At 55.6% G+C, this 117,696-nt stretch overlaps 3 protein-coding genes across 11 annotated transcripts in view; 2 read left to right on the top strand and 1 right to left on the bottom strand.

Annotated features, from left to right (window-relative positions):
* Positions 1–3,446: 3,446 nt before the first annotated feature.
* ARHGEF17 (Rho guanine nucleotide exchange factor 17) lies at positions 3,447–61,286 on the top strand. Its single transcript, XM_045816329.2, has 21 exons — positions 3,447–7,677; positions 42,337–42,414; positions 47,576–47,758; positions 49,875–49,991; positions 50,207–50,299; positions 50,521–50,697; positions 51,012–51,062; positions 51,314–51,423; positions 51,529–51,614; positions 53,116–53,234; positions 53,571–53,784; positions 54,363–54,436; positions 55,031–55,230; positions 55,387–55,685; positions 56,201–56,450; positions 56,734–56,820; positions 57,139–57,206; positions 57,417–57,565; positions 57,968–58,142; positions 58,262–58,531; positions 59,427–61,286. The coding sequence occupies exons 1-21, from the start codon at positions 4,474–4,476 to the stop codon at positions 59,621–59,623; spliced, it is 6,201 nt and encodes a 2,066-aa protein (XP_045672285.2). The 5' UTR covers positions 3,447–4,473; the 3' UTR covers positions 59,624–61,286.
* Positions 61,287–67,405: 6,119 nt separating this feature from the next.
* Positions 67,406–92,080, top strand: RELT (RELT TNF receptor). Of its 6 annotated transcripts, none has more exons than XM_045816282.2 (11): positions 67,406–67,534; positions 79,160–79,228; positions 80,236–80,310; positions 80,442–80,608; positions 80,812–80,891; positions 81,563–81,820; positions 83,077–83,157; positions 83,446–83,527; positions 83,691–83,948; positions 84,384–84,582; positions 84,720–92,080. In XM_045816282.2, exons 2-11 carry the CDS (start codon positions 79,184–79,186, stop codon positions 84,765–84,767), a joined length of 1,293 nt encoding a protein of 430 aa, XP_045672238.1. In that variant the 5' UTR covers positions 67,406–67,534; positions 79,160–79,183; the 3' UTR covers positions 84,768–92,080. The 6 variants fall into 6 exon arrangements, with proteins under 6 accessions (XP_045672238.1, XP_087724274.1, XP_087724275.1 ...); XM_087868148.1 differs by lacking the exon at positions 67,406–67,534 and adding an exon at positions 67,601–67,900; XM_087868146.1 differs by lacking the exon at positions 67,406–67,534 and adding an exon at positions 67,944–75,247.
* FAM168A (family with sequence similarity 168 member A) overlaps positions 90,022–117,696 on the bottom strand; it is a 176,539-nt gene continuing 148,864 nt past the window's right edge. For 3 of the 4 annotated variants that reach the window (XM_045816298.2, XM_045816299.2, XM_045816300.2), the window contains exons 3-9: positions 116,907–116,987; positions 112,095–112,121; positions 106,795–106,920; positions 99,754–99,896; positions 97,944–98,118; positions 96,507–96,637; positions 90,022–95,750 (exon numbers count right to left, since the gene is read on the bottom strand). In XM_045816298.2, coding sequence (XP_045672254.1) covers positions 96,525–96,637; positions 97,944–98,118; positions 99,754–99,896; positions 106,795–106,920; positions 112,095–112,121; positions 116,907–116,987 — 665 coding nt within the window. In that variant the 3' untranslated portion in view covers positions 90,022–95,750; positions 96,507–96,524. The remainder of the gene's footprint in view (positions 95,751–96,506; positions 96,638–97,943; positions 98,119–99,753; positions 99,897–106,794; positions 106,921–112,094; positions 112,122–116,906; positions 116,988–117,696) is intronic. The other variant, XM_045816301.2, reaches the window with a different exon arrangement.

The following is a 117,696-nucleotide window of genomic DNA, read 5'->3' on the forward strand; positions in this document are numbered from 1 at the left end:
AGGGAGACTAAAATCTCATGGAATGGTCAGCAGCTGAGAGATGCTGGGGACCACGGGGGCTGTGACTCAGCTTGAGGGGCAGAGAAGGCCTCTTAGCTGAGGCCCAATGGTCTCAGAAGGTATTATTAGCTCAGTGCAGAAGGGCTGATACTGACTCCGTGACTTTGAATAAGCCGGTTTACTTCTCTAAGCCTCTGTTTCCTTATCTGTAAAACAGTTCTCCCTAAGCCACCAGGGGTATTGAGCGTGGAAAAGTTAGGGCAGAATTACCATAAGGTATGAAAAAGTATGATAACCCAACAGACGAGACACAAACAGGCATTTCACCTAAAAGAAAACACAGATAATTTAAAAAAAAAAAAAAAGAAGAAGAAGAAGAAGAAGAAGAAGAAGAAGAAGAAGAAGAAGAAAGAAAGGAAAGAGAGATATTTGAGCCTAGCTTGTCAATCCCTCTTGGACGTTGGGCAGTCACATGGTCTGTGACCCTGAGCACTCCCGCGCACGTGCACACGGGGTCCTGCACGGCGCTCGGAGCAGCACCGTTCACGAGAGCAAACAGCTGGAGACACTCCAATGCCCGTCCATGAGCAAGCGGATGAATACACTGCGATATTCACACACGCAGCCAAGATGCACTTTACCCATGCGTAACAATATGGATACTCTAAGCAGTATAATACTAAGTACAAAGAAATCTCAAAAAAAAATTATACACAGCAAAATGCCTTTTTGATAAAGTTGAAGACAACTAAAATGAAAATATATACTTTGAAGGAATGCACAAATGCAACAAAACTATACAAAAAGGAAAGCAAGGGCGTGCTGACCGCAGGGGATAATGGTTAGCCTGGGTGGTACAGCGGCAGGAGAACGGGTTAGGGAAACGATGTAATGAGATGTAGGACATTGTCAAAGTCCTAGTTGTTTTGTTTTGTGGTGGGAGCCAATTAAATAAGTGGTAAAAATGTGTCATAAACAAAAGGTTATAAACAATCCGATTCTGTGCATTTGAGGTCTAATTATACAGGAAAGGGGACGATCTCAGAGAGGTGGAAGGTCAAAGGTCATATCTAATTGACTTGGGAATGGAGTCAGGAGCCCGATTCCCCCTAAGACAACTCCTTCCGGGAGCTCATTGCTTCTTGGGGTCCTCTCACTTCTCATTTTTTCTCCCTCTGAAGTACTCAAGGCCCATCATTGGCCATGACAGTGACCATCACAACCTTACTATCTTGATTTCTCCAAGAGATTTACAGCCCTGATCTTGCTGGATCACCATGACTCACTGGGTAGATGGGTTAATGTTTTCATTCCCCTTTCATAGGTGAGGAGCCTGAGAAGTGACCTGCAGGCTTGTCTGTGAGGGTGCCTGCATTGGGCCCCTCTTTAGACTCTCGGCACAGTGTTCCCCTCTTCACCTTGGTCCCCAGTGTTTCCAGACACCTCCTAGAGGAGTCTTTGAAGGGCTGAATACAACCAGGCCCCCTCTGTACATGGAAGATGACTTTGTCTCATCATGAATCAGAAGGGCCTGAGGCTAGAAGGACTCATAGGTGCTGGAAGCAGCCAAGCCACTCTCTGATTGGGTGAGTGTCCCATTGGGTGGAGGTCCAGCCCAGATCCTTAAACACCCCCCCTCCCCACCAAGGGGAATTCCTGATCCAGAGGCCCCAGTCAGCCTACCTCCAAGCCAAGCTGCAGGATGCTGAGGTGACCTGAGTCTCTTCTCCTCTCCATCAGTTTGCACATCTGTGATACAGGAATAAAAATCTCTATTCCAGAAGTGATATGAAGACAAAATATGACAGGATGTGAAAGAGTTTGGAAAAGTACAAATTTCAGAGGGTAGAGACCATTGTTATTGGAGGAAAGCAGTGACTCCCAGGACGAGGGTCCCCCCACCATACCAAAACTTCCCCAGAAGAGTAGAAAAACACTCCAGAGCAAACAAGAGTCTGACTTCAAATAGAGTCAGAGAGGCACCCTTGGGGAAATCTAGACCCACTCCTCACTTTTCAGATGAGGCAGCTGAGGCTCAGGAAACTAAGGATACACCCCAGGTCACACAGCAAGGCAAAAGTAGAGAGGCACTGGGCCAGGCAGGGCTCTCTTCCTTGCCATCAATTCCCCAGTGAAGGAGAGATGTCCTTCAGAGGCAGAGCTAAGACAAAGTTGAGGTGATGGACTTACTGGAGGCTGGTCTCCACTCAAAGAGGAAGAGTTTTCTCCCTACAGGGATTTGCCACAACCCAAGAGAAGCAGTAGCCGGGGCCTGGGGTCCTAACTGAGTCCTCCCTTTCTCATGCAGTAGTCAGTCAATCCCTCAGTGTCTACCGGCCTGCCCTATGCCAATATGCCCCTCTCATCTGGACCAGGGCTCCCTGCTCCCAGGGCCTGCCTAGTCAGGCTCAGCCACAGTCGTTTTGGGTCAAGAGGAGTACGAGTCAGACCAGGATATGCTCTGTTCCTGGGGAAGGCGAACCCAGGCCCAAGGAGGAAGAAGAGGCTGCTGGGGGCTCAAGGAGAGAGAACCCCCTTCTTCATCAGATTTCTGGGACCAATGAAGACCAGAGGAGCATGGTGTTTGAAGCTCCTCAAATCTGAATTTGAGTCATTGAAGGCGCTGCCATTTTCTGACTTTGACAGTGGTCAAAGTTACATCTCCTTCATAACCCATAGAGATGAAGCAATATTATCTACCTACAGGGTCGTTCTAGGATTAAATAAAATGAATGAAATAATATTACCCATACATCCAAGGCACTCCATAAATCCCCATCGGTTCATTCAGATGTCAAGGAGCTGCCTTGCATTTTAGATGGGACCCTGAGGATGAATGGGACCTCACAGAGGCAGGTGGGGGTGGGGCAGGCCCGAGTACCCGGGACAGTGGGAGACTTGCCAGACAGAGGCAGAGGTGGAAGGCGAGCCCAAGGCTGGATCAGGTTGAAGCAGGAGGGGAGACCCACTCGCTCCGTTAGGAGGGTGGAGGACCGCGGGTAGGCGAGTTGGTTTGGCGGTGGCGTATCACTTGAAGCTCCTGTTGTGTGTGAAGCCGAAGGGACTTTGCGAAGGCACGAGGTTTGAAACGGCTCTTGAAGGGATTAGGAAAAGACTGAAAGGAAGTTAAGGAAATGAAGTCTTCCCAACCCTCCCATTTTTTGGTGATGGGAACTGCTTTACCCGTCCTGGACTCCACGGGTCGGGCGAATCCTGCCGGTAGAGGGCGCAAGAACCGCGTATCACAGAGCTCAGGAGGAGGGGCGGGGGCGCGCAGGGCGGAGCATGGAGGAGAGGGGCCACCGAGATGGCGGGGGCAGGTGGAGGGGCGTGACTAGGGTGGGCAGCTGGAAACAGGAGGGCGGATGGGGGCGTGGCCACAAAGGGTGGAGCACCTGGAGCGACGCGGGAGGGTCAGAGCTGGACCGGCCGCAGAGGTAAGAGGGGCGGGGCCTCTGAGGGCGCCGGAGGCTGGACCTGTCTCTGTGACAGTAGGATTCACGGCGAAGGGCCGGGCGGGGGGCGTAGCCCGGGCGGGGTGGAGGGGTGGGGACAGGGAGCCGCAGTCGCCCAGGTTTGCCTGTGGCGCTCACTGCTCCCCCTGGCGGCGAGTCCCGCCCCCTTCTTGCTGGAAGAGTGTTTCTGGGTGTACCTGAATGTCGGTGTGTACCAGTTTACGGGTCGAAGGTTGCCATGTTGAGGTTCCTTGGGCAGAAGGTGTTACCGCGCAAAAGCGTCTGAACCGCAGTCGGTGCGCAGCCCCGGCTGTATGTCGGCGGAGCTGACCGCGCTCAGAGCTTCGTGCGTCCGAGCGAGTCCTTGGGGGGCAGCTTGGCCGATGGGTTCCAGAAGGGGTCCTCCGGAGGGTCGCCTCGGTCTGCATGTGCTCAAGCACTCTTGTTTCTCCTTCGACTCCTCCCAGATTCCCTCCCCCCCAATCCCGATTCCCAGCCTCGCGCGCGCCCGGAGCCCACCCCCTCTTTTGGGCGCGAGGCCCCGCCTCCCGCCCCCTTTCCTCAGCCACAAAGTTTATTTGCAACAAAAGGGAGCGCGGAGCAAGCAGCCAAGAGGGAGGGAGCGGGAGCCGGAGCGGGAGCGCGAGGGGAGGCAGGCAGGCCGGCTGGCGGGCACGGAGCCGAGGAACAGAGCACTGGGATCCTGCCCGGACCGGGCCGAGCCGCGATGCTCCGAATCGCACCGGCCGAAGAGGGGGCCGGTCCCGGGGGTCGGCGCTGAGGCGGGAGGGACCGCGCTGGATGGAGCCGATGCCGCCCGCGGCCTCAGAAACTTGAGCCGCGGCAAGATAAACCTCTGCTTGAGTCTCTGCGCCCTCTCCCCGCAAAGCCCCTCACACTGCTGCTGCAGAAGCCAGGCCTTCGGACCCCGGCTGCTGCGCTCCTTCGGGGCGAGGGCGCAGGGGGGGGTTGGCCGCGGCTCCCCGAGGCCAGCCCCCCCAGAGTGAGTGCTGCCACCATGGCGGACGGGGCGCCCCGGTCCCCGCTCTATCGCAGCGTCTCGTTCAAGCTGCTGGAACGCTGGAGCGGCGGGCCCGGGCCGAGGGAGGAGGCCACCGACACCCCCGGGTTGCGGCGCCGCGCCTCGTGCCGGCCCGCCGCGTCGGTCCCGGGCCAGCCCTCCCGGCGCGTGTCCAAACTGGCGTCGGGGCCCCCGGCCGCCCCCGCGCAGCCGCGCCCGCTCCGCAGCCTCTCGCCGTCGGTGCGCCAGCTCTCCCGGCGCTTCGACGCGCCGCGCCCGGACGACCACCACGCAGGGGCCCGAGACGGGGGCGTCTCCCCCGGGGCCGCGGAAGAAGCGGCGGAGGGCGCGGCGCGCGGGGCCTGGCCCAGCGTCACCGAGATGCGCAAGCTCTTCGGTGGCCCTGGCTGCAGGCGGCCCAGTGCCGACTCTGAGGCCTCGGGGACGCCCAGCCCCGACGGTGCCGTGTGGGAGCCGCCGGCCCGCGAACCCCGGCAGCCACCGACGCCACCTCCTCGGACGTGCTTCCCCCTGGCGGGCCTGCGTTCCGCGCGGCCGCTGCCCGGCCCAGGGACCGAGGGGAGGAGGCGGCGGCAGCAGCAGCAGCAGCAGCAACAGGAGCGGGCGCAGCGTCCGGCGGATGGTTTACATTCTTGGCATAGCTTCTCCCAACCGCAGGCCGGGGCCCGGGCCTCCTGCTCCTCCTCCATCGCCTCCTCCTATCCTGTCAGCCGCGGCCGGGCTGCCAGCTCCAGCGAGGAGGAAGAGGAGGTCCCGCCGCCGCCGCCGCCTGGGGCGCAGAGTCCGGCCTACCACGGAGGCCACTCCTCGGGCAGTGACGAGGACCAAGACGGTGAGGGCGGCCACCGCTGGGGAGGGAGGCCGGGACCCAGGCCTGGAAGCTCCGGCTTGGATAAGGACTGTAGGCCAGACAGTTATGGGTTAAGTCTGGGCAGCATGGACTCAGCTGGGGAAGCCAGGAGTCCCGAACCCCCCAAATCTCCAAGAGCCTCTAGTGAGGAAGGACCCCGGGAGTGGGGTAGTGGCTCGCCTCCCTGTGGATCAGGTCCTCAGGAGGGACTCCGGCCCATGTCTGACCCTGTGGGGGGAGCTTTCCGCGTGGCCAAGGTGAGCTTTCCTGCATACCTAGCCAGCCCAGCAGGCTCCCGTGGGAGCAGCCGTTATTCCAGCACAGAGACCCTCAAGGACGAGGACCCATGGGCTAGTCGGGGTTCTGGGGGCTGGGGCATGTATCGCTCCCCTAGCTTTGGAGCTGGAGAAGGGCTCCTCCTAAGGCCCCAGCCTCGGACCCGCACCAAGGGACTTGTGGGCACCACCAGGGCATTGAGAGATGGAGGACTGGAGCTGGACAAGAGCCGGCAGCGGAAGTCCCTGTCGAATCCAGATATTGCCTCAGAGACCCTGACACTCCTCAGTTTCCTTCGCTCAGACCTTTCAGAGCTGAGGGTCCGAAAGCCCGGTGGGCGCCCCAGTGACCTTGGGAGTGGCCCCTTAGATGGCAGAGACTCACCATCAGCGGGTGGCCCCGGGGCACAACTTGGACCCACGCCGGCCCCAGCCCCAGCGTCACCTGGCACCCGCCCCACACTCAAAGACTTGACGGCCACCCTGCGGAGGGCGAAGTCTTTTACCTGCTCTGAGAAGCCCGTGGCCCGCCGCCTATCCCGCACCAGTGCCCTGAAGCCCAGCTCCTCTGAGCTCCTGCTGGCAGGCCCAAGTGCCGAGGGGGACCCACTGCCCCTGGTTGTCCAGGATCAGTATGTACAAGAGGCCCGTCAGGTTTTTGAGAAGATCCAGCGAATGGGTGCCCAGCAGGATGACGGAAGTGATGTCCCCCTTGGAAGCCCTGACTGGACAGGAGACATGACCCAAGGGCAGAGGTCCCAGGAGGAGCTCTCTGGCCCTGAGTCTAACCTGACAGATGAGGGCATTGGGGCAGACCCGGAACCTCTTGTTTCAGGCTTTTGCAGCCTGGGTACCACAGGGGTGTGGCGACCCCTTTCCTCATCCTCAGCCCAGACCAACCACCATGGCCCTGGGGCTGAAGATAGTCTGGGAGGGTGGGCCCTGGTGTCCCCTGATACCCCTCCCACACCAGGTGCCCTCCGACGGAGGCGCAAAGTCCCTCCTTCAGGCCCTGGCGGGACTGAACTGAGCAATGGGGAGGCAGGTGAGGCCTACCGGTCTCTGAGTGACCCAATTCCACAGCGCCACCGGCCTGCCACCTCCGAGGAGCCCTCTGGGTTCTCCGTGGATAGCAACCTTTTGGGCTCACTGAGCCCCAAGACAGGGCTTCCAGCAGCCCCAGCTGTGGACGAGGGCTTGACCAGTGGCCACAGTGACTGGTCTGTGGGCAGTGCAGAGAGCAAGGGTTACCAGGAGGTTATTCAGAGTATTGTTCAGGGGCCCAGTGCTTTGGGGCGTGTGGTGGATGACAGGGTTTCTGGCAAAGCCCCCAAGAAGAAATCTCTGAGTGACCCCAGCCGCCGTGGGGAGCTGGCTGGGCCTGGATTTGAGGGCCCTGGAGGGGAGCCCATCCGAGAAGTCGAGCCCATGCTGCCTCCATCCAGCAGTGAGCCCATTCTTGCAGAGCGGCGGGCAGAACCAGAAGAGCCCAGTCCTGCCAGGGGCCGGGCACAGTCTGAGAGAACCCTACCCAAGACCCCACCTGCCTCCTCCACTCCACACCGTGACTTCCACCTTGACCCTAAGCTGGCTGATGTTCTGTCCCCACGGCTCATCCGACGGGGTTCCAAGAAGCGCCCAGCCCGGAGCAGTCATCAGGAACTACAGAGAGAGCAAGGCAGTGAGGACCAGACTAGCAGCCTGTCTCGGGCCCGCCCATCCTCCAAACACGTTCGCCACGCGAGTGTGCCCGCCACCTTCACACCAATTGTGGTGCCTGAGCCACCGGCTTCCGTCGGACCCCCTGTGGCTGTGCCAGAGCCCGTGGGCTTCCCTGCCAGAGCCCACTCCACACTGCAGGCACCGTCACTTGAGGATGTCACGAAGCAGTATATGCTGACCCTCCACTCTGGCGAGGTCCCTGCGCCAGTACCAGTGGATGTGCCCTGCTTGACTCCTGTCGCACTGTCTTCTGCTGAGGCCAAGCCCCCTGAGGCAGCCCGGGCTCCAGAGGAGCCTGCCCCCGCCAGGAAGTGCTGCAGCAAGCCACAGGTGGTGAGTCCTTTGTTGAGGGGCTTTTGCGGGGTGGGGGTCGGGCAGAGAAGGGCCGTGGGCGCTGACTTCCACAGGGGCCTTTGGAGTGTGCTCATTGGGAAGGTGCCCAGGTCTGAGGGTGCTTCCCTGGTCCTGGGAGCGCCCAGGTAGTTTTAAGAGTGTTAATGACACAGGGCTCCTGCCTACTCAGGCCCCAAAGGCTTCTGCTGGTGCTGATGTCAAATGTTCTTGCCTGCTTCGAGGTATTCTGGGTGATAATTACAAAGGGTTCTAATCTAGTCCTCTAGCTGTTTCTCAGGGACTGGTTTTAGAGAGTCCTAGCTGGTTCTTTTCTATAAATACACAAGGAGGTGTGAGGGTCTTTCCTGAGTCCTGCAGCCCTATCGGTCAGACCCCTTGTAGGATGTTGGGGCTTGGGGTCCACAGTTGACAGAGGTTTGTACTTCCTCGTGTGGCTCTCCGGTGGCAGATCAAAATGTGGGTTTGTCCCTGAGCCCGGGAGAATTGGAGAGGTACAGGCATTACTTTACGGAGGAGCAGAAAACACTGTATGAAGTACTTCGGTGGCCCCGGCCTTTCTCTGTGCCTCAGCCTCCCCATCTATAAAGCAGCGGGTTGCACACAGGGTACCTACGTCTCCATCCAGCTGGTGCTGCACAGATTTGGGGCAGTTCACAGGTTGGAGTCGAAGCACTCTTGGTGCCTGAGGTCTAACAGCGCCTCTTGTGATCAGAGTGGGGGCTTGCCGGGGAGAGCAGGGCCAGAGAAGAGCCCGCCCAAGCTCAGCAGAAGGGGCCTGGAGAGAGTTTGGAGTGGCTCCAGCCCCCACAGGCAGGGCTGCCTCTGGGGAGCGGGGGGTGGGGGGGGGGAGGAGGGCACTGGTCCCCCATCCTGCCAGCTTTCATCTCTCCCACCCCACCCCCTTCCTGGTGACTGTGAAATGCTTCCCCCTTCCTCTGCCAGACCCCAAGACCTGGGGACGCAATCTTTCCGAGGCCCCCACTTCTGCCTTCACATGTCCCTGGAGTTTTGGCCATAGGTTCAGATAGGTTCTGGGTGCTGTGGTGCCCCGGCGTCTGACGGGAAACTAGATTTTGGGTTCTGGGCCTAGTGTGGGGATGGCTCGGACTGCACTGCCACTGTGTTCCCTGCCTGTGTGAAGAGCCTGGAAACCCTAAAGCCTGGACTAATTTGGTCACTCCCAGTTCTCAGCACTCTCACGGCCCCTCTGAACTCTTTCTTTGTTTCTCTTTCCTTGTCTCTGTTTCCCCCTTGTCCTGGCTCTGGTGTCTCTCACAGAGGCCACAGAGAAAGCCAGCAGGCAGGGAGTGGGGAGAGGGGAAATTTTGGACCTTGCGAGAGTCTGGTAGGACAGCTCCAGTGCCCCTAACTCCAGTGCCATTTGTCTTTGGAACATAGGGGTTGGGGAGGGCAAGAGCAAGGGCAGCTCTTGCCAGGGGCCCCTTCCCCAGCTGTCTTTCCCATGTAATTATCTCCTCAGGGAGCCTTGAAGGCTAAATTAGGGAAGAAGGCAGGAATGAACCAAGGGACTCAGGGAAACCCGGGGCGGGGGCGCGCTCCTAAGAAGAAGAAGCATTGAGACCCAGAGAGGAGGTGGGAGTTTTTGCAGGATTGGCTTTTGGTCTGCCTGCCTTCATATTGTCCCCCTGTCCCACCAAGTTCGGGGAGAAGCTTAGCCCCCTCCACCCCCAGAGGGCTATGAGGTAGGGCATATCTGCCCACAATACAGGCTTCTCCCTGTCCTCAACAGAGCCTCTCTCCAGCCTCCAAACCTTAGCCCATTCTAGTCCTCCCACCTTTCCAGGCCCAGCTTGATGTTCCCTCTTGCCTCGTAGAGGAAGGAACTAGTAAGTCTGTATTTGGAAGAGCAAGGTTTGAGCCGAGGCTCCAAATCCCTGTGTGGCCTAGGATCACTCACATCCCTGCTCTAGACCTCACTTTCCCCTTCTGTAAAATGGGGTTAATGGTTTCTGCTGGCAGGCTCTTGTAGGGTGAGTGGGTGGTGTGATCACTCCCTCCCTGGGGGCAAGAGAGAGGGGGAAAAAACAGGCTCCACTGCCCCAGCTACTTCTCAGTGACCAGCCGTGGTCCCTCCTCCCTGCCCCCTACTGGTTTCTAAGCACAGGGCTGGACACTCTGAACCTCAGTATAACCTGGTAGACTTGAATTGGCTCAAAAGAGAATCACTATCCCCTAATTCCCCAACCCCCTCATAAAGCTTGGAAGTTCTCCCATCTGCTAGCCCAAATCCCTTCTGCTACCCCTTCCTTCTGCCTCCAGGAAGATGGGGAGCAGCTGTTTACCCCCTCCTTTTGGCCTCCATGGAAGAGACAATGTTCCCTTGTTTCGGGCCTGGGGCTCCAGTCACGCTGCATGGGCTGTGGGTGGAGATGGTGTGGTGTGAGCTCCAGAATAAGAAGGGAAGAGAAGAGGCTTTCACACTTTGCTGATGAAGCAGGAACCAGGCTGAACCCAGCCAGGGGCAAACAAGAGAGGCCCTTGGTGGCAGACGTGGCCCCTGACCCAACTCCAGGCTTTGGGGAGTCCCTCAAACTCAGGTCTCTCCCGGCCCAGAGTCTGTATCTGCCCTCTGCGTGGCGTATTATCCCCTTGTGAGCAGGTGGCCTGGATAGCAGGCCCAGCTCAGCCTCTGACTCGCTCTGAGACCTGGACAGAGTCATCTTGGGCCTCGACTTTCCCATCTGTACAGTGGGATGTTAGACAACCTGATCTTTGAAGCTCTGAGGGAGGACAGCCTGCAGAGTGGTCAAGGAAAACAGGAAGCATTGGAGTGTTGCTGGAAGAGAAAGGCAGCTCTGTGCAACAGCTGTGAGAACCTAGGAGCCCAGGGAATGAGGAATAACTCGTGGTCATTTAATCTCTGAACATCTGCTTGCGTTTCTGCTGGGAGGTGGCAGAGCCCTTGGAGCCTCCGTGCCCTGCCCCTTCCACACCCCTTGTCATTTCCACTTAGAACCACAATAGCCCGGATGATAGACTCTTCTTTCCAGGGCTCCCCTACCCTGGCCTTAAAGTACGGGGTCTTAGAGCCCAACCTTCTGCTCTCAGGTACTGATACCCATTTGACAGATGTGACAACTCTAGCCCAGAAACAGGAAGTGATTGTGTCTCAGAATCGTAGACAGATTGACTCACAGAATTTTAGCATACTGAAATAGCAGTAACAGTGGCTAACATTTATTAAGTACTTACTGTATCCCAGATACTCTGAATGTTTCATTCTTCAAATGTAAACCCTGTGAAAAATTTCCACTGCTGGATTCTTAGAATTGCAGGCTGTAGAGTGTCCGTGTCTTAGAGGTGAAGAAGCCCAAGCGATCCCTGTTTCTTGGAATTGCCCTGCCATCTAAGTAAGGGGGACAGGGTCGGGGGTGTTGGGGGGGTGTCACCTGCATACCCCTAACAGCCTGAGCACTTTCCTGGTGGTTATTTAAGTCACTGGGACCTGGGGGTGGGGTGGAAAGAACTTTGAGACTCAGAAAGGAGAATGCTGGGTCTAAGCTCCCGCAGCAAGGCAAGGCACAGCCAGGCCCAAGCACCAACCTCCTACTCCAGCTGACATCCCCCACCCCCACCCCCAGCTTGCCCAGCCAGCTCTTGCCTTGCTGAGGAAGGCCTGGGTTGCAGCTCTCCATCACCTTTTTTCTCTCTGTGTCCCCTTGGCGGGGAACCCATGGGGGCGGGGGTTCTCTCCTTTCCCTCCTTGGCTCTTTGCTATGATTTTTCCATGGAAACTGGTTTTGGGAGGGGAGGCAATCAGGACATTTGGAGTTCTGAGCGGTACCAAATATCTATAATTAAATGTCTTGTCACCCAGTAGGAGGGTGGGATGGGGAGGACAGGCAGAGGGCTGTCCCTTTATTCTGTTTATTCCCTGCCCCCCTACTCCTTCCTAAGGGCCCCGGACTATTGGAGGGAGTACAGTCCAGGAATGGGTGTTCCCCCCCCAAAACTTGGAAAAGTTGGGGGATGGACCGGAGTTGAGTCTGACATTTTTCAACCCCACATTTCTGGGACCAGCTGGTTTGGGGATGCTCTGGGCTGCTGCTAGTCCTGTCCCCAGCACCCTGCCAGTGTAGGGACTTGCCCCTCTTGCTTTCTTCCCCCATCTGTGATCTCAGGCTACACGTGCTGCCCTGCAGCAGATGGAGGCACCCCCAGGTCTGGGGGACCAGACTCTCAGAGAGTTCAGAATCTAGAAGCAGACCGAAGGGACTGTAGGAGGTTGAGGAATTGGCCTGAGGGTTGGCAGGGGAGACTTCTTGGAGGAGGCTATGCCTGGAGCCTGGCCTTGAAAACTGGGAGAGTGTGTATAGCCAGAGAAGAGAGGGAGGGCACAACATGAGCAAAGGCTAGGAAGAAGGAAAGACATGGCAGGTTGTGTGTGGTAGGAGTTTCCATCAGAGACGTGGGTGACCCTTGACAGAACAATGCATTCATCCATTTAACAAATACTTAACTGAGCTCCTAGACGCGCCCTGCCAGGTCCTGGGGATACAGTAAGAAACAAAACAAAGGCCTGGCCTCATGGAGCTTCCAGACTAGTGAGGAGACCTGTGTATAAATGGATACATTATGTGTCAGGGAGAGGTAGGGCCTAGGGAGCAAAAGAAAGCAGGTTAAGGGAGTAGAGACTGACAAGGAGGGAGTACTATCTTAGATCAAGAGGTCTGGGAAAGCCTTTATCAGGAAGTGAGATCTGAGCAGAGGCCTAGAGGAAGTGAGAGAGCAAGCCAGGTAGCCATCTCGGGGAAGGAACATTCTGGGCAGAGAAGAACAGCATGTGCAAAAGCCCTGAGGTAGAAGTGTGTTGGAGAAATGCGGAGGATTGTGCGGATGGAGCAAAGTACGAATGAGGTCAGACAGGTAAGGGCGGGTGGAGGTAGGTCTCATAGGCCAATAGCATCTACTTGAAGTGAGGTGCGGTGGGCACTTTTGGAAGGTTCTGAGTAGCGCAGTGGCCTGATCTGACTTAGGCGTTCATTGGTCTGCGCTGACTGCTCTGTCAGGGTAGTTTGCAAGGGCCCATGGTGGAAGCAGGGAGGCCACTAAGGAGGCCACTGGAATAATCTGGGTAAGGAGCTGATGGTGGCTCAGCCTGGGACCGAGGTGGTGGAGTAGTGGGTTTCTGCTGCAGCCCAGAGGGTTTCGTGAGGGCCCGGACCCCAGCATTCAAGGTGACCACGGAGCTACTGGGGCTCTCATAGCTGAGCAGCGTGTGAGGGGTTGGTTAGGGTGAGGAGGGGGAAGTTGATAAAGCCCCCAGGGTGTCCTGGGGCTATAGGCTGCACTGACCGCCCCCTGCAGACCCACACTGGCTGGGCTCAGAGAGTAGGAGAGTGGAACCACCACAGGGCCCTCGTGAGGATAGCGACAGTGCCATGTCCCATCGGTGTCTCCTCTGCAGCCGCCATGACACCCATCTGCTCCAGCTTGCATAGCTCCTGGGACAGGGAGCTCACGCCTCTCTAAGGTAACTCTGTCCCTCCCATTTGGTCCTCTAGCCAGGTGGGCATTGCCATGGTCGCAATATATGGATGAAGAAGCAGGTCCAGCGTAGACAGAGGTTTGCCTAATGCCCTGTGGCTCAAGTATGGGATTTGGCCCCAGGTGTCCTGACACCCAGGCCATACATCGGCCCCACAGAGTTCCCCCCTGAGCAGAGTTGGCTGGAATGGTGATGGTAGGGTGGGGGAAGGGGGAACCCATGTTTCCCAGAAAGGCTTGAAGCCCTGGCGTACTTATTGGGAAATGTGCCCAGGCAGCCTGGCGCCTTGCTGACAGGTCCTAAAACAGGGGCTCTGGGTCCCCTGGGAAGCAGGAGCCTATTGGAGCCAATGCCCCCACCTTGGGAGTTGATCCTCTCCTCCCACTTCCACCCCAGGCCTCTGGGGCATTCCAGCGGTGGACCAAGCCAGAGGAAAGCTGCCAGGCTGCCAGGCCCTGGGCAGTGACTGAGCCCCAGCCGATGACATGCAGGGGCCTGAGGCCCCAGCCAGGGTATCTGAGCTCCCAGAGGGCTGTCCGCGACCACCCCCTCCAGTAGCCAGGATCACCAGGGATGACTTGGTGTAGCACATGGCGGTCTGCACTAGGGGTCAGGGGATGGGGTCCAGCCTTAGCCTCTCCAGTTTACTTGTGGCCTTAAGCGAGTCCCTTCCCCTCAGAGCCACAGATTCCTCCATGCTGTGGGCACCAGGATAAAAACTACCCCCTGCCCAGGGCTGGTGGGAGAGGCAATAGCTTTCCTGAGCAGGTCCTATTTTGCAGACTGAAGAGCTGGCAGGTGGGGGCTCACAGCCCCATTAGGCAGCTGAGGAGACAGAGGCTGAGTGGGGCTGGGCCTCCCCAGGTCTGGCCCCCGACGCCTTGCCCTTGCCACTGGCAGCTGTTCTGGGCTCCTCCACACGCACAGATGAGGCCTCTCCCCACAGGGGTGGTGGGCTGGGACGCTCAGTCCGGGGCCTCGCCCCAGAAGTGGTGATGCTGCTGCCGCCAGGATTTTTAAACTTTGTCCAGGGCATGGGGCCCTCACGTGGCTCTGAGACTCTCCCCAGGCAGAGAGAGACTGAGGGGGCGTCTGCATAGGCCCCTGAGGTCAGAGGGACATGAGTTGATTCCAGTCTAGGCTGGCAGATGGGTGGTATATTCGTTTCCTATTGAAATTACCACACGTTTAGGACCTAAAACAGTACAAATATTATCTTACAGTTCTGGAGGTCAGAAGAAAAGGGTTTCACTGGGCTAAAAATTAAGGTGTTAATAGGGCTCTGTTTCTTCTGGAAGCTTTAGGGGAAAACCTGTTTCCTTGCCTTTTGCAGCTTATGGTGTCTGCTGACACTTCTTGCTTGTGACCCCTTCCTCCATCTTCAAAGCCAGCAGCTTCGCACCTCCAAATCGTTTTCCCACCCTGTACCTCCTGCCTCCTTCTTGTAAGGACCCTGGTGATTCCTTTGTGCCCACGCGGATCATCCAGGATAATTTCCTCCTCTCAGAATCCGTACTCTGCAAAGTCGCTTTTGCCATGTAAGGTAACATATTCACGGATTCCAGCGATTAGGACGAGAACATCTTTGGCAGCCATGATTCTGCCTACCACAGGTGGGCAGAGGGGCCGGGCTGTCAACTCCTGAGATCCAGAGTTTCCAGGAGGTGCTGGGCACGAAGCGGAGCCTGGGAACACAGGCCTGCTGCATTTATCCTGCATTTGTGTCTTCCTGTGGTCATTTGTCATTTGTCATTCCTTCATTCTGCAGTCAGCTCTTGAGCCCCTTAATGGGCAGTGGGGACACACAGGGAAATCTTGGACATCCTCCCTGCCTGCCAGTGCTTTTCAGCAAGGGTCCTAGTCCCCTGAGGTGGGTGGGGTCCAGACCATGGCTGAGCACTGGCCTGGTGGGAGAGGGACAAAAGTGCCAATGGGTCTCTTACGGATGGGCTTGGCTTTTAGGGGTGGCTGGTCCTGAGCTTGCTGACTAAAATTTGGGATGAAGCAGCTTCCAAGAAGGGCTGTTGGTGGGGAGTCCGGAGCCCCAGGCAAAGAGGGAAGGTGAGGGTCTAGGGAGGGAGTGGGAGTCACATCTCTGTGGGGCTGCTGTAGGTGAAGCTCAGGGGCAGAAGGGGAGGAGCTCCCTATCCCCGTGTGCCGGGAGCTTCATGTTGGGGATTGGTGACCCTGGTGCTGTTGGACCAGAAGACCTGTCTGGTCCCTTCATGCCCTGAGAGGCTGAGGCACTTCCCAGAAGGTGGCATGTGGAGGGAAGGAGCTCGACCCAGATCCTTTCTTCCCCCAGGCTGGCTTTGGGACCCAGGGCAAGCATTTACAGCCTCCTCTGCATTGCCCCCTCACGCCACCAAGGATTATTGTGCTGTTTTCTGTGTGTGTGTGTGTTTTAAAGATTTTATTCATTTATTTGACAGAGAGAGACAGCCAGCGAGAGAGGGCACACAAACAGGGGGAGTGGGAGAGGAAGAAGCAGGCTCCCAGCAGAGCAGGGAGTCCGATGCAGGGCTCGATCCCAGCACCCTGGGATCCCGCCCTGGGCCAAAGGCAGACGCCTAACGACTAAGCCACCCAGGCGCCCTCCACCAACGATGATTGTTAAGATTAAATGAAATCATGCTAAGAGGTCTTGGCACATAGAAAGTGCCCAGGAAGTGTTAGTTCCTTCTTTCATGACTGAGAGGCAGGAAGCTAGGATTCTGAGATTCTCATAGATGTTGACTCCAGGGTGTTCCCAGCATCTCTTTCCAGCTTAAAGCAAAGGACAAAGCTCTAGACAGGAGGGCAGGTGGGGTACTGACTGGGGAGGGCCGGTGGCCCAGTAGCCTGGGCCTTTGGAGATGGGAGGTGGGCAAAGGAGAGGGCTGGGCATTTGTGTAGAGTCCAGTACCCACTGTCCTTGCTCTCCTCTCCAGCTCCCCCTCTCGCTTTGTTACCACCAGCCCCAACCTGGAGGCTGAGCAGAGCCAGAACCCTCTCTGGTCAAAGCCCCAGGCCCATGGGAACCGGCCTGTGAAGCAGGGCCCAACAGCCCCTCCAAGCCAGAGAGTCTGAGGGTCTGTGTGCCTGGTGGGCTTTGGGGTCGGACCAATAAGGGTTAACATCTCAGAGCAGACTCTGACTCAATCACTGAGTGAAGACTAACAAGTCATTTCATCTCAGCTTGGAGCCTCAGTGTCCTGCTGTGTCAGCCCAGGACCCCACTCTCGGAAGCTCTCAGAACGGTGGCCACTTTAAGGGCATGTACTTTTGAGATTGCTAGTTCAGAGTGTAGAATCTTGTGGTTTCAGGATGAAGGATTCTGTTCTTTTCCAGGAGTCCATACCTCTTAGCTTGATTTTGTTCGTGCATTTGAGATGGTTACTTCTTGGTTCTGAGACTCTGGGGCCAAGGAGAGGCGGGGCGGTCCTGGGCCAGTGCGGGGGACTGTGTTGGAGGGGGCCAGGCTGAGTGAGCTAGCGCCAGGTTGGTGTCTGTTTCCTGTTTATTGGTTCCCAGGGGGTGAGCAGGCCCTGCCCCAGAGCAGCAAGGAGCAGGAGGGAGGGAGGCGGGGTGTCCTGGCTGCCAGCCAGCCCCACAGCCCAGCCTCCTGGGACGGCTGAGACCCCTCCCCCTGAGCCCCCTTAGACAAACATCCAGTCCTTTCCCAGGACAGGGCACTGGAGGTCAAGGAGCAGATGTGGAAGGAAAGGGATGGGAGGACAGGAAGGGACCCTTCCCCCAAAAAATCCTACTGACTCCATCTTTCTTGGCTGCCTGTGTCACTGAAGTTGCATTCTGGGTTCCTCACTGTCCCCCTCTGTCTCTCCCTGTCTCCCGGGGGGGGGGGTGGTTGGAGTGGTGTGGTGGTGTGATGTCCAACTTCTTGGCAGGCCAGGAGGCAGGAGGAGGAAGAAAAGGGATAGGGCCCTCGATCCCAAGAGGTCCACCTGGAAAGATCTTTAGAAACCAGCTGTGTCAGGGCGCCTGGGTGGCTCAGTCAGTTAAGTGTCTGCCCTCGACCCAGGTCATGATCCCAGGGACCTGGGATGACAGTTGCAGTGGGCTCCTTGCTCAGCGGGGAGCCTGCTTCTCCCTCCGCCTGCCTCTCCCTCTGCCCGCCACTCCCCCTGCTTGTGCTCTCTCTCTCTCTGACAAATAAATAAATAAAATCTTTAAAAAAAAAAAAAAAAGGAAAGAAAGAAAGAAACCAGCTGTGTCTTCTATCCATCCCTTATCCCAGCATTATTCAGAGGGTAAACTGAGGGCCAGCAAGGGGAGGGCTCTTCCCCAAAGCCGAGACATAGTGGACCAGGCCCAGCAATCTGCCCTGTGCACCTCACTGCTGTTCCAGCCCCACCCTTGGACTGCTGCATGTAAGGGGCCACTGGGGATACTTGAGAGGGGGGATGGCCTGGGTCACTTGGCATTTTAGCGAGTTGGACTAAAGCAGGCAGGAACAAGAAGCCTCGATGTATGTCTTCAGAGAGGTCTCCGTTTGACCAGAGCACACAGGGAGAGGCCGTGTGTGCAGGAGCCAGGTCGAAGGCCTCAAGTGCCAAGTTAAATGGCCAGGGCTCTGTCCTGTGGGCAGTGGGGAGCCATGGAAGGTTAGGAGCTAAGGAGGAGCATTGCCAGATGGACACATTAAAAAACACCCTCTGGCTGTGGACTGGAGAAAGCAAGAGATGAGAACCCCAAATAAGGGGTACAGGTGATGCAGGGATGGAGAAAAAAGGACTTACTAGGGAGATCATTTAGAGGTGAAACCCGACAATTTAAATTTAGCTCAGGGGCATCATCAGAAACTGGGATGAGGGGAGTGGGGCCCACCTCCCTTATTTCAGTTAGAGAATATGGCAATGGGACAGAAGGCAGGGCCATCTGAGACATCCCCCTGCCTCAGGGCAGAATGTGCCTCTGCATTTCTAGAAGGAGAAGGGGGCTCTGAGCAGGCTCAGGTGCTTCTTGTCTGACTTCAGTCCCTCCTGCTTCAGCAGAAGTGCCTGCTTCTCAGTGGGGTCACCAGAGAAGAGCAGAGCTCCAGGCTACACCCCAATCCCACTCCTTCTGGGATTGGCCTGGGTAGGGGAGCATAGGGGGGGAAGAAGGAGCAGGCCTGTGCTGCCTTGCTAGCTATGACCCAAGACCAGTAACTCAGTCTCAGTCTTCCCCTCTGTGAAGTGGGAATCCCAGATGTGTCAGAGTCCAGGAAAGCTCTGGACTGTGCTGGCTCTCAGGAGCTGGGGGCAGGTGGACAGGCAGGCCGTCTTGCTAGCAGGGCTCGCAGTGGGTCCTGTAGTCAGAGACTAAGAATCCTTGTGATATTTGTACCGCAGACCCCAAGACAAATGCTGTTCTGTGCCCTGCAGTCCTGGAGGTCTTTCTGGAGGAGAGAAGGACAGGCTGTAGGGAGAGGAGCAACTTAGATTTGGGGCCTGATCTGAGCCCGTTTCCTCATCAGATGCCTAAGTAGCCTTCGAGCTCCTTGCTGCACCCCATCCTCTTCTCCCCTCCTCCTGGACCAGAGCTTTCAGGCTTCTCCCCAAGGCCAGCGGGGGCGTTGCCTGGGGCGGGTGAGGAATTTCCGAGGGAGCAGCTAAATTCAGCCCCAGCTAAAAATAGTCCTGGGCCTGGCCCCAAGGCTGGAGGGGGAAGAAGAGGAGGAGGAGGAGGGCAGGGCAAGCCCTTATCTTGCCTGCCCCACCTCTTCACCTGGACCCAGGGCCTGGGCTGCAGATGGCCTCCTCCCTCCTCACTCACACCAGCCCTTTCCCTTATGGGGCTCTTTGCTTTCTTCTCTCCTCCCTCCTCTGTCCTTCTCCCTGCCCTCCTCCCCCAGCCTCGCCCCTTCTGGCTGTCTCTTTTCCCTGTATCTCCCTGCCTCTGACAGAGCCAGACAGAGGCCTGTGGCCAGGACCAGCAGAGGGCCTTGCATAGGGAGGTGTCCCCTTGGCACTTGGTTCCTGAGTGCCAGGAACCACCCCCCTCCTCCACTGGCAGCTGATTGCAACCCCTCTCTTCTGGGATGGGAGTGTGGGGGATGACAGACCTCAAAGTTTCCAAGGTATGGAGATGTGGGTGGGGCCCCTGGCTCACCCCGTGACCTGGTACATGGTTCTGGTCAAGTGGCTCCACCCTTGCCAAGCCCTCCTGTTCCTGGCACACGGGGCATCAAAACACATTTATTAAATAAATAATGTGGAGGGGGTGGGGAAGGCAAGAGGAAGAGAGCTAGGCCCGGCCCTTGGGGAGTTCCCAAGCTGCTCTAAGCTCTTCCCACCACCCATGTCCAGCCCTGTTTGGGCTCTGCCCTGGGGATGGCAGGCCCGAGCACCCCGGCAGGTGAGAGCTGGCAGGTGGGCGAAGGGGCCTGTCCTGAGCCAGTACCAGCTGGGGGTGGGGTGGGAGCTAGACACTGAGGCTCAGGGAAGGTGACGGTCCTAGCTCAGATCACGGAGCGCAGAAGGACAGAGGTGGTGTTAGAACTGAGGCTGGCCTCACTCCACGGCTGCAGGAGTGAATTTGGTCTAATGTAGCAGAGAGATCAAGAAGGAAGTGGGTGGAAAGTCTTAGGAGACTGACCCTTAGTACTTGCGGCTCAGGGGTGGGGGTCACAAGTAGTGGCAGCAAAGCTCGTCAGGCTCTCCCTGTGTGCCCGGCACTGATCTGAGTACTTTCCAGGCACCCACTCGTTTAATCTCACAACCACCTGAGGGCAGGTACGGTCATCCCTGTTTCTAGATGAGGAGCCCGGGCAAAGCGTGATCAAGTAGTTGGCCTGGGTTAGGGAAGCTAGCTAAGTGGGGGATTGAGTTGAAACCCAGACAGTCTGGTTCCAGGATCTATGAACGTCACTCAGGCTCCTGGCTTTCAGGACAGCCTGTGTGGGCGGCGTGCCATCACTGAGGTGGGTATGAGGGAGGAGAGACTGGATTCCGCTTTGGACTTAGGAAACCCACTGCATTTGCAGTCCACAGTCCCGGCCCATAGTGGTTGGCTCCCTATGAGGGGCCCCTGGGGTGCAAGAGAAGGTGATGGGCAGGGCAGAGGGAATGAGTATTTCCCCCTATCGTTGGCCCAGGGACCTTTCTCTAGGTGCTGGAGTGCAGCTGAGGTGGGTGCTGGGCTCCTTGCTTGTGGAGAAAGCTCTGGGTTGGAAGGGTGCTGAGATGAACCACAGGCGGGGGAAGGAGGGGTGGGTAGGGGCAGGCCAGGCAGTGCTGGCGCGTCCTGCCTGCAGTATCTGGAAAGCAGATCTCTTGGGCCATGGCCGGCGTGACTCAAATGGAGACAAAAAAACCTTCCATATTTGGACAAAGAGCCCAGAGAGGCCCGGACCCGCAGCCAGCCCAGGCTGCCTCCCCCCACCCCCGGTCTCCCTCTGGGCCCCTAGCCCTGAGCCCTGTCCCACGAGTTTAACTCTTGGGCCTCAGGCAACACTGTGGCCTCCTCCTCAGTTATCAGGCCACCTTCCATGTGGCCAAGCCTGGGCCATGGGTGCTGGAGAAGAAACACCAAGTGTTGGGCCCTGAGCTTGGGGTGGAAATGCAGGGAGGAGTCCTGGCAGAGCTTGCAGGTTGGAAGGGGGTTACACACTTATACGGACAATTCACATGCGGGGGGATAAGTTGACTGTAGTATAAACCCAGTGTGGCAAAGCCTGAGGTCCACCACATGTAGGCATGCACACACACACACATACACACACACACACTCATACATTCATTTCTTTTCAATCCCCAGCAGACTTCTGTATTCACTAAGACATCTGTGCAGATATCAGAAATGAGGACCCAGCCTGAGAACCTCTCACACCTTCCCTGGAGCAAGCTTTGAAGACAGCAAAGTTGGAGTAGATAGGGACAGCCAGATGTCAACTTAACAAGTAATGTAAAGAGGCATTATCCATCTGGGGAAATGCAGATAGAGCCCTCCGTCCCTGCGCTGAAACCCCACGTCCCCCCCGTGTGGGGCTGGGCTGTGCAGTGGATGCCAGAACCAGGTGAACGGGGAGAGGGTCTCAGCCCACTTTCTGCCTGGAGCAGGACCTCACTCCCAGGCGGAGGACCCAGATGCTTGCTGTCACTGGTGGGGTAGCTGAGCTGACCACACAGCTGCTCCTAGCTTTTCTAATTAGCCCTGGGTAATTAACTCTGGAATCGGCCTGGGTGATGGGTTTGGAAAGCCCAGGGTAGCCTTTAAAATTCAGTTCCATCGTCACCCACTGGTACCTATATGTGCAGGGTTAGCATGTGGGCTATAGGACAAACAGACAGAGGTTCCTGCCCCAAGAAGAGGTGGGAGCCCCATCTGAGAACTGAGGACCAGAAGGAGGCCAAAGTGAGGGAGGGCAAGGGAGGCTAATGTGGCTGGAGCCTTAAAGAACAGCAGGACTGACTGGCAGAAATGGGGCCAGGCCTTTCAGTAGGAGAGAACCAGGAAGGTAGAGGCCTGTGATGGCATAAGCCCTGGTGTGTATGGGGTGCCATGAAAGCTCCCTGTTTCTGGAGAAGTCAGGGGGGTCCTGGGGAGTCTGGAAGGCCAGCCCTGAAAGTCTGGAGTTCACCCCAGGGCAGTAATTTCCAAACTCTTAAAAATAGTGGGGTGGCCCCTGAGTGGCTCAGTAGGTTAAGCGTCTGCCTTCAGCTCAGGTCATGATCCCAGCGTCCTGGGATTGAGCCCCTCATTGGGCTCCCTGCTCCAAGGGGGAGCCTGCTTCTCCCTCTGCCCCTCCCCTGCTCACGCTCTCTCTCTTTCTGACAAATAAATAAAATCTTAAAAAATATATAGTGGAACCCTTTCTTCTAGAGGAATCTTGACTCTACACTATAAAACAGGTCAGCTTGGAACCTTGTTGGTAAAAGTGAAGGCGGGGGCGTATCTGCCCTCTTGAATCACGTCTCCCCCCATGTACTTCCGTGGAGCCCCCTAGGACTCCGGCAGAGACCCCTGTTTGGGGCAGAAGGGCCCCAGTGGACGGGTTGAGAGCAGGATAAGCCTGTCCCTTCAGCTTCTCCTCAGGCTCAGTTCAGTCCAGCCAGGCTTCCTGGGCAGGGACAAACCCTGGTGGGGCCATGTCTCCAAAAGGAGCCAGGATGATGGAGCACCCCACCTTGGGGCTCCAATGAGCAGGCGAGGTCCCCTACCAGGGGCCTGTAGAGCTGGGCTGGGCCCTACTTGGTTAGAAAGACGCCCTTTCAGAGTGGTGAGAAGACCCTGATTGCTGACTGCTGCTTTCCGGGAAGGTCCAGGCCCTTCGAGGGAGGTGGAAGCTAGCTGCTAGCAGTGCTCCCAGCATGGGCATGCTGTCTGGCCCAGCTCCATCACTGACTGAGGACAGAGGGAGGCAGCTGGCTCCTCTAAGATGAGGTAATTTAGGTTAGAATTGGAGGACTCCTCCAGAGCTCAGAGTAAAAGGAAGTATGAACAGATATTGGCTGGAGAGAGCCTGAGCTCTGAGCCTGGCCAGTCCGAGGCCCTTCATGACCCAGGCTTTGCCCACCTCGGACACCAGCCTACCTGGCCTGCCACAGAGCTGAGACTCCCACTTCTTTGGCCATCAAAAACACTGACGGAGTCCGAAATTGTCAAGCGTAAAGACGGGATAATGCACCTTGCAGAGACCAGCATATGCTGAGGCCTGGTGTGTAAGAGTGTGATGATGGACTGGAGGAATCACTGTGGCCAGAGCATGACACAGCCAGAGTGTGACACAGGTGGGGAGCTGGCGAAGTTTCACCTGATGCTGGCGTGTCCGCAAGAGCTGGGTCACCCAGAGTGTTGGGGGCAGCCTGACTGCTCACGTTTGATCCTACATCCAGCTGTGTTGGTGTCATGGTTAGAATAGATTGGAGCCGGGTGGCTTAGGTTCGAATCCTGCTCTTCCTCTTAGCTGTATGACCAGGAGCAAGTACTTAATCCCTCTGTGGCTCTGTTTATGCACCTGTAAAATGGGGGTGGTGATGGCTGAGGAGGGGTCCCAGGGATGGGGAAAAGTGGATGGGGTCACCAAGAATAGCTTAGAGTCATCTTTGAGGGAGAGGGATATGCTGAGTTCCCAGAGGGAGGCTCAAAATACCCCCCAGGCAGCTGCCACAGGAAAACAGCTACGGGGCTTCGCTGAGGTGGGGTGGGGTTCTGTGGGCTTGGGGATCTACTGGATTCTTATTGGCAGAAATTCCCACCCTGCTATGACGTTGCCTGCGGCTGACCTCCCTTTACAGTCGGTATCTATGGCCCAGAGAGAGGCAGGATTGCTAGGGTTGCCCAGCGAGTTCCAGCCCCAGGTCCTTCATCTAGATTGGGGACTCATCTCCAAGCTTCGGCTGCCTCAACGCCTAGCCTTGAGGTTGCCTGACTTGAGGGGGCGTGGGGCCTATAAGGGAGGAATTTGACGGCTCTCTGCAGAAAGGGCGAGGAGCTTCCTCTCTGGCAGGGGGCAGGGAAAGTGTCTGGAGGAGAGGACAGATGACACTGGAATTGTACTAAAGAAGACTGAGTGGGAAACCGAAGGGGAAAAGCAAAGACAAAGCCTCCAAACTCAAGGTCCCAGAGCAACCCCCTCCTTCTTTTATCTGGTTTTCACTCACCAGGAGCCCCCTTGGGACTTGGTCCTGTGTGTAGGCTGGGAACACAGGGCAGTGCCCAGGGGCGATCGGGGGCTGCTGTGGAAAGGCCTGGAGACTGGGGGAGCCCAGAACGTCAGTGTACAGAAGGGACAGTTCCTGAGGAAGAGACTGAAGCGAAGCCTTTGATGGGTAAGAAGGAAGATGAAGAGGGTTGCAAAGGCCGAGATGGGAGCCTGAAGCAGCCAGTGGATGCCAGGTGGTGAGGTGAAGGGTTTAAAAATTCAATGTATATAGTTAATATTTTGAATAGGTAATATACTCATGTGGTTAAGAAAAATCCAAAAGGGGCGGGGGGCGACTGGGCGACTCAGTTGTTTGAGCGTCTGACTCTTGATTTCAGCTCAGGTCATGATCTCAGGGTCCTGGATCGACCTCTGCATCAGGCTCCACACTCAGCGGGGAGTCTGCTCGAGATGCTCTCTCTCTGTCCCTCTACCTCTCCCCGTGCTCTCGTGTGCACATTCTCTCTAAAACAAATGGATACGATCTTTAAAAAAAAAAAAAGGAAAAGAAGAAAAATCAAAAAGGATAAAAATTCTCCGTCCTGCCAACTGCCTAGTACGTACCCTGCCCCACCCAGGATACCCGTGTATTAGTTTTGTGACTCCTTCTATTTGCAAATACCTGCAAATGCACTGTCTTTCCTCCACTTTCCACATGGACAGAGGCACACAGCTGGCTACTTAGTGAGATCTTTGCCCAGATCTTTCCTTATCAGTGCGTTAAGAGCTTCGGTATTCTTTCCTGCCCTGTGCGGTGTCCCATCACACTGACAACCAGAGCTGTATTTAACCACACATTAAAGGATGTTTAGGTTATTTTCAGTCTTCTGTTACGAATAGTGCTGTGGTGAACGAGCTTGTTCATAGGTTATTCTGTACGGGGGCTGGTGTATGTTTAGATGTTCAGTTTCTTAGGAGTCGAATTGCTGGGACGCAAGGTGTATGGGATTCTGATTCTGACGCTCTGCAGAGGGTTCCGCCCCCGCAGCAAGCAGCCGGCTTCCGCACAGCACCCCCAAGCTGGACCCGCGCTATTGTCCCAAGCTGAGAGGTGAAATGGTATCTCAGTGTATTTTAATTTGCATTTATCTTACAATGAGGAAGGCTGAGCATCTTTCCACATGTCTGAGAGACATTTGGATTCCCTTTTCAAGGAACTGTTCATGTCCTTTGCCCATTTTTTTCTGTTGCAGCGAGAGAGGGAACACAAGCAGGGGGAGTGGGAGAGGAAGAAGCAGGCTCCCAGCAGAGGAGCCTGATGTGGGGCTCGATCCCGGAACGCCGGGATCACGCCCTGAGCCGAAGGCAGCCGCTTAACGACTGCGCTACCCAGGCGCCCCTGTTTTTTATCAATTTCTAGGAAGCTTTATAAAATTAAGGAGTTTATTATTGTCTGGATTATGAGTTGTAGATATTTTTTCCAGGTTTGGCACTCGATTTTTGCCTTTATTTGTGGTATATTTTTGCCATGCAGAAGGTTTTGTTTTTATGTGGTCTAACTTATCAAGCTTTTATTTTATGGCTTCTGTATTCGGAGTCACGGTGAGAAAGGCGTTTCCCACTCCAAGGTTGTAAAGCAATTTCCCCATGTTTCCCTCTGTTGTTTTATGCTTTCTTGTTTTGTTTTACATTTAAATCTTTGACCCATTTGGAATTCATCCTGGTGTGTGGCGTGAGTTACGGCTCCCGCTCTCTTTTTTCCCCAGAACTAGAGTGTCTTTTTGGGGTGGGTATGAAGCTGTTGGAGGTCAAGGCAGAGTGGTAAGAAGGGCTTGGGGCGACACCAGTCTAATGTGATAGGCACTTGCAGATGGGGCCTAGGCTGGGGGCATAGCATTCCCAAATACTCATCTTTGTTGTGTGACATCGGACAAGTCCCATCCCTTCTCTGGGCCTAAAGTATACCTAGAGTATAGCTGAAGAGGCCCTGGATATCACCCTGAACCCAGGGCTGACTGTGAGGGAGGTGATGGCCAGCAAGAGGGGGCCGTCCTGCAGGCGGGGACACGGAGGATAGCCACGGATCCAGCACCCATCCAGGCTGGGCTGAAGTGGAGGGGGTTGGGGGGCTGGCAGCAGAATTCACTGTGTTCTTGGAGTGGGCAGGCAGGAAGGCAGAGAGGGGCGGGCACCCATTTAAAAATACCCACTGCCTCCTGGCACGGCGGGCAGGGGTGGGGGGCAGGCCCTCTGCCAGGCCTCTGGATCCAGGAATGCTGAGGGTTGCTGGAGCAGGCACATTGTCAGTTGAGGACTGTGGACCCAGCCCAGCCCAACCATAGCCATTCCTGGAGGTCCTCTTCCCGCCACCATGAAGCAGGCATCCTTGTCCTCTCCAGTGGAGAAATAGGGACAGACCAACCTCCCAGAGTCTAGTCCTGGTACTGTCCTGGACTTGCTGTGTGACCTGGGGCCAGTCCCTGTCCCCTGGCGTCACTGTCCATCAAAAGGGGCAACTGGACTTGCCTCACATGCTTCTACCATCCTTGGGCCTCAGCCAGATTCCAGTTTGGATTAGAGCTGGGCGGGAAGAGCTTGAGGTCCTTGCCTCTGCCTCCTTCACAGACGGGGAAACTGAGGCCATGGAGGGGACCCTGACCTCTGCCCTGCCTTTGCTCTTCCTGGCTTTCCTGTGCCTCTGGACCCTCTTCCCTGCCCCTACGCGGCCTGTACCAACTCCCCACCCCCACTCCTGGGCCCCAGTGGTCAAATTCCAGGGCAGCCATTGCCGTGGCAACAGCCAGCTCACAGGGCCCCTCCTCTCGGGGTTCTCCACCAGGCTGTTGTCCAGGGAGGAGGCAGAGAGGGCCTCCCACCCCTAGGGGACTAGAGGGGTTGGGGGTGGGGCAGGGAGGAGATCAGACCCAGCTGGTTTCTCATTTGTTTTCCAAAGGAGAAAATGCAAAAGGCACAAAGTGCTGCCAGCAAATGCTATTCTGTTATCCCAGACACAGTGAGAGGGACAGAGGTGGTCACCTGGGCTGGAGACAAGAGAGCCACCCAGAAAGGCTCTTGGAACCTTGTACCTGGAGAATCGCCCCATAAAAGGGTCTAAGGCTCAGGATTTGGAATGGGAGATGGAAGATCCTTCCTAAGGTCACCACCATCCAATGCTAAGGCTGCCTAGGGACTGAGGGCCCCAGCCCATCTTGGGCTTTCTCCCATGGTCAAAGGAGTTACCATGGTACCCTTGGAGAGGGTGAGTTTGTTGGCCTTCGGGTTATGCAAACAAGGACTGCCAGAGGATGCCTACCCTGGGAGGAGGTTGGTGCACTCAACCTCTGAGATGACCTGCCTTCTTTTTTTTTTAAAACCTATTTATTTTTTTAGAGAGAGAGAGCGAGTGCGCACATGGGGGGGGGGCAGAGAGCGAGGGAGAGAGAATTCTAAGCAGACTCCCAGCAGAGCAGGGAGCCTGGCCCGGGGCTTGATCCCATGACCCTGAGATCATGACCTGAGCCAAAACCAGGAGTCGGACACCCAACAAACTGCACCACCCAGGCGCTCCTGAGATCACCTGCTTCTAAGGTTCTCTGGTTATTCATAACGAGCCAGTGCTTATGGAGAGCCCTGTTCCAGGCACAATGCTAAGTAAGCCCTTTATATCCCGTATTACATAGATGAAACTGGCACAGATACAGGCCTCCTGGAGGTTGGGGCAGCCATCAGTGCAAGGTGATCTCTGGCTTGGCCCTCCTTTTTCCAGGGCCCCCACCCACTGTTAACGTTCAGGTGTGTAGTGTATTTGCTTCCAGGCTTTTCTCCTTGCATATATATACATAGATAGATAGATAGATAGATAGATAGATAGATAGATAGATAGATAGATGAAAGAAAGAAAGAAAGAAAGAAAGAAAGAAAGAAAGAAAGAAAGAAAGAAAGAAAGAAAGAAAGAAAGAAAGAAGAGTGTATATTTCATGATGTGGCAATGGTGCAGTTTGTATGCTTCTTACCGCTTTCAGTTAGTACCACACTGAACTTTTCTCCGTGGCACTTTAAAGAGCTCCGTAAGTGCATGATTCCCACAGCCTCGCGGTCAGTTCCCACCGTGGCGAAGAAGGTGGTAGGAATGTCCTCGTCCTCCGTCCTCCTCTGCCGCTGCTGTCCCCTGGACTGGAAGGCACCCCCTGTCCTGCACAGTGGAATAGATGTGGATAGATATCCTGACCCCGCGGTCCCCCGTGGGCACAAGTCCTGTCACCGCGAGACCTCGAGCCCAGTCCTTAACTTCTCTGTGTCCATCTCCTCTTGTGTAAAGCAGGGTAATAATAGGGCCCACCTAGGAGGCCTGTCTTCAGGTTAAAATAAATACCTGTTAGCTGCACTTAGGAACCCCTTGAGAGAGATTAGCTCCTGTTTGCTCTCTTAACTTCCTCAGGCACCGCAGGTCACTGACGGAGGGGAGGATTTGACCCCAGCCTCATCACCTTCATCTTGAGGAAGTGAGCAAGTTATGACTCCTCACTGAGCCTTGGTTTCCCCCCGAGTTGCTATGAGGATCTGATGAGAGTAAGCCCACAAGCGTTTTGTAAACTGTGAAGTGCTGGGTGATGCCACTTATTGTCCATATCAGAAGAGCAAGGCCGCAACTCCAGAAGCCTGCGGTGCTCGGAGCAGGAGGGGAGTCATCAGATCTGGGGTATTAGGACAGCTTCCTGGAAGTGGTAGTCCTGGTCCTGGGGCTTTGGGACAGTAGAGTCTAGGCCTGTCTCTGGCTGACTTTCAGCTGGGAATCCTGTTGCACGTGTGTGTGCACGCACACGCTGGTGACTGTGGCTGCACTGGTATTAGGACTGGTCACTAGTTGTTGATACAGAGCAGCGAGGCTTGGAAGTTGAGGCTGCCTCTGGTCAGCCCAAAGTAGAGACCACTTCTGCCAGTGTGACCCAGACCCAGTGACAGCCCCCTGGAGGCTGGGGTGGAGGGAATGTTGATCAGAGCATGTTCACTGTCCCTGGGCATCTCCGCCACCCGAGACTTACCCAGTATGATGGGAGGGGCTTCCCTGGGCTCTGGGTTGGGCCAGGGTACCCAGAGCTTACTTTACAGCCAGAGTGACTTACTGATGGATTGAACTTGCTCCTCTCCTGGGGTGTCTCCTGGGTCTTGGAATAGGGTAGGGGTAGGGGAGGTGGGGGCCACAATGCCTCCGAGCAGGTTGGGCCCCTTTGGACAAGATTTAGTGGAAGAGCCCCAAGGGCCCAGTTCTAGCCTTAGCTGACTGCCTGCTGCCCTGGGGGTCTCGAGATACTTTCCTCTCTGAGCCTCAGTGCCTATACGTAAAATGAGAAGGAATGGACCTTTCTGTGGCTCCCTCCTTTATAAGGAAGGCCTGAACATGGGCATTCTAAGCTTGCTGTGCACATTCATAACACTGAAACTTACTGTCATTCATTCACTGATTCACAAATATGTACTGGGCACTTACTGTGGGCCAGACTGTTCTAGGCATGGATACTGAAGTCTGCAAACTCCGTAAAGGGGAGGGATCACCTCTGCCTTGTTCGGGCAGCATCCACACCTAGACCAGAGGTCAGATTAGTAGGTTAGTAGGAGCTGATAACACCTCAAGCTTTCCTCGGCCTTTGGTGGTTTGAGTATAATTTCTGGCACCATTGTAAGTAGGGAAGATTGCCTCTTTTGTCTGCTAGGATTTTGAGAGCCCCCAGGATTATATCTACAGCTCAGGCAGGCCCTGCTCCCTCCTCCCTGCCTCTCAGCTCCCTGGGGCTCTGGCCTGAGGCTGGCCTGGCCTTTCCCAGGGTGCCTGGCCCACAGCCCAGTGAGTCATCTTCCGCTCTAGAGGCAGGACACCCCATCCCACCCCAAGCACACAAATGGAGCCCACCCCCTCCCTCTCCCCCAGCTTGTGCCTGGGTCCGAGAGAGGGAGGGAGCAGGAGGGTCTGGAAACAGACACTGGATAACTTCCTTTCCCACGATCCCTCACCCCAGCCTCCCTGCATGCCGGAGAACTGGGTGGAGAACTGGGTGGAGGCGAGGGAAGGGAACCCTCCTTTGCAGAGTATCTACTGTGCTACAGGTGTTCACCCTCATTTTCCAAGTGGGGAAACTGAGGCCAAAAGGAAGGGATGTTTGCAACAGCTGGAAGGTGGCCGTATTGGGCCCACACTATATGGGCCCAAATCTCTATGCTGTGTTCTATGCTAAGCGAGGTTTAGACGTTTTGAATGGGACAGTTTCTGGAGTTGGGAGGGGAGGGCTCTGGGAGATGAGCTCACACACAGGTTCGGAGCTAGGACTGGGACCATAGGCCAAACCACTATTGTGGGCAGAAGCGTGCACAGGGTTGGGTGGGTGCGTTTCCTGGGAGCTACGGTTGCCAGATTTAACAAATCCTACTAAGGCTTCATCAGATTCCAAATGGTATCCTTGCCCCCCAGCCCTGGCCTCCGAGGGTGGGCCATCCTGCCCACTCAGTCTCTGCCTGAAAAGTAGAAATGACAGTCCCAGCCCCTTGGGTCCTGGAGATGAGGAAATTCAGAGCTTATTAGCTGGTCAGGAGGTGTTTTTCACATCAGTTGGGGTCTGTCTATCCACCTACCCCCTACCCGCCACCTCCTGCTTCCGGCCATTATCCTTGATGTTAAGAAACTCTTCCTTCCCAAGCTGGAAGGTCCAGCTGTATCTTCTTGAGATTAAGCGGGGATGGGGGAGGGCAGAGAAGAAGAAAGGGAAAAAACCCACTTGAAAAAAAGACCAGTTAAATTCAAACCACATGCACCGCATCCCCTGCCGTGCAGGCCTCTGCTGCCATCTGTGGGCGTCTTCCGGAACTGCGTGTGCAGTTTCTCACTAAAGCCAGAAGGCTGGCTCCTGGCGCCGGAAATCTAGGAGGATGGTCAAGCTGTCCACTGGCTGTCTCAGGCGTGACCTCACTTACACACCTTCAGGGAGCATGGTGAGGAATTTAGAGTCCACCTGAACCCTCCCCTTCGTTCCCCATTTGTCTACGGAGGAGAGAACAATCCCAGAGTGGGGAGCGACTCTGCTAAGTCACGGAGCAGGTCAGTCATTTGACACGTATGTATTGTGTCTCCTGGTCAGGGACACAGCCATGAACACAGAGAAGCCTGGTCTCTGCTTTTATGGACCTTATGGGGAGGAAGCTGTGGACACAGACCTTCCTCTTGTTTCCATCTCTCCTATTAATGCCAGTCATCCAAGGAAGAGAATACAGCCCATCACCATCTATTTCAAGGAGTCCTGGGTTTGGCTTTGATTCATTAATGTGCTCTGTGACCCTGGGGAAGTCACTCGCCTCTCTGACCTGCTGATGACTTGGGGTCAAATCCCAGTTTTGCCATGTCCAACTTCTTGACCTCAGGCACATTGCTTCAGTTCTTGGAGCCTTTCTTTAGGCATTTCTGAAATGGAGGTAATAGTTACACATAACTTAGAGGATTGGTGTGAGGCTTAAATGAGACAATACATGAGAAACAGCACCTCACCCGACATGAGCTGGTAGTAAAAGTCAGACCCCACCAAGGGTCTGGGGAGTGCAAGTCCCTCCCGGAGGCCCAGGAGGGGGTCAGGAGTGCAGTGGGTGAGGCGTTTCTTCTGGGTTGAGAGGTGGCCAGCACGGTTCATCGGCCAGAAATTGGGCCCGATCCCCCAGCACAGGGAGTGAGAGCTGCCAGCTTGAACCTCCTGTCAGCCAGCAGGGGTCAGTTTCTAGAAGGTGAGATTTTCTAGTGCTGCCGAGGTGGGGGGTCCCAGCCGAACTCCTCTGGGCCAATAGATGAAATCCAGGTCTGCACAGAAATCATCCCCTTGCTTCCTTTATCCCTTTAGGACATTCAGGACCCTGGGTTCTTAGCTCAGTTCTGCCACTTCCTGGCTTCACCTGGCTTCGTTACCTCTCCAATCCTCAGTTTCCCCAGCTAGGTAGTTCTCACTCCGTCTCTCATGCAATTGCATCTGGATGGTGACTGGGCTGGAGTCACCTTGAAGGCATCCTCACTCGTAGACCTGGCAATCCGTGCTGGCATTTGGGTGGGACCTTATCTGGGCGGTCAGCGGGAATATCCTACTCGTGGTCTCTGCATGTGACCCGGGCTTGCACACAATGCAGCAGCCTGGCTCCAGGAACAAGGGACCCAAGAGAGCAAGGTGGAAGCGCATGGCATTTTTATGGCCAAGCTTTGGAAGCAAAAGCATCCTTTTTGCTGTCTTCCATTCATCAAGGCAGTCACAGAGGTCACCCAGTTGCAAGGGGGAGGGGACATAAACCTCATCGGGCTACGGAAGAGTGTCAGTACCACACTGGTGGTACTGAGAATATTGTGGCACGGAGAATACTGTGGTAGCTGTCTTTGAAAAGCGCCAGCTGCCACACCTCCCTGGGGTAGCCCTGCGGATGAGACAGCCGTGTAGAGTGCTAGGCTCGTGCCCGGCACACGGTGAGTGCTCAGGAAACAACAGCTATGACTGCTTTTGGTTATTAACGAAGTGGCCTTCGCTGTTCACTTCTGCCACGGAACCACATGGACCATCTCCCACCAATGGGCTTGAGGTCACGTGGTCACGGACCACTGACAGAGGGATACACGGGCACGTGGGCGAGTCCACCCAGATGGGACACACGTCGTGTCACTCAGTCCCACCTCCAGGTGCACACAATCCCACCCACGCAGGGCAGCGGCCTTCCTGTGGCAGGAAGGCCCTGAGGCTCTTTGGCCCTAGAGCTCTCCTTCCCATTCCCCAGCACACTCCCCAGAATTCTGGGGCCTACACTGAGCAGCCAGTCTCAGGGGAGCCCTGTGGTTTGGACACTGCCTGGGAACTCTGGAGCCTTGAGAGGCTCCTCCTTCCGGAAGAGAGGGTCTGTCTATAGGGGATAGGCCATGACCTGGGAAGGCAGGACAAAGGGACAGACGATGGGAAGAAGAGGGAAGGGGTCTCAGACAAGAGCAGATGGAGAGACTGAAGCCCCAAGAGGGGAAGTGGCTTTTTGAAGGTCACATCGCCACTAAGTGGTAGAGCCAGGATGTGAGCCCAGGCAGTGGCTGCAGAGCCCGCCCTCTTCATTTCTCTGCCAAGAAGTCCCCCTCTTGGAACTTTGGTCTCATTGAGAAGAACGTTGTCTTCTCATCGAAGACAGCAAGAAGCTCCTCACTGAGGAGCGCAGCACCATCAGTGAAATGAAGAGCCCATCAGGTTGGGAACGTCCAGCACTGGCTCCATGCTGGTGGGTATCCGTGGGGTCAGGAACGCCGGACAGTCCATCGGGGCCATTAGCCAGGGCTCGGTTCCCAGGGAAGAGGATTCTCCTCGATCCCAGCGTTGCCTGTTGATGGCATTTTGTTTTCCACCAAAACCACCCTGGGTCAGGAGAACCTCTTTATGTCGTCATCTCGGTACCAGTGAGGCCGGAGAGGGGCAGTGCAGACATTTCGTGCACCAGGGAGGCAGTGGGGAGGCCAGGCTGAGTGCCTCAGGCTGAGGGGAGGTGGAGAGGGGCTCTCCTCTCAGACGAGGAGGTGGGTTTCAGAGTATGGGCCCTGCAGGCTGTCACCTGAGCTTCACCCCTTCTCAGGTGACTGCCCTGAGCCTCAGTTTCCTTGTTCGTAAAATAGAGGAGAAACAATAACAGAGCCCTGCATGAAGGGCTACTGTGGGGATTAAAGGAGCCGGAGCTTGGAAAGCAATGGTGGGGTGCTTGACACCCGAACGGGATCCCAGCAGCGTTAGTGATGGTGAGGATTCTAAGATTATGGTGTTCCCAGTCTGGTTTGAGCAGCTCTGGGGTCCGGACCCTCTGTGGCAGATACTTAGAGCTGCGCAGATAGGAAAGGCTGGAGACCACCCCCCCCCCCCCGCCACGGGAGCCCAAGGAGACCCACTGCCCCAGAACCTGAACTGCCTTTGTCATTTCTTTTTTGATCCCTGTCTTCCCATTTAGACTGTGGAGCCCAGCCGGGCACGGACCTCTTTCCTTACCTTTAAATCCCCAGCACAGGGCTCAGTACCTGGTGGGTACTCAAATATTTGTTGAACTAATCGACAAGTGAATCAAATAAAAACTCCAAGAGTTACTCATCCATTGAACCATGTGTCTGCGCATCCGTTCACGTGTTCCTTTGCTCTGTTCACCCATCCATTCATTCGTTCACCTATCATCATCCCATCCTTTCACTTGGTCAGCCCTTACTCATTACCCATCCGTCTGTCCATCCATATGTCCTTTCTCATCACTGGCCCCCAGTTGGTCCAGTACTAGCTGCAGGACCAAGTGGGCCCAAGTGGGCAAGAAGTCTTGTAGGAGGTCTTGGTGGGGCTCATAGCGGGAGGTAAACAGGGTATTAGGCTTCCTTGAGAGAGGGGGAAGGGTCAGCTGACTGAGTGGAGGTAGGGAGAGCTAGGTGTTCCCCAGGACCAGCAGAAGGGTGGTTCCACCCAACTGGGGTGCCCAGCCTGCTTCTCCCACAGTGGGCTGGTGGCTTTGCGGAGCAGAGCGCTTTTGCCCCTCCCTGTCTCTCGTCTTCCCCTGCCGAAGGAGGATGGGAGCTGCTTGGTGGGAGGAGGGTGGTATATGTGTTGTGGTGGGGTGTGGGGTATGGAGGGGAGAGGGGGCCCTTACCAGCCACCTCATACACTTATAAAAACTATTCTGAGCCAGACCCACTCCAAACAACTGCAGATACCCAAAAGGAAAAGAGATATCAGTGCCTAAAAGGGGAGGTCGGTTCAGCCAAACAACAAAAGAACCAGACCTGCACAGGGGTGCTCTGGGCATACATGGTGTCTCCAGCCCCCAGCCCAGCTGACCTCACCCTGAGGCGCTCTGATGCCTTGCTGTTGTGGGGGTGATCCCTGGACACCCTGATGCAGCAGCTGTGTGCTCCTGTTCCTTTTCTCAGCTTCCTTTCAGTTCCCCACCCCTCCAGCTCCCCTGTTGCCATGACAACGAGCTTGGATGTAATTAGCCATCTTTAATGAAGCAGCAGCAGCAAGCAGTGCCTTAGCACCAAGCCCTGCCCCCTTCTCCAGGGCAGCGGCCTCCAGTGAACTCTGCCATCTGGGCACCCACATGCCTCTGGATTTCTTCACCTCAGGATGTTGTTCAAACCCTGCCTCCTCCAGGAAGCCCTCCATGAATACCCCCTCCCCCCAGGCAGAGGTGACTCCCTCTGCTGAGTCCTGTATATTGTCTGGGAGCTCCTGGATGCCAGCCAGAGTGGGTTCATCTGCGCAGGGCCTGGTCCTGCTGAAGCGAGTGAGGGATTAGATGCACCGAACTAACAAACCCGAGCTATGCACAGCCTCCCAACTGCTCCGAGGAAATGAGGCCCAGGTCATGTAGCCGGAGGGAGGGTCAGATGCAGGAGGGGCTGAGAGAAAACCAAGTGTGAGTTAAGCAGCTACGGTGATCAAGCAATGGGCCAGAGGTGGGGCGCTCCAGCCACGTGTGGGATTATCTTTGGGACCTGGCTATTTAGATTTGGGCCAGAGGTGGGGCGCTCCAGCCACGTGTGGGATTATCTTTGGGACCTGGCTATTTAGATTTGTCCAGGGGGCGTGTCCATCCTCTGTGCTTAAATCATCACTCGGTCAACTGGTCTGGCTGTTCCAGACCCTCCTCCAACCTGCACAGCCCTGAGAGGAGGAGGAGGTATGGACCCCCGGGGCGGTGGGGGGGGGTCCATAATCCATCCCATAGGGAGGGTACGAGGCAGATGGACTCACTGAATTTCTTGGTTCAAACTAGAGGTAGAGGAGGCCTTGGGGCCCTCCTGGGGGACCCTTGTTCTGCCTCCCAGGGGCAGAAGAGGCTCGGCCAGAACCTGGGCCCCAGGATGGAAGGTGGTGGCCAGGCAGGCTGTAGGCCTTAAAGGCTCTGTGCTGCCAGTGGAGAGATTGCTGGGCCCCACCCAGAGTTTCAGGTCTGTAGGGTAGTATGTGTGTGTGTGTGTGTGTGTGTGTGTGTGTGTGGTGAGGGGGTGAGAATGTGCATTTCTAACACATTCCCTGGGGGTACACAGGGCCTGCACTTTGAGAACCATTGTCATGGGGGTACACGGCAAGGGGGCTGGTACAGAGCACACACTCATGCTTTCATTCAACAAGCTGGCTCAGGAGTGCCCCTGGGCCAGGCCCTCATGGGACCCAGAAGAGACAGATGGCTTCACCGGTTGTTTAAGACAGCACGAGCTTAGCAGGCACCGCTCAGGCGTCAGGCTCGGCCCCCTAGTGCAGCCTCACTGTGCTGGGAGCCGCTGCCAGGTGGGGGTCACACCTGTTTTCTCTTGCTACTTTCTTGGAATTCTCTGTGCCTGTTTTCATTGTTGACTACTTTGGGATTGTCTGTTGGGAAGTTAAAATTTGAGTGTTGGATATTTTGAACTCTCTGAGGAGGCCAGTGCTGCTGGGCCCATGGCCTGCCCCCTCAGGAGAGGGTAAGGAATAATTCCCTTGGATGGGGCTGTGGGGTGATTCACTGGCCGAGGGCTGAACAGGGGAGGTGGCAAGGGGGCAGAACAGCACAGGAGGCTGCAAGGCCAGCAAGGGGTTGATCCTGTGCCATGGGCTGCCAGGGGTGGTTAAAAGGTTTGCCTCCCCGTGATGACTGCTCAGTGTATGGGGAGAAGGGAGGGGGAAGAGTTAGTGAAGTTTTGTTTATCAGCCAGCATCTGTGTGCAGAGTGCTGTGATTTACAAAGGGCCATGGACCCTGCCCTCAGGGAACCTACAGTCTCCTGGGAGGAGACGGCCATCAATCTAGGAATTGTTCAAATGTGTAATTACAAACTATGGTATCTGGTTAAGAAAAACTGAGAATCTTTGAAAGCACGGAGCAGGTGCACCTGGCCTGATCTGAGGATCCGGGAGGGCTTCCCGGAGGTGACATTTGCACTAAGCTTAGTCTTAAAGGAAAAGCAAAAACACTGCTAGGAGAGGGAAAAGGCATGGGCCAAAGCCCTGAGGCAGGAGAGAGCCTGGTCTATTTTAGGAGTTAAAACAGAAGTGGTTGGGGCATATCAAGCAGGGCAAAGAGAGAGGAATGGAGGGGACTGGCTTGGGCGATGGGTCTCCGCTGTGCAGGAAACCCAGGGGAAAGCAGGTTTGGGGGAGGGCATCAGGAGTTTGGTGCTTGTGGAAGCCCTCAGTACACTGAAGAAGCATAAAGTCAGCCAGCGCAGGGACACAGCAGAGGGACCCCCAGTCAGCTGCAGGCTGCATCAGAGCCCCCTGCTGGGAGGTGGGAACTTGTACAAAAACAAAGCTCACCCTGCCCCCACTCCTGATTAAATGGGTCTGGGATGTGCTCTGGCATCACCTGCGATTTGAGGACCAGGTCGTGAGGATCATGCTTGGGAACATTCTGGAGCATCATCTGGTGATGGTGGTGGGGGCTGTAAATGCCTGAGCCCCTCCCCATGGCGGGGTCTGGGGTGGAGAGGGATAGGGCTGGAATCCACTAGAACTGTCTCAAGTATAGCACACAGGTCAACTGGGTGGGGTGGTAGTAGGCATGACTCAGGATGGGCCCTTTCCTCTATCAGGCCCTACTGCTCCCGGGTCGGGAGAACAGTGTCAGTTTCCAGGGATGTGTGTGTATATATATATATATATATATATATATATATATATATATATATGCTCATCCCTAAATATGTGTGCCTGTTTGTGCCCGGTTATAGATGTGTGAACCGGAAGCATGTGCCACCGTGCAGCACCGGGTCGGGTTCATGTGTGTCAGGGTTCAGGTCTGTATGGGACTATGTCGATGTTGTGTGCACTTGGCCCTCACCCACACCTGTATACAAATCAGACCAGAGGGCAGCTTTCCATGGATATGGGCCTATTCGGTGTAGATCCGTGCATGCCCCTGTGTGTGCCTGTGCGGCTACAGGTGTGGACAAAAGCTCCATGTCTCCCAGTGGACTCGCCTTTGTCGACGGGTGTGCGCCGACTTCTGTCTTCAGAGGGGGATGGGTCCGCAAGGGGAGGCCGCGGCGTGCTGGAGCGGCGGGGCCCAGGTCGGGCCGCCCTTAGAGTGTTGGGGGAGACCGGGCGGCGCGGAGAGGGCGGGCGGAGCGGGGTAGGGGGGGCCGGGGGCGGGGACTCCCCTCCGCTCCCCTCCCCCGCGCCAGCGGCGCCGATCGCGCCAGCCTCGCCGGGCGCACTCGCTGAGCGGAGGAGGCAACAGCGCCGCCGCCCGGGCCATCGCGATCAGATCGACGCTGGAACTGACACCGCGACCGCCGCCGCGGCCGGGTTGAGCCCCGGGAGGGAGAGACGGTGGGAGAGAGGGGGCCCGCCGTCCCCCGCCGCCCCGGTATCCCCGCCCTGGCGGCGGCCCGGCCGCATGCTTCAGATGGTGAAGACCCTGGCCCAGTTCACCATCGCGCTGGAAGACATGCGCGATCTGGGCCCGGCCACCGCCTCCGGGGAGCCCGCCGGGAGCAGCGGTGCTGACGCTGAGGAGCCTGGGGAGGCCCAGGTACGGGGAGGAGGGAGACGGCCAGGGACCTGGGCCAAGACCTAGAACCCAGTGGACCTGGGCCTGGGGGAGGCATGGGTAGATGCTGGGGCGCAGGACCCGGAACTCGAATCAGGCACACCAGCTGCCTGGCTGTGGGCCTGGGGGCTCAGAGCCTAGGGATGGGGGCAGGGAGACTGAGGGTATGAGCAGCCCTGGCACGGGTGGTGTGCCTGGCAGGGCGCTGAGGGTTGGTGCCACCAGAGTGCAAGCTTGGGATGGCAGAAGGGCTGGCAACCTCAACCGGAGCAGGGGGCCTGTACCCTGAGACCCAGCTTTGGCAAGGCCTAGTGGTTCGTAGTGCGTGACATGGGTCAGCCTGTAGCCAGAGACTGTCTCCAGAGGTATCCTGGGTTCACAGGCTCCGGAAGGAGAGGTTTTATCAGCCTCTCTCCAGCAGGCCTGCTGCAGTCCCCAGGTGATGTATGTGCTGGGGGGATGGGGCACTGGGAGTAGCCGATTTTGCTCCCGCCTTGCCATTCTCTCCCTGCCACTGGACCTGCTGGGCCTTGGAGGTGTCATGCTGTGGTGGCAATGGTGGTGTCCCCATTCCTGGCTCGGTGCTCTTCCCTTCTAGGGGAAGAGGAGGGGGAGGCTTCCAGGGGCTGTGTCCTTGCCTTTGTGTGTTTCTATGGGCCCGGACTCTGATTGTCCTGCTCTCCTGGGCCCCCGTGGGGGCTCTGGTTCTGTCTTCCTCCCCATGCTGTGGAGTGTGTGTTGCCCACATCTCTGGGCTGAAGGCCCTGGTTCTCAGCTAGGTGACTTGGCTGCATTTCCTTTTGGTCTCTTTGTGGGGTGTCTGGCCTGTACACAGGCTTCCGTGTACTTGTGTCTCTGTCTTCATGCTGTGTGGATAGGGGCTTAAGCTTTGGGTCGTGATGTCCCCATCATACTGGTAGGAGAGGCCCTTTTCCGTCTTGCTGCTGTACCCCTTCAGCCCCCCTCTCTCTCCCACTTCAGCGCCCCCTGTAGTAAAGGTCTGAGGATGGGGCCGTTGAGGGGTGACGGGCCTCTGGGGGAGGCTAGGCCTACAGGGCTGTCCCGCCCAGAGCAGGTGGGCCTGCTAATCTGCTTGACAGCTGCATTGCCTGTCTCCTGCTTCCCTGGCTCCCCCACCCCCACACGCACTCACCCCCGTGTCTGCGCACGTGCAGAAGGGCACTCCATGCAGTGACGGGGAGCTGGCCTTAATTTCCATGCCTCTACCTGACAGCTGAGTGACAGCCCACTGTGCTTTCAAGCAGGAGGAGGCTGGGAAGGCGGGTGTTGCAGCGTCAGCCTCCCTGCGTGAGTTACCCCAGCCCTCTGGGCTGGCAGGCCCAGCCCCAGCCCTGCCTCCCTCAGGAGGCCTCCCTGCCTGTGACCCTCACCCCTGGGCCCGGGGAGTGGAAGAGGGAGGGAGGCTGCGCCGCGCAGGGCCGAGCCTGGCCTGGTCCTCCTCCCAGGGAGCTCCCTGTCCCACCGGAGATGGTTGTAGATGAACCATTTTGCTGAGGTGGAGTAGGAATGGACACGGAAGACCCAGCATGTGTGGAGAGAGCCGTCCTGCTTCGCAGCTCCTTGCTTTCACAGGACTGGGAGGAAGGCATTGTTCATTCCGTTTCATTGAGGAGAATGTGGGAACCTAGGGCAGTTAGGTGACTACCCAAGGTCACCCGGCTAGTAAGGGCAGAGCTAGAGACCCTGTGGCCCGTGGCTGGCCAGTCAGTCTGGGTGAGAACTCTGGGTTCTCGGACCCTAAGACTCAGCATGAGGGGGCTAAAGAGACTCGGGTCAGGGCACCTGGGTGGCTCAGTCAGTTAAGCGTCCAACTCTTGGTTTCAGCTCAGGTCATGATCTCAGGGTTGTGAGCTTGAGCCCCACAAAAGGCTCTGTGCTCGGTGAGGAGTCTGCTTGAGATTCTCTCTCACCCTCTCCCTCTGCCCCTCTCCCCGCTCTCTCATGCGCTCTTGCTCTCTCTCAAATAAATAAATCTTAAAATAAATAAAGAGACTCGGTCCCCATTCTGCTAGTCACTAGCTGTGTGACCTTGGGCAAGTCAAGTCACCTCCCAGACTTGACTACCTCACCTGTAGAGTGGAGATGATGACATCTGTGAGTGTGTGGCTGAAATGAGGCCATATCTGTGAAGTGCTGAGAGGGCCCTGGGGGCAGGGGAGGATTGGGCATCTGGGCCTTTCTTTGGGAGGCCCTTCTGGCCGTAGACGCTCTCCCAAACTCTCCATCCTAGGGTGGTCCCAACTGGAGTTCCCTCCTACCAGCAGCTGCCCTGGTGTTTTAAAGGCCTTCAGATCACTGAGGATGGATGATCTGACTGTAGCTGGGGGCTCTGAGGCAAAGCCCAGTGTCTTCTCACCCTCAGAGCACGCAGCTGGTGGGAGTGGGGCCAAGTCAGGCTCCTCCCCTCCCTCAAGTAAGAGCTGTTCACAACCCCCACCTGTGAGTTCCTAGCACAGGAGCCTACTTTTCTGAGTGTGTCTCATTGTTGACAGGTTTGGGGACCGACCTGGCCCAGAGTCCCTGAGTCAGAGGGAGGTGGGCACGGGGAGGTGGGCACACTACGGGCAGAGGGGTGAGCAGGGGCGGGATCAGGCAAGCTGAAGAGGCCTCGGGCTCGGGTCTACTCAGCAGACATAGAGCCTGGGCACAGCAGTGACCAAGGCAGCTCCGCTGGTTGAGTCTCAACTCTGAGGGGCTCCAGGGATGGGGACCGGAGGGATGCCACAGACACGGACACCCATCTCCCGTTGCCACATGCAAAGAACGTACACTCAGACCAGCAGCCTTGATGGCTGGAGCCTGAGACAGGGTCTGGATAGGTGCCCTGGCCGAGCTGAGGCCTGGGAAGGAGAGTGGGGAGGGGAGAATAAGCCCCAGAGATCCTGGGCCCAGAGGAGGCCTTGTTTGGGACCACTCCAGAGACTTAGAGGATATTTGGAGTGGAATCCCTCACCAGGAAGGGAGGCTGTTGGAGCTGGTGCCATCTGGCAGAGGCTTCCTGGAAAAGGAGTGGGCCAGAGGCATAGAAACTGGTGGCAAGGGGCAGTAGGTAAGCTGAGTCCCAGGGAGTCAAATACAGAGGAGGCATCCTCTGTCTGGCTTCTAGCAAAGCCTTCCCACAGAATAGGGCTCACCTGTCGGGGAGGCACGCCCTATCCCTGGAGGTGTGGGTGCAGAGTCTGGGTGACCCCTCAGGGACTCTGTACTGTAGACCATCAGATGCTTAGGATGGAGGCATTGGTTCCTGGGTCTCCTTTTCCCCATCCTTAAAATGGTAAGAAAAACATCTACCTTGCAGGGTGGTCAGGAAGATGAAATAATATGTGCTTAGAACAGTGCTTGGTGGGGAGTGGGACTCAGTTAACCTTTTTTTACTGAGAGAGCGGATATCCAGCCTTGTCTGAGAGTGGGTAAACCCTGCCCTCACCCGGCTGTGTGACCTTTGGCACTGACTTCACCTTTCTGAGCCACCTTTTCTTCATCTGTGGCAGGAGGCCACAGTTTCCATTCTCAGGGATGGTATGAAGCCCAGTCTGGTAGGGTCTGACCCCATAGCACTGAGCCTGAATGAGAAGTTTTCCGAGTTGGCAGCCGGAGTGGGGGGTGGCCTGGAGGCGTCTTCCTTTGCAAAGGTGAGAGGTGATTGATTATTTTGAGTCCTTTTCAGGAGCCCAGTGAGTAACCTCGAGGTAAGCAGGAGATCATCAGCTCTGCCAGCAGTCGTGGGGGTGGTGGCGGAGGAGAAAGGGGCACACTCTGGACAGGGAGGCGTTTGAGATGTAGGGGGAGGGTGCTCCCTGCACAGCATGTGAGCAAGTATCTGGCAGGGTGGAGGTCCATGGTGCTTGGGGTAACAGCCAGCAGCCCTGCGTGGTGGGAATGCAGGCCTTGAAGGCCAGGGAGAGGATGTGGATAGGCTGTCTGGGTCCATGGGACTGCAGGTGGTGGGGTCTGAGTGGAACAAGGCACTACGCACCCTCTGCCTTCTGTCCCCCCAGGACATGCGGAAGCACGTGACCATGACCCTGCTGGACACGGAGCAGTCGTATGTGGAGTCGCTGCGTACCCTGACGCAGGTGAGGCTCGAGGCTGGACCAGGCTGCCGAGTCTAGGGGGCCGTCAGACATGTGGGAACAAACCCATTTCGTGGACGGGACAGAGGCTAGAGAGGAGAGAGGAATGACCCTGGGATACCTCACCCCTCCTTGGAGAACCCTCCCATCATGTGACTACCCCAGAGGAGGAAGCCCCATCCAGGGCGGGAGAGAGCATAGAGGAGACTTAATAAGGCCAGGCAGGCCACCCCAGGGCAGGTGCTCCCTCCTTTCACTGTCCTGCCACCTCCCCTGGCAGCCCTGTGCCTGAGCTTAGATCTGTGCCCCTGCCCACTGTACCCCCTTCCATTTTATTTGTTGACTGAGAAAATAATCATTGCGTGTGGAATCAAATGTTGGACACCTGCTGTGTGCCAGACCCTGTTCCAGGTGTAGGAAGCACCAGGACGAAGAAGAGAGACAAGCCGCTGCCACAGGACCTCACAGTCCCACTGGGGACATCGTTGAGTGTATGGTCACTTTCAAAGCATTGAGGGGGCACCTGTGAGGTGTGGGGTCAGGGCATTTTACCTGGAGGGGGTGCTGGCTTCCTCCCCACCTGTCCTTTCAGCAGCAGGAACAGCAGGTGCAAAGTCAGTTAAGGAGAGGCCAGCACAGAGCGCAAAGCGTTGGTCCTCTGAGGATGCTGGGGGAGCCAGCGGGAGCCACGTGGTAGGGGCCTTGAATATCAGGAAGAAGGTTTGGACCCTACCAGGGGCACTGGAGAGTCAGCGAAGGGCTTTGAGCCGGGGCAGCATGTCATCTGATTCATGCTTCACAAAGTCTGACTGAATACTGGGAAGGTGGGCAGCAGAAGAGAAGGCCGAGGCCACTGAGGGTGGGCGAGCAAGGAGAGGCCAGGACCAGGGGAGAAGCCACAGGAAGGGAGTGTTGGGACAGACATTCAGGAAGGGGGCTGGTCAGGCCAGGCGCGGTAGCTGGTTGGCTGTGGAATGAGGCCTGGACTCCTGGTCCGGGTGATGGAAGCACTGTAGGAGCCCCACCTGTGAAAGTTGGGACGAGATGGCCAGATCAGGTTCCGACGTGGAAAGGCCCCCAAGTCAGGATGCGCCACATTCCAGAGAACGTGGATCAGAGCCGAGGTGGGGCCTGGCCGGCACGGTTGAGGACGAATTTAATCAAGCCATCTAGGTGGAGTGAGAGCAAAGAACAGAAGGTAGAGCCCTGGAAACATCCAGAGTGTTCATTCATTTACTCCACAAATCTGCAACGAGCGTCTTCTGGGTGCAGACCGTGTTCTCGGTGAGGGTTCAGCAGTGAGCGTGAGTGATAAGGTCGTGTCTCCTGGAGCTCACAGTCTACGCAGAGACTGGCAGTAACCAGTCAGAGAAACCATACGTGAGGACAATTGCGGGCGCAAAAGTGCGCGGAGGGTGTATGTGTAAAAACTCAGTATCATTCAGCCAGAAAAGGGAGGAAATTCTGACACGTGCCGCAACATGGGTGAACCTCGAGGACACCATGCTAAACCGGAATGAGCCAGTCACAAAAGGATGGATACTGTATGATTGCACTTCCACGGGGTGCCTAGGGTAGCCAAGTTCATAGGCACAGATAAGTCGAACGGTGCTTGCCAAGGGCTGGGGGAGGGGAAGTGGGAGTTAGTGTTTAATGGGTATGGAATTGCGGTTTGGGAAGATGAGAAAGTTCCAGAGATGGATGGGGATGGTGGTTTCATAACAATGGGAATGCATTTAATGTGAGTATACTGAACTGTACGCCTAAAAATGATTAAGATGGCAAGTTTTATGATGTATATTTTGCCACACAAAAAAATACGTTGCTTTTATATATTAGAAATAAGTGCACAGAAAGAGAACACAGAACACGGGCCTGCCCTGGTGTCAGAGGCCAGGGAGGGCTTCTCTGAGGTCGGGGTGTTCAGCAGAGACCTGAGGGCTGGGTAAGCGTTAAACGGGGGAGCGCCCGGAGGGAACTGTCCCGACAGCGGGTGTAGCAGGGACAAAGGGTGGGAAGCTGGAGGAAACCTCGAGCAGCTGGCCATGGAGAGGTGGCCGGGGTGGCCACTGTACGAGGTGCTGGGACACAACCAGAATGCCATCTTTAAGAGATGCCCTTGGCTGCCAGGCGGCAGTAGTCATGCAGGGGTGCAGCAGGCGTGGGGTCCTTTGTGGTCCCCTAGGTGGGAGTCGAAGGCATGGGGGTCAGGCAGTCCAGGGTTGGAGTCACTCGCCCCCCCCCCCCCCGCTGGGTGATGCTAGCCTAATCACCTCACTTCCGAGCCCCGGTGTTTCTGTGTGTTAAATGTGACTAATCGTACGCGTGTCCCAGCATGAAGGTGCAGAGGTAACGAGGCGGCTCATGCCTTGCTCACACACAGGGGGCTGGCGGGGCCCGGGCATGTCTCTCTGCCTTCGGGTCTCCTGGCCGGTTCAGGGCTGCACGCGTGGAGGTCGCAGGACCTGCCGGCAGAAGAGCTAAGGGGGGTAGTTCTCAGGAGGCCAGATGGAGAGTGTTGGTGGCGAGGGGTGGAGATGGGCAGGAGAGTGTCAGCGGGACCCAGGGACTGTCACTCAAGGCAGCCCTAGTGTGTCATAAGGACTGAGGTCCAAGCCAGGCCACTGGTGTTCGAACTTGGCACTACCTCTCCACGTCACCTGGAGCAAGTTACATAACCTGTCTGTGCTTCAGCAGATTACAGGAGAGATGCACGTAGAATGTAGCAGGTCTGCACGTGTGCACGTGTGTGCGAGCGCACGCGTGTGCAGTCACATCTAATCCTTGCATGAACATTGCGGGGTAGATAGCATACTTCCCTCTTCCTATGAGGAGATGAAAGCTCAGAGAGGTTAAGAAAACTGCCCAGGGTCATCCATCTATTAGGTGGTGTTCTAGTCCATTTGGGCTGCTAGAAGGAAAATTCCATAGCCTGGGTGGCCTGAACAACTACAGATTCAGTTCTCAGAGATCCAGGCGCTGGCAGACTGGGTGTCTAGGGAGGACCCACGTCCTGGTTCATAGGGCCTTCTTTTCACTGTGTCCTCCCTGGTGGGAGGGCTAGGGAAGCTCTCTGGGAACTCTTTCATAAGGGCGCAAATCCCATTCGTGAGGGCCCTGCTCACGTGACCTCCTCACCTCCCAAAGGCCACATCTGCAGGTACCAGCACACTGGGGTGGAGCATAAGGATTCTGGGGGGACACAGTGCTCATACTCAGAGCTGACATTTATTGAGCGCTTCCTGTGTGCACTTAACGTGAGTTAGATCATACAAACCTCATGATAAGCCTCATTTTACAGATGAGGAGCTCGAGACACAGAGCCGTAAAACAACTCCGTTCCAGGTCACGGGAAATGCCACACCCGCATTGACTCCCCATCAGTCTGACCCTAGGGTGCTCCCTCTCACCAGCTAGTCTGCACTGCCTGAGCATAACGGTGCTGTTCAAGCTGAGATTGGACTCCACAGCCCTCGTGTTCCCTCGCAGTGACCACTGCCGCCCACACCGACTGGTATCCTTCCTGCAGGCCAGGAGTGTCTTTCTTTCTTTTTTTTTTAAATTGAGGTATAGTTGACGCATAGTGTTACGTTAGTTTCAGCTGTGGGCCAGGAGTTGAAAATGAAGAAATACCAAGGTTAGCAGCCAGAGGCAATGGGATTTGAACCCACGTCCTAAGGCTACACCTTTCCTCAGTGTCACCCTCGCCCTTCGAGTCTTTCTTCAACCCCCGAACTCCCAGCCAACAACCCCCCTTTTCCCTGACCCAGCCCCCTTCACCCAGCACTCCTGACCTTGTCTTTTTTCCCACAGTACTGAGTGCTTTCTAACACATGTGTAATAATTTCATTATTTATGGTGCGTATTTTCCACCTCCTTCCACGGAAGTGTCAGCTCTGCACAAGCACGGGGACTTTTGTCTGCCCTCAGGTGCCGCCTGGTGCTTAGAAGGCGGGACACTCAGTAGTTGCCTGGCAAGTGTGTGGGGAGTGGGTGCAGGCCTTTGCTCCTAGGAGGTTCTGTGTCAGGTTCTCAGCTTAGTCGTTCCTCCCACTGTGTGCCTGCTTCTGTGTGGGGTGCAGTTTAGCTCCTCTCCTGTGTGGGGTGCAGTAGCCCCCCCCCCCAAGAGAAGACCCTGGCTCAGACTGGCCTAGAAGCTGTAAGAGGGAGGCTGCCTGCCTGTGTCCTCACCATCACCCCCTGGCCTTTTAAGAATCCCCAACTGGGCAAGAGAATTCTGTTGAGCTTGACTTTCTCGAGGCTGTTTTATCAAACAAGCTGATTTTTGTTTTAATGTTTAATAGAAATTATATCACAACATTGCATTACTTTTTCAAACATCCTCAATTCTTGGGCTTGTAGTTATCGTTGCGGCCAGTAGAGGGCGACCGCTCCCTGAGCGCACCTGCGGCGATGCAGGGCTCTTCATTCTCAGGAGACAGCAGTGAATGCAGATTTGAAGCGAAAAGGAGGAGTTTTAATCAGACTTGACCAGTAGATCTGAACACCGTGAAAACAGTGCTCAGATAGTGGCACTAAAGGCCCTCCAGGCCCTCCTTGCTTTATTTTCCCCACCGCAGTCCTCATCTTTTAACTTTCCACATGTAACTGATTCTGAGATAAACATCTCTGAACTCCAGGTTCATCCTATAATTGATGGCATAGGACTTAATTGGCAGCAGTTTTTTTTCTTAAAGATCTGAAGGAATGTGGTTTATTTTTGTTTCTTTCTTGTGTTTGTGTGTTTCATCTGACTAGATTGTAAGCCCTGCTGGGGCAGGGAGCTTGGTCTTCCTTGTTCACTGCCGAGCAGTGGCTGGCACATAGTGAGTGCTCAGTAAAATATCTGCTGAGTCAGTGTGTGTGGGTCTCCCAGGAGCCCAATCTTCTTGCTTTCCTCAGTCCAAGCTCTGCTTGTTCATGCATCCAACAAACCTTTCCTGAGCCCACTCACCCCTGACCTGTGACAGGTCCTGGGCCTCACAGTGAGGGCCGTGGGGATTGGTCTTCCTGTCTCCCTCCTGGAGCTCTGAGTCTAATGAGGGAGATCCGGGAGGCATGGCCACTGAGTCACAGGCCCAGGTGGTTTCGTATGCACCCATGCCGGGGGGTTGGGGTGCCACCCCTCTGAGGGTACCCGCACTGACCTGTGGGGGACCCCCAGGGCTACATGCAGCCGCTGAAGCAGCCAGAGAACTCCTTGCTGTGTGACCCGTCGCTGGTGGACGAGATCTTCGACCAGATCCCTGAGCTCCTGGAGCACCACGAACAGTTCCTTGAGCAGGTGCGGCACTGTGTGCAGACCTGGCACGCCCAGCAGAAGGTGGGACACCTGCTTGTCCAGTCGGTGAGTGGCCCTGCTGCCCGCTGCTGCAGCCCGCCCAAGCTTGGGCCCCTCCTGGAAGGGGATGGCTGCTGCCATGGACCCCTCACCCACACCCACTCCACCTGGACACGGACTCTGATCCCAGGTCCAGCCCCAGAACTTGAGCAGACACTGGCACTGACTCAGCCCTGGGGTTGACCTGGACCTGAACACCGCCAAACCCCAGAGCTTGGCTAGATCTGGCACAGACCCTAACCCCAACGAGATCCTGACCCTGATCCTGGACCCAGCTGTAGTTGCTGGTACTGACTTGACCCTAGTCCTGACCTTGAGCTGGTGCTGACATTGACCCAGACCTCGTGGACGCCGGTACTGACCTCAGCCCTTACGTTGACTAGCTCTTTGCTCCATCCAGCATTTTAATTGGATAGCTCATTATCTGGCACTTATGTGCTAGCCGTTATTCTAAATACATTATATCTATCCTCGAGTCTAGGAGAAAGGTGCAGTTATTCCCCCAAGTTTAAAGTGGATGGTGGTGCAGCACAGAGAGAAAGTAACCCGATCAAAGTCATGGCTAGTGAGTGGTAGAGGGTTCAACTCCAGGAAATGCGGCTCCAGTGCCCGCACTCTGCCCCACTCCGTGCCCCCTTTCACCACAAGCAGAGCCCCACCTGTGAGCTCTTCAGGACCCTACAATAGCGAATGGGGTCTTAGAAAAGGTATTGGCTTCAAAACTCAAAAAGAACTGTAAAAGCAAAACCAATAAACATTTAATTAAATGTCTGTAAAAAAATATAGCATGCCATTTTCTTTAATTGTTAAATGTAGTATTCATTTATACCAGCTTATTTACATTTGAAAAAACTTAAGTTACATTTTGTTATTTGGTCAGAATTCCCAAGAATGCGTGGTGATGACTGATAAATCACAGCCAAACACAAACTCAAGTGGTTACTCAGAGCCAAATAATTTCAAAAGCAAAACTGTAAAACTCCTTCCAAAAATTGTACTAACAACAACAAATCTTATCTCTTTTTGTGAGATGTGGATATTTTTTCATATGTTTGTGAGATGTGGGTGGGCCTTGGGCCTAAGGTCTTAGAAGGTGCCTGCTGACCTGGAACTGAGGTGATAAGAACCCTGAAGGGACCCCAGTTGAACGCTGACACCTCCAGGCCATCACCACCCTCAGTGTCACCAGGCTCATCCCCTGTCTGGACTGCGATGCTGGCCATGGTCTGACGAACAAGGAGGGGTCAGCAGAGAATGCTCTGCCCCAGGGTGGGCTGGGGGGTGAGGGCTGCTTCCTCTCCGAATTGCTGCAGCCTCTGCCTGCAGCGCACCCTGGGCCTGGGGGGGGAGCACGGTCAGCACCTCAGAGACACAGGGCTTGTGGGCCGAGAGGGGCCAGAAACAAACACCACCCCAGGTCACCTAGTCATCCGGGGTGCAGCTGACACAGGAACCAGGGTGTCCCAACTCCCGGCCAGGGCTTCTGACCAAGAACTTTCACTTGTAGCCCAGCCGTCAGGGGGCCATAGGGGATCAGCCACCAGCTGCGTGCCCCCACTGAGCGGGATTTTACTGGACAGGATGGGCATCCCTATCTCCTTGCAGAGGGGAGGCTTGTCCCGCGCGGATCAGGGCAGGGAGTGCTTCCTGGAGAAGGCACAGTTGGACTTTAGCCCCGAGGGTGGGTGAGATGTGGATGCAGTAAGGGCATTCTGGTGGAGAGAATTACATGAGCAAAGGCCAAGCGGCGGGAATGAGTCTGTCTCTAAGAGGAAGGAGACCTGCCTGGCTGGACATAGTGGGGTTAGAGACCAAGGGATGGAAATGCCCAGTTGGAAATGGGAGAGCCCGATCTACAGGACACGTCTGGGCATGTGTATGTCCATGTACACGCAAACCGTAGGTAAGATACGTGGGGGGGGGGGTGCACAGGCACACACCTGCTCACCCGGTCACACATACCTGTATACACGACACGGGAGCACATGCCCCATCCCTTAGGGACCATATCATGTCCAGTTGGAGGGAAAGGGTGTGGACTTGTGAATCATTGGAAAGCAGGACAGGGTGAGGTGGAGTAAGGGACATCTTGAAGGTCCCCAACCTGCCTCTTCACCCACAGTTCTCCAAGGACGTCCTGGTCAACATCTATTCTGCCTACATTGATAACTTTCTCAATGCGAAGGATGCCGTGCGTGTGGCCAAGGAGGCGAGGCCTGCCTTTCTCAAGTTCTTGGAGGTACTGTGGGTAGCTCAGGGGGATGGACGGGACCCTCACCTTGGGCCAGCTTTGGGAGGGGCAAGAGCTCCCACACTGGGCACCACAGCCTTGGCCTACGGTTCAGTCTTTGCCCTTGGGCTGGGCTGGACTGGCTGGGGACCTGTCCCTGGACAGTCCCTTCTTTGCATGACATTCCTCACATGGGTGCCCATCTACCTTGTTTCCGGCTTCAGCAAAGCATGCGTGAGAACAAGGAGAAGCAGGCGCTATCCGACCTCATGATCAAGCCCGTGCAGCGGATCCCACGCTATGAGCTTCTGGTGAAGGTGGGCAGGGGGGCAAGGCTGGAAGGCACGTGAGGATTCGGGGGAGCTGTGAGGCACTACTTGGTCGAGCCTGACATCAGAGTCCCCAGGGGTTGGGTAGGAAAAGAAGTGCTCTCTGGAGTCTCCCTATAGTCCCTCCTGTTCCAGCCGTCAGTGTGGGGCCCCAGGGCCTGCAAGGGGGCAGCTAATGAGCAGCGGTCTTATCCCCATTTCTACCCCAGGACCTCCTGAAGCACACGCCTGAGGACCACCCAGACCACCCACTCCTTCTGGACGCTCAGCGGAACATCAAGCAGGTGGCTGAGCGCATCAACAAGGGTGTGCGGAGCGCCGAGGAGGCCGAGCGGCACGCCCGTGTGCTGCAGGAGATTGAGGCCCACATCGAGGGCATGGAGGATGTGAGTGCCCACCCCCCGCGCCAGCCACGCCTCTGTTTGCACGTGCGGCCACCTGCCACCACCGTCACACCCACCTCCACGGCAGCGTCTGCGGCGCGTGCGTCCACGCCTGCCAGCACTCCCACCCGTCCCCGTCCACGTCCGTGTCCTCCTCCCTGTCTGTCTCTGGCCACATGTCCCGCGGCCTGGAAGACGGAGGGGATGCTGCTTCTACTGGCCTGGCCATGGAGTGGGGCCAAGGGGTCTCTGGGGCCTGGGGAGGGGGCGGGATTCATAATCGGCCTCCACGGTGTTTTGTCTCTCCTGGCCCACAGCTCCAAGCCCCTCTGCGGCGGTTCCTAAGGCAGGAGATGGTCATCGAAGTGGTAAGAAGCGTCCCGTTGTTTACCCACCTGTTCCCATCTCCCCACTTTGTTCACACTTCTGCTCATACCTGCTGCCCTTGGGCCTCCCTGCTCTTCCCCACAACAGGAGTCCCGGGTCGAGTCCCAACTCGGCCTCTGCCTCTGGGCATCTGGGGCAGAGCCCTCACCCCTCTCTGGGCCTGGCTGTCCCCTTGGGCACGGTGGGCAGGAGGGTGGGCCTCTGGGCCTGAGTCCTGCCTGGGGCTCCACAGAAGGCCGTCGGGGGTAAGAAGGACCGATCCCTCTTCCTGTTCACGGACCTGGTCGTCTGTACGACCCTCAAGAGGAAGTCCGGCTCCCTGCGGCGCAGCTCCATGAGCCTGTGAGTGGCTGGTGCGGGGCTGGGCTTGGGCCCTGGGAGGGACAGCCGGGCCCCCTGGGCCCCACTGCCCCAGCCTGGCCAGAGCACGCCCGTGGCTCCCCGCAGGTACACGGCAGCCAGCGTCATCGACACGGCCAGCAAGTACAAGCTGCTATGGAAACTGCCGCTGGGGGACGCGGACATCATCAAAGGTGGGCTGGCCTGGGCCCTCCTGGGGCTTCTGGTGGCCGGGCCCGCCTCTCAGAGACCCCCCTGGAGGGTTTGAGCTGCGGCCAGGCTGGCTGCCTGTATCCATCTGCTTCTCTGCTTTGGGGCCTCACTTTCCCAGCCAGTATGAGGGGGTGGCATGCAGGATCGCTGTCCCTGCCGCAGAGCCGCACTGGGACCTGTGCACACAGGCCACCTTCTGACCGGCAGGGACCTCACCTAGGCTGGCGCGGTGCGGGGGGCGCAGACACAGCCGCCACTAGCCACTGACCACTGCACCAGCGTCCAATTAGACGATGACACACTGCTCCGGTCCAGCAGTTTTGCTCCTCGGGAGCAGAGACTCAAGTCAGTCCAAGCAAAAGGCTGGCTGGAAGGATCCCGTGTTGTTTGGGGCTGAGGCTGTCAGGAGCTGAGGCGGTTTCCAAGAGCTGCTCTTCCTGCTGGGTGTGTCTGTGTGTCTGTCTCTGTGCGTCTGCCCGTTCTCGCTGCTCTCAGCTTTCTCTGCTTCCTCCTTCCTTCCAACTCCTGTGATCCAGCATGGCCTGTTCTGCATCGTGGCCTTTCTCCCTAGCTGCTCCAGGATCCGAAGTTGACCTTTCTGAGGGGGCCGGTTGGTCTGGGGTGGTGGTGTGGGCACCTCTGGGGTGGCAGGCAGTTCAGGTCCGGACTCTGTCCCTAGCTGCAGCGGCCCCCAGGGCAAACCCAGGCCTGCCTCACATGGGCCCCGTGTAGGAATGCCAGCTGGTGATTGGTGCAGTTTGTCTCCTCTCACTGGAGCACAGGCCAGTCGATAAAATGACTACCTTTAGGTTGGGTGTCTATTGCTGGTCTAATCAAGTGTGGTCAGAGTGGGACGGGGTCAAAGGAAGAAGCCAGGACTGCCCAGACAGTGAGGGTTGTGGGGGGACAGTGTCCTTCAGAAGGAGTAGGAGACCCAAGCCTTAGCTTTTCTGGTACATTCCATTGCTGTCTACTCTGCCCATTGGTGGGTTCCTGGTCCCAGACAGCGCTGGGGGGGGGGGGGGGATGCTGAGCTGGCTTGTGGGGCCAGCTACTTGGCTGTGGTCAGGTATGGGATAGGACGAGAGAAATCCAGAGCATCAGCTCATTTTCCCTCCTTTGTCGGGGGATTGAGTCCCGTGGTCAGCAGATTCGACCGCCTGAGGCTCTGGCTGCCCGGCTGACTCCCCTGTCAGCGGGAGCTTGCAGGAGCTGCAGAGCCCCTGCTGTTTATTCTTTGTGCTCGGCCACGGGGCTCTCCAAGGGACCAGCACCCTGTGCCAAGTGGCTCTGAATCAGGAGGCCCTTCTCCTGTTCCCAGGCCTGGTGTTTCTCTGCCAGCTGCCTATCTGTCACTTTGTTCCTCGGGTCTGGGGGTTGATGAGCTCTTGGCTGAGCTGCAGACTGTGAGGGAAGAATGTCTGTCCAAGCCTGACCTTGTCTCCTCTGTATCTGCCCATGGCCTTCCTCTGTCCCCACCAGGGGCATCTCAAGCCACCAATCGGGAGAATATCCAGAAGGCTATCAGCCGCCTAGACGAGGACCTGACCACCCTGGGCCAGATGAGCAAGCTCTCTGAGAGCCTTGGTTTCCCCCACCAGGTCTGTGCCCTCTGCCTGAGGCTGGGGGAACGGGGCGGTGGGGCCTCCCAGACCCTATCCGACGGAGAGAGAGCAGCCTTTTCATTTGCCTGAGGGAGAGGTCACTCCTCTCTGTCACTTATTGGAAGGGGAAATACAGCCTCACCGCAGCTGAGGGAAGTGATGTGTTCCAGGCCTGAGGGTGGAGACACAGCTCTGTCCCCAGCTGAGGGAGGAGAGAGGGCCCGTCGTGTCTGGGGGTAGGTGGGGAGAGGCAGGTCCCCACTTGCATTCTCAGGGCAGGAGCAGGCTGTGGGGAGCCGTCAGGGCCTGAGGCCTGGGTCCTCCTCCCAGCAGAGCCTGGATGAAGCGCTGCGGGACCTCTCAGCCGCCATGCACCGGGACCTGTCGGAGAAGCAGGCACTGTGCTACGCGCTTTCCTTCCCCCCTACCAAGCTGGAGCTGTGCACCACGAGGCCTGAGGGCACGGACTCCTTCATCTTCGAGTTCCCTCACCCCGACGCCCGCCTTGGCTTTGAGCAGGCCTTTGATGAGGCCAAGAGGAAGCTGGGTAAGCCAGACCCATGCTGGTGTCCTCCTTCCAGTGCCTCCAGGCACCGGGCAGCACCATGCCGCGGTCTGTGAGATCAGGAGCCAGAAATCCCGAGACCGCCGTGTCCTGTGCTGCAGTCCCTGCTAGTGGGAGGGTGGACTGAGACTCCTACGGAGAAACACGGGACTTCCCCAGGGCCTCGCCGGCAGGGATCCAGTGGATGAAAAGGATGAGCTTAGGGCAGGGGCGCTACTGTGGGAGAGGAAGCCAGGACCCTCCTCCCTGCCCCCCGCCACGCACGCGTGCGCATGCGCACACACACACACACACACACACACACACACACACACACTGAGCAAGCCTAGAGCAGGGAAAGCTATTAATCAGTGTCTGTGGCTCAGAAGATCCCTGGATAGAGACCCCTGGGTCTGCCTCCCGTATGGTCTGGTTGGGAAAACTGAGGCCAGGGACAAGCAGGGCATAACCTACAGCCACCTCATTTTCCCTTGAGAGACGGTGAAGAGCAGGGGAGGATGGGAAATGGTCAAGGGCGAGGTGGGTGCTAAGCAGTGTCTGTTTGTCCACCTCCACTACAGCCTCCAGCAAAAGCTGTCTAGACCCGGAGTTCCTGAAGGCCATCCCCATCATGAAAACGCGCAGCGGCATGCAGGTGCGCGGAGGGGCCTGGGTCATGCAGGCGCACGTGTTCAGAGCAGCACGTGGTCACGTGTTTCTGTTTTGGGTACAACCTCACGTACCTATCTTGAACATGGCAGTTGCCCCCCAGTGTCCTTGAGTGTACAGCTCTGCACACACATGTGGACACTACATGTGTCACGTGCATGTGGGTGTGGCCACGCACATCTATGGGTGCATGTGAACGAAAGCTGTCTGATTCCCGTGAGGTGTCTGAGTTACACGCGTTTCTGAGTCTGCGTGCATCCGGACAGAGGTCACTGTTTTCCACACTTGTTACCGCACACCTACGCGGTCGTATTTAGGGTTTCCGTGTGTGTGGATGTGCGTGCACACGCGTGTATGCGAATGGATGACACCGACATCACACAGGGGTACGGCCCTGATCTGCAGAGGGGCGCACACGCTGTGTGTGTGTGTGTACACGTGTACACGGAGGGGTGTAGTAGGAATTCGTGCACACCCGCGCAGGCCCACCTGCCTCCGTTCCGCGGGCCGGCCGGAGAGCGTGGGGCGCTGGCCGCAGTACCTCCGTTCACCTTCCCCTGTCCGTTGGTGCCTTCTGCAGTTCTCGTGCGCGGCCCCGACCCAGAGTAGCTGCGCCGAGCCCATGCCCGAGGTGTGGGTGTGCAACAGCGACGGCTACGTGGGCCAGGTGTGCCTGCTGAGCCTGCGTGCCGAGCCCGACGTGGAGGCCTGCATCGCCGTCTGCTCCGCCCGCATCCTCTGCATAGGTGCCGTGCCCGGCCTGCAACGCCATGGCCACAGGTGAGGCCAGGGACAGCGGGCGGGACAGATCCCTGCCCCAACCCCTCTGTGGTTGCAGGCGTGTCTGCTGGGTGGGGTGGGCCTGGTGGGCTTGCGGCCGACGGGGGCAGAGCCTCGGCTCCTGGCGGCTCTCATCCCCGTTCCTACATCTCACAGGGAGCGACCTGCCTCACTGAGGAGTCCCCCAGAGACGGCACTGGAGACCCCCGGTCCGGAACTGGACGTCGAGGCCGCGGACGAAGAAGCAGCAACACTGGCAGAGCCGGGGCCCCAGCCCTGCCTGCACATCTCCATTGCAGGCTCGGGGCTGGAGATGGCACCAGGCCCCGCCGAAGGGGACCCCCGCCCGGAACTGGTGCCCTTTGACAGTGACTCCGACGATGAGTCTTCACCCAGCCCCTCGGGAACCCTGCAGAGCCAAGCCAGCCGGTCCACCATCTCCTCTAGCTTTGGCAGTGAGTGCCCGGCTTGGGGCTGTCAGGCAGGGTGGACTGCACAGAGGAGGGGGCACCCAGCAGGTACTGATGGGCGAGGAGGGACCAGCGTCGGCAAAGGCATGGAATCAAGTCTCAAAATGTCAGCACACAGAGCAGTGGGAGCCAGCAAGGTGGGCAGGGGCGCTGTAACAGCAACGACCCAGAGGGCAGTGGGCCGGTCAGGCCGGATCCTGAAGACCCTGAAATGCCTGGTTAAGTAGGGAAGATGGAGGAGGGGGTGGGGTGGTTGATGCCCCGTCCACGACATGGTGGATTCGAGTGGGCCAGGTCAGGACCGGGAGCCTGTGGCACTAAACGAGCAGAGTAGCAAGGCCGGAGCTGTGCAGACGCCTCGGGGAAGGAGAACAGCGGCGGGAGGCCCTCAGGAGGGACACGGCCAGGGGGCAAGCACTGAGGGGAGACGGCAACTAGAAAGATATCAGGTCTTGGGCCGGGCAGAGGGGAATGGAGGTAGAGACCTTTGTCTCCCTCAGATGAGGAGACCCCGAGCTCCAAGGAGGCCACGGCAGAGACGACCAGTTCAGAGGAGGAGCAGGAACCTGGCTTCCTGCCGCTCTCTGGCTCCTTCGGGCCTGGCGGTCCCTGCAGCACCAGCCCAATGGATGGGAGAGCCCTTCGCCGCTCCAGCCGTGGCTCCTTCACCCGGGGCAGCCTTGAGGACCTGCTGAGCGTTGACCCCGAGGCCTACCAGAGCTCTGTGTGGCTGGGCACTGAGGATGGCTGGTAGGGGCAGGAGAGGGGCTGGGGACACAGAACCCCGAGCTCTCTGCTTGGGAAATCGTACGGTATCCTGAAGCAGAAGCAGGAGGGCTTTGGGTCAGACCTCAGGAGTACTGCCAGCCAGGGCTGCCAGGGGGCCTGAAGCCCACAGGGAGGCTGTGGGATCTCAGGACCTTGGGCCGGCACCTGGCAGGGGGGAGAGGGTGGTGGAGGCAGAGGGGGAGGGCTGACTTCAGGGGCCGGGGTACGCAAGCACTGGTCCCAGGCGCGCACCCCTGATCCACAGCGTGCACGTGTACCAGTCCTCCGACAGCATCCGCGACCGCAGGAACAGCATGAAACTCCAGCACACGGCCTCTGTGACCTGCATCGTGTAAGGCCCTTGGGTAGTCCTCCTGCTCCAGACCCTTCTGCACGTGCAGGCCGCCTTCTGTTCACCCAGGTCTCCCTGCTCTGCCGGCCCCTCCTTTCTGTGGAGGCTGGAGGCCAGAGGCCTCACCCTAGGCTAGCTGTGCCTCTCATACGCTATGTGACTGTGGGCAAGTTACTACCCCTTCCCAGCCTCAGGCTCCCTCGCCTGGAGGGGCGGTCTCTCCGGAACCCTAGCCATTCTGTCTATGACTCCCTTGGCCTCAGGTGACCTCCTCTGGCCTCCTGAAGCCCCTGAGTCCTCCTTCTTTTCCCTGCATAGGTATCTGAATAACCAGGTGTTTGTGTCTCTGGCCAATGGAGAACTTGTGGTCTACCAAAGAGAAGCAGGTGAGTGCCCACGTTGCTGGTGTTGGAACTCTCCGCAAGGCCCATGAGTCTGGAGACGTGGCTTTGGGCACCTCTCAGGCCCTCTCTGGGCCTTGGTGTCCTCATGTACAAATGGGGTTTTTAGCATTTCATTTCAGGGTGTGGGGACGAGGCTCTGGTGTAATACCGGACTGAGTTTGCTCCATTTTCCTTCTCCTGCTCCCACTCCAGGCCATTTCTGGGACCCCCAGAACTTCAAGTCAGTGACCCTGGGTTCTCAGGGGAGCCCCATCACCAAGATGGTGTCTGTGGGTGGGCGGCTGTGGTGTGGCTGCCAGAACCGAGTCCTTGTCCTGAGCCCGGACACGTTGCAGCTGGAGGTACCGGTGGGGGGTGGGGAGTGGGGACAGAATTGGTGATTTGGGGTAAGCCTGGCCCATGAGAGAGGGAGCTGAGACCATGGGGGCCATAAGAAAACAGCCATCTGTCCAGGGAGAGGCCAATGATTGATCTGAAGACCCTTCAAGCTCTAATATTCTCCAATCACAGAATCATTGAGTTTCAAGGGGAAAGACAGCTCCATTTTAATTCCTGAGGAGTAAGTGGGGGGATTCAGTAAAACCAGGCTTTGATAAGTTGGTCATGTAGACCGAGGAGGTTTGGTGTGAGTTGTAGGAGTGAGGCAGGTGCTGGTGGAGCAGGAGGCAGGGAGGGGCCAGGGAAGGCGGGCCTGCCAGTCACCCCTGTGCTCTCCACCTGCCCCCCGCCTCCGCCCCGACCAGCACACGTTCTGCGTGGGCCAGGATTCCAGCCGCAGCGTGGCTTGTATGGTGGACTCCAGCCTGGGGGTGTGGGTGACGTTGAAAGGCAGCGCCCACGTGTGTCTCTACCACCCAGACACCTTTGAGCAGCTGGCGGAGGTAGACGTCACATCTCCCGTGCACAGGATGCTGGCAGGTACTGACCTCCGTCCACCACTGCCCCTTCCCTCGGAGCCCTTCTGCCCCATCGTGGAGGAGGCTGAGCCAGGGCCAGGATCCGAACGCGGCCTCAGCTCTGGTCCGTCTCGCCCCCAGGCTCGGACGCCATCATCCGGCAGCACAAGGCCGCCTGCCTGAGGATCACGGCGCTGCTGGTGTGCGAAGAGCTGCTGTGGGTGGGCACCAGCGCCGGCGTCGTGCTCACCATGCCCACGTCGCCCAGCACCGTCAGCTGCCCGAGAGCGCCCCTTAGCCCCGCCGGCCTAGGCCAGGGACACACGGGCCACGTCCGCTTCTTGGCTGCAGTCCAGCTGCCAGATGGCTTTAACCTGCTCTGCCCGACCCCACCACCTCCCCCGGACACGGGTGCGTTTGCACATCCTCCCCCCACCCAGGGGCCCCAGACTCTGTTTAAGATCCCCCCCATCCCGCCAGAAGAGGTTTGAAAAGGGAAGGAGAGTAGTGCAGAGCTGGCAGTGGCATATGCGACAGGAAGTAGGCTCTGAAGTCCCCAAAGTAACACCTTCTAGGATAATGGGGCGTGTGTAAAACTCGTCCAGAAGTGTCACAGGAGCCAGGAGTGAACTCTAAGAACTGTAACCTAAGGATTAGACTGTGGCACTGCAGGGAATCGCGCATACGGCAGGAGATCAAAGAGGCCCAGAAATGACGTCTAGGGCAAGGCGTCAGGAAGCGATGGGCAGCGCGGGAAACAGAGCGGCCGCAAGTAGGTCGCAGAAAGGCAGGCAGACCAGACGAGGACTGTGAGGATTAGCGAGTGAAACGTGTTAGGAGACGGCAGCCGTCAAGGAGGGCCACAGTGAGCCAAGGCGTGCTTTGGGCAGGAAACCACGTTCCCACAAGGAGGTGGCTGTGGGAATGGGAAGCGGGGAAGCCTCGGGCAGGAGCGCCCAGAGAAGACCTGAGCTCCCCAGCTGGGAAAGGGCTGTTGGACGCAGGAAGCGGCTGGAGGAGGACAGTACATGTGCGAGAGCGAGAGCGAGAGCGAGAGGTGTGGCCCTGAGGACTTATGTCACTCTTGACTAGAACATACAGAAGAGAGGTAAGAAGTTGTGTGACTGCCAGGAAGTGGGTATTTCTTTCCAAAGAAGAAGTTCTTGGCTAACAGGAAGTAGGACCCCCCACAGAAAGTGTGCCCGTCTTTCTTCCCATCTTCTGGGGTGCAGGCCCTTAGGGGACAGCACAGCCACCAGGCACCCCCCGCCCCCCCGGCTAATGGACCCTCTCCCTGCACCCCCAGGCCCTGAGAAGCTGCCCTCCCTGGAGCACCGGGACTCCCCTCGGCACCGAGGACCTGCCTCAGCCAGGCCTAAAATGCTCGTTATCAGTGGTGGTGACGGCTACGAGGACTTCCGACTCAGCAGTGGGGGTGGTGGCAGCAGCGAGACCGTGGGCCGAGACGACAGCACAAACCACCTCCTCCTATGGAGGGTGTGACCCTGTCCCCCGTGGCCCCGGACCGGCCTGCCCACCCGCCCTCAGCCTGCTTGCCTCTTCCTAGCCCACACTCCCTAGCAGACTCTGACCAGGAGCGTCCCACCCGGGGCACGCCTGCGCCTGCGTGGGCTCCCTCCCATCCCCGCGGAAGTATTCCTGCTGGAACACCTGCTGGCCAGCGGGCCAAGGCCTCTCCCGACCCTCTGGCTGCTTCGGTGCTGCCGGTCATGGTGGGGGTGGGGCAGGGGGCACGCGGGCTGCCCAGGACCTCCGTCCCTGGAGCTTCTACCAAAGACACGGCCGGGCCTGGACCCCATGGGGCTGGGGAGGGCCATGTGCAATATTTGGAGGGTTTTCTGGGGGCAGGGGGAGGGCTGGGGACAGAATCCTTTCCCGTGTACAGTATTTATGTTCCTTTTTAGATGTGTACCTTCCCAAGCACTTATTTATGCGATGACCTGGGCAGGGGGAGATTTGAGGAAGTAACAGAAGGGAAAAGACCCTATTCCTGCTCTGGGGGCCACCCTGGGACCCTAAGCGAGCCTTCCTGGAAGGACCAATCCCCCCTCGTTACATACTTGCACACATGTGTGCACATACACATGGGTGCGCACGTACGCACACACACACACACACACACACACACACACACACTGCATGTTCAGGGCACTAAAACATTGCCTCTTAACATACGCTTCCCGTGGCCTTGTCCTGATTGGGCTGCCCTCCAGTCTCCAGAGCCAAGGACCAAGCACCCTCAGTCACCCAGAACAAGGTGATGACTGCAGGACGCAGTGACTCCCGTGTGGGGACCTCCCCAGGCCTTGGCATTTCCTAACTTGTTGGCAGTGCCTTTAGTCGTTTCCACATCTGGTAACACTGATAGGGACTTGGACAAGGCTCTCTCCTGGCCCGAGCAGGGACTAGGAAAGGCCCTTGTTCTTCTCAGAGCTGCCCCCCAGCCCCTGTGTCTCATGCACTGGCACGTATGGTCACCTTGGGAGGGTGGGCCTGGGAGACCCCTCACTCTGACCATTGAGACCCTCTCTTACACCCTTCCTGCCAGGGCAGCCCCTCCAGGAAGAGTGCTCAAAGCTAAGGGGCTGGACATGGCCTCCTCAACTGGGAACCACTTCCCCGCTCCCTGGACTGCAGGAGCCAGTCTGACCCCCAGCCCCCTTGCTTCCTCAGCTACAGCTCCAAAGGTCTGGTTTCAGATGGGGTTTGTTCGGTTCTGGTTTTGTTTGGGGTGCGTGGGTCATTGTGGTCTTAGATTCTGTTTCTCTTGCTACCAAACAGTCATGTATTAACTTTCCTTGGATGATGAATTTTAAAGAGTCAATAAATAGAAACACCAAATGACCAGTCCCCATCAGTGGCACGGTGGCCTCCAGCCACGAGCCTCAGGGCTCCCCGGCCGATGGGCCTCCCAACACGCACTCACTTGTGCAGAACGGAGGACTCAGAGACCCAGAAGGGTGCCGGGATGGCAAGGCCGCTACTTGCTGTGTTATCCTGGGCAGGTCGCTGCCCCTGTCTGGGCTGTAGCTGTCTCGTCAGGAAAACGAGGCCTCGTGCCCGTTCATGGCTTTATAACCAGGGCGACGTGTTAGAATCCCTTACAGATTATGCGTGTGAATATAAAGCATGATACATAATTATATGTCCGTGTAAGTGTACATTCCCAGTACATCCCAGTAAGTGTACATCCCCACAGCTTCCCAGTCACTGGGCCTGGGATGGGGCTTGGGAGCTGGAAGCTGACAGAGGCAGCAAGTGAAAAACAAGGCAACCAGGAAACCGTCGGCTCCTGCAGGAAATGGTGTTCTGCAGCAGAGCCTCATGTGAGGCTGGGGAATCTGACAGAAGCCAAGGTGACTTCAGGTTTGGAGCGAGGGTAGACTCCAAGTCTGTCTGATTTCTGGCCCAAAGTGGTGCATCATTAAATCAGACATAAGAATGCAAAGGTGTTCAACCCATGGGGCCCCGGTCCGCGCAGGGCAGATCCCTTCCCTCCGGGGAACCCCCACGGGGCTCAAGATGGCGACCACTTGTAAAGGGCGGAGCAGCCCCCCCCCCCCCCCCCCCCGCTCTGTGGAACACGTTGGAATATTTTTCAACCTAAGTCGTGAACACTTCACACAAATCGGGTGCTGAAGGAGGAGTGCAGGCTCATGCTTTGCAGACTAGTATGCACATTTCTCGGCTCTGCTGGGCCCTCAAGGCCACGGGACACACTTGGAACATCTCTCTGCAGCATCGCTTCCCTTGGAAGATCTGGGGAGGAGGGGATGATAGTAAACACATACATTCCAGAGCAGAAAGCAGCGTTCATGTGGAATTTATGGTGAAACAAAGCAGAAAGAACACAGGCTTTGAAGCTGAACAGATATCTTGACTTTGCCACTAACTAGCTATGTGACCTTGGACGAGGAGCAGCCCCTGTAACCCTTCGTTTCCTCATCTGTAAAATGGGGCCAGTAATCTTTTCCCCCACAAAGAAGAGATCTGTTGTGCCCTGAAATAAAGGGGGGCTAATTAGTCGAACCACTAATTAAATAGTTGTCAGCACAGCGGCCCAGAGCTTGGAGCTCCATCTCGGGACACCTGGCCCCCCCACCGTGAGACTCTGCTTCCTCCCTTGCTGCCAAATGGCTGCTGTGCTCGCTGCTTCACAGCTTCTGTGGCCTCGGGGCCTCTTTGCCCTCTACAGAGGGGTCCTGGCCAGACTCTAGTTTCAGCACTGGACACCCAAGGTCGGGTCCCTGGCATTTTCCCTGCTCAAGGGCCTCAGCAGGATTGGGCCTGGCCCAGCCAGCTGTTGCTCAGGAGGTCACATCCCGGGGCACTGGGCAGCCTGAGGACAGGTGCTCAGCCCTGAGCCAGTCAGCTGTGGGCACGGAGGTCCTGGGGTGAACACTGACCAGGCCGAAGGCCCAGGGGAGAGTCCTGGAAGAATTTGCTGCTCTGAAGCAGTAGTTCTCAACCTTGGGTGCCTGTTATAGTCACCTGACGGGCCCAGCCCACATCCCAGCCCAATTAAATCAGAATTTGGAGGGTGGACCCAAGTGTCACTATTTTTCAAGGGAACCATATACTGTTTGTACAGAGAAGTACACAAATTGTTAGTGTGTGGCTTGGTGAATTTTCATAAAGTGAACACCTCCAGATCAAAAAACCCGAATATGTTGTCATCCTGAAAGCTCCCCATATGCCCACCCACCCCGAGTCCACCCTCCCAGGGTAACCACTACCCTGGCTCATGAAACCATGTTTTAATTTGGCCAGCCGAGGTGGAGAACCGGGGTCTGACCAGGGCTGGCCACTGGGGTGGGAGGAAGTGGGGCGTGGGTTTGGTATGAAAACGGAACTGCTGGAGCCGAGGCAGTTGGGGGAGGGGAGGGCCTGGCGTGAGGAGTCCATGACGTAGGCCCAGCTGGAGCAAAGGAAAAGGCAGGGGAGCCAGGCTGTGAGCTCTGGGAGAGGTGACTTCGTTTCATTCTTTGCTCCATCCCCGGGCTGCCTAGTGCCTGACACACACTGGATGCTCCACAAATAATTACTTGTGGAATTAAACCCGGAGAATTCAGCTGGAGCCCCACCCCCTAGGATTTAAATGTCACAGGACAGTAACCCCAGCTCCCAATTATTGTTTGCTGCAAGTCAGGAGCATGGACCATCTCGCTTAATCCTCACGATGGTCCTGGGAAGTTGGTACCATCATTATTCTCTTTTCTCGGAGGAGGAAACTGAGGCTCAGGAAGGTAAAATGCCTTCCTCAAGGTCACCCGTCTGCTAAGTGCTACAGCCTGGATTCACACGTGATGTGTCTGTTCAGGTCTCTGTGGCTCAGGGAAGAGAGGAGGGCCAGCCACATGGAGTGGTGGGAGGACAGAAGAGCGAGTCTGAGAGGCCAGAGCCACATGCAGTCACTCATGAGGAACGTGAGGCTCATGTTCCGTAGACCAGCCCTGGGCAGGAGAGAGCCATCTCTTCTCCAAAGGGGTTCTCCAGGTGGTCCCGTAGACTAGGGACAGAGGGCAGGATTTAGCTAGACATTTGCCTCACGGGGAAGATGAGGCACAGAGAAGGATAGGGACTTAACCTCAGGTCACACAGCAAGGCAGCACTGAGGCTGGGGTGTGGTGGGTGTAGGTATAGGGGTGAGGTGGGTGTAGAGGACAGCCCAGGCAGGAAGGTTTGCTGTGGTCAGAACAGGAGAACGACCAGCGAGAGAGGGGTTCAGGGAATGACCCTTAGGACGCAAAGCACAGGACTGGCTAGGCTGGCTTCCAGGGGCCCTGTTGTACTCTTCGAACTGGGGTTAGCAGTAGTCTGCAAGTCCAGGAGTCTTGGTGAAGGGACGGCAAGTCTGGCTAAGGCCCTGGCTTAGAACTTTTGGGCAGAGCCTCAAGAGGAGATGGGGGACCCAGACATCTGAACTCAAACCTCAACCCCAGCCTCCCCTCACTGTGTGACCCTAGGCAAGTGTCTGCCCCTCCGGAACCAAATGACCTCTGTGAGCCCTTCACATCTTTTGCATGCCTGCCAAACACCAATTCTCCCTTCTGTCCCCACAGACTTCAAGCCACAGGCCAGGTTGCAGGAAGCAGCAAGGGGAAGTGCTATTTTGGGCCCATTATGGCCAATGAGGAGCCCTGCCTGGCAAAGGCAAGCAAACAGGCATCGCAGGCTGGGTCAGGGACAGATTGCAGGGCTGAACCGAGGAGGGGGACGTCGAGCAGTATCAATGCGAGCAGAGCCCAGATGCCAGACTGTGGGAAGGACACAGAGCAAGTACTGAGGATGCAGGAGGAGAGGGAGCAGTTAGGGGTTCTGAGCCCAGTGTCCTGGAAGCAGCTGGTGCCCCCAACATGGAGTCTCCATAAATCCTCCCAACACCCAGGGCTGGTGAGCTTGCGCTAAGAGAGGTAAAGTCACTTGCTTAAGCCTGGCCGTGGCAGAACTGGGACTTGACCCCCATATCTGTGACCCCAAAACCCAACCCCAGTGAGATTCCAGACCCAGCTCAGGGTCTGGACCTAAATTTGGTCTGAACCTAGCTCTCAGGCCCAGCAGCCTCAGCTCAGTTCCTGTCCTGCCCCAAGGCTGAGCCCCACCCTGGCCTCCTAGACCCAGTTCCTCCTTAGACTAAAGCCCACCCTCCCCTGGAGCTAAGGCTCACACAAGGTGGGGGAGCCCACCTTTAGAGGGGTAGGACTTGGCCAGTTAGGTGTTAGCCAAGTGCAGAGCATTGAAAAATTCTTTTCAAAGATTTTTTATTTTTTAGTAATCTCTGTACCCAATATGGGGTTCAAACTTACAACCCGGAGATAAAGAGTCCTGTTCTCCACCGACTGAGCCCGCCAGGCACCCCTAGAGCATTCATTCCCCCTGCTTTGTACTTCCTTGTTAAAATTCCAGTGCAGCCAGCAGAGGGCGCGATGATTTCTGGTCCATAACCCCAGAGCCTGACATCCGTTCGGATCCCTTGCCAAGAACAGCACCCCATGCCTCAGATCCTGTGGGACAGGGTCCCCACTGCAGGCAGGGCCTCCGTGGGACGTGGAGCCCACACCCCTGACTCTGGAGCACCATCAAAGCTCATCCCAGCTTACTAGGGCTTGTCCTGGGCCACCAAGGGTGAGGTGCAGGCTTTTTCTGGGCTCACTTCCTCAGCAGCACTACAAGTTCAAATGAGATGGTCTCTGAGGTCCCTAAGTGCAGGGATTGTAATGCTAAGATTTCGTGGGTTCATCTGAGATGCCAGGTGTTTTAAAAACCTGTGATTGTGAGAGTCCTTTGTTCTCGAGCCTGTGGCTCTCTAAGCTCCTTAAAAAAAACAGTTTGAATCTCCTGTGCCCTCCACAACTCCTTCCCTGCCTCCCAGATTCTCCCAGATTCTCAGGCAGGGTCCCATCTGTAGCGCATTGTGGATCAGGAGTCAGGGCTGGCAGTAAACAACAATTAGGCTCCCTCATAACCTGAGGGTTCGAGAATGAGATGTGTGTGGTCTGTGGCTCCAGGAGACCCGACTCTGGAGCTGCAGCCTGAGAGCCCAAAGGTGCCAACCAGAGTCCCCAGAGCCACAAGAGGGACCACATCAGCCCCACCATCCCTGACCTATTCTCCTGGCTCAGGTGGCTGCTGCCCATCCTTACCACCCAGGCAGGTGGGGCTGATCACCTCATCCCACAGAGAACTAGAACGACCTTCAGGTAACAAATCTGGCACCCTGATTTCAGTGGGGAAACTGAATCTGGGGAGGAATTTGACCAAAGTCTCACAGAGAGTCTCACATCCTCTGTAGGATGTCTGATTAATGGTCAGTGCTCCTTGACCAAGACGCATTTCCCCATTTGGCCTATTAAGTGGCACATGACACGCGACCATTCGAGCCGCGGAACTTGGAACTGGGGTGTAGAAGGTTCCCTTACAAAGAAAACATTTGCAGGAACAGAGGGCCTCTTGGGCTGCTCTCACCCCCTCAGCAGGTCCCCAGCACGGATCCTCTCTGAGGTCCCCCCCTCAACCCCCATGGGCTTGGATTTGGGATATTTGACCCTGGGACCACCCTAGCCCTAGCCCTGGGGGCATCTCCATTGAGATATGAGGGGGGTGGGGCTATGATACTGATACCAGTCACCTGGAGCTCTTCCTGCTCTTTCCCCACAACGTGGGCATGGCCCAGGGAAACAGAAACTCTTCCCCTGCCCCCCTCCCTCTGCAGGTGTCCAGTTCTCTTCCTGGAGTCTCCTGGACCCTGGGGACCTGACCTACCCCACCCCCTCACCCCACAGCTCAGGTTCTATGACTCAGTTTGTTTAGAATTCTCCACTCTCCCCGCAATCTATCCCCAACAGACTTATTTACCTTCCTCTACCTCTGTCATGGGCTGTGATTATCCATGTCCCAGCCAGGCCTCTGCCCCCAGGATGAGGCCCTCCCTGCTGTCCCGGGGGGACCCCCCTGGGATCCCCTCAATAGCGTGGATTGGGGGAAACTCTGGCTGCGGACCTGCTGCCTCTAGTCTCAGCCCACCATATTGCACAACACCAGGGGGCACAATTCACAGAGCTGGGAACACAATGTGAATAGTGTCCTGGAGTCCCTAGTCACTGCCTTGCTGGGCACCCTGATGGCTGGCAATGGGAACTGGCAAGGTGGGACAGCTGGTGGTAGGGAAGGGACAGCAATGTGTCATCTGTCCTGCTGGAAGGAGGGACTCGCTATCCTGTCAGACAGGAGGGGGGCGGCAAGAAAGGCCTCTGAGAAGGATTTGGGCTGGGCCCTGAGGAACGTGCAGGAGACCACCATATGGACCTCCGTTACAAATTCACTTTCACCTGGACTTCCCACACCAACTAGACAGGAGCTTCCGGGGGCGGGCCTGGGCCTCGTCAACAAAGCGAGGTTGTTCTCCCTGACGGCCAATTTCTAGGAGGAAAACAAGACGCGGGACGAGGCAGCGGTGATCCTGCTTGGACTGGCAATGGTTACGGGACCCGGAGTAGCACCCGAGTCTCCAGTCTATCTTGCGTCGTGCAACCCCTTCTCTCTTGGTTTGGAGCCCAGAAGAGGCCGATCGGAGAGGCCTCTTCCTTTCCAGCCCCCTGCAGTTCCCCGGGGGCGCGAGAGATGGCGACACAGAGCAGCGCGGCCGGGCGGGAGAACCGGAGGCCCACCGCGGCCTCAAGGGGTGGGGGCCCGGGGACGCGAGCCCGGGCTCTGACGTCGGGGGCGGGGCCGGCGGCCGTGACGCGCGGGGGCGGGGCTGCGCACCTTCCCGGCCCGGCAGGAGATTCATTCAAAAGGCGCGCAGCCTGCGCGGCCGCTCGTGCACTCGCCGAGCCGGGCCCGGGGCTGCGCTTCTACCCTGGGGCCGTGCTGGAGCTGCTGCGGGGCGGCCAGGTAAGGCGGGCGCGCGGGGCCTCAGCCTGGGGTGTGCTTCTCGCTGCCGGAGCTAGAGGGGTGCGGACCCGAGTGGCGCCCCCTGCCTCCCCGCGTCCGCGAGGAAGTTGGCCGGCTCGGCGGATGCCGCAGCCTCGGCCCTGCGCCCCCCCCCCCGCCGCCCCCGCGTCCTGTCCCGGCGTCTTCCGCGCACCGGTCCCCACCCGTCTCTGAGACCCCTGCCCCGGGACCTGCGCGTCCTCCGGCCGCGACTCCAGGCCCGGCCGTGCGCGGTGGCGAAGCAGCGGCGGGACTTGGCAGTTTGAGGAATCGGCGGGCCCCGGAGACGCCCCGGGCCCGGAAAACTTGGACCGAGACCAGGAACGGGTGCGGGACGGGACGGCTGCGGCGTGGGGCGGCCGGAGGGGGGGCTCTGAACGGTGTCAGCCCGTGACTGTGGGTGACACGGCGCGTGAGGCGGCCCAGCCCGGGAGAACGTGTGGCCGGGACACTGAGCGGTGACGCCGGGGCCAAGCGGGAGACACAGAGGGGCTCTGTGTGTCTCTGACGGGCCGAGTGAGTGCGTGTGATTGTGTGAGAGAGACCCCAGGTCCCTGCGGGTGACCGTGACCCCAGCTTACTGTGAGACCCGGGTCACTGAGTCTGTGTGTGGCCTGGGACATGACCAAGGCAGGGCCAGAGCGGCTTCCTAATGCCGTGAATGTGAAATAGAGGGAGAGGAACCCCAAGTGACTGTGAGAACCAGCCCCCAAATCACTGGAGACATAGTGTGCTTGTTGGGTCAAGTATTGTCAGTGTGTGTGTGTGTGTGTGTGTGTGTGTGTGTGTGTGTGTCCGTCGGAGCCTCAGGAGAATGAGTAAGAGGCAGAAAGAGGAGAGACCTCAAACACCTGCCTGTAGATGGAGGGGAAGCAGGGGAGGCCAGGGGTCTCTCCAGAACTCTCTCCAAGAGGGCATCTCTCAGAATCTCAGTTGAATCAGTGGGGAGGACCCTGAGTGACTTGCCCTGGCAGAGGGCGGGGAGGCCAAGGCTGGGTGGCATCTGGTGAGGTGACTGACACTTCTGGCAGCAGCTGAGGGGCCCTGAGGCAGCCTCTGGCTCCACCTCCACACACACACACACACACACACACACACACACACACACACACACGTCCCAGACTCCTGGCAAAGCTTTGTCTCCAGTAACCTGTGTTACCACTGGGCCCATCTTCCTCTCAGACCCTGCCCCCACTGGGCCTCAGTCTCCCCTTCTGCACACTGAGGTGTTGGGCTGTGAATGGACTGTGAATCATCACTTTGGGATCCTCTATTGTTTTTGGGTCAACTGCCTCTGTTCTCCCCTCCCTCCAGTCAGAAAGACTGCAGTGGGGGGTGGGGGCAGGCTGGCTGCTGGGGATACAGTGGCCCAGGGGCTGCTGGTGACAGGGATGGCAGTACAGCTCTTCAGACCAAGCCTAGAATTCTGATCCATAGACATTGACTTCTCTGGCCCGGTCTCCTTCAGTCCCCTTCGTGCAGGGAGGGGGGCACGGACTTGTTGCCCCCGAGCAGTCTCTGATTTGGAGGGCTGGGGCAGGCAGGCCCCCTTCCCCATCCGGGCTAGACCCTCTGAGGCTCTCACCTCCACAAGAGAGTCTGTTGGATTCATGCAGGGTGGAGTGGAGATCGGGCTCTCTAGACCAGGAGGTGTGAGGGGATACCTGCTAAAGGATCTAGAAGTTCTGTCCTCCTCTGAAAACACTGGTTGCATTCTGCGTTGGGGCGAGGATAGAGGGACAGTGCCAGGTGCTATGCTGAACATTTTATGGTGTACTCTTGCTGAATCCTCACAGTTGTTCTGAGATGTGACTGTTTTTCAGAGAAGGAAACTGAGGCCCAGAGAAGCAAAGTGATTTGCCCAAGGTCATGCAGAGTCAGGACAGTGCCAGGATTGGAATTCAGGTTTTCTGCCCCCCAAACCCTGTGAGATGCGTAGAGAGGGCCACCCACCTTTCTAATACCTGTTCATGGCTTATCTAGGCTTCTTCGCTCAAGCCTGGGCTGACAAGCATGGCCTTGCCAGAGTGTGCCTTTGTGAGTTCTGAGTGTGGTGTGTATTTTGCACCCATGTCTGAAACACTGCGGGTGGTTATGTGGTCTTCCTGTTCCTCCTCTCCCCTTCCCCTCCCACAGGTTTCACCCCTAGCTAGAGGTCACCAGAGAGGCCTGTCTCCTGTCTTCTAGAGACTGCAACTGGCTTTGGGGGCATCCACATAGCTACAGAGAGTGTCAGGAGTCAGCAGCACAGCCCAGGCTCCAGGGCTGGCAAGGATAACAGGGTCCCAGCTGACCTTCACCATACTGGAGAGGCTGTATTCCCCTATCCAGAGTTGCTCTAGGGGCACCTTCCCAAATCTCCCCACACGCTGTGGTGGGGGGCAGGCTGGGGATGACCTTGAGCTTCTGCCTCAGCCCCTCAGTCCTTCAGTCTCCCTGTTCGTCCCAGAGGCCCCTGCTAGTTCTGACCACTGCTGCCACTTGGCCGAGAGCTAGAGCAGGGGGGTCAGGGTGTCCCTCGGTCCTCTCTGGAACGACTGGAGCTCTGCTTCTTGGGGCTGATCAGAATAGCTATCTTGGTCTCCTGGGGCTGAGCCTGAGTTATTTCCATCCCCAGCAAACAGGGAAATAGCTCAGGGCCCAGAGAGGAGTTGGGAGAGGGGAAGGGTTAACTTCCTCTTCTGGTCCTCGCCCTGATGGAGCCCCTCCCAGCCCTGTCCTGCCCAAGCTAGACCTTCCTGGGAACTTGGGCCTCCCAGGATGACAGTGGGGCCAGGCTGGGTTTCTACACGTGGCCCCAGTTGGGACTCATCTGGTAGTTGCCGGCCAAGGAGGGGAGACTGAGGGGCAGTCAGCACTCTGCCCCTGCTCAGAGGGTCAGCCTCATTTTGCAGAGCGAGCGAGAGTGAGCGAGCCAGAGAGACTGAGGTTTGAGAAGTGCCGAGACTTACCCAAGGGCCCCAGGGTGCTTTTATTCTGGCTCTCACCCTCCAGACAGAGCCCATACCTACCTTCTGTGCCGCCACATGTCCCCCGGCAGCCTGGATGTGGCCCAAGACTGGACGCCGGCCCGAGACACACCTTCACAAAATCACGGCTTCCGCTTTTGCTCCGCTCAGCCTTGCTCTCCGGCCCCAGACGCGTGTACTGGCCTCTCTGCCTCCATTTCCATTCCTTCCACGCACTGTCCGAGCACCCTTCCTAAGGCAACTTACTTTTTTGCCTACACAATATAGTCCAGACTCTTCATCCTAGCATGACAGTTCCCTCCAAGACGTTTTGAACTTTGTATCTTCACCCTCATCTCTCCCTACCAGATGCCTTGGTTTGACTCTGCCTTTGCTGTTGCTGTCTGTTCTTTCTAGAACCCTCCTGGCCATTCAGGGTACAGCTTCCCCTCACCCAGGAAGCCCTCCCAGCCCAGTCTTAGTTCCTCTTCTTTGTCGTGGTCCCCCTGCCAGGTAGCCCCCCTCACCTTTGGGAGAAAGCACTGGTGTGGGGCACTCATGGGCGCTGCATACCCAGCTGGGTAGGGTGGCCCCGGCCAGAAGCCTGCCCTCTCTCACTGCTGATCTGTGCTGGCCAGGCCTCTTCCTGAGGAAGGCAGCCACCGAGGGCCTACTGTGTGCTAGGATGCACAGGGAGGTTTGCCCCCAGGGTCTCCGATGCTCGATGCATGTGTCGGGGAGGGGGGGAGGTTGGAGGCGAAGACTCATGGCCATCCTTTTTGTAGGGGCAGATCTGGTGCTTGCCATGGACCCTCCTCACACAAGGCCCCCATTCTGGGCCAGCAGATTCCCTGCTGTGTGCCAGACCCTGGGTTCAGGTCTCAACAGTGCTGACAGAGGATCCCCTTCCTTCCCAAGCTGCTCAGTGGGGAAGCAGACTGAGGGCAGAGGAGACCCGACCTAGTTGAGTCACACAGCCGTGATGCTGGAGTCTGGCACTCAAGGTCTTGCCTCGCCCTGTCTCCAAGTGGAGGCAAGGGTTGTCTGACAATTCTGGCATCAGTTTCCCCAGAAGGACCATGCTGGCTACCTGCCTTGGGAGGAGGAAGTGGTGGGGCTGTTCAGCGCCTGGCCTGGCTGGATAAGGCCAGACTTCCTCTGTATGGGGCTGGCCCTTCTGCTTGCTGGCGGGAAGGGGTTTTGCCTGAGATCAGCCAGCAGGTCTCATCTGGCCCCACCCCCACTCAGGATTGGGGGTGAGTGGGACGAGGTCTCATGCAGAGCTCAGCACCCATTGTTCGCTGAGGCCCTGGGTGCCTGGGCCTGGTCCCAGTGCCACTGGCTGGGGTGCACAGGAGGGAGCCAGCGCTGCATCCCTACTGTGTGCCCAGCCCTGGGATTAGGACCCCCAAGTTTCACACATTTTTAGCCTCGTGTCCTGAGGGTCAGCACCGTCCTCCAGGTACAGGCAGGGAAAGGAGGGCCCCGAGAGGGGAGGGACTTGTGAGACCCTACTGTCACTGGGATCTTACCCCGGGTCTGTCTGCCTGGAAGGCCAGAGCTCTTTCCTGGGCCACCCTGGGAAAGATGAGAGCTCTATAAATAAACTGCCCATGTGGCTGTGAGCGTGTGCCCTGGCTACTTGGCATGGAGAGAGGGATGGAGGGGCCTCTGCGGCCACTTAGAAGCAGGGTCTGACTGTGTGGGTAGAGAGAGAAGGAAGGAGGGCTTCCAGAAGGAGGGGCCTAAGCTTGGATCTGCATAGTGTGGTCACTGTGAGAAGGAGCAATGAGCGGAAGGAGGGGCCCGTTGTGCCCAGCTTCGTGCATGCACTTGCCGGCTGCCTTCCTTTCTGCCTCCCTTCCTCCCTCCAGGGAGATCACAAGTGGCTCAAGGGGCCAGGAGAGGGGAGGGTCCACCCCAGACAGGGAGGCTGGGAGGGCTTCCTACAGGAGGCGGCACCTGGGCTGAAGCCCGATTGTAAGAAGAGCCACTGTTCTCCGATGAACTCTGGGTCCTCCAGCCAAGAGGTCAGCTGAACAAGCACAACTATCCCAAATTACAGCGGAGGAGACAGGCTTCGGGGTGTGGGGCTGGTCCTGACCGCTCAGCGCCCCTCCACCTTCCCGACTGCGGCTTCGGCTGGCATGGGAGCAGATGGACACAGGCCCGTTGAGCTGCTGGGAAAGGGGCACCCAGGGCCATCCTGGGAGGCCGGGGCTCCTCTACTCATGCTGCTGGGTTCCCTAGAGCACCCTTGCTTGCTCCCCCAGCCACTGGATGACCTTGGCTGGATGCTGCTTCATTCTGAGCCTGGCTCTTCCTCTGGCCCTCGCGGGCTGTGGTGAGAACTGATACTCGGGAGAGGCTCGTCAGGCCAGGCCCTGGTCAGCGCTGTTTACAGCGGCTCCACTTCTCCCGCAGGCTCCCTGGAGGCAGGGGCCACAACCCTTGTTTGCAGAGAACCCTGAAGCTCAGGGAGGGGAGTGACTGCCCCACCTCCCCCCTGTGCTGACCCCCTGCCTCAGCGGCCGCTGGTCAGGGCCGCCTGACTTGGGATTGCTGGGGAGAGGGGTCTCTTTCCCCAGCACCCCAAGTCTAGAGGAGTCAGAGGACAGGGCAGGCTGGGCCTGCGGTGTCCCCTCGGTCTCTTGCGAAGCCTCGCCCCGGTTGGGGTGACGGCGTCGGGCCTGGCATGTTGGTGGTCAGTACGGCGGTGCGGCCAGGCTCCGAGGCAAAGGTGGCTTCTCGGAGGAAGAGGTAGCAGTAGCACGAGCGGGTGGGCAGTGCGGTTCCTCCAGCCCTCCCAGGCCCCTTGCCGTGCTGTCCCGGGGCCGGGGACACGGCCCAGGGCTGGCCCAGGCTCCCTGCAGGAAGCGCAGGCTGCCGACCGGCCGGCGTGGCGAGCACAGGGGCTGCCCGCTGCCTGCCCGCACTCCGGGCTGGTAACCTTGTCTCGTTTGAGACCAAGTTGTTCCAGGGGAGTCCTTAGCCTCTCTGAGCCTCGGTTTCCTCATTTGTGAAACCTGGGACCCTTTGAGGCCTGGAATGGGAAAGAGGCACGCAGTAAGTGAGGGGGCTTGCGGAGCCCCAGCTCTGCCCCAGAGACGACTCTGTGGTTTAGTGCCCCCCTTCCCTAGCCCGAGACTCCGCTCAGGGAAGGGGCAGGCTTTGCATCGGTACCACACCAGACTGGGAGGAGCTGGGTCGGCCCAGTCTGGCCACCTCAGCCTTTTCTTAGCCTCAAGGGCCAATTAGCTCCCTCAGCCCCATCTGCCCACCTCCCCTCCCTGAGCCTCTGAAAGAGCAGACCGTGTGGCAGCCTGGAGGTCAGGGCCAGAACCCTGCCGAGCCCCGGGGGGGGGGGGGGGCAGGGACCAGCCGCCGTCTGGTGTGCAGGATTTGGGGTCCACACGCGTGGGGTCCTTACGCAAGCTTGTGGCCTGGGAGACCACGGCTGCCCTTCTCACGGACCGGCCCGAGCTAGCCTCCGCGCAGCTCTAGGCCCCCCGCCTGTCGCAGCCCGAGGAGCTGGCCTCCAGCCTGCGACCTCCTCTCCCCAGCCCTCGCCGGGCTTCCGGCTCCTCACGGGGGCCAGTGCCTTTTCCTGCAGGAGCCGGCGCCTTCTAGGGCCGTACGCACATGAGGGTGGATGCAGGGAGACCCCAGAGGCCCCAGAGACCCCGGAAATGGGGGCAGCACCTCTCCCCCAGGGCCCGCCTGCGTGCTTTGTCATGGCCTCTCCAGAGCAATTCTGTGCGCCGCTAGCTCCCTAGACGCTGCCGTCGAGTTGACACACACTCGGAGAACATCCGCTGCGTGCCGGGCCCTGTATGCCAGGCTCCAGGGTGAGGGGGGTCGGGGGTGCGGGCAGAACCAGCCAGACCTGGGCTCTGTGCCTGCATCACCACTCCCTGGCTGTGTGACCCATACAAGTGATCTCCCGCAGCCTCAGTTTACCTGGGTGTGAAACAGGGATGCTCACCTCTTCCGTGAGGAGTAGAGCAACCCAGACTGACCCCCAGGGAGAGAGTCAGTTGCCTTCCCCGGGAGGCTGGAGGATGGCAAAGAGGCGTGCCTAGCTGCCCTCACCGGCGCGCACCGTGGACACTGCCCTACTTTGGCCCCAGTTGCCAGGGAACCACGGGGTTGCTTGCTAACCTGGATTTCTCTATTGATGGGCGGCCTTTGTCTTTCTGTCTCGGCCACTGCCAAGGAAGGCCTGTGTCCAGATGTGTTTCCAGGCAACTCTAGCCTCTGGAGGCTGCAGGGAGGTCCACAGGCCCTAGAGCCACTGGCTGCGAAACAGAAGTACCTGCCTCCCACCCCCTGCTCCACGTGGGGACCTGCCTCCCACCTCCGTCTCCCCAGTCCTGCCTCCTTGGCAGGGATCCCAGGGAGCCCTCTGAGAGGCGAACTGTTCCATACCTCTCCTCCGCCTCCTAACCCTCCCAGTCTCCCATAGGCCCCGAGGGCAGTGTGGGCTTCTCAGCTTGCGTCCAAGTCGTGTGACCTGGGCTCTGACCCCTGCCTTTTCAGATCTCTCGCCCTTCTTACACCCTCCTTCCTCCCAGATGCTCGCCGTGGCTAACCCGGCACCTCCTGGGTACCAGGCTCTGGGCCAAGCACTGTACGTAAATGGAGAAGAAGCTTCATACCTCACACCTGCCGTCAAGCGTGTGCCGTTCCCCGGTCCATAGTTTACACGTGGGGAAACTGAGGTATGGTGAGTGTTTATTGAGGGATGACTCTGTGCCAGGCCCTGTGCTGAGTATTTGAGGTGAATTCTCTTCCCCTCATAGCAGCCCTCTGTCTTGGCGGGAGAGAGGGTGTCCACAGCCACAGAGCCAGTGAAGAGCAGAGCAAGGCAGGCCGATTCTCCCCCAGGTTCGTTCAGGTGTTCAGATCCAGTTTCAAACCCTCCTGCCTAACTCCAGCCTCTGGGCCTTCTTAGCCTTGGCAGAAGCCGTACACCCTCTAGCCCCCCCACCCCGTCCGTCCCCCTAGCTGTCCCCAGTTCAGTTTATACCTACCACTTCCCAGGGTCGGGCCGCGTGCTGAGCACCAGGCATGGAGGGTGTTGGGGAAGAGGCTGGGTGAACAGGGTGGTCACTTGCAGGATGGTGAATGCATAAGGGGGGCTTCCAGGAGGAAGTGGCTTTGAGCCGAGCTCTGAAGGAAGAGTAGGTGTTGGCCAGGTGATGGGAAGGCTCTCTGGGTGGAGGAAATAGCCGGGCCTCCGTGAGAGGGGCAAGAGTAGGGGAGGGAAAGCTGCCCAGAACGGCTGCGGGGCAGCAGGGGCAGAGCCCAGTGTTAAGATACCCAGCACTGGGGCTGACCTGGAGGCCAAGGGCGAGGAGGGGTGGTGGGCAACCTCTGGGATACCGTGGAGCTTCCGTGGGAGGCCAGGGTGGGCTTGGAGAGGAGAGCCCCAGGCTGGGCCTTCCCGCCACATGGAGCTGCAGCTCTGGGAAAGGGGAAGCTGCCCGGGGCTGGTCGATGTCATAGCTTCCTCTTTCTCGGAGGCCTCCGGGGCTGCGCCTCCCTGGGGCTCCCCTGCCCTGGCCATGGCTCACTAGCTGGTTTTCTTCCAGGGAATTTCTGGATCTGATTGTTCAGGCATTTTTGGAGGTGGGGGTGGACCGCCTGTGAGGAGCCCCCTCCCCCCCCACCCCCACCCCCCCCCCCCGCCTGTTCCACGAGGCCTCCCGCTCCAGACATTGTGCGGGGGGAGGGGTTTGCAGAGAATGAGACGGACACCCTTGCCCTTGCTGCTGTCGGGGTGGGGGTGTGGGGAGTGGGGGAGCAGCACGAAACAAGCAAGCAAACACATACTTAATTACAAACCTGGGCCTGAGGTGCAGAGGGAAGAAGGGAGCGATGGGGGAGGAAATCACACGATCCGCGTTAGGCTCATTACTTCATGTCAACCTCGCCGCAGTCCTGCCCTGGGAGATAAATATCCCCATCTTGCAGATGAGGATACTGAGACCCAGCAAGGTGAAGCAGGGGCTCAGGTCCCACAGGGAGTTGGTGGCAATGGGGACAAGCCCAGTCTAGGGGACTTCACGAGGAGTGGCCTCTAGGCCAACTTCCTCCTCTGTCCTGGGGCCCTGTTGGGTCTGTTCTCTGCAGGGAGCGCTGGGCCCAGAGAGGAGCCTCCCTGCTGTGGGCCTTGGTCTGCCCGCCTGTCTGCGACAGTCTTCTTTCTGGAGGCCCTCTGGAGGCTTTGGAAGGTCACTGACCGCCTGGCCTTAGGACTAGGCAGAGAAGTAGGGATGGAGACTTCACGACGACACCCACCAGCCAAGGGGCTTTGATCTGAATTTGCTTTTCAGTCAAGATTCCAAGATTCTAGGCTTAGATGCTGGGGGGGGGGGGGCTTGCGGGAAAGGCTGTGCAGAGGGCGGTCAGAGCAGCAGGTGTGTGCATGGAGGGGGTTCAGGGGCCGGCATGGGCTGCCTGACTGGACAGGTCCATCGGGGGGTTCAGTCTGGCTGAGGGTGGGGGCTGGGGGGAGGCTGTCAGCAGAGACTCCGGCGGCCAGACCGGAGTAAGTACCAGTTTGGGATAATTAGAAGGCACGTAATTAGAAGGCGTCAGGGCGCTAGGCGGCGAGTGTCTGTGAATGGTGCCTGAGTGGGCCCTTGCTGGCTTTGAGTCCGGGCCTTTGGACCCCCACTTTCCTCCTGGAAGTCTCGAGATCACAGCTCCCCGTTTGCCTGAAGGTAAGCAGCTGCACAGCCCCTCCCTGTGGGCTTGGGTCACCCAGTGGGGGCCAGTCAGGGCCAGGGGTGGCACTGGGGCCCTCTCCCTCCGGAGCTGTTGTGCCTCTTTTCACCCCTGCCCCAGTTGGGCCAGCCCGAAGCCTTGGGGCTCGTGGTCAAGTCTGTGGGTTAGATCCTATAAAGAAGATCTTCATGGGGAGAAGCGCTTGCGCGGGAGCTGGGCCTGGGCAGGGGAAGGGCCATTTTGGGCCAGAAACTGGAAAGGAAGACTTGTGACAAGTTAGAGGAGGGGACAGGTGGGGGGATGGGTCCGGGTATGCCGCCTGTTGCGAGCTGACCGCCAGGGTGTGGCCTTTATGCTGTGGCCCGACCTTCCCCTGTCCCAAGTTTTCCCCTTAGCTGGCTTTGGGCCCAGAGCTGCTGCCAGTGACCTGGAGAGTCCCCGGGATGTGGTGCCTGCAGCCCCTCCCCCTCTCTGTGGTGTAATTCAAACCCCTGGCTACTGTCACTGAAGTCCGGGGAGGGGGATCAGTTTCCTCTGGCACCTTTTCCAGCTGGGAAGGCCGGGCCACCTGTATGCCTGAGGGGCCCTCACGGGCCCGGGGTTTACTGCAGGCGGCGCTTCTCCCGCCAGGCTCGGCACTGGGCAGCACGGGGTGCCCTTAATCTGCTGGGGGCCCTAGGCCAGTGGCTTGGCCGCCCCTTAGGGGTCAGAAGCTGTGTGGCCTGTGGCTGGGGCCTGACAAATCCAGCTTCCTTCCCCTTCCTGAGCCTGAAGGCAGGCCTCCTGGAAATACGTGACGGGGACTCCCTCGTTCTGCCGCAGCCCCTTTTGTTGTCTAAACTGAATCCCCCATCCTACTTTTTCAACCTGTCTACTGGCTAGAGGCTTCTCTCCAGACGATGCCGTGCTCCGAGCCTGGGTACTAACCTTAGCCCGGTGGCCATCTGCAGCCTCACCCTGCCTTATTGTTTGTCGGCACTCCCCGCCCCCCCCCCCCCCCGGTCTGGCAGGGGGACAGTCCCCGTTCATCTGTTGGCCATTGGTCAACAGGGATGTGAGCTCCCTGAGGACAGGGACAGTGTGTCTTCTGTTTGTTGTGCTAAGGGCAGTGCTCGGCACATGGTGGTAGGTGACCAAGAGAGGACAGAAGGCTAAATGCTGGCTGCTAGGACGGCCCCAGAGATAGAGTCAGACTCACCCCAGCGTTGGGCACATCCTTCCACATCCTTCGGTGGAGAAGACCGCCGGGTGGGGAGTGGGACACGTAGGTGGACCAGGACTGTAACGGGTGGGGTAGGGAGACATGCAGGAGCTTTGGGGAAAGGGAAATCTAGAGACGTTTCTGGAAAGACAGGCCTTCCTGTTGGTCTTTGATGGCTGAGGGAAAGGGCCTTCCCTGGAGCAGAAATGGCAAAAGTGGAGGCAGAAAAGCAGGAAAGGCCAGGGCCCACAAGGAGGTCCAGGGGCTGGGAGCCTGGGAGCTAGAGATGAGGCGCAGAGTCTGGGTGTGAGGGGACAGCAGGCCCTCTCAGCCCCCATCCCGACCGCTGCTGCAGGCTTCCTTCCTCCCAGGCCCCCTGCCCATGTCCCAGTGCAGCTGGCTATTGATGGAAGGGGAAGGAAGCCCTTCCTCCTCTAGGAAGCCCCCCAGACCTGGCAGAGCCCTCTGTCCCCCTGCTCTGCGGCCTTGGGAGGCCAGCCCTAGCCAACGCACCCCCACCTCTACTCAGGTTTGTGGGGGAAAGAGGGATTTGGTGAGTTCACGCCAAACTACCCCAGCCTTGCCTGCCCCACTACTGCCTGCAAATTCCTGTCTAGTCTCGTCCTAGAAGCAGGGCTGGGAGGACAGACAGAAGTTGCCTGCTGATTCCCACCTCCTGCTGAGCCTCACCTCCTTCTTTCCCAGGCTGGCGACTCCCGGGGCCTGAGGATGAAGCTGAGCCCGCCGCATTGGCCCCTGTCCTGCCTTTTTGTGGTGAGCTGGGGATGGGATCTTGGTACAGAGCCCTGGCCCCCAGCCCTCCGTGCTCAGAGAGCCCATGCCAGGAGCCATCCTAGGGTCGGATACACAGCTCTTCCTTCGCAGCATTGCAGTTTGACCCTAGGACACCCCTCCTGGCCTGTGCAGCTCTCGGTGCAGGAGGCCTCCGAGCGCCTGGCAGGTGCTGGGAGCCAGGTCTGGGGCCTGAGGAGGGCGCCAGGGCCTCCTGTGTGGTATGCCCTGTGCCCTCTGCCCTCCAGCTGGCTCTACTCCGTGCCTGTTACCCCGAGCTGGGGCCAAACTGGGACAGGTTGCGGGGAGGGTCTCCCCACAGCAGGAGGGATTCAGGGCAGGTGGTTCATTCCTGGAATGGGGAGCAGAGGGAGCTCTTGCTGGAATGTGCTGGGGGCTGCAAATGGAGAGCCCATCCTTGGGATGTATCCCGCCCTGTGTGGGCACAGGGGTGTGAAATGGCTGGCTGTGTGTGGAGAGGTCACGGAGGATGTGGTCGGTCCCAAGGACTCCTGAGGGCCCAGAATAGGAAGCAGCAGCTGCAGACTTGGCCCCAGGGATGCTGAACAGGGGCTGGTGACCAACATGCCCAGCTGTGGTGGCGGGGCCGCGGCAGCAGGAAGGGGGACAGTACTTGAGAGAGGAATTCGGAAGCCTTTCCTCTTTATCATCCTGCTTAGTTGGAATGGGTGTGACTCAGGGATCCGAAGGCTTGAGATCCTGATCTGGCTCTCTCTGGGGTTTTCCAGCACTTTCCAGAAGCAGATATGGTTTTCTTTTACCTAGGCTGTGGTGATGCGGCAGGTATGGGACAGGCAGGTTTTACGTGCAGTTTAGAGAGCGTCCCTGAAACCTGGGGGCTGGCCCCGAGTGGTCAGTGGTCCCCACTCCTGGGGCGTTAGGAAGTGGGTGGTGGACAGATGGCGCCCGAAATGCCACAACCCAGCACTTTGTGCTCTCTCAGTGTGTCCTGCCTGCTGTTCTTCCAGCTGCTGCCTTGGCCTCTGGCCACTCCAATATCGACGACCCCTTGGCAGTGCCCACCTGGGAAGGAGCCCAACCTGGTGAGCTTGCCCTGCCCGTCTGCCCTGGCCGAGGAAGACTGTTGAGGACCAGGGGCAGGTTCCCCAATCCTGGCTTCCCAGGGACCTGAGGCCTGGCTCCTGGCTTTGTTCTCACCCTTTCCCTCCCACAGGACCTGGGGCAGGGCACATTATGCAGGCCGTGTCCCCCCGGCACTTTCTCTGCTTCGTGGGGCCCTGGCCTGTGCCAGCCCCACTCCCGCTGCAGCCCTCGAGGGAGGCTGGAGGCCCAGGCAGGCACAGCGACTCAAGACACACTATGTGGAGACTGCCAGCCTGGGTGAGCCATGGGAGTGGGGGCTGAGGGCTCATGGCTAGCTGACCAGGACTTTGGGTCCTGAGGTCCCAGCCTCATCCACCCCCTGAGCAGGCCTCAGTCTTCCCATCTGTGAAATGCGATGGGTCAGGACCAGTGAGTGTGCCTGGCAGGAGCCTCTCTTGAGGATAGTTTTTGGGCCTCAGTGATGTCTTCTTGCCCCGCAGGTGGGTTGCCACTTCGGGGGTCCCCCATGTCCCCTGTCAGCCGTGCTCCCAGACACCTCTTGGTACTCGCCGCTGCTATGGTGAGTGACTGATGGGGGCTGGGACTGGTGAGGCCGTGTGTAGGAGGGGATCCAGTGAGCTGGAGCCCAGGGCCCCCCGCAGGGTCCATCCGGGACAGTGGGGCCCTCACTCCTGAGCCCAGGGAAGGGTGTCCAGCAGGATGCGATCGTTGCTCCACGGGCAGTGTGTCTGCTCACCTTGTTCCTGAACGGCAGACACCATCAAGCAGGTGGCAGCCACAGCTCGGGGCGGGGGCCGGGGAGCTAACGTTCTTCCTGTCCCCCGTCCTCATCCCCTCAGACACATGCAGGTGCGTGTGCGCACACACACCTCGCCCCTGTTGTCAGTCACTCTCTGAGGCCCAGTCGTGGGGAGGTGGGATCCGGTGTCCATGTGTCCAGGCAGATGCTAGCGTGCTGTCTGTTCACCCCGGAGTGCGGGGGGGTGGGCCATGGGGCTCAGGGTCTGGCTGCCCTGAGGTCTGAGGAGGCCTTGCTCAGGCTGACTGATAAGATGGCCAAACGCATGTGGTGGGGATAAGTTGGCCTCTGCTTCCCCAGCTTGGCGGAGAGGGAGGGGGTGGTAGGCGGCTCCGGACACTTCAGTGCCCCCCCCCCCCCGCCATTAACTCAGGCCCTGGGCCTCTCTGCCTCCGTCTTTCCTCCATGCCTCCATCCTCTGTGGTGCTCAGAGCGAGGACGGCGGGCCCGACGTGGCGTGGAGGTAGCAGCAGGGGCCACCAGCGTTGGGGACACAAGGCAGCCCGGGAACGGCACCCGGGCGGGCGGCCCCGAGGAGACGGCTGCCCAGTATGCGGTCATTGCCATCGTGCCCGTCTTCTGCCTCATGGGGCTGCTGGGCATCCTGGTGTGCAACCTGCTCAAGCGGAAGGGCTACCACTGCACGGCCCAGAAGGAGGTCGGGCCCGGCCCTGGAGGTGGAGGCAGCGGTAAGGCCTGGCCTGGGGTCTGGGTGGGGAGGCCAGAAGGCCCGGACAAGCCCAGCCCGGCTCAGCTGGGGGGCTGCTCAAGGGAACCCGTTGGCCTAGAGGGTCTGACAGGGAGGGCCTGCAGAGGGCTCACTAGGAGGGCTTCCTGGAGGTGCAGCACGTGGGCTTGAGATGAGACCCTAGAGAGTGACACAGTGGAAGGAGAGGTGGCGATAGGGGCAGAGCGGAGGTCAAGTGGCTTCAGCAGCATTCTCACCCTGGGTGAGGCCCTGCCCAGCCATAGGGGTCTGGACTCCCTGGGGGCTGCAGTTGCGGTATGTGGTTCAACGGTTGGACCACCTTCTGGGAACTCAAGCTGACCTCTGACCTGAGCTACTGGCAGGGCTGTTGTCTTCGGCAGGCCCCACAAGGGGCTCAGGTTTCAGCTCCAGGCTGTGGTTTGAGTTAGGAGTCCTGGAACCAGAGGGAGAGATGTGTTCCTCCCAGCCCCACCCGAGGGCCCTGGGCCCCTTTCCTCTTGCCCCACCCCTCCCTGTCCCTTGAAGACCAGCAGGGCCGGGGTCCCCGTATGCATGCAGGGCCCGAAGAGCCCTGTAGCCAAGTCACGACTGAAATGATGCTTCCCACGCCTGTGCCCAGGCTGCCCGGGTCTGGCCTGAGCCCTTCCCACCTCCTGACCCTGCAGTCTACAGGGGGCAGGAAGACGGCAGCTCAGGCCATTTTGCCTGGGACTGCACTTGTTTTCCTAGCCTAGGTCTTCCTTTAACTGCTGGCTGCTGCCTGGGTGCAAGTTCTAGGAGCTGTTTGCTGCTGGCCTAGGATTGGTCACGTGGCTCATTCTCATGCTCTTGAGGTTTGGGCCCTAACGGCCCTCAGTTAGTAATGTGGACCGGGTGGTGTGCCGGGAAGTGTGATAAGCCTGGAATGGCAGAATTTGCCAGAGAGTTGTCTGGGGGTCTGGGCAGAAAGATAGCCCACAGTTCCCTGAAGCTGTGGAGGGGAGACAACAGGCCCCAGGAAAGGCTCCACCCCCCCCCAAGCCTCACTCTGCAGGGAGCAGTGATAATCAGCCTCCAGAGCTGAGGCCCGGAGGGCCACCAGAGCCTAAACACCCGGGCTTGCAGTACAACTCGTAGGGAGGCCTGGGGTGCCCTCTGCTGCCACATCTTGGTGTAGCTGTCAAGCCCGGTATGCCCCCCCCCACCCAGTGACCTCCCCCACTTCCCCCGGATCACAGTTCTTGCTTTTTTCCACAGGGATCAACCCCGCCTACAGGGCTGAAGATGCCAACGAGGACACCATTGGGGTCCTGGTACGCCTGATCACAGAGAAGAAAGGTGAGGGGCGGGCCTGGCCCTGTGGCCAGGCCCAGGAACGATGTTCTCCTGCCAGAGCCTGAGGCAGCCACGGGGGGTCAGAGTCCCACGTGCTCTGCCCCTCCCCCAGGACGCCAGGGCCAGCCTGGCGCTCCCTGACCAGTGCGGCTGAGGTGCTGCCCCTCTCCTTCTTGTTCTTGCCTGATGAGAGGTGGAGGGAAAGGCGCCAGGCCCTGGCGGGGGGCGGGGTGGGAGGGCGTGGGGAGCGCCCCCCGGCCCGGCGCGGGTTCTGACTGCAGCTGCCCACAGAGAACGCGGCGGCCCTGGAGGAGCTGCTGAAGGAGTATCACAGCAAACAGCTGGTGCAGACCAGCCACAGGCCTGTGCCCAGGTGAGTGCGCAGGTGCCCCGGACCCACTGAGCCAGCCCGCTTCCTTGGGGATCCACCACTCGGGTGTGTTCCTTTCGTGTTACCCTGATTGCCCTTCGCTACTTCCTGGGACCCCCCGGCACTGGCCTGCCCTAGTGACTGCTCCCACCTGTGTCCTCCGCAGGCTGCCGCCGGGCCCTCCCAACATGCCACACATCTGTCCTCATCGCCACCACCTCCACACCGTGCAGGGCCTGGCCTCGCTCTCTGGCCCCTGCTGCTCCCGTTGTAGCCAGAAGAAGTGGCCCGAGGTGCTGCTGTCCCCTGAGGCCGCGGCTGCTGCTACCCCCACTCCCAGACTCCTGCCCAACCCGGCCAGGGCTCCTAAGGCGGGGGCCAAGGCAGGACGGCAGGGCGAGATCACCATCTTGTCTGTGGGAAGGTGAGATGGGCACAGACACAGAGGGTCCGGGAGAGACATTATACCCAGGGTGGGGGGGACAGGGCCCTATTTGAGCCCTGAACATCCTGTTCAGTGATGGCCCCTCTCTGGCCTCAGTATGCCTCTGGGCAGAAGGGGGGTGGGGTGGTCCGGGAGAAGTCAGGTGTTCCCAGCTGTGCTGTGTCTCACACGAGCCCTTGGGCCCCAGGGCAGAGGTCTGGCCTCCGTCACACCTTGTGGCCCTCAGGCCAAAGGACTGTTTACCTACAACCTGGAGTTGGGGGTTGTTGGGGGCTCATCTGTGGTAGGAGGATATAGGAAGGGCTCAGGCTCTGATCCATGAACTTGGTGTGGGACCCTAGCAGGCGCTGCCCTTTCTATACCCAGGGTTCCCTCTCTAATGGGGGGGGATCATTGCACCACCACCCCTCATAGGTTCCGAGTGGCCCGAATTCCGGAGCAACGGTCAAGTTCAGCAGCCTCTGAGGTGAAGACTATCACGGAGGCTGGGCCCTCAGGGGGTCACCTCCCTGATTCCCCACAACCTGGCCTCCCCACTGAGCAGCGGGCACTGCTGGGAAGTGGTGGAAGCCATACTAAGTGGCTGAAGCCCCCAGCAGAGAACAAGACTGAGGTGAGGGCCTCAGGGGCAAGTATCTGTTGGCACCTGGACCAACCTGGACTTGCGGACGGGGCAGGGGCATCTTTCCTGGAGCCCGGAAGCCCTCCCCCGCCCCGACTCAGCTCTGACCCCTCACTTCTGTCTCCCAGGAGAACCGCTATGTGGTCCGGCTAAGTGAGAGCAACCTGGTTATCTGATGGTCTGCCTCATCTGAGGACACTGCAGCCTTGCCCTGGGAGGTTCCGAAGGCTTCCTGGAGGAGGCAGAGCTGCAGCTGGGCCTGTGAGGATCAAGAAGCAACGGTCCAGTAGACAGCAAAAGCCAAGGCCTGGAGGTGGGAGTGTCCTCCCCGTGCAGAGGCGGGCCTGCTGGCGGGTGCTGTGGGCAGGAGCAGGTTGAGAGCTCCCCCCCCCCCCCAGTCCCTGCCACCCAGTTCCTCCCCTGCCCGTGTCCTGCCCTGGCCAGGTCCTAGGACCCTGCGGGATCCTCTAGCACCAGGTGGCTAGGCCTTGGCAGTGGGGAGGGGCCCTCTGCCTGGCACCCCGGGCCCCACGCCTTGGTAGTCTGCTGCCCCCGCCTCTGTGCAGGGCTCTAGCGAGGACCTCTCCCTCCTCTTCCAGCGGGCCCTGTGAAGGGAAGAGGCAACAAAAAGCCATGGGCTGGAGACTGATTTCCCTGGTTCTAACCGTGGGCAAGTCCATGGCCATCACCTGGTTACAGTTCTTAACTGTGAAGCGGGGAGAGAAAGGTGTCTTGGGGCCCAGGGCTCCTTGGGTTCCTTGCAGGCTCCGGCCTGAGTCGTGTGTGGGGAGAGCTTGACTCCTTGCCACCCCTCCCACTAGTAGCTTTATGGCCCCATTTTTGCGGCTTCCAGGGCCTGTGCCTTCAGGCCCCCATGGGGCTGCCCATCCCTGGCTCTGCCTACAGAAGGGGCTTAATGCATGTGTCTGCCCCCCACTCTGCTATTTTTATTGAAATTGGAACCCCAGTCTTGACCTGGGCAGGGCTGTGATACAGGGTGCCAGCCTGCATAGCCACCCCAGAATCTCAGGAGCGTTCAGGGAGAGGGGTGCGTGGGGCTGGAGAGGCACCTCTGGCCTCGGTGGTTTCTGTGTCCCTGTGGTGTCGGTGTCTGTCCCCCAGCTGGGCAGTGCGGGCGACTGCCCAGCCCAGCTCCTATGTCCACTCTAGCCCAGTGACTTGGTTATTTATGTGGGGCCGTGCAGGCATGGGCCCCACTGCCATCCCCATTTCTCTTATTTATTGAAAATTTGCTGTTGTCCTGTCCTTGTCTACATTCCCATCCATTTATTGGATAATAAAAGATGGGAAACTGGTGTCATGAGGAGCTTCTTTCCCTGTGCCTCTTCCCAGGTCATCCGTCCGTTCACCGAATACCTGTGTCAGGTACCATGTTGGGGACAGGCCATCCCTCCCTTTGAGGGGCCAGCTCTGTGGCAGGTGGGCATGGGGTAGCGGAAGTAGGGAGGCCCCTCACTTCACTGGGTTCTCACTTAAGCCCCTAGAAGCAGTGCCGTCCAATGGAAATACAGTACATACCATGTATGTAATTTAAAATTTCCTAATAGCCACATTTTAAAAAGTATTTAAAAAGTATCAATAAGGCATTTAAGCCAGTATATCTAAAATATTTTCATTTCAATATAAAGTCAGTATAAAAATTGTGAATGAGCCATTAATTTTTTGCTTTGAAATCTGGTATTTTACACTTAAAGCACATCTTAATACGAACTAGCATATTCAAGGGCTCCAGAGCCACAGGTGGCTAGTGGCCCCTGCCTTGGACAGCACAGCTCTAGCGGCAGTGGAGCCTGGAAGATAGGTGGATGGGTAAGACATATGGGGAGCTGGAAAATATGGGAAGGGGAAGCATGGTCCCCAGTGAAGGAACAGCATGAGCAGAGGCCCAGGGGCACTCTGAGGAACTGGAGAAGCTGGAAGTCGAAGGTGACAGGTGTGGGGACTAGAGTGGGGGTGAGCGACAGAAGGCAGCCCCACACGCTCTTGGAAGCCCTTATGCCAGGGGTGCCAGGGAACCTCGAAGGGCATTTAGGAAGGAGAAAGGCAGGGCTGGTCAGCTTGCTCTTGGCCACAGTGTGGAGGAGGGAGCAGGAGTTCTGCAAGGAATCTGTTGCAGCTGTCCAGGCACGAGATGGTGGAGGTTGGGCTGTGCGGCTGTGGTGTGTGGGTGTGATGGGTGGTTGGGGGGGGGAATCCAAGGGACTCCTAAGAACTGCTGGGGCTTGGTAACGGGACCTGGGCCAAGGGATTGGGGACAGCTGTCATACAGCCTGGAGTGCTCAAGAGACCTATCTAGGCTACAAGAATCTCTAGAAGCACTTAAGTGGGCATTTGTACCAGGACTGGACCAGGAGAGGGCTCAAAGCAGACCCTTGGGCCGTTCCAGGGACACTGCCAAGACGTGGGAAGGAGACCAGGGGAGAGGTCTCCTCCAAGCGAGGAAAGGAGAGGAGCAGGGTGCGTTACAAGGCCAGGGGCCACCGTGGGGTCAGGACTGCCGCAACCCCTGGCTAATGGACATGGATGGGGACATGGTGAGAGCAGGACCAGGTCTGAGTGGACTGAGCTTCCTGCAGAAGCCAGACTGTGCCAGGTAATAGCTGGTGGAGACTTAAGCTCCAGGGAGAGAAGGTTTTTAGTTAATTCTGGGCTCTCTGGGTATTTGGTATATTTTTTTGAAGATGGAGCCACATTTAAATGCTAATGGAAGAGTCCCAAAGAGAGGCTGAAGAACCAGCTACTGATGTTTGAGGGAGCCTTGGGGAGGTGTGGAAAGGGACAGCCTATAGGAGTCCTAGGCCTGCCGGAGCTGGGGAAAGGTGGCTGTCAGGCTGGGACTACAGGAGGTCCCACTCACTCTCTTGTCCTTGCTGTTCCCGTTGTAGCCAAAAGTGGCCCAAGGTGCTGCTGTCCCCTGAGGCCACAGCTGCCACTGCTCCCACTCCCAGACTCCTGCCCAGCCCGGCCAGCGTTCCCCAAGGCTGGAGCCATGGCAGGATGCCAGGGTGAGGTGACCATCTTGTCTGTGGGCAGAGGCCTTTCTCCTGTGTGGAAGCCATTGGCAGGGGCCTGGCCCAGCAGCCGCACAGAAAACTCCTGCCCAGAGAAGCTGGGCAGACGTGCCTTGAGATTTGCTCTCTCCCTGCCTCTTGCCTTTCCAGGGCACAGTCTTCTCTCTCTCAGGCTTCTGAGGTGTGTAGAAAAGGGAGGGCACCTCTTAGGGCCTAGGAGACAAAGCTTTACCTGCTCTAGGGGAGAGGAGGAAAGGAGGCAGGCTGCACATTGGGAGGAATTTTCTGGAGCACCAAAGGTTGCCAAAGTCTAGAACAGGAACTAGTGGGCATCATTAGCACTTTTAAGGAAATGTTCCCTTGGGTTGCCAGGGTCCGCTTGGTGTCCCTGTTTGCCAACTGTTAGCTGGATCTCGGGGTTTGGTTTCTCAAACTTGGCTGTCCCCTCAGCCAACCAACCCCACTTCATCCAGGACTCAGATAACACATCAAGATGATGATGAGACAGCAAGAGCCAATACCCCGGGTGGATGGGGTGGGAGGTAGTCCCCCCCACTCTCCGGCCTCCTTTCCCAGGGGAAGGCTGGATTATGAACCCCAAATGCCATCTTGGTGTGGAGACTGAGGCTGGGTCTGGGCTTCCCAGGCCAGGTAAGAGATACCCCTGTCGTGCTGGGCCCTGGGGTAACAGGCATAGCTCCCCTCCAGCACCATCCCCAGCCCCTCATTGTTCACTGGAAGGTAAAACTAGGACTCTGGCTTAAATTTCTTCACCTGTCTCTTGGGGATGAGTTGCTGAGGGATCAGGTAGGGGTAGTTCCAATGCCCTTGGCCTTCAGGGCCACCACCCTCATCTGGAAGTGTTCCTGGCCTGTCCCCTCCTAGGTTTGCCCCCTCTGTTCTTGGCAGCCCTGAGAGCTGGAGGACAAGCTGGGACACTGGGCCGAGGGGAGTTCTGAGTTTGACTTCTCCCTATTCCACCCGTCGCCCCAAGGACTGGAAGAGTGAGTATGGGGGCCCAGATCACCTCCTGCCTGCTCCTGGCCCTCAGTCCTACCCCTGTGACCTGGAGAAAAGTCCCTGAAGAAAATCCCTTTCCTGCCCTGGAGAAACTGCTGTCGACACAGCCCAACAAAGTCTGTGGCCAGAGGTGCCCTCCGCTCCCACATCTGACAGAGCCTTCCACTGCGCAAGGGAGGAAGAATGCGTTCCTGGTCAGGAGAGGACAGGCGGGGAAACGGGGGGCATGGGGCAGAGGCACAGGGCACGGGGTGGCAGAAAGGGCTGGAAAGTTTAGAAGTCCCGAAGTGTGATTACAGCTCTAGTGTGGGCTGGGTCAGTCAGCCTCGTGGGGCCTCCCTTCTCTCTCCAGTTGAAGAGGTTGAGTACTTAGAGGCTGGGAGAGCGTGGATTGTCGGGGCCAGGCCATGGGAGGGAGTGGTGGCCACGGTGCCCAGGGAAAGAAGCGTGGGCCTGGACTAGGGCAGTTGCTTTGCCCAGAGGGGAGAGGAGGAAAAGATTCAGGATAGAAACGGACAGCATGTGACTATGTGGATGGAGAGCACCTGACCTTCCTTGACTGTCGTTCTGTGACTACAAACCTGAAAGCTCTTCCCTGGGTTTCCCACCTGACAAATTCACCCTTTAAATGAACACAGACACTGCCTCCTCCAGGGTGGGCAGAACGTGGGACTCGGCGCCTGGGCCGTGGAGCCAGAGCGAGCGTGAGCTCCAACTCTGACCTTGGCCAAGGTACTTTCCACGGCTGCCCCCTCGCCACAGGCTCACCTCCCACTGGGCTGTGAGGATGAGGAGAGTTACCGAACATAAGGCACAGTGCTGGCCCCATGGTCGGCCTTCGGCGGACGGCAACCCTCCTCATTCGTGGCTTCCCCCGGCTCCTGTATCACCCACCTTAGTCCGGTGCTGAGGGCCACCTCCCAGGCCCCTCAGCTGAAGCCCGGGGAAGCCCTGCCGTGCCTGTGGGGAGATGCGCCAGGGGCGCTACCGGACTGGTGAGAACAAGTTCACAAGGAGCCTGGGAAGAAACCCAGGGGACTCACTGGCCTAAGGGGTGGTCTGTGTCTCCCTGCCCCAAGAACCACCAGTCTGGTCACCCCGGACTTTTTTTTTTTTTTTTGGAAACTTTTTTTAATAGTTATCGAATGTTCTACAGCTTACAGTAAATATCATAGTTACAAATTCTTGGCTTTAATCTTTCAGAGTGATCACTATCTGATCTTCAAAACAAAACAAAACAAAAACCCAAAAGAATCCAAAACAACAAAACAAAACCAGATTTACACTTCATACACACAAGGCGAGGCCATGGGGCTTTCCAATCTTTACACTCCAGGCTGTGTTTTGAAAACACTTATAAGTTCTTTGATCAAACTACTTGGAAGACACCGGTCAAAGGTTTATTATTATTTTAAATGTTTTTTCTTTTTTAAAATGTGAGTTCCAATAAAATTTAAAAATTAGATTCCAACCTATAGATTAAAATGAATTAAAAAATACAAAACCATATACAATGCTCTTACAGGGATGTTACACGCCACGAGAACAGGTTTCTCTGTCATGTGATGGGAAACAGGGATGCAATGCCTTTTAGTCGGGAGATGGGGACAGACCCTTGGGCCTTTAAAGGTCATTATAGACAACTTCCAAGTTGCTAGAGGCCTGGCCTTACCTCCCCTTGGGTAAGGAGGAGCTGGAGTCCCCCCACAGATCCACATGATCTGGCTGACCCGAGAAGGTGGTCTGTGGGCATTCCCACTGTTTCCCTGACTCACAGGCATGAGGAGGAAGGCTAGAGCCTTGAGATGCTGGTCTTGCTGGGGTCAGGCCCAAAGAGGATTTCACCCATTTGACTCCTATGGGCTGGTACTTATCTGCAAAGCTGTTACATCTGTTCTCTTCAGGAAAGACAGTACCCACTCTACCAGGAGCTGGAATGGCTACAGGGCCTCACCACGGCAACACGAATGCCCAGGGACTACGGATGCAGCTGTGGGGAAACAAGAGCTCTAGTTTCCCTTCCCGGCTTTGTGGCGGCCAGTCCCAAGCCCTGTGTTCTTCACTTGGCCACTGGGCTGGACTCAACAGCATGCAAGATAAAAAAATAATCACTGGAGAAACTGAGGGAATGGGGCCCAAGTCTGGCTCAGGCAAGGTTGGCTACGGAATGTTGAAGCTGGCCTGCCAGGCAGGAATTTTGAAGGCTGGGCCCTAGAACCACGTAATCTGTAAGTTCAGAAACGAATTTTCTAGGAGAGGGGAAGACAGGTAAAGGACTGCAGTCAACCTGGCATGCCCATGGGAGCCTGGTCGTGGAGGCTCAGGTATGGAAGTCGATGGTTAGCCTGACTGGGTTTCCTCTGCTGTGATCCTGCTGTTGGGCAAGACCCGGATTCCCCTGGGGCTGTGCGCCTGCACGGAGCCGGTCTCCTACCTGCCTGCTTCACGGCCTGGCCTGCCCCTCTCGGAAGCTTGGCAAGCAGAGGGGGACCGCGTACTCTGTAGGGTGTGGTAGAATGCAGGATGGAAAAGCACAGCTTCCCTGTATCTTCACTCAGTGGCAATGGAGGAACGCCGCGGTGACCTCTGAGTGATTGATCCAGCCAGAGTGCTATAACTAATACCACACAAAGACCAAGACCTGTGCCATCCAGGCCTTCCTTCTCTGGCCATGGAGCAGAGCCAAGGATTCTGATATGCAGGGCTCCAGGCTTCGCAACCAAGGCGCCTGCCCTACTTTTATGCTCCATGTGATTCACTTCTGAATGCCACTCGGAACAAAGCCAGCCCCTCCAAGGGAGCCCCCCTAGCTTCCTGGGATTGGTTAAACCTCAAACTTGGAACAATTTGGGTGGGCAGGGGTAAGAGCTGGGATAGAGTAAGAACTCTTTGGTCCTGGTTCTCACCCGTGGGAAAAGCAAGCTCAGGCATTGAAGTCAAATGTGCTTTTGGCCATTCAGGGAGACACCAGGTCCCCTGGGAATGCCAACTCACTGGGTGTGGACAGTGGGCAGGCTTTCCAGGGTCAGAGAGCATGGGTGTACAGGCTTCCCAGGGCCTTGGGTCTTTCAAGGGACGGATAGATACCTGGGGCTGCCCTTGAATGTGGCTTCAGTCCTAAGCATCATGACCCCAAAGTATTTTGTTCAAGTTAGGCTTTTTGTTGCCAATTCTCATCCTCCTAGTGCTGCCAGGGTCCTCAGGGCCTGCCCGTCATAAAAATCTCAAGCTGGGAGGACTGAGCTCCCCAAATCTCTTGGGAGTCTTCCTCTGTTTAGGGCAGATAGCTCACCCCTTCATACCTGCCACTGAGACCCAGCAGGTGACAGATGCCAGCTGAAAGAGCAGAGGATTTGAAAAGTTCAAGTCTGGGCTCTTTCTCTTAACCGTATGACTTTTGTCAAGTCTCTTAAGCCTTTTTTTTTTTTTTTTTTTTTTTAAAGTAAGCTCTAGGCCCAAAGTGGGGCTTGAACTCATGATTCTGAGATCAAGAGTCACATGCTTTACCGACTGAGCCAGCCAGGTGCCCCAAGTCTCCTAAGCCTTTTGAGACTTAGTTTTTTCCATCTATAAAGTGAGGATTTGGCAATCAATGTCAAAGTACGTTGTATATTAGAAAAACTGTGGATAGGTGTATGTGGCCTTGTTCAATATTTAGCTAAGGGGATATACACTTCCCGGTTACTGCCAAGAGGGGAGAGCTGCAGCAACCGTCCTGTCTCAGCAAAAAGGTTATGTTCTCACCACTTGGGTGCACTCCAGACTCTGGACTCCTGGCCCCTAGGCTAATGGGGAGAGGGAGTCAGGGAGAAGGTGGGGAAGCCAAGGGGGGATGGCCGTTGACTGGAACCACCTGCGCCCCTAACCCTGGCCACCAAGCTCGTGGTCCCGGGGGGGAGGCAGCGGTGTGGAGAGGCGTTCGCACGCTGCTGCCAGTGTTGACGCTCACTCTGTCCTGTGGGCACATCCCTCGTCCTCTGGCTTGCTGGCCTTCCTACAGTGACGGGGCCCTTCCAGCTGACCTTCCGTCCAGCTTTACCAGTGGGCCATCCAGTGGCAGATGCCTACGATCCTATCAGGAAAGTTCCTCCTGCCCGAGGCACACTACTGCCCCTGCTCTCCTGGACTTGTTCCCTTTGCAATGACTCCCCAAGCTTGGCTAGGCTTGTGGATCTCCGTCAAAGCAAGAAGGGGAGGCCAGCAGAACTGGGGCCCCACCACACACGCTGAAAAACGGGTGCTGGACTTGGGCTCTTCCAGACCACAGCCTTTCTGCCCTTTGTTTTTGCCTTGGGGCCTGTCTTTGAACTGGAATTACATACTAGGGCAAAGGTGAGGTGCAGAGCACAGATGCTTTAGTCCACAAGCCTGTGTGTGGTGTCAGGCTGGAGGGAAAGCAGACAAACTGGGAGTCAGGTGGCTGTGCCACTGATGAGCAAGTCCCTTTGCTCTGCCAGGTCTCTGTGTCCCCAAGGATCAAATGGGAGGAATACTCTATTTCACAGGGTTAAGCCAGACGAGCGGGTGTGAAATTGCTTTGTGAACCGTGAGGTACCAGATGTTAGTTTTTACTTACTGGTATAGAAAGAACAAAAGTAACAAGGTCATTCCTAGGTCTCCTCCTCTTTCCCTCCTCTTCGTGGTTCTACCCAGCTCACCTAGAGGCAGCAGGGTTCAGAGAAGCCTATTAAGATACTAGTATTCTGCTCACATTGGCAAGTTCCCTTTCCTTCTAGAACCAGTTTTCCTCATTTGTTCGATGGGTGTAAGAACTCTGACCCCGTCTCTCTCAGGGCCACTAAATTAAAGGCTGGGAAGTGCTCTGAAATCTATGGAGCACCTGACAAATGCAAAGGTTTCCTACTGTTATCATTAGTATTATTTTGGCATTTTTCCAAACACATATGACATAATCTGGAACCACCTTCACCCACCCTTACAAAACTAGAGAGTAGGAGGAGGTATTTGCAAAAAATGGATTAACACTGGAAAACTGTTGTTTTGTAAAATGAAACCCCCTCAGCACCCTAGACCAGACCATTCAGAATAGCTAGGTTTCTCCTTACTGGTCCTGCGGCTCCCTGGAAGGCCAAGAAGGCGGGTCCCCCACTCCCGGCTCTCAGGTGGATGCTGATGGGCTCTGCCCTCCTGGGAATGGCCAGACAGCCTCTGAGGTCCTTCTGACTCAAGTTTCCTGATTTTTTCCTCCTTTAAGGGTGACATGGGAGGTAGGGGTAGGGATATGTCCAAGTATGCGTGAATTTAAAATGAAAAGGGTTATTTAAAAGTCCCAAATGTTATCGATGATCCCATTTTGTACAGTAAAATGTTCCTGCACCCCTCCACCCCCAGAGGGGCTGCTGGCCCAGCCAGAAGCTGGGTGCAGGGGACAGTGCTGGGACAGTGGGCTCCTGGCTGAGACTAGCCACAATTCCTGACTCGGGGTTCCTCTTCTCCCATGAGAGCCCCTGTCTCCTGGGCCTCATCCTTGTCCTCCTCTCTTCTCAGGATGAGGGGCTACTGTCCTAAAAGCATAGATTCTCCTTCTCAGCCAGCCCACTTGCTCCTTCTAGGGCTGGAGTCCAGTACAGAATGAAAGTTCCAGATGTCTTCACAGAATTTCCAAATGCTATTTCCTCATTTGCAATTTCTGTTCCTGCCATCTGCCCCATGCGACCTCTGCCCAGTCTTCAACCCCTCCTTTGGAATCCATGGAGGAAAAGAGCAGAAACCAAAGCCCAGAGACTGTTCCAGAGTTCACCAGGTGTGGGTGCTGCTGAGTTAATTTTTATAAAACCAAGCTAATCCATCCCTAGGTAAATTGTTGTGGATAACATGCCCCTAGGTAGGAAGGCTGCATTTAATGCTAATTTACTGCTAGATCTAGGGAAGTCCTTTCCTCTTCTCTGGGCCTCAGCTTCCTCATCAATCAAACAAGGGAATGGATGAGATGATTGCTAAGGTCCCTTCAGTTCCATGAGTCTATGAAATGTTTATTGCTATTGCTTTTCCTTCACTATCCTGACCTTCAGAGCTGCCAGCACCCACCTGGAATGTGGTTCCTTCACTTTGGCCGTGAATGGCACAAGGTAACCAAGAGCCCCATGGACAGACTGGTGAGCCCTGGCACCGGGAAGGGCAGAGGGAAGGGAGAGAAATGCCATAGGTTCCCACTCTAATCAGGAGGAAGCATCTTATCAGAGTGGGTCCATGTGGGCTCAGGGGCCAAGGTCTGGATAACATAGGGCACCTGGCCTTCCAAGGCTTTGGAAGGCTGGGATACCATCACCCTGCAGCTGCTTGGCAGGTCTGGGGTCAAAATTACCTTTGAGGAAGTGCCAGGTCAGTTAACAACACTGTGCAAATCAGAGGGTCCAGGCCCAGACAATCTGGCCAGAGACCTTACAAACCAAAGCCAGCAGGCAAGCACCTCTCTCCCCTCTTCCTTCCCACAGTGCCCTCCCTCCCCCCGCCCTCCCTCAAGTTCTCCCAAAGAAAGAATCTGGTTTTCCCAGGTTCTCACCTGGGGTATTAAGCTGCTATGAACACTCCTACCTAATCAGGTGGTTCTGTTCTTGGTCTGTTGCGATGGTTCTCAGAAGACTTTCCTTTGTGTCAGGACACAGTCATGTCCTAATCTTGCTTAGGAAAAATAAAGAAACGATTCCCCAGAGATGTAACTTGCTCAACAGCTCTGAGTTTCTACCCTGGACCTGAGGGCCACATGTGTTATGCTCTTCAAAGGAAATCACACCTTCAGCTGAACCATTGCAATAAACCCCACTCTGCCTGCCACTAGACTGGGGTCCCCGGGGACCAGATGCTTGGGGAAGGAGAGAAGAAGAGCAGAGAGGATGTGCCTGGTCAGGAGGAGGGGACAGAGCTGGAAGGGTAGCGTCTAAGAAGGGGACAGTGGGGAGAGGCAGGAGATTAGAAAAAAAGCAGCTTTTACAAAAACCAAAAATAAAAACCAAAACCGTTAAAGATGCATAAAGTGACCCTTGCACTTCCGTTGTCTCTTCTTGCAAATAGAGGTGGTGCTGCTAGGGGACTGCTCCAGCACCTGTGTAAGACTTGAGTAGTTGCATACAATGTGTGACTCCAGATCTGAGGAAGGAAGGGGAGAGCCATTAGTGACAATGATATTCCTGAGGCCATTTCAGGAAGCCACCGGATCCCCTCCCCTCCCTGTGGGAGCCCCATATGGAGCCCTCAGTGCCTTCCTGGTGGAGCTGCCTGCTTCCCGTCCAGTGCCAAGAGCTCCTGGAGGAGGTGGAGGGCAGGGCAGATCAGGAGGGAGGGCAGAGAATTTAACAGTGACGTCCCTGGAGCCCTGCACTTCACCGGAACTGTCTCAGGAGCTGTGGCGGCGGGGGGGGGGGGGTGGGGGGGGGTGGGGGGGGTGGCAGGAAGGAAGCTGATGGGGGAGGGGCGGTGGCCCAAAGTCTCCATCTGATTAAGGTAAGACTTCAGTGGAAGAATGAGGGTCAGAGTTAAAGGGAGTCTGAAGACTGTAGGCAAAGAGCTCAGAATGTAGTACTAGAGGACTGGAGTTCAAGTCCCAGCTTAATTTTTACTGGTTAAGTGATGCTGAACTAGGTATTTATCTGTAAAACAGAGCTAATAATCCTCATTTCACAGAGTTACCATAATAAGGATTATAACATATGTAAAGTACTAAAATATATGTAAAGTCACAGCTGTCCTAAAGAGTGGTATTACTGAACCTGGAGCAGGAAAGCGACTGGTGACTGTCACTGGCCCCTGCTGACACCCGTGCTGCAGACCAGGTGAGGGGCTTTGCTAGGGGCAGTCCTGGTATTCGCTCATCCTCCTACCTCTCCCAGCCCAGGCCCCACTCACTTGGACGGGCTGCAGGCTTTACCAGTGCGGGGGCACATAGCTGTACGCGGGGGTCCCTTGGGCCCTGTATGTTGGCATGGAGACAGGGTGTGCCCCGATCGCGGTGTGCTGGGGTGCAGTCAGCAGGGTACCTGAGCATTCAGAGAGAAGAGTAAACCCAATAAGGCCATCCCAGGGCACTGGGATGAAGAGGATGAAGCCGTGGCCTTTCACACAGCTGCTCCCCAACCTGGGCCCCCCACCTCCCCACCTGCTCGTGAACTGCTGCTCGCCCCTCCCACCTTGCCAGGCTTCATCTCCTTAGGGAGAGTTTTGCTGATGCTCCAGGACAGAGTCAGTCACTCATCTTCAATGGCCTCCTTCTACTCTTCTTGGTATGCTCCTATTCTACCGAGTGGAAGCTGCTGGTGTATATGGCTGTATTTACCCCTAGCCCTGCTGTCCCTAAAGGCAGGGCTCTGGTCTGCTCTATCAGTCACTGGGTCCCAGGACCAGAACAAGGCTGGCACCAAGCAGATAATCAACAGCTTGCTGACCTGATCTGGGGAATGAGGCCTCAACAACCCCTTACATTAGGGGCAGAATAAAATCCCACCTCCCACCCACTAGACCTTGTATTCTCTTCCCTCAAGTGATTCTTTAAAAGCTGGGTCTCTAAAGGTTATTCACAGCCCTCTTGCCATCTCATGCTCTTCTGAATGTCGGCACATCCAGAGACTTTCCCTTCCCTGCTATTCCTGTGGTGTCTCCACCCCAGTGCTCAAGATTCCAGATGGACAGGGCTCTGGTGTGATTTCCGGTGTAAGCCAGAAATGGAGAACGGGTCCTCCATGCCTTACAATTAATTACTGGACAGGGTCTTGAGCTCCTGCCTGCTAAATAACATTGCCCCACGCCCTCCTTTCTGGAACCAGAGTCCTAGTACCATTGTCCTTCCTCTAAACCACAGCCTCCCCACTGACCTACCTGCTTCCAGCCTCTCCCATCGAACCATGCCCCCGCCCTGCAGCCAGAGGATGTTTAAACCAAACCCATCTCTCCTCTGCTTAAACCCTTTGCCAGCCCCCGTTACCTAAACGTATCTGAGCCTCTCCACTGTAGCTGTGCTGACCGCCCCAGCTGCCCTTCCTCCAACTCCATGTCCCTATTTTCTAAGGGCCCTGGACCATTTCCATTCTGTGAATGTGCCATGCTCATGTTCTTTCCACCTGGACTGCTCTTCTGTCTTCCATCCCTCTGGTTAGCTTCTGTCCCCCCTTTGGAACCTAGCTCAACATGTCCTTCTTAGTGAGATCTTCCTCATCCCTGTAGACAGGTTCCCGGAACCCTCCAGCACAGAATTTCTCATGCGATGCCACACTCAATTCCACGACGGTGTTCTCCAGTCTGCCATGTGTTTCTGGAGAAGGGGGACAGACACACAGATGCTGTCCTCACCTGCTGACATTGCCATGGTGGTGCCGGCCACCATGCCCATGGCCACACCATTGGTCCTGGGGGCAGCAACGGGCGCCGGGTAGATGGCAGAGGGAATGCTGTTGGGCTGGACAACCGTGGTGTGGTGGATGACGTGGGGCTGGGCAGCGTACACCGGCTGTGTGTAGTAGGCTCCCTGGGGAAAAAGGCTGAGGTCACGCAGGCTTTTGGAGACGTGGGGTAGGGTATGGGGACAGGAGAAGGGCGGAGAGCCTGTTCTCCCCAGACCCTATGGGGTGGGCTCAGAGGAGCACGGGCCCAGGGACTCAAGGTCTGCGCCCCAGCAGGGATTCTGGTCTGTCTTACTACGTGACGATCTAATGGGTAACAGCCCTGATTTTAACACTTTCAAATGTTTGTATCTTGTTGCGCTGTGCTTCTGCAAGCCGCCTAAAATGTAAAGGCAGGGACCATAGTCAAGGAGGAAAAGATATGGATGGGGCTGGTGAATCCAGAACTGTGGGCATGCACGTGAAGCACTGCTAGCGGGACGGTCACAGTAGTGTGAGTACTGCCATCTCACCTATTGACAACTGTCACAAATGCAGAGCACTTCCTCAGATGTCTCTTACTATTTCTCTTAGGCAAAGAGGTGAGGATGGAGCCAGAGGTCTCAGGGGACCTCCCACTGCCTACATCACACGGCTGCTTCCTGCTGCCACAGCCCACAGGCCTGCTGACCTTTGTGGGGAGTAGACAGACACAGGATCATCTTAACCCAGAACTTCTCAAATGCCTCTACTAACTACTGCCAGGAGCCTCCAAATACGGGTTTATAATCTCAGAGGTCTGAGAACATAGTGCAAAACAGCTTGCCACAAACAAGAAAAATCCATTTCAAGTCTATTGTTTTATCCTCTATAAGTTTCACATTCTACTCTACAATGTAGCTGTTTTTTTTTTTTTTAAAGATTTTATTTATTTATTTGACAGAGATAGAGACAGCCAGCGAGAGAGGGAACACAAGCAGGGGGAGTGGGAGAGGGAGAAGCAGGCTCACAGCAGAGGAGCCTGACGCGGGGCTCGATCCCACAACGCCGGGATCACGCCCTGAGCTGAAGGCAGGCGCCCAACCGCTGTGCCACCCAGGCGCCCCAATGTAGCTGTTTTTTAAATCAAAGTGTTCTCCTCACTACTTATACCTCACATAGAATTGTCACCCCAGAAAAATGTGCCAGGTGCATGCTCATATAGTCCCTATCATAGCCATCCCCTCAGAGTACACACACTCTCCAGCTGAAGGGGCCCAGATGGGGACACTAAGGCACAGAGGGAGACAGTAACTTACTCTAGATCACACAGTGAACTGGTAACAGAGCCTGAGCCCTTACCTCCCCCCCTGTTTAGCTCACAGACTCTGTCAAGGAAGGGTAGATGTGGGGGTTAGGGAGAGAAGCCCAGACACACTGGGTCTCACCCTGACTCAACTAAAAGCTCCCTGTGTGACCTTGGACAAGTCACTCTCCTCTCTGGGTCTCAGCTTCCCCACTTGAATAAAAAGGAATTAAGCTAGATGATCTCCAGGGACTCCTGCTCCTCTGACATTCTAGGCTCTGTTAATCTACATGACTTCATGGGTCACCCCTCCAGGGGCTGAGATGGGGTGAGCGAGTGTGTAGGCTATAGAGCTATTTTTTCCATGTACAACAGTGACAACTGGCCAGAGCCATGAACTTACCTTTCCTCCCTTTCTCACCCACCCCCACCCCACCTCGGGCAGTGACTCCTTTACCTGTGGAAGAGGTGGGCCCAGGCTTCCACAGGTACCTACCTGGGCATACAGATTCTGCTGGGGGTAGGCACTTCTGATTGGATACATGGCCGTCTGATAGGGGTTGGGTGATGGGGAGTAGGGGGGCGGAGCAGTATTACTCTGGGTCGGTGGGACCTTGTATGGTGTCCCCGCAGTATATCCTGTACCAAGGCAATAAGAGAGACTTGCAATTAGTTGACAGAGCAGCATTGTTGGAAGGCAGCAGGTCCCAGTCACGACTCCCCAGACAAGGGTGGGCTGATTCCAGGCTGGAAACACAGATGAGAACAGACAGAGAGAACAGGGCTCCACCCAGAGAGCCCCGGGCCCAGAGGCAGCTCCCTCAGTCCTGGTGCACAGGGGTGCATAAATGATTCTGGCATCTTTTATTTCTCTGGTTCTCAGGGGTATGATCTATAGAATAAGAGGCCGGAACCAGATGATCTCTTAAGGGACCGCTGCAGCTCGGACAGTCTGGGAGTCTGTGGTGCACCGGGAGACAGGCCTGTGTGTGCAGACAGACGGACAGCCTCCACCCGCTCACTCTCTACTGTGCTCCGTCTTCCTGCTTTCTGTGTCCTCCCTCAGCGGCCCAGGGTGTCTTTTGCTGCTGGTTTTCCCCCTTACTCTTTCTTTTTCTCCTTGTATCTCTCTCTTTTTGGACTTCTCTCTACCATGTTCCCCTTCTTCCCTGACAAGTTTTAAAGCGAAAAGCCCATAGAAAACACCATTCAGAGATCCTCGTCTTCTGAGATGCTAAAAAACAGCTCTACAGAGCCAGCCTTTCCTCTGCTCCTGGGGCCCAGGGAAGGATCACCTCGGCCTGAAGGCCTGAAGTCAGGTGTCACAAACTCACATCACCTGGAACCGAGGCCCCAGGAAGTTCACAATCAGCTGTTCAACCAAACTGTCCCGCCTTTGCATCTTCTGGAAAATAGAGTCAGACCCTACGTTCGCAGGAAAACCTGAAACCTAGATCACTCAGGAACAAGACTATGTACTTCTAGAACACAAAATGAGATGATTCTATGGAAACCAGGTGATCGTCGAGTGACCTCCAACTCCCTTACTTTATACAAAGGGCTCAGAAAGGGCAAGTGGTTTTAGAAACTTCTTTCTGAGTTGAAGTGCCAGTGCCAGGAGACCCTGGCTTCTGATTTCCACTGGGGTGTTGCTGGAGCTTCTTCCCCGTGCTTCTCATTCTGGCTCAGTCTGGCTGGCACATCGCTGAGCTTCTCCTGGCCTCAACTCAGCTCTTTTACCTATGGGATGCTCACCAAGGACTTTGTCAGCAACATGGTGCTGATTCTGCAACAAGGGACTGGGAGGCAGAGTGGAGAGGGGTGCTTTATTGGAAGAGAACAGATCTAGGCTTCAGTTCAGGCTCTCATCCAATTTGCGGTGACAACTGCCAAGTCTCTGGGCCTTAGTTTCCTATTCTGTTAAAACAGAAGGCTAAGAATGAAGATCTCCTCCTGAACGAAAATCCCATTTTTCTAAAGATCCTGAGTCTCTTCTACCTTAACCCTAAGTAAAAGCAAGCTGTCATAAGGTCACAAATCTCTCAGTCCACAGCACTGGCTTGGCGTCCCCCACCCCGATGAGGTACTCAACAGGACAGGAGAGCTGCTATTTGACTGTCACAAAAGGCACCACCAAAAGGTGTCCTGTCCTCTTCCCTGGAATCGTGTCATTTACTCTTCCCCCTTTCAGAGCCATAGTTTGTTCCATGGGAAACTGGTTTTGTGGTCAGATATGCTTGGGAAATAAGTAGCAATGAGGATGGAGTGGAGAGAAAAACATGCATGAGAAGGGAGCACTGTGAAGAAGTAGAAGCTAGACGTGGAGGTATGAGTGAGCTGAGAGACGAAGTATGGAGCAGAGTCCTCCAAGTTTCTAGACTGTGCTGGTTAGAGCAGGTGAAGCAGATGCTGTGGCGGAGCCAGGACGTCTAGGTTGGTAACACCTACCAGGAGCCATCTGAGGGCTCCTTCACCGTGGAGGCACGGTTTGTCTGTAAAACAAAGGGGCTCTCAAAATGGGCATGTCCCAAGACTGTACGATGGACTATGTAAGTCTGAAGGATTTTAATTGTTTAAACACAAAACAAAAAGAAGAGTAGCAGCAATGTAGAATAAATAGGTTTGTTTTTTATTCCATGACCCTAAGAATTATTTTTTTTTTATTTTATTTTTTTAAAAGATTTTATTTATTTATTCGACAGAGACAGAGACAGCCAGCGAGAGAGGGAACACAAGCAGGGGGAGTGGGAGAGGAAGAAGCAGGCTCATAGCAGAGGAGCCTGATGTGGGGCTCGATCCCATAACGCAGGGATCACGCCCTGAGCCGAAAGCAGACGCTTAAAGACTGAGCCACCCAGGCGCCCCCTATTCCATGACCCTAAGGATTTTTAAATGACAGGATGAACTATGAATCCCCAAAACAGGGATATGCAGGAGACTATTTCCAAATTTATTTATTACCAAATCTATTATTCACACTATTAACATTTAAAGCACACAAACGACAGGGGCGCCTGGCTGGCTCAGCTCGAAGAGCATGTGACTCTTGATCTCAGGATCATGGGTTTGAGCCTCACACTGGGTGTAAAGATGACTAAAAATAAACTTAAACACATAAATAAAACAGGCTAACTACAATTTTCTGGTAATCGCAGCTTATTTTGGGAAGTAAGGTTTTACTGTAACATGGCCATGCCCATTCCTTTACTTATCAACTATGGCTGCTTTCCTGCCACAATGGTCGTTACGACAGAGACCATATGGCCCGAGAAACCTACAATACTTATTATTTGGTTCTCTATAGGGAAAGCCTGCCAACTCCTGATCTGAGGAATAAAATCAGGTATGAGGAGTCCTGCTAGAGTGGAGAGCATCTCTCTTCTATGCAGAAGGGCAGGACACCCCTGAACCCTAAGATGCCTGCTCTGAAAGTTACACAGCACAGTGTAATGGTTATGAGCAGTGTGCAGCCAGACTGACCACCTGGGTCTGAACCCCAGCCCTGCTATTTAATAGCTACAGACCACAGCAGTCTTGTCATCTGTAAAATGGGGCTAACAACAGTACCTACTTCATAGGGTTACTCTGATAAACACATTAATAATTGCAAGGCCCTCAGAATAGGGCCTGACACATTAAAAGCACTTCATAAAAGTGAGCTATTATTACTCTCTTCTCTCTCTCACTGTGTAGAGAAATAGCAAGCCTCCTGTCCCGGGGATGTGCAAGACTGCAAGACTACAGTAGGGAGGTTAAACTCTGACTTCCATGGTGCGATCCAACTTGGAACACAGACTCCAGGATTCTAAGATTCTAAAACCGTATGGTTTAAAATACCATGACTTTACAATTCTTTAAAGTTAACAAGCCACCAATGCTGGCGTCTTTCCCTTATGCTCCCCAAGAATGTGCTCTGGAGTTTTTATCCCCAGGGGAAGCCTGCACTAACCCTCTATGCCACAAGGACAACCATCTTACACAGCGTTGAGGTTTTCCCTCTGAAGAAAATAAAAAAGCTCCAAGAGCCGGGAAGAGAATTTGGTTTCCACATCCAAGAATAACTTTGTCTGAGAATGTTTCCCTTTCTTCATGTTATAAAATGAGATACACGCATACTCAGAATACAAATCAGCAGCCAAAAATACAGTGCCACAGAAGAAGGCCCTGCTCGTTTGTCCAGACAGTTTGAGAAGGAAGAAGTAGAACTGCAGAACTAGAGGAGGCCTCAGAGACCATTAAGCCGAACACAAACAGTTCCCAGATGAGATGATGAGTCCATGGCTGAGAGAGCGCAACTGCTCACCAGGACTCAGGACTCAGTGCTCCTTCCTTCAACTACAACGGTTCTCAAGGTTTCCATCTGGGTCAGGAGGCTGCAGAAACTGCCTGGGCCCCCAGCCTGGGGTCTGTCAGTGAGTCAGGTCAATTCTTCTCTCAAGGAATGCCCTCATTTGGACTAGAGAATATCAGAAGGCCATTCTCTAGTGCTGGTGTTCTAAGTCTCTGAGTATTTCAGTGAGACTTTCATGAGAAAATCATTGCAGAGGACTTTCTATAACTGATTGGTGGTCCTGTCCATACCACCGAGGATTAGAAATTCCCCTGGGGCTGGAGCCTGGGCTACCTTGGGTAACACACAATTTTAGGATTTATTACTCTGCCTCTAAGTAAAAGAAGCTGTTGGGCTGGATGCAAAAAAACTCACTGTTCTTGCTGATGTGAAGTCAGACTCCGCTCCCTCACTGAAGGCCTGGCACTTGTGAATGGATTTCTACCTAAGTCTGAAGGTTACAGAATTAGAACTTGGGAATGCTATGCCTTAAGGACATTAGAGACCAGCATTCAATTCTCTACCTTTTGAATGAAGAACCTGGAGCAGAGAGGGGGACAGCAACCTTCCCAAAATTGTACAGCAAATCAGCGCAGAGCTGGGCTCAGAGTTTAGGGCTTACCATGCCCTGGCCAGGGCTCCTTTCTGAGTTATAGGTCTCTGCAGTCCAATCTTGGACATTTGGCATATTGGCCTTTGTGTCCTTATTTCACTAAAGGCAATATCATGACAGAAAAAAAAAAGGAATTAGATCACTAGAAGTCCCAGCTCTGCCTTAGGAAAGAGGCTTTATGAGGCCCCGTTCTTTCTCTCAGGTTCCTATTATTTTAGGCTCCATCAAACAGGATAATAGAGTGTGTACATTCATGAGATAAAGCCATTTCAGCCCTCCCTTCTATCTTTCTGCACTATCATAAATCTTTTTCAGTTGGAGAGCCCCTACCACCTTCAAAGGCATTGATCCTCATATCAAGGATGCCTTTTAGACTAATCGGTTTATTGACCATCAGATTTACATGCCTGAACAAAGCTCTACGTCTGAGTCTTGCCTTGACCCCCAAGTCTCCTTGTTGATAGCTGAACAAGAGAGTGTGGAATAAGTAGGAGGGAGACCTAATTACAAACAGGCTTAGGAAGTGTTAGTAAAATTCAATTTGTCAAAGTACCCTGAATTTTCTGTGGCATTAGAAGCCACGAAACCTGTGTGCTGGGAGGAACCCTGGTGGATGGGGGAGGGTCAGGCGAACCCACTTCTATTTTACAATTGCACAGGTTCATACGGGTCTTGCTTAAAGGAAAATGGGTGCGTTTTGGTCCTTTCCAGGAAATGTGACAGGCTGTGAGAGGACTGTGGGAGCAGCTGCTGGACATTTCAATGGGACTTCAGAAAGATTTCCACCCAGGAGAAAGCAAAGCCTTCTATCATTCAGACATTCTCACTGTAGAAAGGGTTGCCTGTGGAGGGAATGAGTACCCTGGAGATATGTGAGCGAAGGCTAGGTGGTCAACTATGGGCAGGGCAGTTAGGAAGCAGGTCCCTGCTGGGGTGGTGGGTATACAGGTGGTGGTGAGTACATAGCACCAAGGTGACAGAATCAGGAGTCTAAAAGCTAGAGAGAACCTTAAAGATGACCTAGTCCTGCCCCTTCATTTTACAGTTGGAAAAACCTAGGTCCAAACCATGGACATCAATTAACCAAGGTTACACAAAAGCCCATCTAGAATCCAACTCTTTTGGTCACCGCATTCCAGGCCTCTTTCTGTTCCGCTGCGGCAGGTGTGTCCAGATGCACCTACAACCATACGTGTGGATTTAAGAGAGAATATGCATGTATAAGCCTGTTTACCTCTATGTCCATTCAATTCCAGCCGAGGTACCTGGAAAAACTCCCTACTACTGCCATCCCTCTCTTAACGAGTCAAATTAATCTCATGAAAAAAGTCAGTAAATTTAACTGGAACCTTAACCTGAGTGATACCATCTTTTTTTAGTTGTGCTGCTTGCTACTTGGATGGCGTCGTACGTATTACCTTTCTGAGCCTCACCTTTCCAACTTGAATGAAATTCCACCATAGTAGAACTCTAGCGTATATTAAATGAGAGGGTGATTATGAAAGCGAATCCTCTAATAGGTGAGAGTTATGTTGTTTAAATGTCAGTTGATGTTAACATCTAGAGCAATGGTAACTAAGGAGAAAATAACATGGGTATTTTAAAGAAAAGGAAAAAAAAATGCAGCATAGCCTTCTAATCTATTTAATAGATTACTAATTTACTGAACCACAGACTATCAGGCGTAGTCTGCAGCATCCCTCCAAGGGTATGTCAAACCCCTGCCGGCACAATTTAAGACATAAGCCCCCCCCCCCCCCCCCGCCCCGATCCAAAGCCAGCCACGCCTCTTTTGGACAGCTCCAACAAGGCACAAAATCTTGCGATGGAGTCCAAGTTACCTCCGTCACTCCTAAACACTGGTCCTCATTTTATGCAGTGGAGCCTTGTATTAAAAATCAGGTGTGAAGGTGTAGCCATTAGTGAGCCCGCTGGACCTCAAGACGAACGTAAGCAATCTGACCGGCCAGATGGTTTCTGTCTTCCCTGAGGACTCCATGCACATACCTTGCTCCCACAGCGTAGCTTCCCCACGGGAGTGTTTCTCATGTGGAGGGCAGTTCTGCCTCTCCAGGAGATCTTTAGAAATGTTTAGAGATATTTTTAGTTGCTGTAATGAAGGTCTGCCAGCACCCAGGGAGCCAAAGCCAGGGATTCTGCTAAGCACCCTACAATGCACGAGTCAGCCCCCTCCCACAAAGAATTATCTGGTCCAGATGTCCCTAGTGGCAAGGCTGAGAAACCCTGTGCCAGCTGGAGGAGCCTTCTCTGTCCAAAAGTCCACTGGCCTTCAAAGGCGCCCTCTGTTCTTTCCCTTAAAATGCAGCACCAGCTCTTCCCTAATCACACTTGTTGGCCAGGTGCATACTTCCTCCTCCCTCCCTCACTGCTTTGTGTCTCCCCAAAGCTGAGTACATGATCAAAGAGGATGACCTTTTCTGTATGGGGAAGGTCAATTTTTTGTGTGGGTAGGAGAACCTCTTAAAACAGTATCTTATAATATCCATTTTAAAAGTTCCCTTTCCTTTCTTCCTAAGAGACAAATCAGTCCCAACCAAGGGGAACAAGGAAAGGAGGAGACAGGCTGTATTTACTGAAAGCCGCAGAGGACGCTTGGTAAGTTCGGTTCTCGGTCCCGGTGTCCACTGGGAGGTGGAAGGTGCCTTCAGTACCACAGGAAGACGAGTTCTGTGGCCAGGCCTGTTTCATCAGCAGAGTTGCTTAAGGGAAGACACAAGAATGGCATTAGGCAGAAATTAAGAAGTGGGCACTACCAATCACAGACACAAAGCAAGGGTCTTGTGCTGGATGGAAACATATAACCCAAGGGGCCCTGTTCAGACACACAGGATGGTTCAGCCTTTCTGAGATGGGTGAGTGCGTTGGGAGGAATGCTGAAGTGAGCTTCCGAATGATTTGAAACCAAGGAAATCTGAGCTTACACTAAGAGAGCAGGGATTTTCTACCCACTACCAAAAACCATGAAGATGCTTATGAATACCATCTCCTACTGCCTGACATTCTGGCCTAAGGCTCTGGGATATTCCTTAGCCACTTTCTTATTAATATGTAGCGACTTAGGAGCCTCTGACCATGTACTGGGCCAGATAAACCGAGTACTCATTTTTTATGCCGAAATCTCACCTGTAGGGGCGGGGGTATTTAATAAGTTGTTCTCAAAGAGAGACCTCAAAAGAATTACCACGTGACACGAATGCTGCTGGACTGTCATCTCTTCCAAAGGGACTGAGCTTTGGCAGAGTTCAGAAGGCACAGGCTGTCCAGTGAGGCACTTCCCACTCCTCCTGTACACCCAGCTGGGGCCAGACAGATAACCCTCTTGCACACCTTTTATATCTCCTGGTGAGGTGCTGCTGGGGCCCCACTTGAGATGTCCCCTCATGAATTAGAGAGGATCTGCTGGGCCATTAAGAAATTATATGTCAAACTTGGGGCAGGTGTAAAATAGAGATGTGGCCCAGTTTGAAAGAAATCTGCAGAGACTTCCCAGGCTGACCTGAAGCTCAGCCTGAGAAATTTGAAGGATGATGCTTCATATGATCTAGAAGTGGGGAATGACTCAAAAAACTTACCTTCATGGTATCCTGTGGGAAAGGAGAGAGGAAAGAGGGTTTCAAAGGGGGGAAAATGCCTAACGTTTTAGCGATTTCTCTTGATATACTTTCTCCTAGAGGAGAAACTATTTTTGACCCAAATTTCTACTTAGAGTTGGAAGAATAATTTTAACAGTATCTTTTGCACTCAAATAAGATCTTGGATATGAGGGGTTTTAAAGAACATTAACAGGATTGGGGACTACACTGGCAAAGTTGTACACACTTGAAACGTGTTAACAAGGGGCTAAGGGAAAGCAGGGTGGGATGAGAAGTACACCTACACACTCTAGTTCCACAAAGGCAAGGACAGTCCACCACCAGAGAGATCCCATAACCCCTCTGCCCAATCGGGTAACAGGTAATGCCTCTGATTCCTTCATTCATGGAAGTGCTGGGGCCAGAGGAGGTCAAGGACTCTGTTGTTTGCCAAACTAAGGCTAGAAGTGTAGCTGTTCTGGGCTGGTGCTGCACTTGCATTAATGGCCCGCAACACATACAGCAGATGCTGAGAAATGAGAAGGAAATCATGGGCAGGAAAGTGACACTAAAAGGAGAATTCTGGCAGAAGAAATGGAGATCCAGCAGAACTCCTTGCAGAGTCCAGAGCCCTTGCTGGGCATCAAGACATGGCTCTGCGGACAACACTGGAGGGGGGGCGGTCTGATTGAAACAATTATCTTAGGTTTCCTTTCCCCGGTGTGGGGGTAGGGAGCTCGGAATTAATAAAGGATCCAATTAGTGTTGAAAAATCTTATCAGGATGTCTCCAAATTTAGAACCTGCCACTCAATGTGGCTGGGAAGCCCTGGTCACTCAAAACAACTCCCTAAAAAGCATGTAGTTCTGAGAAGTCACATGTCCTCAAGACCCCACAGGGACTCCATAAGGAAGCAGGAGGCCTGAATTTAGCCACGGAGAATTTGGGTGTCCTGTTCCAGTCCAGTTTTTTCTCCAAGTGGTGCATACTTTACCACAATTTTCATAAGCCAAGTCTGACATTAGTCTGAAGGACTGCGTGACAAAGTAAATCAAAATTAACCAAAGAGTAACTGAAGCCTACACTGCACTCAGCACTGAGGGGAGCGCCACGGTGGACAGGAGCACACGTGGGTCATGGGCACCGCACACAAGGTATTCATGGGCCAGCTGGGGATGCAACACAGCCACACGCCAACCAGAGAGTGAACAAGACAGCATTACACACAATAAAATAACAGTCCAGATTAACCAGGAAAGAAGCAAGTGCGACTGTGCCTTTGATTGTGTCTTATCTAACTTATCAAGTGAACTAAACTCTGTATGTTCTTGAAGAAGTGCGTGTTTTCTTCTGGTTTCACTAAAAAAGAAAACAAATACTAGTATTTTCTCTATTTCTCTCTATACTTTAATGCTTAATAACTTAAATAACTGGACAAATATGAGACCAGGAAAACCAACAAATACTAGCTGTCAACTTGACTTCCTCATTGGTCGGTTGTACCGTATAATCTTCATCTTCCAGGTACAATTCTAACACAACCCGTTCTGCTGGTGGTAGCGATTCAGAGCTCAGCTGTGGGACGAAGACAATCCAGTGGAAGCTTCAGAGGCACAGTAAGAGGGGGGACTGCTCTGGCAGGCATGCCTGCTCCTGGGTACCATGGAAAGTACCAACTCCTAGAAATGTTCTATATTTTGAACTGGGTGATAGTGAAATACAAGTTTATCCCAGTTTCTGTGATTCTTAGAAGACCCTGTACTTGCTGGCTTATGTGTCTCCCCCACGAAACTGTGAGCTCCTTTAGAATAGGGACCTTGTCTTACGGTCTTTATCTTTAAAGGGCCAGTGTAGGGTCTGGCACAAAACATTTTGTGAAGAGAAGGGCTCCACACATACTTTTTAGTATTTCTAGTTCCGATGCACATACATACGCATTCTATACACGTGTCAAGTATTCCGGAGTTGTACACTTGAGACTAGTGTGCTTTACGTACTACTGTATATGTGTTACTCCTCAATTTAGAAGCGAGAGACAGAGAGACAGAGAACCCTTGGCAGTGAAGGGCCATGGCCCAGTCACAGCATGCTGCCCACATCCAGGTGCTGGGTTGTTCACTTCCTGGGATACGGGGCCCTCACGCCCTCCGACACTTGAACAATCTGTTAAGCACACTTACACGGAGGAGAGGCAGCAAGGGACCATCATCCTGAATAATGCAGTAAGTCAGGAAATCTGAGTTCTAGCCTGGGCTGTGCCACTTATTAGCTGGGGGACCTTGGGCAAGTCACCTAACCTTCCTAAGCTTCAGTTCTGTTGTCTCACAACAGCAGTAATAATCTCTCCCTGATTGCTTCACACTGCTGAAGTGAGGATCAAAAGTGAAGTGTCATCCAGCCTCACGGTTCCTAATTTTGGCATCTGCTCATCTTCGTCCCCATAGTTATGGACAGCTCTAATTTAAGTCCTCATCATCGCTTAACCGAACTACTGCAACTGCTTCCTCATTGTTCTGTTTTTAAACCTGCCAACTCCAATCTCCAAACTGCAATCAAGAGATATTTCTAAGACCTAAACCTACTCACAAAATCTTAAAAACATTCCATGGTTCTCCACTGCCTACAGGCTAAGGCTGAACTTCTTGTACGGCATTCAAGGCCCCCCATGATCTAGCCCTGTGATCTCTCTAGACTCTCATTGTTCTCCCTTTCCAACCCAACACTGGAGCCTCACAAAATTTATCATTCCCAGATTATGCCAAGGAGTATCATGTCACATCTCTATATTTTTGCTCACATTGGTCACTCTTCCCGGTATGTCTTTCCCCAAATGCCACCTGGTAAAAATTTATTAATCCACCAATCATGAGCTTGCCTCTACTATGCAGTCTTTTCTTTTCCCCACCCTTTGACCACAGTACCTACACATATCTCATACGGTTCGCTATCCCAGTTTCTGTGATTCTTAGAAGACCCTGTACTTGCTGGCTTATGTGTCTCCCCCACGAAACTGTGAGCTCTAGAATAGGGACCTTGTCTTATGGTCTTTATCTTTAAAGGGCCAGTGTAGGGTCTGGCACAAAACATTTTGTGAAGAGAAGAGCTCCACACACACTTTTTAGTATTTCTAGTTCCGATGCTATAACTAGAGGGTAAGGAAGCATGAGAGCTTCTACCACTTTTTATGGAGTCTTCTGTCCAAGTTCATGTATCTTGAGGCAAACAAAAAAATGGATTCCCCATATATGATAAAAGAAACATGTCTGTGACCAACAAAAGTTAAAATAACACAATTATAAGAAGCTAGGCTGTTAACGTTTAAAAGGACCTAAGAGATCACCCGGAATAAAACACTACCTATGGCCTGGAGACATGACATTAGCAAATTGCCCAAGATCACGCAGCCCACAGCAGCGGCAAGGGGAAATTTTCACAGCTCATCTCCTGAAAGACGCGCCATGCACAAATTCAATATTCAACATCCAAATAATTCAACGTTAAAAGCTGAGAAAGTGTGCAGGGATTTTAATGAAAACATTGTCCTGAGCAGCCCAGGTGAGGGTAGTGAAAGTGGCAAATCCCTCCCATGGTCCCTTACTGTCTGTGACAAAAAGGACCTAGTCCAGTTACACTGCTGGGACCCTCACAGGTGCCCAGAAGTTCCCGTGGTGCCTTGGGCCTGGAGTCCACACTGCCCAGAGGACCTCACTTATTTTTAGCACACTTGGCCCTCACCTCTCACCATCCAGAAAAATGCCCTGGAAATGAGCCAGAGCTCAAGATCTGGGCTAAGGGAACAGATTATATCTAAGGTCAACCAGGTCTTCAAACATGTCAGACTGCCAACAGAGATGGAAAATCTGATCCTGGGCAGACTGTTTTTTGGGGTTCGTACAGGCATAATGCAGGCATTCCTCCACAGGGGCTGCCACAAAGCCAACAGAAGAGCCATACAGGCTGAAGAATTTTGTTCACTTGATTGTTTGAATTCAGCAGCCAGGTTAGGGTGAAAGTTTCTGACCTAGGTCACATGGGACCCCGGAGGTGAGGAAGGGGAAAGACGCCTTTTAGTGCCATGATCCTTCTTTGCTGCCCTAGGGGACGGTTCATGTGTGTCTCCAACCCATGATTTTGCACCATCAGACATGTTCCTGCATGCTTTAGGAACTGCTGCTGAGCCACCTGGGGGAGCCCAAGCCTAAGGGATGGGATTTGGGGAGGGAGGGCGAGGGGATCTACCGTTGTTACGAGATAACACATTCATAGGCCATAATACAGATGAGGAAAAATAGCTCTCCTACCATAAGCTGAATGCAGGAACTGAAACTCTGTTGGATAGAAATGTTAGTTGAAATTACCACTAAGAATTTGTGCAAAGTAGTACACATCGCAGTTACAAAAACAGACTGTCTCAAGATAGCAGTTTCCCCCAGGTGACATAGGAAACAGTGAATGCAGAGGGTGTGAAGTGCCTCTACCCTGGAAGGAACGACAGACTTGCCATCCAGGAAAGCCCACTCATCGAGAAGAAGCACCTCCGGGATGGGTGGCTAACCCAAGTTAGTGCTCTTTGCGTAACAGAGGGACTTCACACATGACAGAGGCTTTATGTACCAGAGGAAATAAGGTTCAGGGACAAAACCATCACCTCTGGCCTCTGAAGAACTGTCTGTAAAGCTCCAGAGGGCTAGGACCAATGCAGAGATACCTCACGTGAGACCTCTGGGAGAGTATGGTGCTTCAGACGGTGCACAGGCTGTGGTGTCAGTCAGACTGGGTTTGAATTTCAGCTCCACTCTTTTTTAGCTGTGCAACTCTGGACAAGTTCTTTAACCTCTGAGCAAAACTGGAAGCAGGAAGATTCAACTCACACAAGACTAAAGTCAAAACGTGTGACATGCCTTGCACAGTGCCGGGAATATGGCAGGTATTCAGAAGACACGTGTTCCTTTCCCTTGCCTTTCCTCAGGTTTGTCATACGCAAAATAGGAATACTATGTTTGCACTTTATAAAGCTGCAATGAAATCAAGTGAGACAGTAGATGAAAGTGATTTATAAACAGACTTCTTGTGACGAGGTATTTCATTTCTATCTATATTAGTTATTCTGTTTATCCTTTCATTTTCAAGTCAGATTACCAATAATGTGATACATCCTTTGGTTTCCAGATTCTGAAAACAAGTCTTAGTCGGCTCCTGCCTCCTGCAGGGCCAAATAGTTCTTAAATAAGATCCCTGAAGTCATTAAGAGCTTGGAAAAATCCAAGTACCCACACTGCTTTCAGAACCAATGAAAGAGTGAAGTGTTTCCCTGCATCCTGAACAGATGACATCTCAGAGTACTCAGAGCTGCTAAAAATAGCTCTCTCTGAAGCAACTTCTTGGTCTCCTTGAAGAAGCCGAGAGAAATTTAAACCGGAGAGCCTGGCTCCTTTGCAGGCTTCTACCCCGCAGGCATCTCATGGCATCACAAATGGCTGGTTCTGGCAGGAAGCTGAGAGTAACCTACATTGCCCTCTCTGTCCTTGAGCCAGCTCCTCCTCGGCAGGAGCTCCCCTACGGCAGTCAGGAGACCTGGCGAATGCCGAGGCTGGCCTCCCGAAATATGAAACAGACCAGTTGTGTGTGCGCGCGCGCGCGCGTGTGTGTGCGTGTGTGTGTGTGTGTGTGTGTGTGTGTGTGTCTAACTCCAAAGGAAAGGGGATCTGCTCAAGGTCGCACCAAAATCAGTAGGAGAGTTAGGGCTATAATCCCAGTCCTTCCAACTCCTAGTTTGGGGCTTTCCGACACAATGTGTTAACACCACCCTCTATAGTGTATGGGTTTTTAAGGAAATGGTCAGGATGCTGCAGTCATGGCTTAGAAATATGTTGAAATTTGAAAACACAAAATCGGGGAAAATCAAGTTAGGTGAGGGCTGATATTTTATGTCTTAAAATTAAAGCTTTATTAGTACTTTACACCTGCCTGGAACTTTCCAAACTCATCTCCTATTCCACAGTCCCAAGCTCCTCCTGTGTGCTCTCCCTAGTCTGTTTGCTCTAGTTTAACTCCTTAATTTCCCTCTGGCCAACTGCAGAGCACATAGCGGGATGCCTGGGTTTGGATCTTTGGGCTAGTTCCCAACTTCTCTAAATTTTAGTTTTCCCACTTGGAAAATGGGAATAACAATAGTAATTCAAAGGTTTGTTGTGATAGAAAACAAGTCAATATCCATAAAAAGCTTAAAATAATCCCTGGTACATAAGAACCATTCAACAAATATCACCTATTTATTTTTATTGTCTGTCCTTCCACTTTCTTGCCAAACGAATCCTCGAACAATTCTACAAACCATCACCATAAGTTCTGAACATTAAGAGAAAACGCCCCAGTGCTGGAAATCAGAACCGTGATGAATTCACAGCCTCCAGCCTCAGTGGGCCCTCCTGTTACACAGCTGTGTTACCTTCTCCTTCACACCTTGACCTCTCTTCTTAAGAACCTTCCCTCTATCCTTGCTCACCTCTCTCTCAGCAAATCAGAATCATTAGACAAGAACTTTCCACTTTCTACTGGGGAATTTATCCTAAGCACATCCATCTATGATCTTTTCGTTAGTCTGAGAGGAAGCCCTGCCCTCCTGTGCGAGGCACCCCACTCCACCTGCTCCCCCAAACAGAGAAGAGAACGGAGCTCTAGATTTCTCACCTCACCAAAGCCTCCTTGAAGGCCTGGCTCCTGGCACCCCTCCTCCTATATCTCTGACTTGTCCTCCCCACTTACTCCTTCCCATCAACACTTACTTAACCATGCTCATATCTAAAACATGCCTCCTTTAATCCCGCCTCCCCTTGTTCTCCTTGCCCTCGTAGCCAAGGCTCTTGTAAAAGCAGGCTCCCTCTGCTAGCTCTGCTTCTTCGCTCCCAGCCTCACCATCTCATTGACTCTGCTTCCACTCGCCACTGGCGGCCTCCTGACTATACACACAACATATCTTCTTCGTTCCTGACCTTAGCAACTACTCACCTCATTTCCTTTTAGACCAGGTACTTTACCAGATCTCACAGCATTTAGATTTAAAGCATTTCTATACTGTGAGATATAGAAAACCACTGTAGCTCTTAAGACAGAACTTATCAAACTCGATTAACTCTTTTATCAGAGTTAATTTCTGCAGCTTTTATTGTTTCTGCCTCATATTATACATTATTTGGAAATATATATCTTATTGATTTAAAGTGAATACAGAATAAACTATTAATGCCGAGATGGATTTTTTTTTAGCCTGTGGGTCACTGCTACCCTCACAAACTCTGAGGGCAATGTCTTTAGCTTCCTCAAGTCTGAATCACGTCCAGTGTCATCCAGAGTGCCGTGGGCACTGCAGGGGCAAAATAAATGTCTGTGGAATGACACAGCTATGTAAGCACTTTAGAGGTTAACATCACTTATGTGCATAAAATAGTTCTTGTCTCCTAAAAAAGAGGGGGTTCATAGTATGTGTGTGCATGTGTGTACAATTACAAAATGATCCCTACTTCAGAATGAAGTAACTCAGATTCAGAGAGGTCAGGTGATTTAAGGTTGCTAATTTAGGAAGTGATAGAACTCAAATCCAGGTCTTCTGACATAGCCATGTTCTTCTCTCGTTTAAATATTCTAGAAGAAAGGGAATATGGTAGGATGAGTGCTAGGTTGGCACAGAAAAGCATGAGACCAAGAACCAGAACATCTGCCAAAGGTTCCAGTCCATATGCTACTGCTGATTCACTGGGTAACTTGGACCAAACACTGCTTGTCTCTGGATCTCCTGTGTCAAGAGAAGGGGTTGAACTGGAGGATCTCTAAGGTCTTTTCAAGCTTTTTAACTCTAGAATAATCATTACTAAACAAGAAAACGGGTGTTATCATGGCATTCAAGGCCTTTCCACATCTTGCCCTTGGATATCTGTAGTTCAGATTCACCTATTATCTCCACCCCACAGTGTGCTTCAACCATTCTCACTACTTCCAGGTTCCTCAGCATCATGCCCTCACACTGCCATCCCTTTGCCCAGGCTCCACTCTGTCTAGAATGCTCAACTCTTCCTTTGTGTGCTTAAAAGAATGCCTCCCGCTTCTCACTCGGGTCTCTATCGCGAGGCCCCCTGTGAGTCCTCCTGTACACTTTCAACCTCAGAAGACTGTCGTTCTCTCCTCTGCTTCCTCTCTTCTTAGACGTATTCCCTTCACCATAATCATCACACAGCTGTAAATCTGTTTTAATGCCAGCTACCAAATGAACTATAAGTTATTTTAGGCAAAGATGGCTCTTTTTCTCTATTCTAGTGTAGAGGGCATTCAACAAATAAACACTTGTTGAGTAAATGAAGAGGAACTTATATAAAACCATCTACAGCCTTGAGGTAAGTAACACATTTCTCTGAGAGATGAGGTATCTTGTCCAAGGCCCCACAACTAGTGAGTTATCAGGATTCAAACCCAGGACTTTCTAAAGCGTCCATACTTTCTCCAGCCCCTTGAATGTTAAAGCACTGGCTAAGTGTGAGGGTTAGTGTCAGTGGTAAGACTCTGCACTGCTCCTAGCCCAAACTAGAACAAACTTTTTCAACATTTTCAAATCTATTTCAATCTCTATCCAAGGAGAGCTGGGCCTTTGTTATTTTTGAAAAACAGGTTCCTTCCCTCAGCATGAAAACCAGCTCTTTATCCTCTGGTGGCAAGTCTCTCACTCCGTTCCAAATCCACATCCAGGAAGTCTGGTGAGTGTGTGTTTGCGTCTGTGTGTGTCTCAATGGCAGCCTTAGGGGAAACCGAGCAAAGACTGGATTTGGACATTGTTTGGGAGAGCACAGAAGGTTCTGTGAGGAAGATGCATGTCTCAGATATGGCAGCAGAGAAGAGATGGGCCAACCTTAAGTCCCAAGGAGAAGGGAGGAGATTCTATTCCCACCCCAACCCTGAGGCTGAACTGCCCCAGTTCCCAGAGGGGACTCCCAGGAGAATCAGGCTTGGACACGTTGAGTCCAGAGCAATTAAGGACAGGGAAAGGCCAGCAGGTGGGTTTGTTTTTCCAAACAGAGCCCACCTCCCACCCCAGGCACCACGGCTGGTCTCTACTTTCTCCTTACCTGGAGCATAACTGGGGCTATTGGTGGGGTACAGGCTGGGATTGTAGGCAGGGGCTGCTGCCGGGTAGGCTGTAGGGTAACCTATGAAGAGACAAAAAAGCCCCAATTAGTTGGGCAAGAAGAAAAGGAAAGAGAATCCAAGTCCCAGTCTTGGCCTTCAGCCTCTTCATGGGCCTTTTCAGACATATATGTGACCAGCTTATAGCCTCTATGAGAAAAGTCACCAATACCACAATCCCAACATATGCAGATTTTTTAAATTTTTCTATTTTTTTTAAAAATCAGTATAAGAACTATATGTCTAATATACTCACTGTAAAAAAAAAATTGAAACGCCATAGAAGTAGTATGTGGTAAAAAGTTTACGTTTACTCTCACATTCCTGCTGCAACACTACTTTACTCCCCACGGGTAGTAACAGCTATCCTTCCGGATAGTTTTCTACATCTTTTTTTCTTAAAGATTTTATTTAATTATTTGAGAAACAGAGTAAGCGAGAGAGAGAGAGAGCACATGAGCAGGGGCAGAGGGAGAAGGAGAAGCAGGCTCCTTTGCTGAGCAGGGAGCCCCATGCAGGGCTCAATCTCAGGACCCTAGGATCATGGCCTGAGCCGAAGGCGGACTCTTAGCCGACTGAGCCACCCAGGTGTCCTCTACACATTTTTATACACATATATTCAGTGGTGTTCTGGTAAATATTTAACAACTGGCTTGAGGGAACTGAAGTGGAAATCTATGTGTAGCATTCGCCAAGTTCCATGGTATAAATACTCCCACCACGGCCAACTTC

The sequence above is a fragment of the Ursus americanus genome, chromosome 16 (assembly GCF_024610735.1).
Source record: "Ursus americanus isolate L20-20 chromosome 16, mUrsAme1.1.p, whole genome shotgun sequence".
NCBI classification, from domain to species: domain Eukaryota; kingdom Metazoa; phylum Chordata; class Mammalia; order Carnivora; family Ursidae; genus Ursus; species Ursus americanus.

What these genes read in the sequence shown, in the direction of transcription:
- ARHGEF17 (XM_045816329.2), top strand. Translation starts at nt 4,474, where the DNA reads ATGGCGGACGGGGCGCCCCGGTCCCCGCTCTATCGCAGCGTCTCGTTC. An exon ending in AGGAGATGGTCATCGAAGTG is followed by an intron (nt 51,063 to 51,313) that starts GTAAGAAGCGTC and finishes GGGGCTCCACAG; the next exon opens with AAGGCCGTCGGGGGTAAGAA. An exon ending in GCCTCTGTGACCTGCATCGT is followed by an intron (nt 56,821 to 57,138) that starts GTAAGGCCCTTG and finishes TTCCCTGCATAG; the next exon opens with GTATCTGAATAACCAGGTGT.
- RELT (XM_087868146.1), top strand. An exon ending in TGTGGAGACTGCCAGCCTGG is followed by an intron (nt 80,609 to 80,811) that starts GTGAGCCATGGG and finishes CTTGCCCCGCAG; the next exon opens with GTGGGTTGCCACTTCGGGGG. An exon ending in CAGCAGAGAACAAGACTGAG is followed by an intron (nt 84,583 to 84,719) that starts GTGAGGGCCTCA and finishes TCTGTCTCCCAG; the next exon opens with GAGAACCGCTATGTGGTCCG.